The sequence below is a fragment of the Salvia splendens genome, chromosome 15 (assembly GCF_004379255.2).
Source record: "Salvia splendens isolate huo1 chromosome 15, SspV2, whole genome shotgun sequence".
In the NCBI taxonomy this organism is placed as follows: Eukaryota; Viridiplantae; Streptophyta; class Magnoliopsida; order Lamiales; family Lamiaceae; genus Salvia; species Salvia splendens.
Window position 1 is genome coordinate 27,251,382 of NC_056046.1, and position 144,179 is coordinate 27,395,560.

Consider the following 144,179-nt stretch of genomic DNA (forward strand, 5'->3'; position numbering starts at 1 on the left):
ATCGGCAACTCTCTCACACCCCTCAAGACGTTATTGTAGCACTCCGACATGTTTGTTGTGGCCACCCCCCACCTAAGTCCACCATCGTAGCACAGTGACCAACATTCTTTTGTAATCCTATTTAACATTCGAACCGCACCACTGTTGACATCATATAGTGCTCGACGTCTTCTGCCAAATTTACGTTCTTGAGAACTTACCCCCAACTTCCATATAATGGCCTTCACATTGGGACCCTTGTGCTTCTTCAACACATTTGCCCTAACATGAAGCAAACAAAATTTGTGGTGTATCTGCGGGGCCCTTGTCATGATTTCAGACTGCATTGCATTCAAGAGTCCTTTATGCCTATCTGATATAATGCACACCTCCCGCTCGTATTTCACCACATGAGTTCTGACATGATCCATAAACCACGACCAACTGTCATTGGTTTCTTCATCCACCACAGCATATGCAATAGGCAAGCATGTCTTGTTAGCATCAAAACCACAAGCAACAAGCAGCTTACCTTTAAATCTTCCTCGGAGGTGAGTCCCGTCAACTGTTAACACCGGTGCGGCCTTCTGGAACGCATGTATTGCAGGCCCAAATGCCCAAAAAACATAGTTGAACACCATTGTACGCCTCTGACTCAACAGATCGTTATGCTTCCACTCAACAATTGTGCCCATATTCTGTGACTGGAGTTCAAACATGTAGCTTGGCAACTGCCTAAACGATTCCTCCCATCCACCGTATACAAACTCTATAGCCTTTCTCTTTGCATACCACGCCTTCTTATAACTGATTAACACACCAAATCTGTCTTGAACATCAGCTATTATGGAGAAGACCTTGAAATCGGCACATTGTCGCACATGATGTCGAATCAACAGAGCTATCATTGGGGATGAAAAGTTAGCATGATCTCTATTAGCACGATGGCCTATACAAGTATGTCGATTCTTCCACTTCCTAACTTCCCACATATCGTCATGCGACCTTTGTGTAACCGAAACCTCCCACTTACATTCCCTCGCCTTTTCAGCGTCGGTGGTGCTGATGATGCCTGCCCCTGTTACTGTCGTTCCTGCTGGAAATTTGCATACAGCATGCCACCTTCTTAGTTTGCTCTCGACAACCTTAAACTGTTTTTCATTCCACAAACTCCACATAGTAATAGCAGTCTTCACGTGTAGCTTGGAATCGAATTTTGTTCCCAACACAATCCGCTGCGGCTCATTCTCATTCCAATACAAAAGGCTGTGTTCATTACCACCCACATCATCCGAATCTCCAGAAGGACGACTTGGTAATTCACGAAAGAATCTAAACCCACTAGGATTGTATTCCGGAAGTGGTTGTTCACCTTGCATAACAGGTTTACATGGTACTATCTCATCATCAGAACTAGCACCGACATCATCAGCACCATCACCATCACTGAGATCGGGGTCTGCCTCTGTCTCAGATAGTGGCCTTGGCTCAGCAAGATCATCTGCAGCATCGACCTCATCATTCAATCCAACCCCAACATCAGCAACATCTACAACATCTACAACATCTCGCTGCTCATTCATACTACGATCAAAGCTCATTTGGTCCACCCTCGCAGATGAACCAATACCACAGTCAAAACTCATTTGTTCAAACCTCGCAGATGCTCCAATACCATAATCAACAACTGGTGGGATTTCTTCACTCCTCACAGGTGAATACTCAACAAATAATTCAATACACCCACTTGAATTTTGAGCATTGTTGAACATAAACATTACACTATCATCATTGCGAATCACAGAACATGTATAACTCATACCGGAACCATAGACTATACATTGTCTCCATAATAATTCAATTGTGTGTTGGTTCATATCTATTCCCATCGCATCACAAATCATTGCTACCAACTCATAATAGGAAACACCTGAATTTAATATAATGGAGCTCCTCGCACGAGGTGGGTCATAACCAATACCCATATGTGGTAGTTGAACTACTCTACCACCCCAATACAAACTCACAAATACTTGCATGATTTCTGCATCAAAAACATATAAACCAACGACAATTAAGGACATTATTCATACAAGCCCTAATTTGTATAAATTGGGTCAAACTAACAAATGAAAGCACAATAAACATGAATAATGTCGAATGTAGCTAAATTGATTAACAAATTACCGGATCTTATGGAGAAATCGCCGGAAATCGCCTGAAAACGCCGGAAATCGCCGAGAGAGGAAATGAAAGTGTGTGAATGTTCTTCTGTGATCTGCGTCTGCCTGGAGGGGGTTAAAAGCCGACTTAACGACGCATAATGTTTGTGCGTCGTTCAATAGCGACGTATAAGGTTTGTGCGTCTTTAAGCGACGCATAAGTATTGTGCGTCGCTATTGAACGACGCACAAACATTATGCGTCACTCCCTTAATTAGAATGAATCTATTCTCCTTCATTATTTTGGAATTCCATTAACTTCTTAGCACAAAAGAAGAAAGAGCTCAGAGTTATTGTTTGTATTATTAAGAATATGTCACTTTAAATAAGATTCCAAAATTTAAAACATGTCACTTTAATTGGGACGATCAAACGATTAAAGTGACGATCAAACGATCAAAGTATAATTTTTATCTATTGTACTTTATTCATATTTTTTCTTTTTTCTCCTACTTTATCCACTGTATATACTTAACTCTCGTACTTATCAATTTCACATAAAATCCGTGTCTTATTGATGGACCAAGGGAGTACATGTTTGCATAGATTTTTCACTTATAAAACACATACTCCTTTAGTTTCCTTTTAATAAGGCGTAAGGCCTGGGCCCATATATTAAGAAATGAATAATCTATGTATATTAGAGAAATTTACAAGAATGTTATTTTGTCATTTAATGAATAATTAACTTAGAACATCTACAACAGTCGTTTATTATCCATCCCTTTCTTAACTATTCATGGACCTCAAATCACTTTTTACCCCATCTCTTATTCAAGAGATATCTGCAATCATTCATCCCTTCACCAGCCCTTTCATTCACTAGTTATAGGTCTCACTATTTCATTTCTTTTAGATTTTATTTTTTCACAACCAATTCAATGTAAAAACATTATATTAAAATTATAAAAACACATTTCATTGATAAAATTAAAATACTTGTGAGAATGCAAATGAATATTTTAGAGAGAAGAATGAGTGAGAGATTGTTCTTTTTTTTTGAAAAAATGGGTGATAAGCAATGTTTTAAAAACTGGACCGGCTAGCGAACCGGCGAAACTACTGGTTCACGGTTCAACTGGCTGGACCGTTATACTGTAGCATATAGTTTTGATCTAATTCACATATATTTTTTATAATTTAGTGAAAAATAAAATATTATTAAACTTAATTGAGGACAAGTATAATTAAATTTTGGAGAAATATAAATATAAATTATATAAATATATATCTAATATATTAAACTTATATTTAATTAAACATAAATATGACAATATCGAAATTTAGTGTAATAAATTACTATTAAAGTTTATATAACAAATTTAATTAACATGTTTTATTTACAATTAATTATAATGAATTAATCAATTTATAAAAATAATAATTAATCATAGAATGAATGAAAATTTATTCATTGATTATAAGAATAATTAAATTTATTGTTATGCCACAACAATTGAAGTGGTGGAGTGGTAATGGAGTTGGACTTGCATACATGAGGTCTATGGTTTGAATCCCATTTGACATAAATTTTTGAAAAAAGGCTAAAAATTTCAATAAACCGGTTCACGATTCCCGCTCCAACCGGCCGGTTCATCCGGTTCAAAACGGCCCAACCTCTTGGCGGTTGTAAGTGGTGAACCGGACCGGACTGAGCACCGGTTTGCGGCCGAACCGGTCCGACCGGCCGGTCCGGTCCAGTTTTCAAAACACTGGTGATAAGTAAGGTATTATTTGAACATGGATTTGGGATGAATTTGAGGAGAAAAAACAGTAATATTTTGGAAAGTGAAATTTTTTTATTCATTTAATTTAAAATGGCCAAAATAAGGCGCACTCGCGAGGGGTGAGTAGGGTTCACCGCACCACCATAGCGTGCCACGTGGGGGCGGTGTGTGGCCTGCCAAAATGGGCTCCTCCCTCATACCGGGAGGCCCTTTGCGACGGTTCACCCACATCGGCATCCCTTAACTAACTATATTCTTTTCTCTTTCATTTTTCTCTTTTCTTTTTCTTCTTCTTCTTTTCTTCCCCAATTTGCTCTCCATGTTATGTCATATACGGTAAATAGTTTCAATTACTTACCGAGGATCGGGAAAATAAACCTCTAATTGTGTGTGTTCACCTCAAAAAGGTGAATCAAATCTTCATACTTTCACATAAACTATGGGCATATTTCGTCAATAGTCCCTGAACTTTAAAAATATCTCCAGTAGTCCATGGACTAAGCATTTATTTCGTAATTGATCATTTGGCCTTTTTTTCATCCGAAAGTACCCTTTTTGGGAGTTGGGCATTTTTGTCTTTATACCATTTTAACTTTTCCGTGCTGTCATTTCTAGGGATGTCAGTCCAACCCAAAACCTGTGGGTCGGCCTAAATAGCCCGATAAAATTAGTGGGTTATGGTTGTAATTTTGTAATCCGAATACAAAACGGGCTAAACTGGTTGGCCTGAATGGGTTGGCGGGTTAAACGGGTTGGTTTGAACGGGTTGGTGGTCGGCTCGATGGGTTGCCACTTTTAATTAAAAAATATTAGGTTTTAGGGATTTTTTGCATTTTTGAGTTTCACGTGGCACATTAGTCTTCTTCAATCTTTATTTTACACTTTTTCACTCAATCTCACACTATCAACTTTCAAGTTCCACCCTAACTCATTATTCCATTGCCCCATCATCTGTCACTACTGTCTTACCTCTATCAAAGCCAATCAAGACAAAATTAAAAACTAACCTATCACAATCTCAATATATTTATCATTTTAATAATTATTCATGTAAGATACGATTTTTAATTTTCAGAGTGGAAAATGTGCAGGCTTATTCCATGGAAAACTAACCCATCACCGCTCAACCTGCACATTTTTTAAAACAAATGCAGGCCTGAGTACTTGATGCACTCAGTGGATTCATGCCGAAAATATTTTATAAAAAGTATTTATCATGCCACCATTGAGTGCCCTATGGGTTTTAACTTTGAAAATGCCCGAGACACTAAAATCATTTCCATTGTAAAATTCGACTGCAGTCATTTTCCCATAAATGTCTACCATATCTAAACCATTGATGACAAGGAATGTGGCCACATTCCAAGTCACTAGACCGGCCAACTCGAAGAGATGGCGCAAGATCTCCATTGGTGTGTACTAGCCTGAGTAGGAACTCACTCCCTAATCAGACCTGAATTCGATTATCATGGCAAGGTTCCATGGATAAAATAAAACAAGGCATGACAAATATTCACAACATTTTCCTTAAAAATATACTTAGGACACAACCCTTATTTAAAAAGAAAGCCCACCTCGTTCTCTTAAATCCTCAAGTCGTCTTTCTGTTCCGTTCTCAAATAGCTTGCAAAAATAACCCCTTCGACATTACTTAGAAAATTATGAAATCCTCATACGCTACTCTATCACAACAATTTGATTCTTTAATCCAATCCTTGAAGCTCCTAGCTACTGGCCCAAGTTCAATACACCATCTTCTTTATTTCTTTGGCCCAATTTCTAATACTTTAAAGTTGGCCCAACAAAACAAAGAAAAGAACTTCTCTTCATCTATTCCAATCGTCCCTCTCTCTGTACTTAGTTCCCAGAAATAAGAAAATCCCCTAAATTGAAATCAACACAGTCACCTTATTCCTTCTCCTTCTTCCCCAAATTCACATCCCTCATCTCTTCTCTCTCAATTCAGCAAACTCCCGAAATCAGCTCCAATTCCTCTTTTGTCTCCCGTGATTTGCACCGTCTGCAATTATTTCTCTCCATCTAATTCACTCTCACAAAATCAGTCCAACACCTTTCTCTCTCTCGATCCCTTCGTTTCACCCCACCAAAACGACCTTTCTGTCTCTCCGTCGCTGCTCCGATCTGCTCGAAACCACACCTCCGTCGCCATCCGCCGAAGTAAAAGCATCACCAAATCCATCTCACTCTGCTCTCCGTTCTCTCTCTCTCACGTTTTGTTCCATCAACGCCGACACCGGATCGCGCCATGGTCGCTGCTGCGTGAACAGAGCCGGTGCCGCACCGCCTTCTCCTTCAGCGCGTCGTTTAGTCACTGAGACTAGGGGTGGGTCGGTACGGTATACCGTACCGACCGTGCCATACCGCATACCGTACCGGAAAGTACGGTATGATAAAATTCAATACCGATACCGTACCGAATTTTCGGTATACCGGAATTCCGGTATACCGGAAATTCGGTATGATATTTTTTGATACCGTTACCATACCGTTATTACGGTGTACCGTAATAACGGTATGGTAACGGTAACGGTATACCGAATAAAAACTATTGTGTCCTAAATATTTAAAATAACAATTCAAGTGTTCAACTATTTAAAAAAGCCCAAAATAATAAAACTTCATCACAATCAAATCTTGTTCATAGCATTCAAATTAATAAAACTTCAACATTCAAATCTAAAACAATTTATCAAGTCATGATCAACAACATTATCTTCATTTCTTGCAACCACGTTGTCTTCATTTCTCAAAATTCCACAAAAAATCGTTGAAGATGACCCTGCATTTGATAACCTTTATTAATAGTCGAGCATAATCACAATACACAAACAACCAAACCAAAAGAAATGTATGGAGTGTAACATCCATATATCAAAACACCTAATTATTGCAATGTAAACTTGCTTCTGCAGTTATAACTCAACGGTTAATTCATATTTTCACAGATTTAAATTGCTTTTTAATTTTAAGTCTGATATTTAAATGTCAAGACAATTTATTAAAATGTCAACACAAATATGTGTTGAAATTTTAATGTGATCGTATTGACATTTTTAAGAAAAGGTGGCATTTAAACGCACTCTTGTGGCTATGTGGGGTTAATGTGATTGAAAAAGTATAATCCAAAGTAAGAGGAAGTCGAATATTCTTGTGTTTATCATTTCACAACTTTTATTTCACATAATGAAATAAATATGAAGAAACTAAAATGACGTGCATCAAACGGGAGTGACACTAGTTAGTAATTTAAATTGGACATTTATTTCTCTTTAAGAATTAAGAATGATTGATCAGTATCCTATTTATTCATCCTTCAATTTAAGTAGTATATAAAATAAGATAGCATACAATGAATTAAACACTAATTAAATGATTTGATTCATTTTCAGCTGCACATATTTTTAATTGACATTTTATGAAGTGGGACGAAGAATAAAACAAAAATTTTAATTACTTTGTATATTTGGAATATGACATTACACAAAGAATCATATACTAAATGGTGTGAGTTAATACAAATTCTTTCAAATGTGCTCTGTTGAAACATATTCCCGATATCGTATTTCCAATCTTCTTTCAGTGTTATGTGCTATTGTGTTTATTATATTTAATAGGATGAGTTGATAAAAAAATAATTCAGGTTAATTTTGAATTTGTTTGAATAAATTATCATTTGAATGTTTAATTTTATTGTATTAATTGATGTATTAAATTTTTTTTAATATAATATATATAAATGTAATATACAACACATTTAATATTAATATATATATAATAATCTATCGGTATACCGGTATACCACGGTATACCGAATCTTCGGTATATACCGAATATTCGGTATACCATGGTATACCGGTATACCGCGGTATAGAAAAATTGATACCGTTACCGTACCGAAACACTGCGGTACGGTATCATACCGTACCGGAAACTGCGGTATACCAAAAAATCGGTATTTTAGATATTTTTTTGGTACGGTAAGTCCAGTATTACGGTATTTCGGTATAATTTCCCACCCCTAACTGAGACACCGCCTTTAATAGATCACCGCCGTCGCGGCCAAGGATCAGTTGTTGTCGTGCCCTCTGCTTGCTGTCCGCCGTTGCTTCACGTCCAGGCCGACGACGCAGGAACCGTCGCCCTGCGCTGCTGCTGCTGGTTGCGAGGCTGCTGATCGGAGTAGGAGTCGTCGCCGTCCAGCCCCATTGTTTTGCCCATAGCCACCGCTGCCTTACTCCACTCGAAACTATGTCGCCGCCCTCGCTGCTGGAGTTTGCACAACTTTCTTCTCAACAGAGCACCACCTCCGCCCCCTTCTCGCTTTTCCAACTCTCTCGGTTTTATTTGGCAGGGTTTTTACATGAAAGATGGCATTGAAAAGATATAAGAAGTTGATAGATATGTTTGTGGGAGATATGACCGAGATTTGCTCCTTTATTTAAAATTTGATTTCTTTCTCCTTCTCAAATGTGGTAAGGCCATCCACAATAGGAATAGCCCAGCCATAGTTTAGCCACAAACTCCTCCTGCCACATCATCAAAACAAGCAAATAGCCCAGCCATAGCCTAGCCACATCACTAATAACAATTATATAAAATGAAATAATTAACAATTACACAATATACAGAATTTAATTTACAAGACATATACGGGAAACATTAATAATACTATTAAAATTTTAAAAAGTACAATAATTTAAAAAAAGTACAATAATTAAAAAAAAGTACAATAATTCATTCATCGCCTTCGCCGTCGTCTCCTTCGTCACTGTCGCCACGCTGGTCTCCGCCTCCGTCGCCACCATCGCCGCCACCTCCGTTGCCACTGTCGCCGCCGCCTCTACTCCGGCCGGTCTCCCTCCGTTCCGCCTCCAACTCGTCCTGCATGCTCATGAGAAGAGTTTGAAGCAAACTCTTCTCCATGGGGTCCACCGCCGCCCGCCATTCGGCCATCGTCTTGACCATCTGATTGCGCATTTGTTGACGCGCGAAGAATTTGAGATCCGCTGTGGATTGGCCAAGGGGGATGCCGACTGGACCTCCTGTGAACCCCCGGCTGCCCCCTCGCCTCCCGTTGTGCCCGCTTGTGCCCAACCGGGCGAGTTCGGCGAGGGAACGAACGAGGGGTCGGGACCTCCTGGGCCGTCTCGGGGAGGTCGTGGGAACCACCGCTGCTGCCGCTGTAATCACCGGTATAGTTCAGTCATTGCTTCTTCGGCCAGCCAACGTCGACACCTACTCGGAACTTCTCGGAGTCGTTCAGCACAACATAGCAGTTCCAGTAGGTGAAATCCTTATACAACCCTTTCTGGGGGAAGGCTTTCTCCGCTATCCTCCTGTAGTCTTCCTCCGTTTGGCCACTGCTCTGCATGCAGAGGGTGTTGGCGTACAACCCCGAAAAGCGGGAGACGGCAGCCCTGATTCGGTCCCACCCTTTCCGGCAATCCTCACCGGTGCGTGGCCTCCCCTCCGGGCAAAATGTCTGGTAGGCTGCTGCTATCTTGCTCCACAAGTTGACGATCCTCTTGTTATTCGAAACGAGAGGATCGTCGCAAACACTCACCCACGCCTTGGACAGCGCGACGTTCTCCGTATCCGTCCACCTCCTCTTTACCGAGCAGTCGTCCTCACCAGGCTGTGACGACTCGCCGACCTTCTTCCCCTTTCCCTTCTTCTTTGGGGCGCCACGACCCTGCACTGCTCCCCTCGTTTGAACGGGCGTATCCAGAACTCCGAGAATATCAAACCCCAACTCCTCTAAGGAAAAAGCATCAAATTGCGTGAACTGTGCATCCGTTGGGGTCGATGTGTGCGAAGAAGCAGTCAAAAAATCAAAACTGGGTCAATAGACGTCCCCCTCCCCCGGCGTCCCCTGCGTCGCCGGTACCCCCCCCTGTCGGGTGCTGCATCGCCGTCCCCCCTCCACCACCCCCCACGACATCATCTGCATCCCGGGCACCCCACCGGCATCATCTGCATCCCGGGCGCCCACCCCGGCATCATTTGCATACCGGGTTGCATCCCCGGTACCCCCTGCCACGCCGGCATACTCCCCCCAGCTGCCATCCCAGGCATATTCCCCCCGGCTGCCATCCCGGGCATCATGCCCTGCCACGGGTACATGTTGTAGTACCCTGGCATCGGACCCCATCCACCTCCCACGGGTACCGGGGGAGTTTGAGACCCGCTCGTCACTGGAATACCTTCGTTGTTGTTCTCCATTTCTCGGTGTTGATCTTGTGCAGAAAGTAAGATAGAGAAAGTACTCGTTAAAATAAGTGGTGCGAATGAAAATGACGTACAAACCGCGTATATATAGTGTTTCGAAAATTAAAAAAATCCGTTCGGCGGTGCGCTAGGCGATCCGGGCGCTACAATAGCGCCGAGCGGATCGCCCAGCGCACCGCCTAGCTCCGCGAAACCGCCGAGCGCTCGGCGGTTTTTAATTCCAAATCCGCTGGGCGGTTGCAATGGACCGCCTAGCGCCGGCGCTCGGCTAGGCGGTGTGCTAGGCGCCATTGCGAATGGCCTAACCGAAAAGGGGAGTGGGCGATGGACTCTAAATTGATAATATAAAAAACTGACTTGATCTTCTCCAAAATTTAGGCTTCAAAATGTAGTTTCAAAAAAAATAAATTGGGCTTGAAAAATTAAATAAATTGAGGGGTAGAAAAAGAATAATTGTTATCGGCCCAAAATGATTATATCCTTCTATTGACAAACAAAACAAAGGCAAAAATTTTCAGGTGCACAAACGATGTCACTACGAGAACAAATAAAAAGGGAAGAAAAAGTCGGGGTGTTATAATCTACCCATCTTACGTCCTTCGAATATAAAATTTCTCCATCATCTTGTCTTCCAATTTCCAAGCACCTTCCTCATATTGTTTAATTAACAACTATAGTTGAAAGTTGTATCTTCATAATATTCCTTGATGTCATAATGACCATCCTTGTAGAACATTGTTATCATCCCCGTGCTCCTTAGCAGAGTATGAAGATCATCTCCATCGTGTTACAACTTTCTAGGTTACGCAAGATTTGGCTATACTAATTTAAATCGCAAGTATGATCTCCCGTTGTTGCGTGGATACATCCTCTAACAAATCTTCTTGTCTTGCACCCTCTTTCGTGTTTGAAATCATTTCATCTTCGTGATCTTCCTCTTCTTGAAATTTTCCTCATATTCTTTTTATCTTATCGTTTAGGGAAAACTATAGGAAATAATAATTATCCAACTACAGATAAAATGGTTCGTACCTAGCTTGCTCCAAAGTTTCACGCAATTCCAAGAAAAAGTTTCATGGTCCACCAACCTCCATTCGCACTCTCGATCTCCTTGCCTCGTCGTGCCTTGACAAATTAGGGGTTCACCCCAAACTTTCAGATTCTCGTTCGCTTTCGTCACTCGGGAAAGTAATAGATTAGCTCAACTTAAAACTACGGTTCGCGCGTATTCAATCTAGCCTACAACATGAGCACTCTATGTTCGCAACACTCTTCATCATCTCACATCTCAACATTCATCGTATTTTATACCATTCCTACTTCAAGGTAACCAAACATATTTGCATTCCAAACAAAACACTCATAAAATACCCTTGACACTCCATAGCATAACACTATCATATCTCATAACATAAATATCATCACACTTCCATAGCTCAATTTTCTAAAAGAAAGAGTTAAAACTATTTTTCTCGAAACTCAAAAATTTTCGAACAATTCATAAACACAACATTTTCCATTAATCAAATTCTTTCATAAAAGACAAGTCCCATTGCATAGCATACATCTTTCTATCACCATAGATTTTCATCTTCTCGCAAAAAAAATAAATAAATATTTTTTTATAACCATAGCTCTTCTATCTCATTGTAAAACATACTTTGTTTTCATAACCATAGCTCATCTATCTCATTGTTAATGGAATAGGGGAGGGCTAAAGAAGCGGAGAAGAAAGGGGGAAACAACGAAACTCGACCAAAGCTCGAAATAAATGGAATAGCTTGAATAAAAACCAGAGTATCATCTCAACAATTGACAACTCAAAGGGATAATATCTCAACAATACATGAACTCAAAGAAACAACATTTAGTTGAAGCATTCGAGAGAAGAATAATATTATGTATGAAGACATAATATATTCGGAACATTTAAAAGCAAACACAAATCTTCACCAGCTCTGCTCAACATCCACCGCGCTCGTCACATCTCAACCTGCACATTTTTTAAAACACATGCAAGGCTAAGTACTTGATGTACTCAATGAACAAATGCCAAAACAATTTTATAAAACAACCCTTATGTCATGCCACCATTGAGTGACCTCGGGGTTTTTAACTTTGAAACTGCCCAAGACACTAAAAATATGTCAAACGCAAACTTTCAACTCATCCTCAAATCCTTTTCCTCATCATTTCTAAACACAACCATTTTTCCTTTAGTTATTTAAGAAACTGCCATATCTGTTCTTTAGGGTGCCGTGTAAGGGGGCCACTTTCCACGGGCATGAAAACCGGCCAACCCATTCGATGACTCACAGTCCTCATCATGTACACTAGTCCAAGTAGGGACGCACCCTTGCTAGGACCCGAATTAGATTAAACTCATAGTATGGACTCACTCCCCATTAAGCAATCATCAACATCATCATCTCAACAACCACAACATCCTGTGAAACGAGAAAGTGGCCTCAAACTCGTTCACTAGAAAGGCCGACCCAAAAGATGGCTCACGATCCCCAATGGTGTACACTAGCCTGAGTAGGGACCCACTCCCTAGTCAGACCCGAATTCGATTTCAATAGGTCTAGTAGGGACAACTCCCTTGCTAAACAAACAGATAGACATTTCTCAAAAGCATGGCATGACATACCCTTCTCAACTTTATTTTTTTCATAAAACATATTTGAAACATAAATCATTTTTCTCTGTCAAGGTCGAGCATAATCTCACCTCACATCAACAAGTCGAGCAAATCACAAATCACTCGATAAATCAACACATATATCACATAACATCACTTTCACTTTAATCATTTCACTTATGCACATAAATCACATCATCATAGAATAAAATTAATAATAATTGCAGTCTCAGTTAAAAAGAATATTTCACTTTAACCACATAAATTACATCATCATCGAATAAAATTAATAATAATTGCAGTCTCAGTTAAAAAGAATTTCGTCACATAAAATGATGTTCAAACCGATATATGAAATCAAAAGCTCTTGAAAATATTTTAGTTCGAAAGCCCACCTCAAACACTTTCTTGTTCCAACCGCAACAACGTGCACAAGTTCACCCTTTTCGAAATATCATAATATGCAAAAATTAGACTTTGCGAAATAATTTAATTTAAAAACGATGTATGCATCCTACGTGTGTGCTCAAATTATCCTTCGTTCCTTCGCAGAGAAAACATAAATCCTTAAACTGTTCAGTCCGAAAATTATTTACTGTCGCCCAAAACAATTGGTCAGCCCAACATCTAAACCCAACATAACCTTTAGTCCAATACGTAGCAATTGATTGAGGCCCAACTAAAACTAACAATGGCCCAAACTAAAACTAAGGAAAAAGAATAAGAAAATCAAAACTAAAAAAAATACTCCCTGCCTACACGTCCCATGCATCATCCAAAACCAGCAACTCTCTTCCTAAAACTCACGCATACCCAATTTCCAATTCCCTCTCTGTCTCTTCTTCATAAAAGTGATAAACAAGTTACTTTCACAAAATGCTAAGTCTAAGTTATCGACACTCATCTCCCTCCCTCAAAGCCTCTTCTCACTTCTATTCAAAATTAGCACCAGCAGCCGCCGCACAAGGCCGTTGCAATTCGTCGCCGTCACTACCAAAAAATCACGACGGCTTCAGCGCCGCTGTCTCCATCACGCTGCAATCACGTTGTCTCCGTCGCCGCCACGGTCTGCCGTCGTCGCTGTGGAAGCTCCGGCCGCCGCTGCCCTCTCTTTTCTCAAGCAGGTAAGTCCCTCCCCCCTTTTCCCATTCAAAACTAATCATTTATTTATTCCCCAGTTTTATTAAATTTCAGAGTTTAACGAATTGGCAAACGATTTGATTCAAAGGGGGCTAAAGTACTTCATCGGGAATCAAAGATTGGAGCTTGATCATAAAAAGGTCTCTCAAAAGGTTTCAAAGTGTTGTATTAATTTCATGTGGATGAACTAACATGAATATGAACAAATAATTCCATGGAGAAAAACAAACGTCGGACTTGAATATACCTCGGATCAAAAATTTGTGAAGTAAAATCTGGAAACTCACCGCTGCTCCACTCCTTTTGCTATCTCTTTTGTTTTTCCCAGAATTTGGAAGGAGGGTGAAAATCGTGGGGGATTTTTCATATATATCTATACATATAATTTGTAGATATGAAACTGATTTGGAGTGGTTGAGGTATATACGGGCTACATGGTTTGGAGATGGAGTTGAGAATTTATCCCTCTTTTTTAGGGTGGTAGAGAGATTTGAGATAACTATCGCGTATTTGAAAAGTGGGATATATATTTGGACTGAAATTGAAATAAAGAGGACTAACTTTGGGCTCAAAGTAGCTTTCAATAAAAGAATTGGGCTAGCAAAAATAATTATTTCCTAGGCCCATATGTAAATTCCTTTTCCGTCGTCGAAATCACATGTCTCGTTCTTTGATTTTCCATTCGCATCTTTCTCATTGCTCGTAAGTCGAGTCCTTCAAACGTATAAAGAACTTGGGTTTTAAAAAAATAATTTGGTTGTACAAACATCTTTGAGAACAAATAAAAAGATAGAAAAAGTAGGGGTGTTACATAAACAGACCAAAGATAACAAAATTACTTGTATGGTTTGTGTAATACTCAAATATCTTGATTTGATTAGACAAAACTATATCAGATATACCCCATCCTCCATATTTACAGCCCATTTGCATTTGTAGCACCATCATCATTTCTAGACTCTGTGTCCTTGTTTCTCATAAGAAGCGCCTCGTTTTGTAAGCTTACCTAACAAATAGGCCATGGCAACCTTTGAACCCAAGCTCGAGTGGCCTCTCGAGAGGCAGATGGCGCCACCAAGGAGAACTAAACCATTAGCAATTAATTTACTTGAAGGCATTCTTCTCAGCCTAGTCTTGTTGGACTTGCAAGTCACAACATGCTGATTGGCACCTACAGCAAGGGTTTGTTCATCTACTGTGCTGATACTGTTATCTGTGTCTTCAAATTCAGCTGGGACCTATCACGCATCTCACCCACATAAGCAATAGTAATAGTAGGCGAGTAGCACTAGCACACAACTCAAGAGGTTAAATTGCATATGTAATCAGTCAATATGGACTGGTAAATAAATTGTATGGATCATTGTTCAGCAAAGCCTACTTACAGTAAATTCAAGTCCTTACCTTCTGAATAGACAATCTGGGACCAGAAATTGGACTGAGTTTATTCTGCTTTTTAACAGTATACTTGCGAAGTGCATCATCCATCTTGCACACGTAACTCCATATCCTCTTTATAAAGGCAAGTTTTGCCATTTCCACATTCAATCCAGCATCTTCTTGGTGCACCATTCTAATCTCGCAGGCATTTCTACCTGGAACTGCAGAAACACAGAGTAAGACTGGAACTCAGAAGATGCTACATAAACAATATATGTATACGTATATGTTGTAAGGCAAACACGCATACACATATATTGATGAAGGCTTAATTAATGGCTTGCTAGAGGTATATGAAGGCGCGCACAGTCAAATTTTCATCTTTATAGTCATGGATGAGCTAATAAAATAAGATTATGTTTGTACTACTTGCCTTTCCTGATTCTCCAGCCAGATCTGTAAAGTGCAACTCTTACATATCTTTTATCCTCCGGGGCCAGTGGATGATCACATTCCTTATGGTGGTCATGAACACAAGATCAGCAACAAAATAGTTGGAAACTAACTCAAGAATATTAACAGATAACTCGGTACAATACCAAGTGCAGCAAGCTATACCATCGGTCAAGAAATCAAAGTAAAGAAAAGAATAGAGATCTGGACAAACAATTCAATATCACTCTTCTAAAAATCTATCCCTGTAGATAAATCCATGTAGTAAAATCAAGCACTCAAACAGTCAAGTCATTAGAACAGCATCTTTTACACCACGTAGATAAATCCATGTAGCTAAATCAAGCACTCAAACAGTTAAACTAACGAAGATTTCAGTATCAGTGCACAACAAACATACTACTACTACCTACGTCCACAAAAAATAGACTAATTTAACCATTTTGGACCGTCCACCAAAATTAGACCAATTCTAAATATGGAAACTTTTAAACAAATAATAACCCTACACATCATTCTAAATATGGACCCCACAATCCACTAACACTACTTCCACAACTTTTTCCCTCCCTCGCTCTCACTTTACTAATTGCGCATTAAAACCCGTGTCATTCCCAACTTTGTCTATTTTTTATGGACGGAGGTACTACTATTTATTATTTCAACAACTATACCACCACAGGTAGCATATAACAATTGCATCCAAGTCTAAACTAAACTAAATGGAACAGCTTAATAAAGTGGAAACACACACACACACACACACACCTTAGTAAAGCAGTAGAAAGAGCCATCGGTTCCCCGCCATAGTTTCCAAGCAAGAACATACTCTCTGCGAGTCAACAACGGAAATTTCTTAACAGTTCTTCCAAATTCAGTGGCAGTGGTTTGATCCAGCTGCAGTTGTTGATCCTGAACAACAGTCTTATCCCACTCCATCCTATAATCACTGTCCATGTAAAAATCAAGCACCATATCCACAGAGCAATCCTCAAATGTGGTCACACTCAGATACTTCAACGCTCCAACTCCAACCTAAAATCCCAAATCAAATCAATAAAAACAAAAAACTCAAAGAGAAAAAGGGAAAGTACAGAAAAACCTACCTTCGGTTTACAGCACTTTGCCGTGTAAGAAACAGAATTAGAACTTTTCTGGATTAGGTTTTCCCAATTGCCCTTGCTCTCATCCAGCTCTTCCATGAGATTCTTCAAATCTGAATCAAATATAACCTCCCGGGCCCTAGATGCAAACAACAACACCGAATTAAGATGTGAATTTTGCAATTCCGTATTCACAGAAGGGAAATAGCAGTTTACTGGATGGGTGCGGCGGCGGCGGCTGGGGAAGATGGAGAATTTAGCGGTGGGGAACGGCGACGGAAGGAGAGGAATCGGTAAAGGGAGATGAAGAGCAGGACGGAGAAGGTCCATGTCAAACCATATCCATCCATTTTGGGACTGAATTTGAACTCTTCTTCCCAATCCCAAACCAACTTCATGTTTATGAAATTCCGATCCCAATCAGCTCATCTCTGCAATTTGCCATTTGTAATTGAAGATGCAATAACAAACAAAAATTCAATTGTAACTGTAGATTCAAATAACAACAAAAATGTAATCACCCTTTTGTTTGTTTGCTACACGATTATATGTGGATAGCGCATGTTGATGCAGATGCGCCCATGCCTCACGCCCTCTGGTCTACTGCGGATCTCTTCCACCACCAATTTCTGCCTATTATAATTTTTAGATTACAATAATAAAATATTTTTGTGCTTCTTGATAATTACAAAGACTGGACTTTTGAATCTAGCACTTCATTTCATTTTCATTTTTATTTTTTAATCTCTTCCAAATTTTGTTTTTCATAAACTCATAGTTTTATAGTTTTTGATTTATAAATTGACTTGTTTATTGTCCAGTTTTATAGCTCGAATTATGTTTTCATGCCAATCATATACCAATTTGTTGAATGTCGAGTTTGTTGGGTATTTGAGATATTGAACATGGGATTGCAACTGACAAAGAGTTATGAGTTTGAATTTAAGAAACTAAACAAAATCAATTAAATAAATATCATGATATATAAAAATAAATAATAAAATCAGACATAGAATGAAATTCTGGATATATTGATTTCACTTAGTCTACCAATTAATAGTTTGTCATCCAATTACATGTCTACGGGTTAATAGGGCGGGTCACCTAATTACTGTCATTGACCGGACAGTGTTGATTACTAGAATTACGGTTGTTAATTTTAATTGTAGCTCCCAACTATTAATTAGACCCTTAAAGAGCTCTCACTCTTATATTTACCTTTTTTGGGACATCATCAATTCTAATCTAACATATGGAACACTCTCGATTAACCCACATGTTATCAAATTATACATAGGTTGTGTCACTCAACTAGAAGCATTATCGCATAGAATTAAACAAAATAAATGAAGTCTAGGAATAATAAAACTGAATTAAATAAAGATTAAAATATCAATATTAGTCCTAAACATATGAATAAAATACGAATTTGGTAAAAAATATTCACTTTTTGAAAAACAGGCCCTTAATAAATGAAATCCTTGTCAGAGTGGTCCTTTTTTTATGGTTCCGTCAAAAAACTAATGGTAATGTCACTATGCAATTAGCGTTGACCGTTAGTATTTTTACGGAACCGTAAAAAAGGACTACTTCGGTGACATTTTCATTTGTTATATATCCGTTTTTCAAAAATAAATGTTTTGGACGAAATTCGTATTTTAATCATATGTTTAAGACCAAAATTGACCTTTACTCTTAAATAAACATACATGCTACAGTCAAATCTCCATAATTCTTATAGTTTAGCTACTCATGGAAAATCAGTAAAGAGAATAAATTGAAGTACTAGAATTGACGATATTGCTCACATGCAATGATTTAGTTGAGATTCAATGCCTCGAGTCATGTTGGCTCAAAATATTTCACATCAATGATATTGTTGAGGTTCAATGCACGACTTACAGGTTCACGGCCAGAAAATTTTTGATGCAACGGAATATTCGGTTGACTTTGAACGACGGTGATGTGTTGCACAATCCAACCCAATACAGAAGATTGGTTGGTCCATTAATTTACTTAACGGTTACATGACCAGACATTATGAATTCAGTCTGTACCCTTAGTCGGTTCATGCACAAGCCATGAAAGCCTCATTGGGAAGTTGCGTTGCGTGTGATGCGTAATATCAAATGCACGTCTAGACAAGGTATTTAAATGGCATCCAAGAATATTTTGAAGTATAGGCCTTATGTGAATCTGATTGGGCAGGTTGTCCTGGTACCAGAAGGTCCATTTCGAGATATTGTGTATTTGTGGGATCGTCACTCATTTCTTGAAAATCAAAGAAACTGTCCAATGTTTCATGATTATCTGCAGAAGGGCCCATAGCAAACACTTGCTTAGAGTTGACTTGGGTGAGATACTTACTACAAGACTTTAAGGTTAACTTAAGAACCTTCATCTGTGTATTGTGATAACCAGTTCTTCGTTAGGGCTGGCTAAATATACCGAAATACCGCACTTATCGTACTGAAAAAATACCGAAAATACCGAATTTGCGGTATATCGCAAGTTGCGGTACGGTATGATACCTTACCGATAGATTTCGGTACGGTAAATGTATAGATTTTCCTATACCGCGGTATACCGCAATATACCGCATTTACGATATCTGCCAAAAATTCGATATATATGTTGTATTTAAAATTTATATAAAAAATAGTTAATATGTTAAAATCCCTAACCCTACTTCCATATTTTAGCTCAACCACCCCCAACCCCAAACACACTCACGCAGAGATGTAAGTCCACTGTATAGATTTGATTGTGGTGTAGTTTTAATCTTTTGGATATTATTTAAATATGTGAAATTTTATTTTAAATATTTGGCTATAATAGAATTTTTTTGGTATGAAACGTAGGTATAACGGTATGCCATACCTTATTTTGGTATACCGTACTCGGTATGCCATACCTTATTTCGGTATAACGTAAAAGTACGGTATACCGCAATACGGTATACCGAAAAATTCGGTAAGGTATAGGTATGACATTTTCTCATACCGCAATTTGAGGTACAGAATGCGGTATGGCATTCTTGGTGCGGTATACCATACCGTGCCACCCCTACTCTTCGTATTGCAGCAAATCCAGTTTTTCACGAAGGCACTAAACACATTGAGATTGATTGCCACATAGTCCATGAAAAATTACAAACATGACATGTTAAGCCAACTTATTTCTTAACAATATTACGGTTTGCAGATGTCTTTACTAAAGCATTGGGAAAGATGTTGTAATTTTTAAGCAATTTAAGTACACAACAAGTAAAATTTCCTAAAAATACTACCTCTAAAAGTATACAGACGTGCAATGCAGTATAAAAGGTGTCGATCCCACAAGGAAGAGATTAATTGCTAAAATAGTAAACCTAACTAAAAAGCAGTAAAATAGTTTAATTTTAGATTTTTGATCAAGAGGCGAGTGAAGGCCCAAACGAGAAGGAAAAATGCAAGGGAATCACGATAAAGGGGAAGACTACTCCTAGCTTGTTTTGGGTTGCTTGTTCACATGAATCCTAAAGTCTAATTACTTTCCATTATTTGTCGGGATCGTGTTGATTTTACGCTCTCACGCAGCTGATCATTGATCGTGGAATTTTACACCTAGGATAAGCTGATCACGTCTCCTAGGCTCTACTCACCAACCCCTCATTCCTATAGTCGTATAGTAAGCTCGGATTGGCTTCTACGAACGTTCAACACACAAGATCCACTCATCCACCCCCGGACTATCCCTGATCGGTTTTAGCCTAAGGTTTCTTATCTAAGCTAGCTCCCTGCCCCAAGTTAAAGAGACATTGAAGATAAGGCCATGACCAAATTAAGTTTGCTAGCAAAATCCAACACGGATTGAATTAAAGACATATTAGAACCAAAATATGAAAATCTATCAAAACACAATTATGAATTCATATTTACAAGCTTCCCTCACTAACTAGGAATAATCCCTAAAATCTGGCCACTCATAGTGGGCAACAATACAAGAGAGCAAGTAAATGCTACCATATGGGGCTTGATTTTAGGTGGATGAAGCTTGATCTTGTTCTTCTCTCCCAAAGATGACCCCTAAGCTTCAAATCCCCTTGAAATTCGTCTTCAGACGCCAAAAGTTACTTTGGAAGTCGTGCTCTAGCTATTTAAATAGTCATGGCTTAAAAAAACAGGCCCAATCACATTTTCCCAGCAGGGCCTTTTTTTGCTCAGAAATTGCCCAGTCGGGCTTTTTTTTTGTATCGCAATATGCACCCAAATCGCCCGGTCGGGCAATTTTCGTCCGGCCGCATGTTTTTCACTGCAATGCGCAATCTTCGTAAAACAACCATATCTTCTTTTACCGGACTCCGATTGAGGCGTGCATGGTATCCACGCGATGCAATTATCTTTGACAATATACTAAGGAAAAGATTCATAGTTATTGATAAGAGTAAATGTCAATTTTTATTCTAAACATATGAGCATAATACAAATTTGGCACAAAACATTCACTTTTTGAAAAACGGGTTCATAACAAGTGAAAATGTTGCCGAAGTAGTCCTTTTTTATGATAGTTCCGTCAAAAACTAACGGCTAACGCTAATTGCATATGACATGCCGGTTAGTTTTTTTACGGAACCGTTAAAAAGGACCACTCCGACAAGGATTTTCATTTGTTATGGACCTGTTTTTTAAAAAAATGAATGTTTTGGACTAAATTCGTATTTTGGTCATATATTTAAGACTAAAATTGACCTTTACTCTATTGATAATTATCTTTTGTCTTATTTAGAAGATTAAATTGGTAATTGTCTTTTGCCTTAATTAGAAGATTATATGCGTCAAATATTATAGTATAGACTTAATTAGTGGAGCAATTCTTGTTATATTATTGCATAAATACAAAACTTGAATGATGAGAATCATCATTCCATAAATATCTTTATTCCTCTTTCAATGGCTTCCTTTAATTCATAAGCATTTGATAAAACAAATTTATTATTCACCTTTTTATGAAATGTGAAGAAATGTTGGTGGTAAAGTTACTAAAAATATGAGTTTCACTTTTACATGTATTAATTAGTATAGAATAAAATATTAGTTAATTTAATAAATTGTTAGTAAACTAAATTTGTTATTCACTAAAATTAACCTTTACTCTTTTATAAATTGTTAGTAAACTATAATACCGGTATCAAATTGGCAATAAAGTTTAATTTGTTTCAAAGGTAATAAGCTTTATACTTTATATTAATTATTTTGTTTTTAATAGTAATAAAAATATCACTTAAAAAATAATTGTCAAGTACTACTCCCTCTGTTTGCGAATAAGAGTCCCGTTTTTTCCATTTTAGTCCGTCCGCGAATAAGAGTCCCGGTTCACTTTTACCATAAATGGTAATAGGGTCTCACCTTCCACTAACTCATTTCACTCACATTTTATTTAAAACTAATATATACAAGTGAGACCTCTATTCCACTAACTTTTTTTCCACCTACTTTTCTTAACATTTATTAAAACCAGTGCCGCCCATAAATGGGACTCTTATTTCACTCAAACTAATATAAAATAAAATAATTAAATAAATTGAAATAAACTATAAATATTAGAAAATGCAAAGTATAGTATTCGTTTTGAAACAAATAAAATTTCCGTAACCAATTTGATGAACATTATAGTTTGATACACGAGGTCCAGTTAGGTTAACAACTATTTTAAATTGATAACCGATAACTATGTCAGCAACCTACATTACAAATGTCAACACGAAAATGTCAACACGAAAGCATTTGTATATCAACCAAATGTAGCTGACATGCATATATATTTTGTTGACATCTATATTTACATATATATTTTGTTGACATCTATATTTACATGTCAACAGGCACACACATGTCAACTACATTTATTTGACATATAAATGCATTCGTGTTGACATCCATAACATAAGTTGTTGACATAGTTATAACTACATTTAACATACAAATGCGTTCATGTAGACATCCATAACATGAGCTTTTGACATAGTTATCAGTTATCAATTTAAGATAATTATCAACAGATCATATCCTTCTTAAAATATAAAATCCATTTACCATATATAAAAAATGAAATGACACAAGTATGAACCGATTAAAATAATACTAAGATGAAACGTGTATCCGGGGACAGAGGGAGTATTATATTTCTATAGAGCGTAACTATGTTAAACACAGAGTCTTGTGAAATGTGAAAATCACTATTATATTCTTGTAAATTCTCTCAAAATTTGAAACTGCCTGAGTAGATACATTATATGAAACATTAACTATAAGCTTACATCAAGGTGATTATGCTTGGAAGATGACACATTGTTGCTCAATTCAAGACCCTTTGTTTCAAACGGTAGAAGGTAAACGCATATACCAGATACAAACACAATGCTCTCAAATAGAAAAACTGCAGTACTCTGTTTACATCCATGAACCAGGCCAACTGCAACCAAAGGACATATCATCCCGCCGATTCTGCCCACGGAGCTTGCCACTCCGACCCCAGTAGTCCTCACGGACGTCGGATATAACTGCAGTAACGAGTGAAAATGTCAAGATGGACGAAACCAACACGCATAAAAGAGAAAAAAATGGCTATTGGCTCACCTCTGGGGCGTATATATATACAATCGTGAAGGTTCCTGTGATGCAAACTCGAGCCCCAAAGAGAAGACATGTTGTTAAGCTCTGAGGCTGTTGAACTACCAAAGGCATCAGAAAAACAAAGCAGAAGAAGAACATTGCTGCCATGGATAGCTTACGACCAATTTTGTCAACTGTTGCAGCTGATAAGAGAAGTCCCGGAAATTCTTGAAGCAAATAATACAAAATAAAGTTAGCATTCCTCCCATAAATAATACTCTCTCCGTCTCATAACAATATGTGAACTTTCCATTTCTGTTCATCCCATAAAAATATGGAAATTTCCATTTATGGAAAGTTATCCTCAACTCATTACTCATATTCATCAATTTATTTACAACTTATACCATTATGGCTCACCATTACAACTCTGATAATAATGCGGGTCCACCTATCCACTAACCCTACTTTAACTACTCTTCTCATCTCTCTTACTTTACCAATTGTGCATTAATTCCCGTGCCATTTCAAATGCTCATATTTTTATGGGACGGAGGGAGTATAATGCATGCATCATCAACCTCAGTGTGATCTAAGGAAATCAAGCACGAAACAATATTTTACCTGCAAAACTGGCAATAAAAATATCTCTGTAATTAACTTCCTGCTGATTACCAGAATGTGACCCTTTCTGTTCACATCGGTTATGGTTGTTATTCAGCTCTGTTGTCAGCAGAACGAGCCCATAATAAGCGAATGCATTCCCGAAAAAAACCATCCATAAAAGTAGAGTTGATCTAACCAGTTCAGGTGAAAGAAGCATAATCAGAACCGATATGCCACTCTTCTGAGGACCAACATCGAGGTCATTTTTCGTTGATGGTATCAATTTCGTGTCTTCTGAAGATTTATCTTGTAGCTCAACTTGGTTGTCGGTAACAAGGACGCCTGAAGGAAGTTTTCTCCCATTGACCCTCGCGATTTTTTCCAAAATAGCTAGTGCATCACTTTTTCTTCCCACCATGCACAGATATCTGGGCGACTCAGGTGTTACTCTATATAGTAAAAGCAACAGTGAGGAAGGAAGAGCAGACAATGCAAGCAGCCACCTCCAGCCCAATCTTGGCATGACAAACTACAACATATAAATAGAATAATATTATCATAAACAACCATTTCCTTTATTATTATAGGAAGGACATTAGAGTCAATGAACAATTTAGAACAGATCCACTTATATAGGTCTACAAAAAAAATAAAGATTGGCATTTTAAAGAGGCACCTAATATCACGAAACTTCCAAAATTTGTTTTTTTCTTACGAACTTTAAACCCGGCATATAATATCACGAACTTAAAATATTTGTTGAATATTTCACACAGGCGACAAAATCCAGCTACTTTTTAAATGAAATGAATAACCATATTTGTCTTCTAGGGACTTTGTAATCACATAACTATCAGTGGTAAACATATCTAATGTGATGTGATGGTAAGTAAGATGCAGCCAGATTTCGTCGTTGGTGTGAAAAAGTCAACAACTATTTAACTTCGTGATATTATATGCCAAGTTTAAAGTTCGTTAGAAAAAACAAATTTTTGGAAAGTTTCGTGATATTATGCGCCAATATCCCTTTATAGAAACACATAAAGCCTCATATTCCTAATCTATGACTAAAAATAGAATATTTAGGATATTATTGGACTGTCCCATAAAAATAGACTATTTTTGTCATTTTGAGTTGTCCCCATAAAAATAGTCATTTCTATTTTTAGTAACTTTTTTCCTCTCTAATGAGGTGGGCCCATTCTACAATAACATCAATCCTATCACTCTTCCTTTCTACTCTCTCTACATTACCAATTTTGTACAAAAACCCATGCCATTCCAAGATGCGCTACTTTTATGGGACGGAGAGAGTAGTATAACATAAGATTGTTAGCAAATTACCAGCAGATTTGAAGAATTTGAAATGAAATGTGATGATAAGTAAAGAGGTACCATGGCATACCAATGCTATAGAAGCTTCAAGAACTGTTCCAAGGGTCCAGAAGGATGAAAATACTACCATCCACGTGCCTCTCTCCGAAGCAGGAATAAACTCCAGAAACCAGGACGAAAGCACAGGACCGCCTCCCAAGCCAATACCGACTAAACCACGGAAGATGACGAGCACATAAAGATTTGGGGAAAATGCACTTAGAAAACCGGCCGTCGACGTAATAATTGCTGTGATGAGAAATCCTTTCCTACACGAACAAAAATGTTATTGATAGAAGCAAAACAAACTAAGTTGAGTCCAAGAAAGAAGAAGCACCAAACTGTATGGATGATAGGGGAACTAAGAAAGGTGGTTGTTTTTGGGCAGGAGAGAGTTTTTCCTCCTGATTTGTTCCAATCAATATACTTCCTTCGTCTCAGCCCAAGTGATTGACTGGTTTACGGCACGTGTTTTGAAAAAATGATAATAAATTAGTGGAGAGAAAATAAAGTAAGAGAGAGAATAATGTAGAGGAATTCCTCTTCTACATTATTATCTCTTTTACTTTACTTTCCCTTCCCTTTAACTATTTGTTATCATTTTTCCAAAACAACAGCCAAAAAGAAATCAATCACATGAGCTGGGACAGAGGGAGTATAGTTTCTGGGAACAAAACAAACTAACGAGAATGTGAAATACCTAATCTATATCATGAAGCAACCAACTATTGAGACCTAAAGGTTACGTCTCAAAACTCCTCTCTGAAAACCATAAGCAAAATACGACAAAAAAATTGGCAGAATAATTCCCTTCTCTATGTTTCTGATAACTTATTTCTGTTCAATTTGTGATTGTTCCAGAGCAGAATGACACTACTTCCATCCAAAAAAAATAGACTAATTTTACCATTTTGAGCCATCCACCAAAACCAGACCAATTCTAAATATGAAAAAATTTAAACAAATACTAACTCTATCATTCTAAATGTGGACCTCATAATCCATTTTCCATCCATCTCTCTTACTTCACCAATTTTGCGTCATTTACAACTTTGCCAAGTAAAAATTAGAGTTAGAGGGTATGATTAAGCAGTAGTGTTACCTCCTTCCATAGATGTCTGAAACAACACCCCAGGAATAGGCGCCGAGCATCATGCCAGCAAAGACAATGCTAGTAATGAGGCTCTCTTGTTGAGAAGAAAGATCCCAAAGGGATTGAACAGCTGGTCCAGCAAAGGAGAGCAGCATCATTTCCATGGCTTCAGAAACCCAACCCATCCCAGCATACATCAGAACCAACACTTGGAATTTTCCAAAACCCAATGCGGAAAGGGCATCGTCAACACTCTAGCTTTTCCTATCATCTTCCATCTACAATTCTATATCACATTACCAAATCAATTTCACCAAAAACAATAAAATTAACATAAAAAATTAGATACCTCATAAGCGCAACTGGTGTTGGTATTGGTATTGATATTATTCCTCCGTCAACTACGCCTCGCCGCCTGCTTTTATCCTCTTCTATTTTCTTACATCAAACTCATTGGATTCTGCTTTCTCCTAAATCTTCGCTATCGCAAATGCTGGTATCTTCTGTTTGACTTTTACTTAGAGATTTCTTTTTATTTTATTATTTTCCATTTTTGGGTTTCTTACTCCTTTTGTTTTAATTGGATATTTGCCTTTGAGCAATGTAACATCCTCAAATTGAATTAAATGAAATTTACTGTTTTTATTAAAATGTTGAGATCGATATTAATAATAATTTTGTAAAGTAAGTTAAAAAATTTATACTACTGGAATTCTATAGAACTTAAAATTTTGGATAATAGATGGATTAAATTGAGAAGAATGTGAAAAGAGACACCCTTCCATCCTCCTTCCATAATTAATTTATATCTATCCAATTTTGCTCATATACAAAATTAGCCACTCGAAGCTAATTTTTTTACTTCAGCCATATTCCCTTTTTATCTTATCAAATTTTTACTAAAACTGGTGTTATTTACTACCAAGATTATTCGTAGGGAACAAAGCTAATTTTTTACTATTAATACTTCAACCATATTCCCTTTTTTATCTTATCAAATTTTTATTAAAATTGGTGTTGTTTACTACCAAGATTATTCGTAGTGAACAAAAGTTTTAGTATTGGAAAATAAGATTAACTAGAGATGCAGTTGCTAGAATCTTGCCCAAAGATTAATTTATTGCTTGCGTATATGGATGGATGCACCATTTACAAGATTTGACTTGTAAACTTGAAGTTTTTTATTCTATGTTGTCTTATGGTCTATTTGATAGCTCAAAAATAAAGTAATCTTTCAAAAGATGGAACCGACTGAAACTGAAAAGAGACTGATTCTTTGGAGGCTAAGAGCGTGGACTAAATGATTGTTCCCGGAATTTCCTTTTTCATCAGGCCAAATATGTAAGGACTTACTTAAAGATAGAAGAAGTGCGGAGCATAGTCAAAGAAGCAATTTTGGTGAACACAAAAGTGCAATGTAGCTCGTCTTACTTACCAGTCAGTTTCTTTTATTGGTGGCTTTGGTTTATGATTGTTTTGTTTGGATGATGCACTTCTTGGTCTTTTATCGATTGCTCCTTGTTTGGCTTGTTTGTTTTTAGTTTAAGGTGTTTTGTTTTCTTGTTATTATTGGACTAGTTTTTTCTAAATTTTGGTTCCTTTGCTCATCGATCCTATAACAGTTTAAGCCTTTTCTCTTTTAGAAAAAAACTGTGATTATACGGATGTCATTAGATTATCTTATGGCATTTAAGGAAAAAGATAGGTTTAAACAAATATGGTGTATAAAGAGCTAATCAGTGGTGAGATGAGTTGCGTATGAATGAATATTTGGATAAATAAATAAAAGTTTACAGGTATGCAATTATCATACCAGAATTTGTGATATCACTTATTCAGTAAATTATTCAATGTCACAATTGCTCATATATTTTTCATGTTTGATCAATTTGATAAGGCCTACCAATTGTTTAACATCATTTTTCATTGCAACACAGGAAAGTCCTCAACAGAAATATTTTCATGAAATCTAAGGGGTGTTAAAATCTGAACAGATTTAGAACTTGCATCTTTTCAACAGTTTGACACCCAACTTCACACAAAAACATCGGTTTCAAATGCAAAAAACTCAGACCTTCCTTATTCCCGCTTTTACATTGCCTGATAATCGATCCTAAACTCAGCCTAATCCTCATCGGCTTGCCCTGGGAGATGATGCTCGTCCTCTCCGTCTCCAGTTCCATAGTTTACCCATGGTAGGATCGACTCAAATAGTACAGCAAGTGGACTTCTGTTAGCAACATCACGAAGCACATGGTTTTCAGGAATCTGTTCAGGGATCTCGATCCCACCACCCCTTTGATTGACTATAAAGTCCTGCAAGTTTTCCGGCGGCATTGTTGGCACCGAATCAGAGAATTCAGAGACCAACAAATAAGAATACCTGGCAAAGCAAAGGGGGAGAAAATATTTAATGAGTAAAATTTGCAGTAAAATCAATGAAAAAAACAAATATGGCTTTGTGCTCACTCATTCTTCTCTGATGAGAAAGCCTCTTTCCTCACACATGCCCAGTCATTGACATCACTTTCTTTCTTTTCCAGCATCTCAATCAGTGATATTGTCGAATCATATAAGAGTTTTTGCAGATCTTGGAGTCTCCATATTATGTAGCTCTTCTCAATATATATTGCAATCAAGTGATCCAGAGACGGGCTTCCTGTTTCTTCAGATCGAAAGAAACTGTGCTTCACTACACTGGTCCACTTCCTATCATTTAAAGGGACCTTCACAACCAGTTTCTTCAATACTGATGGATGGAGCATCAAAGCCTGCTTCATCAGTTCAAATGAAGTAGCTTTCCCGACTTCTGTTTCACTTTCCCCACCACCTAAAACTTCTTTGCTCTCAAGGCAAAGCCGGCAAATCGCAAGGGAATAAGAAAAATTCGGAAATAGCCACAGGGAATTGTCGGATTGATATTCTTCAGAAAACTGTTCCAACCAACCATGCTCCTCAGCTCTCAAAGCATAGTAGTCAATGCAGAACATAGCACCCATCGGATCGTTCGAATCAAGGGAAAGCAAGAGCTTACATATTTCAAGGGCAGATCTGTGGCAACCACGCCTATCCATATTTTTCATATGAGTAAAAAGTGCTGAGAAGAGTGGCTTGTTCATATCATGATCGTACTTCAATTGGCAGTTCCTTGATGGAGTGAATAGTGGATGCCATGCACATTCTAGAGCGTATAGACATTTTGCAGTAGCATCAGCTGACATTTGGTGTTCACCCGTGAATTTGAAATAGTCCGCTAATGTCGTTAGTGAGTCTATGTGATAAGGATGATTCAACAGAACATTTGCTATCCCATTAAGGTCGTGATTCTCCTTGGCAGATTCAAAAGCTCTCTGAGCTTGGGCATATGATGACGAATGTGTGTATCTGACATGCATAGAACGGTGCAAACTGAGTAACTCAAGCACAATTTATAATAACCAAAGCTCATTGAGAAATTTAATTTTCAGATTCATGTTATGCACATGACACCAGCACTCGATCACATACAATTTTTTATGCACCTCCCAATCCAAAAACACTAGTAATCTCTTAATCATCCTACATCTTCATATCCATTTACCCTTTTTTCTCTTAAGGAGTAGCAGACATAAGTAAAAGTATAGCCTCTATGGACTTCGGAATTTTGTATCAGACATTGATATTAAAAAATATGAAATGCCTCAAAATCAAAAGTCGAAACCAATTGAGGAAATTTTTACACACTATGCTAATTGCTAAAATGGGGCTAATTTATCAAATGAGAGCAATATTCTGTTTTATTTTTTTTCCCCAGGATACATCTTCTGCGAGTCATTTGAATGCATTCAAATAAGTACACAGATAGATCCACAATTTAGCGATAAAATATTGTTGAAACTAAGAGAATGGAGCATAAATTACCTGAAATAGTGGACACCCTCTAGAGTATTGAGTAGTTCCATTGTTAGAGAGCCGTCCCAGCGTGGCCAATGTTGAGATGGAGATATTATGATAGTCTTCTTGAGATTATGAGTTCCTCGGCGACCACCACGCATAAGCCTAGGATTAGCGGATGATGAATTTCTGTCATGTGACTTCACCACTCTAGAACCAAATATCCTCCGGAGCTCATTTTCTGCACTGAGAAATTTGGGATCAACTTCTAGTACGCGAGTCTTGAAAGGTTTCTTGGGCAACTTGGCATCGGCATCAGCATTTAGTAACTTGTTCTTAGCAGGAGAACAAGTCTCTTGATGACCATCTGTCAAACTTAAGCTGTCTAAGTTGAGATCAGAAGATCCAGTACGATTAACTAGAGACAAGTCAGCTTTGTTCGAGTTCTTCTTCTTCTTCTTGTTTCTCTTCTTCTTTGAATTGGCATTTCGGGCAGGAACGGCAGCCGTTTCTGATAACGGAGCACTGTCTCGATCAGATGTCTCATTAGCATCTTCAGCTTGCTCCTGAATCAAACAAGTTTCAAATGAACACACATACTTTGTCAAAAAACTGTTTTGTGAGTAGTACATGTTGGGTACAAACCCATCCAACATCGGATGAGTGAGGGAAGTTGAAGGCAGTATATGAGTGTTGTCCTACACCAATTAGTTTGAGGCCTTTTGGAGTGACCCAAAAACAAATCCATGCAGGCTTGACCCAAAGCGGAGAATATCAAACTAATGTGGAGTCGACAATCCTAGCATCACAACTATCAGCAAACATGTAGGCAGACACAAGTGAAAGTAGTGAAGGAGCTTATGCCCTACCCTGCTAATGCAAAATGTTAATGCAAAAGCTCCTAATTATAATCTGAATCACCTAAAAATATACTCCTCATACACATATACAAAACATATTCATCAAGCACATGATTGAATTGACTGCTACCAATATTATTAGAAGAAGAGGCGAAATTGATGAGTAGACCTGATCGATTGCAGTATCATCATCGTCATCTCCGAGAAGGCTAAAGAGATTCCGAGCAGGGGCGGAAGATTGAGGAGACTCAGAATCATCATCATCGCCATCGCTGCGGAGCTGCAGAGCCGCTGATTGTTCATTAAGAACCTTCTTCATCAACCTAGAAGACATTTTGCAAATCCAGCCCTAATCAATCGACGGAGTTGAGTTGAGTTGAGTTGAGGAGGTGGAATCCAGAAACCTTGTTACATCTGAAACTGTATTCCTCAAATTGGGAGAGAGAGAGGGATAGGTAAGCTAGCGGTGGGTGTGGCCGACGACGCTGACTACGGCGGTCGGAGCGATGTTTTCTTATCTGGGAAAGCGTTTAGCTTGTTAATGGGCTTGCCTTCTTCCTGGGCTGACTCATTTATGGCCTACCTCATTTTAACACCATGCCATCCAATAATAGTACTCTAACAAAAAATTATAAATCTACTAAATTATCATACTTCAGCTAAATGTTACATTTTCCTTTTTAATTTATCTCATAAATAATGTCACATTTTTATTTTTTAAAATTTTCTCTTATATTAATATAAATATACTATTTTCTCTTTCAATTTAATACACCAAAAACACTCCTAAAATCCTAAAATCATGTGTCTATCATTACTCAAATGTAACATATTATGGAGCGGAGGAAGTATATTCATAGCTCGAATAACAGATATAAGAGGCACATTTCCAACTACTCTATTAAAATAGTAAAAATCTATGATTAGTCAATAGACCATCTCTAGGATACTATAAAATCCAAAATGAATCAAGCAATTAGCTCCAATATATCTCCAAACCAATCTCATTTATAGTTTTTGAGTAAAATATACCCTATTTGTCCCACTCAAAATATTCACTTTCTATATTTTAAAATAAATCTCTCATTAAAATATTCAACCACATTTTCCACTATAGTTTATCACAAACAACTATTCCACCTAAAACTCTGTGCCACTAAAATAAACTCAAATCACTTTTTCAAAATTTTATGAATAAAAATAGGTAGTTGATAAAGATTATGCTCTCTTAAGTTTGAATTTAGTGTAAATGATGAAATAAAATTAGACAGTAAAAACACTATTTTGGTCCTAAACATATGACCAAAATACGATGTTGGTCCAGAACATTTACTTTTTAAAAATCGAGTCCTAAATAAATGAATCGTTGTCAGATTGGTCCTTTCTTTGACAGTTCCATAAAAAACTAACGGTCAACGGACGATTAGTGAAATTTTGACTAAATTAGAATTTTAATTCATGATTAATTAAAATAAAATAAAATAGAAAATTAAAAAAAATCACTTTTATCATTCTGGAGACAAGAAGAGAGACAATGGGAATTTTTTTAAAAAAATATCTATATTATTTTATTCTAATTAATCATGGATTGATATTCTAATTTAGTCAAAATTTAACTAATCATCCGTCAACCATTAGTTTTTTACGGAATCGTAACAAAAGGACTGATCTGACGACGATTTCATTTGTTTAGATCTAAAAAGTGAATGTTTGGGACCAACTTCTTATTTCGGCCATATAGTTAGGACCAAAATAGTTTTTACTCATAAAATTACTATTTGAAGTGACATTTATCCTAAAATGAGTTTGAATTTCGTGTAATTGGAGATGCTCTAAAGATTTTTTCAAATTAGTCATTTTTCATATTGTGATTTACCCTAATTTGTTAAAACAAAAAAACCTTTTCACTTTATAATTTTATTAAAATAGTCATAACGATCATTTCTAATAGAACCACCAAAACTAGTGAGACGAGTGAGATGATGAGAGTATTATATTAAAAAAAAAGAAACAGCAAAAGAATATACTGTGAAACCTACTAATGATTTGCTCACCTTTATAAACCCTCCTATTTGATTATGTTACATGTGTCAGTATTGACTAGGGGTCTAGATTCTGAATTAAATTTCAGACAAGGAGTTAGTGGTCTGAAAACCATGATTTTCTGGTAGCGGTCCATTTCCTGGTCTGATAGATATGATCACCTCCAAACCTGCATTACAACTCATGCAACTAAAAGCCTGTTTCTAGCTGCAAAAAATAAATACTCTCTATCCGTCCCATGAAAATAGAAATACTTTCCTTTTTCGTCTGTACATAAAAATAGCTCATTTCTATATATGAAAAGTTCTTCTCCACTTATGTACATCAATTTATTTACAACTTATACTACTATAGCCTATCGTTAAACACTACTCCGTGTCCTAACACCACTTTATAATTTGTGTATTAATTCTCGTGTCATTTTAAATGTCTGTATTTTTATGGGATGGGGGGAGTTATAGACTTACACTAGGTAACATCATATTATCCTTGAATTTGGAGAAAGTAAAAGAGATAGGTATACCTGCTGCTTTTGCAGCTATAGCTTCTTGATATACATCAGTGACAAATAAAATTTGTGATGGATCATCTACTCCAAGAGACTCCCAGATTTCTTGGTAGCTTTTCTTTTCTTTTTTGTTCCTGCAAGTCGATATGGTATCAGTATGATATTCACGTAGCAATTGATAGCCGAGAAGCAAATAGTATTGAAATAATTTACCCAATGGTAGTATCAAAAAAACCACATAAGTATTTTCTGAGATCACCGTAGTTTGTATTGCCAAAAATTAGCCTCTGCGCCAATCTGCTACCACTCGAATATACATATACCTGATGGCATAAACAATTTATCCCTTTAGATGAATTATCCACAAATAATTCACACCTCAACTCGTTAGATGAACATGGAAAAGCATAGCATATAACACCTTAAGTCCCATAGCATGCCACTTTTCTAGAGCTTCGGGTACATCATCGTACACAACTGCCTCGATCTCGTTACTCCAAAACCCTGTCCGCCATATATGCCCCTGTTAGATGACATGTTTTTTCAGAGTTAAACATCATACAATTGTAGCTAAAATGACATTTAGTTAGCCTTACCTGCAATTGCTTCAAGGATGTAATTTTCCTATCGGCTTTTATCATAGCCTGCACGTTCGCAACGACACTTGCAATTACCTCCTCTCTGTCTCCATGTGTGGGGATAGGAACTGCCCCAACAACATTCTTTACAACATCTTCTACCACCTGCATGAACAAAAATGGAAAAACCCCAGTTCACAAAGTAGCCTAGATAAGGCTAAGATATATGAGTTATACGGGCTTATTTGACTGTTTGGTAGATAAGATAGGCCCACGCCAGGCACTTAAACCCCATCTTTATCTTAAACACCATCATATTCCAATTATCTCGTGTTATCTTAACATGCCTACAAAACAGGCACTAGCACACAGATGACTTACTTGAGCTCGTAGTAATTCAATGTCGTCTTGAGTTTCTGCAGTATCATATGTCAGCTCCAGATGCTTCCCCACATTGTCACGAGCATATGGGAAGAGAACATCCGTAACAAACGATATGGGAGTAGTCGTTCCTTCAATGTCCAGAACAATACAACGCTGCAATTCATCGATTCGTTGACTTAGACCAACACAGTGTAGAAATAAAGATGGCAGAAAAGAGTTAGAAAATTACTCTTGCTGGTGCAATGCCATTACTTGAAGTCCCCGCCTCAGCAGTAACTGGAGCATTACGACGTCTGCCTAGAACTCTCTGTGAAATTCAAATTGAAGCATGTAAAGATGCTGTACAATCCAAGCCAATTGATGGAGTTAACGGCAGCATAGAAAAGATAGTGGTAACATTCATCAATTTTCTAATCGAAAGGAAACACGAAAAATGGTGATTTATATCTCTATCATATAAACTATGTCTATGTGGATGATATATCAGTGTATGAGTGTGTAAATAAAAGCAAACAATGCATGAATTGCTCACTAATCTGAACTGGAGAAAGAAGTATATCAATCATAAACATTGAGAAATTATCTTAGTCAAATTATCCTGTTATACTCACTCCATCCCATAAAAATATGTACATTTTTCATTTCCGTCCGTCCCATGACAATACGGCTATTTTCATTTATGGAAAGTTGTCTCAAACTCATTACTCTTAGACCATCTCCAATGGTACACTAAAACCTAAACCAGGATCGGTATTTAGCTCCAATAGTACTCCAAAACCAATCACATTTTTGGTTTTTGAGTAAAAAATACCTATATTTAGGTTTACACTAAATCAAAACCAAAAAGTTTTTCAAATTTTGTGAGTTAAAAAGGCATAATATAGAAAATATTCTTTTAAGTTTGATTTTAGTCTTTTAAGTTTGATTTTAGCGTTGGAGTAAAATCATATTTGATGTGACATTTACACTAAAATGAGTTTGAGTTTAGTGTAAATGGTTGGAGATGCTCTTATGCATCAATTTATTTACAACTTATACCACTATTACCTACCATTACAACTCACTAAACTCTTGTAGTAATAACGTGAGTCACCCCATCTACTAACACTACTTTAACTTTAAGTGTCATTCTACTCCTCTTTCTTACTTACCAATTATGCAGTAGTTCCCGTGACATTTCTAATGCACATATTTTTACAGGACGGAGAGAGTATTAGCTAAACATCATCATCAATTAGCTAAACATTAGAGCCCCAATGCTAAATGTATTATCCTAAACAATAACGAATTCACCTTGAGGAACTTGGAAGGCTTAGGCAACACAGATCCACAGGGAGGCAACACACCTACAAAAATTATAGAAAAATCAGAGAGTGATGGAAAAAAACTAACAGCAAACACAAGCCCAATTTTGTAAAATGAAGATAGATATACCTGAAACCCAGCCAAGATTCTTGAATTGGCCGCACGGCTCAGAAACAATGGCCTTAGTTTGTTTCACTCTGCTGTCCACTACGAGGAAAATGGGGGGCGATGAAGCTACAGCCGCTGCCATTCTAGTTTTTGTGAAATGCTGATTTCTCCCAACGCAACCTTATATAGTTATATTTATGTGGGTGTCAGCTCAACGCTGAGTAACCTCTATTTTTTCTTCGTTTACTTCTCATCCCAAACCGAATTGGATCGACGGTTAACCACCGGACCAGAACCGTAACAATAATTCCGCTTTATTCGGCCCCTTACGGTTCATTGGAATAAAGAACCGGAATTAATATTATAAATACATATTTTTATTCATAAAATATAATTTTTTATTTAAATGCGTAACTTAATTTTCAATAAACAATCCAAATCTAATTTTAGTAGGATTTATTCGTATTGCAACTTTCTTCGCAAAAAATAATATTTCATATTTTTTATCTATTAAATCCAAATTCTTGGTAGTATTAATAGGCAAGATAAAGTTTGAGTTTGAAATGCTTGTGTTGAGTATTTTGAATTTGTTTTTAAGTGCTTCTTTGCTTTTATAGTATAGCATGGTAATATTTTAATTTATGTATTATTATAAATTTATATACTATTGTCTATGGAGTACAAATTTTTTTTTGCATTTTTATAGTTGTGCTTGTAATTTTTTTTAATCTAAAAAATATCTACTTTTAGGGGGAAAATGCAATATTATATATTCCCCTTCGTCTCTTAATATATGTCTCATTTTGAGTTTTAAGAAAGACAAAAGAAAGTGAGATAAAAAGTTAAAGGGATGTGAATCCTATTTTTTATATTAATTTTATAATAAAACGTGAGTAAAAATGAGTTAGCGGCTACTACCAATAGTAGTAAAAATGAAATGAGATAGTGAACATAAGGCTGATCAAAATGGAAAACTAGAACATATAATGAAGGACAGTACTGAAAAGAATTTCTATTTCTGCGGCCGCCCTTGACGATACTACGGTCCAGACTTAGAGAATGAGGCGAATGGATCGATAATTTGATTAACAATGAGACAAAATTCACGAGGGGCATTTTAAGTTGACGACTTGCATCCATGTATTGAGAAAGATAGTAGATTACAATATAGACAACAAGTTATGCATTGCCGTATGAATTAAAAGCCATCATATAGATTAAATACGAATGAGAAATGGAAAAAGGAAACAACGGGTGTTGCTTTGTACGTAATACATGTCGAAAACCGATCCTTAAACGGTACTTCTAGCGCAACGAGAAGCCCGGGTGCAACCGCGGTTGTAAGGGTTGGCTTGCTCGTGGCCGCGACAATTGTAATAGGATCGGCCCCTCTTGTTGCACGGTGTTTTGTTCCGGGAGAGGGCCCCGTAGCTGACGTAGCCTGCAGGGCCAAGCTGTCTCCGCGCGCTCTCTGATTCCATCATCATCTCCTCGTCAATCTCGATGGCGTCCTCGACCAGCCCGTGGCCATCGGGCTCCGCATCTCCCAAATCGTACGTGCTCGAATGCGCCACCGCGACAACTAGAGCAAGCATTAGAACAAACAACCCCATTCGTAAAGCCATCCTTGTTAATCCAAGATGATTAAACTAAGATGGCTTGGCTTTTTCTCCTTCTCCCTTTCTTCTTCCTAATTTGTATTTGTGTTTTGGCTTCTTCGACTTTTATATTTACTAATTGGGAAGGACCATAGAATTACATCAATTAGGTACCGCTTTTTGCTCCTTGTTTTTCTAGGAATGGGGACTACAGCAAATATAGGACCATTAGTTCGTTTACCCTATCTCTTCATTTTTGCCATTTAATCAACTCTTAATACATGAAATATTAACCTCTATTTTCAGTCTAAAATTTGACGTCACAAATAAATTCAAGTGTATTAAAAAAAATATCTCAAAATCTTATTCCATCATGTGGCATTAGTAAGTAAGGTGGGAAACTTATAAAAACACATTATTTATGTAACAGTAGCTTCGAATATATGAGAAAACGGATGTATTCAAATAATATCTTAGTCCCTCCGTCCCACAATAATATACACTTTCTAATTTTGACAACTCTTTTTTCTCATTATCACATTATTCACTAATAATATTTTAATTATTTTTTCTCTTCTCTTTTACTTTAATAATTTTTATTAAAATTTGCTCCAAATTCAAACTTCATATATTTTTTGGACGGAGGAAACGACATACGTTAACAATGATTAAATCTGGGCCACAAATTGAAACTTTAGCGGATGAGTTAACACCACGTGTCATTTGTGATTCTCTCCTCAAATCTAAAATACCTTATCATTCCTTTTTTTATATAAATTAAAATAAAATAAATATTCCCTCCGTTTCTTTATAGTTAATGCAAAGAAATATTGGATGTGTTAAATAAATAGATAAAATAGTAAGAGGAGGAAAATGTAGTGAGAATAAAATATAAGGTGAATAAAGTAGAAAGAATAAAGTATGAGAGAGTAAAGTAAAAAAGAGAAAAAAGTTACCATATATGAAAATGACTCAACTATGAAGGAACTTCCCGAAATAGAAAAATGACTCTGTGAAGGTGTGTCCTTGCAGTTCACTGATTCAGTCAAGTGACAGAGCCGTTGAAGCTCGGGGCAGGGATCAAGAAGGAAGCTCGGCTTTGAGCTAGAACTAGCCGAGAAGGGAGTTCGGTTTTGAGCCGAGAAGGGAGTGCGGTCTTGAGCTCGGTTTGAGCGCCGAGAAGGGAGTGCGGTCTTGAGCTCGGTTTTGAGCTGCCGAACTGGAACTAGCAGGGAGCTCGGTTTGAGCTGCCGAGCTGAAACTAGCCGTTGGTGTTTAGCGGTTGTAACTGTTTCTAGAAACAAATTAGTTAGTTTGTTTTTCTTCTTGACTCCCATATATACTTACAGCTCGATTGTAATCAGAGAGAGAGAGACGCAGAACACAGATTACGCACACAATTGAAGAGAATTCTTGCACTAGCTAGCGTTTGCTTAGAGTGATAGATTGTGAGTGTGAAGTTCTTGTATTGAGAGTTCCATCAATAAAATTCCGGTCATCTTCTCCGTGGACGTAGGTGATTCATCACCGAACCACGTTATACCTTTGTGTGTTTTATTTTTCGATCGTGTGCGTGTGAGATCGGCGGCAACACGACCCCAACAGACTCAACTATGAAGGAACAAAGGGAGTACTAAAGTATGAGATAAGAGGATAATGATAGTTGAAACAATGTTAATTGGTTGTGAGACCCACATTATTACAAGTGTTTAATGAGTTATAATGGTGAATAATAATGTTATAGGTTGTAAATTAATGCACATGGATAATGAGTTGGAGATAATTTTTCACAAATGTAATCTGCCAGCAAGAATAAAATAGAAAAATATATTTTCAAACTTAGAAATGCATCGTGACTATTTTAAAATATATTTCGATATAATTTCTTCACCTTAAATCACAAGAAACGCCAAATAAAAAGAAAAACAGATTTGATCTCTTGTAATGCTATCTCAATAGCTTACAAAAAGATGTATAAAGAAAGTGTGGAATCATACAAAAAGTTGGCAGAGCATCCACACAGTGGTTTTCGCTCGGCTATAGCTCAGTTATAGCCCAACTACAAACTCCTCATGTCACATCATCAAGACAAGCAAATAGCCCAGCAATAGTCTAGCCACATCACTCAAAATTATATAAAACAAATAATTGACAATCACACAAAATACGGAATTAAATTTACGACACAGATACGAAAAAATCCAATAATTTTATTTAAATTAAAAAAAAGTACATTTAAAAAAAATACATAATTAAAAAAAAACTAACGCTGTGCATTCTTCCGCGCCCACAACTCTTCAATTAAATCCTTTTGGAGTCGAATATGAGCATCCGTTGGCGCATGTCGGCATGTGCTTGGAGGATGGCTTCATCGTGCGGGACCCCCCTTCATATGTTGGGGGCGGCCATGTCGTGGCTTGGACCGGCTTCATTATCGTCGTTGGCCCAACTAGTCAGTTGTACACCTTCATCTTCGACAATCATGTTGTGCATAATAATACAGACGTACATTATATCAGCAATGCAGTCGATATGCCACAAACACGTTAGACCCCTAATTGCCGCCCATCGAGACTGGAGCACACCAAATGCGCGCCGACTCCTGCCGTTCCGCAAAGTAGACCTTCCTCTCATCTGAAGCGCATCTGATCGTCTTCACAAAGACGGGCCACCTAGGGTATATCCCATCCGCCAAGTAGTAGCCCATATCATGCCGGTTGCCGTTGGCGACAAAACTAATGGCCGGACCGACGCCCTGGCACTGCTCGTTGAAAAGGGGCGACGAGTTGAGGACGTTGAGGTCGTTGTTCGACTTGACTACCCCAAAATACGCATGTCAAATCCACAACCGGTAGTCAGATACGACCTCGAGGATCATCGTGTGATTCTTTCCCTTGTAGCCGGTCGTGTAGAACCCCTTCCAGGCAGGGGGACAGTTCTTCCACTCCCAATGCATACAATCTATGCTGCCTAACATACCCGGGAACCCATGCTTCTCCCCGTGCATCTACATCAGATCCTGGCAGTCTTCGGGGGTAGGGCTTCGAAGGTACTGATCACGGAAAATTTCAATCACGCCCTGACAGAAATACTTCATACATTCAAGGGCAGTCGTCTCACCGATGTGGGGGTACTCGTTAAAAACAAGTGGTGCGAATGAAAATGACGTGCAAAACGCGTATATATAGTGTTTAAAAAAAATTCGCTTGCCGGTTCGGAGCCTGCAATGGTGGCGAGCGGACCGGTGCGCTCATCGATTTTTTCGCCGAAATGACGCTCGCCGGTTACAATGGTTCGACGAGCGAACCGGCGAGCGCCGAAGATCAGCTAGCCGGTCCGCTCGCCGCCATTGTGGATGCTCTAAAGACGCGTGACTGAAGTACTGAACAGACGGAAGGCACCCAATTCAAATAAAGTAAAATCGAGATATGATGAAACAGCCAAATCAAAGCAACACGATGAAAATGAATCTGATGCGTTTAGCAAATTTGTTGGTGTCTAATTGAGGAATGAGTATTATCTAGGGTTTTCGATAAACCTTTTTGTTGCGAAGAAGATGAAATTAGACGTGGTTCCTTCATTTGGGGATGATGATCAAAACAATCTGAATATACTGCTTGAAGCTTTCGGTTCCGCTGTTTCCTTCGAAGACATAGCTTCTTCCTACTGCGAAACCGGCCGGAATTTGAATTCCACCTCGGAAATGCTCTGCAACATTCAGTCCGAGAACGGAGGGAGCTCCTCCTCTACCGATAAAGGCCGCATTGTTAAATTGAATTCGGATAAGTGTTCGGCGTCGATCGGAACTGTTTCTGGTGTGATCGGAAAGGACTACGTCAACCCTTGGCGACGTCGTTCCGATGGACCGAAGGAGAGGTTCAAACCTATGAAAATTAATTCAATTGATTTTCCGGTCGCCGAGATCTGGGGTGAGGAAAAGGAGCCACGAGTTGCTACTCAGCCCATGGACAATGTTCTTGGAGAATTTCTTTATAGAATGCTTGGAACTGGGTTTCAGCTTGACATGGGTGTAATCCAACAAGTTATTGGTGAGTTTTGTTGTTTTCAATTTATCTGGAATGATAACAATAATTATGGAAATTTGAATACAGGATATTTAGGGTAGTCCTTGCATTACTTTGAAGAGGACTTTATGGTTCCTGATATTTTGGTTATGAATGCTGAATTGTTTTTGGCTTGCAACACCTAACATCTCTTGCTCTTCTGTTTTCTAATTTGCAGGACAATGTGGGTACAATATGCCAATGGTTAGTCAATGTTGTTAATTACCTTTGCTTCTATTGATTGTTTATTGTTCATTTGAAGTTTGGAGGATGATGCCTTTGGAAGTGTATAAACAAAGTTTCTCAAAAAAGCTCGGAAAGTAAACTGATTTCTGAGAACATGTTTGGTTAATATATTTCTGAATGTTGGAATTGATCTTCTCTGAAATCATTTAACGCCTAATACTTATAACAAGCATAATCCCTTTTCATTTTCTGAATAGACTCCCATGCTATCAGTATACAAAATAAAGCATAGTTTATCTTATGGAGTACTAGATTTGAGACATTCATTTTGGATTATGAATGTCTCTATAGCAAGATGAGTTTCTAGTTTGAGCTATTGTGAGAAAACTAATGTGGTTGTTCTAAACCCTGTGTTTCCAATATCATGTCCTAATAGTTGATCCAGTCCTAGAATGAAGTAGTTGAACATTAATTCAGCTGGAACAGTTTTTGCATACAAAAAGGGAACATTATCTTGTTGATAGTGTTGAGAATTATATTAAAGGAAGAATCTGTATAAATTTTTAAGTGTACTAAACTATTCTATCCTACGAATAACTTCTTATTTACTCCATTTGTATTCCTAACAATGTGCAGTGCATTGACAAACTCTTTGATATATCAGCTGCTACCCTAGAGAAGAGTGATGATGTTATTGGCATATCAACTACAACTGTGAGTTCTTTAAAATTATTGCTTCAATATTTTTTGCCAACAGCTTCGTCAGTTATTGTAGAATCTAATATGATATCTGTCCTTTTCAGAGTAAAATTCTTCAATGATTTTACTGTAAAAGAACTCTTGTAGTACCTACTATTGTCAATTGAAAATTGTGCCTACTCGTCAACGTATAACAATTAACAATGTGATGTGCCCACTTATATCAAATAAGTTGCTGTGAGTTATCTTATATTGGCTTCCTTTCCAATTTTGTTGCTTCTTTAAAGCAGGAGATGATGAGCAAAATCCATAATGCGGGGTCCACGTCTTGTCCAAAGCAATCACAACTTCTTTCAGGAAGGTACAATTCTTGCTATTAGAATATAGTGGATGTGAATCATGTAATATTAACTTTCTTTTGTATCTGATACAAGTATGTTGAAAATAATATCATCTTTTCAAATTAAAAAGTGATGCTAGTGGTGGAGACCTATCAGTATTACCTCAGACAGATATAGGGAAGAAAGACGTGCAAAGAGAAATTTTAGAAGCACTATTTGGTGCACCTAACAGATTTGAAGATCATCATCAATCCAACCGTCCGGTTAGAACACACAAGCAGTCGTCCTATGGTCGGATTGTGGCCAAACCAATGGAAGAAAAAATCGTCGACGATTTTACTTTTATTACCAGGCAAACTATTAACTGTAGAAGTATGTGTTTTCTTATATCTTTGTACTCTTTTGTGTTGTGTTTCTTATCGAATCAACAGTTGTTTGTCTTTGCTCATTCTATCATGTTAGTGATGCAGATAGTTGCTTGCATAAGTCCTAACTTACTCTTTCGATGTCCTTTATATCTATGTGTAAATGAACTAGCAAGCAGCCAAGCATCAAAATTATCTCTTCACTGGCTGTCGTTGACATTATCCCCACGAGACATATCATCCTTTAGTTCTAACATAGGTTTTCATCTTACAGCTGCAACAACCTTTCATTTGACTTAAGACTAGTCATTCGACCTATGTTATTTGAGAGACTTATCTATTTCTTCAATGCCATAATTGCCATTATATTTATGTTTTCTGGATGTAACTTTAGACATCACTTTACTGTCAGTTTCCTCATCACACTGATACGATTAGAGAAATGAAGCAAATGTAAGTTTGTTGAAGAACACTTTGTGCATAAAATGAAATACATAATTTTTTATAAAAAATTATAAAATATAACAACTTCAAATGTAAGGAAAGCCTTGGCAAAGCTGTCCAATACAATACTCAAAAGTAATCCTCTTCAACATCCAAGGGCATCTATTTATAATTCTAGAAAGAAGAAAGATAACATCTACTGGAAAATAATAACTAGCTACTATAACTTTATTCAAGCTTCACTATCTGTAATTAATGTTCACTACTTGTAACCAAAGCAACCAACATCAACTGCTACTCCACTTTATTCAAGCTCCACTACTGCTGCCTGCATTATTGCATATCAGATACAACATTCCTGTCTAACCTTTTCATGTTCTAAAATTTTCCTTCCAATTAAGTCAGGGTTCAAAGAAGTTCAGAGGCTTTCTGTTAACCAACTAAGCTGTCACACTTTAGATGTATAACTACCACCAAATTATTGGACAATGCTCAATGCTTTGGTTCTATGATTATTCTGTGTAATCGTAACAATTAACTGTAATGCCATATATTGATGTCTTCATCTCGTAGCTTCTGCATGCCTCAGTGTGTCAGTGACATGATTCTTTTGTAGGTTGTGCTTTTAATAAATTTTTACTAAGTCAGGTTTTGCATACTTTTATGAATGCTGTCTAATGCATGCAAATGTGATTTGTAGATTCTGAAGCAAATGATGAGAGTTATGATGAACTACGAAAAGCTGTTGCAGAGAATTGGGTTACAATGAAATTTTACTACAAAGCTGTATGTTTTTTCTTGATTGTGTCCCTTCTTGTACTAAACATCTTCCTTATCGTGTTATGAACATTATCAGTAGTATCAGTAGTATCTACAGCTACCATGTACCCTTGTTGTGCCCTCCCTACCTTACGTTTATTTTCTTTTCTTTCAGGCAAATATAAAACTGTACTTCATGATCCACGACTAACTATTTGTAAGTTCTTGCAGTCTATGGATGCATTCATGAAAAAGGAATTTGAATCTGCTCAAAACCTTCTAGAACAGGTATTTGTATTTATACTAAATTTTCACCCTCACTTTGCACAACACAGTGCAGAATTAGGTCTCATAAAGTGGTATAAAATTTTTTATGGTGAATTGTAATTAAATCCCAACCTTTCAGCATTTTTGCAAATAAACTATACATTGTTACAACAATGTCCCAGTCTTTCGATTTATAGCAAATTCAACCCTCTTAATTTTTTACATAATTTTGGAGTTGATAATAGACATCTATTTATCATTGATACTCAAAATCGATTGAAATGTTTTTGAAGCCCATTATGTGTTGTCCTCTGGAATTGTTGATTTCATCAGAATGTTTGCCAAATTCTGAAATGTTTAGAACTTAGCAAATTTAGTGCTTGAACCTTTTATACTTCAAGGAGTTAATCTTCTGTAACAATTTGTGTAATAGTACTCTGAATTTGAGAATTTTGAATGTGTGTACACTAGGATCTTAATGTCCTTTGACTGAGGCTCCATCTGTGCCACATAAAAAATGCCAAATTAGATACTTTGCTTTGATTTTTATGTGTAGCCATTGTTTATCAGATATGTTGATTGTTGTAGGGTAACTTCTATAAAACGAAGGCCCGAGAAGCAGATGAAAAATCTGCCCAAAAACTAATTGAGAACAGGTCAAGATAAATACTTCTTGTTGTTTTGTAACATTCATCGGTCTTTGATCATTGATGTCCAAAATATCTCATTGGGTTTGCAGTAACAAAGAAGAAGAATATTGCATCAATGTGCATTATCTTGAACCAAAAGATGCCTTGTACCACATGAAACTTCATCTTAGCTCTCTTTGTGGTTTGTCATGTCCGTTACCATTCTAAACATGTTTTGAATTCTCATTTCACCTGGCCACAAATCTCTGACACATGATTTCATCAGCTATTCAGTTCATGAAGGTTGTAGTTGGGACTGGCGGAGACAAGAAAGACAAGCGAAGGAAGCTTCTGGTACGATTATGTTTTGTTATATTGAATTTCTGCTTTTATTTGTTTATTTCTCTTTTTTCCGCTATATGGAGTATTTTGTTATGCACTTACATTCCAGAAAAAAACAATGAACATTTTTATGTAGTCGTACTAGAGTATGCGTTGAAGATTATTCTCCGGTAGCTCTGGTATATCGATTCTGAATCAGGATATGGATTTTATGTGTAGTTAAAAGCTCAACAGCAATAGGTTTCTTTGATTTTGATAAGAGATGATTCCTTTTCACCCAAATTTGGTCGTTTTCTATAATCTGGGTATGAGTAATTACTCAAAAAGAGGCCCCACATTCCACTCACGTATCATTTAATTTAATAGTAGTCCCGTTTTTCCATTTTGGTCCGTCCGCGAATAGAATCCCCGGTTCATAATATACTATAAATGGTAAAGAGGCTCCCTATTCCACTACCTATCTTCCATTCACTTTTCTTAACATATCTTAAAACCCGTGCCGAAAAGAAATGAGACTCCTATTCGTGGATGAAGGGAGTATAAACAAGTTGGACTCATATTCCACTAACTTTCTTCCAGAAGTGAGATTCCTATTTGTTTATGGAGTGAGTACTCGAAAATGTTGAGCTATCTCCATGAAATGTGTACTGATTCTTTTCTTGATAAATAAACAAATGACTTCTCATCCATCATTTACACTTGCTGTCCACAGATAACCAATCTTTTGGAAGAGGAGGGTATTACGTGGACTGAAGAAGGAAATGGATGGACAATATCCATCCGAGTTGACCAGATTGATCATAATAAATTGAGTTTTATAAACAAATAAGGCAGCCACTTGTTTTGATTTGTCCATCTCAACATTATTTTGTGGTGCCTTTGATGAAGCTTTATTCAAATATTGCAATTATTATTATTGGAAGGAAAACCATTTAAATTAGGTGTTACTCATTATTTTGATTATTTGTTGGGGAAATCTCCAGCAATACTATATTTTATCTTATTCTCATACTATATTTCGCCCTAGGAAAGGGGTCATCATCCTTTGGAGGAGAGGCAGGAAGTAATAAGAGGTGTGTACACCTTTTTCCCATTTCTAGCCCCTCTTTTTAATTTCCACCTCCTAATCACGGTGTTTTACTGTTCTCCGTAAAATGCGGCCGTGACCATGACCTAAACTTACTATGAAATATCATGACTTTATCAGAAAGTATGGTTTCTTTTGCTTGCTATAGAATGCAGAAAGAAGAATTGTGGCAAGAATTGGATTGATTGTTACTATCATATGTTGATATTTTTAGAAGAACCAAAGAAACTGCCATCTCAAAGATTACAAGATCGTATGATCATTCTGAAGAAGGAGCTGAAACTGAACCTATCAACATTAGGCTAGCCCTAGACAAATATCAACATGAGCTTGGGGTAGTATAACGGCTTTCAGAGATTGATCCGAGATCAGGTTACTGGCAGTAGTAAGAATGACCCCAACTGATATACACACGACAACATTTGAATCTCATGAGAGATTATGAGTTTATGGTAATGCCAAAAACTCTCTCCGCCCCACGAATGCTCTTGCAACATTCCAAAATTCAATGAATACTATCTCCGTCCTACAAATAACATCACATGTGTAGGATAACACTAAATTTAGGAGGTTTTGTTGTGTATGTTAACTGAAGAGAAAAAAAATATACTCCCTCCGTCTCAGTTTAAAAATCACATTTTGAATCTACTATATTTGGACATAAAATTTAACCTCATTATTCATCAAATTTACACTCACATGTCATTACTTTCATAAAAATAAAACAAAACAAAATCTTAAACATACAAAAAGTCAAAAGGGTCCCACTTTCCACTACCTCACTTCAATTATTACTCACTCCAACAACCACTACCTCACTTCATTTTTACTTTACCAAATGTGCATTAAAACTCGTGTCCAACCAAATGTTCATATTCTTGTAAGATGGATGGAGTATTAGCTAAGAGATATCTAAATGCGAGTATGGTAGTATCTTATATTGTGTTTGCCGCGGCAGATTTTGTAAGTTAAAGAAATTACTCACATGATCTATTTAGGTGATTATCTAGACTTGATCTATTCGTACGAATTGATATGTTCCATGCTTGAATTAAATCATGCTTTAGGCGTAATTAAAACCCTACACATAAATTATACAGAGTGAAATTGATACCTTGATGATTCTCCAAATAATAGAAGTGACTTGCTATTTCTTCACATGATGATCTTCCGAACATGACCAGAGATCTTCTTACTGTTTCTCAAACTAGTATTTTGACCTTAAAGTGAACTAAGTTTAGAATAGAGAAAAGACATAATTCATATTCAAGAGTAAAATTTCTGATTTTTTGTTTTGAGTATGCTGGTCGCACTCCATTGTGTAAGAATACTTTTTTACCTTTTTTAGAGCATCCCCATCCCTGCTCTTGCCAAAGAGTACGGATGTAGGCCCGGACCCACTTTTATTACTTTTTTACTCTCCGCTCTTAGACAAGAGCACAACACTAGGGCTGACAATTTTCGACACGACACGATAATCTGACACGAATCCGCACGAAATTATTGGGTTGGGGTCAAGTCTTATTGGATCCGTGTCCTTATCGGGTTGACCCATTAAGAACTCGATAATTTCGGGTTGGGTTCGGGTCGGATGCGGGTCGGATACGGGTAACCCATTAAGAAATAATATTATTATTTTTATTATTATTTATAAAAATATATATTACTTTAATTTTTTAATTTCTTATAAATTAGGTTTAAATAGTATAAAACGAATTTTAATTGTGTAAATTAGGTTAAAAATTAAGGTTTAATCGTGTAATATTAGGTTTTAATCGTGTAATATCAGGTTCGGGTTGTTATCGTGTCGTGTCAACCCATATTATATCGTGTCGATAACGGGTTCGTGTCGGGTGCGGGTCGTGTTCGGATTTGAAGGTAGCAGGTCGGGTTCGTGTTCGGATTTACAGTTTCCTTAACAGGTCGGGTTCAGGTTAGGCCTTATTGGGTTGGGTCATTATCAGGTTGACCCGATAACGACCCAATCCGCACGATTTGCCAGCCCTACACAACACCCACATCCATGCTCTTCCGTAAGGACATGCTCAAGGGTCCCACCATTCAATTATTCAATTTAACTAAAAACATTTCCACAATATTAAAATGCATTAAAAATACCCGGAATACTATTACAAATTACAAAAAAATTAAAAATTACATAATTAAAATCCTAAAAATTAAAAATTACATAATTAAAATCCTAAAAATTAAAAATTACATAATTAAATTCATAAAATTAAAAAAACCCACTACTCGTGGCCGAATTTCGCCCAAATGTGTTTTATTAGGTCTTCTTGTAGCTCAGTGTGGGTTCGGGTATTGCGCATTGTGTTTCTTGTTTCGATCCTCTCGCCCACTGTCGTATGCACACCTCGCGGTTGAGCTTCCGGCTTCATCCTCGTCGTAAAAGTTAGCCGCCCTCGGTCCTTCGTCAGCTATAATCATGTTGTGCAAGATAATACATGTGTACATGATGTCGGCGATATTCTTAACGTACCACAGCCGAGACGGGGCCTTCACAATGTTGAATCGGCCTTAAAGGACCGCAAAAGCTCTTTCGACGTCTTTCCGAGCAGAATCTTGATGTTGCGCAAAAAGAACCCGTCTCGGGTCTTGCGGATTGCTGAACGTCTTCACGAAAATCGACCACCTTGGGTAGATACCATCGGCGAGATAATAACCCTTGTGGTATGCATTTGCGTTGACGGTGAAGTCGATCGCCGGAGCTACACCATTCAAAACATCATTGAAGAGTGGTGAAGAATAGAGCACGTTCAAGTCGTTCTTGGATCCGGCAATACCGAAATATGCATGCCAAATCCATAGGCGGTAGTCGGCGACCGCTTCAAGGATAAGTGTTGGGCCGCCGCCTTTGTGGCCGCTTAAATGTTGCCCCCTCCAAGCAGTCGGACAATTCTTCCACTTCCAATGCATGCAGTCAACGCTGCGAAGTATACCGGGAAAACTGTGGACTGTTTCGTGAAGACGAAGCAACCGTTGACAATCATCGGTGGTGGGTGCTTGAAGGAATTCCTCACCGAAAGCAGAATGAACGCCGTCGCAAAAACTTTTAAGGCATAGGATTCTAGTTGACTCACCGACATGCAAATACTCGTCGAAGAGGTCAGCTGTTTGCCCAGTAGCAAGTTGTCGGATGGCACAAGTACACTTCTGCAACGCTGAGAAACTTTGTCGACCGGTTGCGTCTCTACTTGATTGAAAGTATTCAACACGGGCGGACAATGTGTTGACAATACGCATAAACAACAGTTTTGATATGCAAAAACGGCGCCGAAAGTAATCTTCCGGAAACCGTGGATGGTCAGAAAAATAGTCGGCAACGAGCCTTTCGTTGGCTCCCTCCCGGTCACGAGTGATGTAGCGCCGAATTGATCTAGTTGGTCGAGGAGGAGGGGCGGGGGTAGTGGCGGCGACATATGCTTCATAGGTGACACGATATTGTTCGTAGTATTCTTGTTCTTCGCACCTTGCTCCCGCCATGATATAGGTGAAATTCATTTGAGAGGGTTTGAGTGAGAAAGAAAGATGTAGATGAGTCGTATGAAAAAATATGAATGAGAGATGAATGAGAGATGATTTGATGTGAAAAATGGATGATGAATGTGTGTATTTATAGATGATTTTGGGAATAAAAAAATTATATAAAAAAAAAATTCAGAAAAACGGTAATAAAACCACCATATTTTTGGGAATCTGAAAATAATTTTGCTTTTATTTTTGGTATTATTTTCGATTTAAAAAAAAAATTCCAACGGATAATCCGTTGGCCAATACAAACGCGCCACGTAGCCTGCTCAGCGGCATGGACGTGCTCGATGCATTGAGCAGTGCCGTGCCAGCGGCACGGACGCCATCTGTCCCAGCGAGCACCGCTGCAGATGCTTTTAGTGCTCTTTATTCAATAATGCTAATCCCTCCGTCCCACAATAAGAGTAACATTTTGGCATTTTGGTCTGTCCCACAGTAAGTCACATTTCACTTGTACCATAAATGGTAAGTAGGTCTCACATTCCATTAACCCACTTCACTCACATTTTATTATAAAGTTAACATAAAAAAGTGGGTCACATATTTCACTAATTTTTTAACCCACTATTCTTTAAATTTCTTAAAACTCGTGTCCACAATAAGAGTGACTCCTATTGTGGGACAGATGGAGTGTTATTTATTTATCTTTGCTTCATTAAATTAATGAATGACGCATTTATGATTCTATCATTTAATTAATTAAGTAGCACCTAAATTATTATATGTATACATTAGTTTAATTGAGTTTTTATAAGAAAATTTGATCTAAGTTTAAACTCAATTTAAATAAGTTAAGATAAACTATTCTTATGCATCCCCAATCGCCAAGTATGCATTCTAAATAGTAATTTAAAAATTGTTCACCGATTAATTATATATAGGTAGCAAAACGAATTATATTAGCTATTTCTGTCTAAATTAACATGAGGATTTTGATATGTTATTGTCCAATTTTTTTTGGGCTTTAACATAAAAATATGAATCATATATTTTGGTTTTTAGTCTATACTCCCTGCAAAGGTTTTAATGGAATATTGATAAAGTAAAAGAGAGATTGAAAAATGTGTTAGTGGAAAATGAGTCTCACCTCATTAAAGAGAAATAAATTTTCTTAAAAAAAAAATTCCTTTTTTTAGGTACGAATAAAAAAGGAAAGAATTTTTATTTTATGGAACAGGAGTACTAAATATAAGATGAAATTACTATCAGGACTATTAATATTGATAATGGTGAAAATAATGTAAAGAAAGAAAGATTCTTGGTAATTAAAAAAGAATTTTATAAATAATTACCTATTTTAGATTTTACTTATGATATGTATTCCTATATTTTAATTTTTGTATATACTATGAATAGAGGATGATGATGATTAAATATTGACAAAATAGTTTATATTATTTCTTTTAACTTGATTAACTCGATTAGGCTAGCTTGAAACCCGAATAATTAGGATTGGAAATTAGTAACTCAATAAAATTTCAATCTGATTAGTCCGAACTCGATAAACGTGTAATATGAGTAGGGCTGGTCCGAAACCCGCTTGACTAACCCGATTGGCATCCCTAAAAATATATATATATATATATATATATAAATATAGGGGAGCGTTATTCTCCTTTTCACATCTTAGATCCTTTTTCCTTCTTAATATTACGCGTTAGATCTAAGGCATCAACGGATCAGATTGATTCTATAAAACTGGTTCCGTGTTGCATTATAGAAGGTGGTTGTATGCATTACATGGTTATTATTGACATTTGACGGAAAAGTAACTGCCACATTTTGGTATCTGCGAATAATGCACCACATGGTCACGAGTAATGCATATAATTGACTATATATTGCACAATATGTGAACTGCAATGCATACGAATAAGATGTACCATGTTATGATGTTTGGACACACGTTTCTTGTTTCCCCTAAGGGTTTAATAAGCTTAGGGGCTATGGTATAGTACGTAGACACGTATGTAATCTTCACATGGTAACGAGTAATGGATATAATTGATTATATAATGCACAATTTGTGAACTGCAATGCATACGAACAAGATGTGCTGTGTTATGATGTTTGACACACGTTTCTTGTTTCCCCTAAGGGTTTAATAAGCTTAGGGGCTAGGGTATAGTACGTACGCATTAATAACAAATTATAAAACGATACGAATAATTCACCAAATTGTCACGAGTAATGGATGTTATTAACTATATAATGCACAATATGTGAACTGCAATGCATACGAATAAGATGTACCATGTTATGATGTTTGACACACGTTTCTTGTTTCCCCTAAGGGTTTAATAAGCTTAGGGGCTAGGGTATAGTACGTAGACATTACTAACAAATTGTTGTTATTGGAATATACGTATGTGCATTATTTGGTTTAGGTAGTGCATTATGTAGCTGTTAATTGTCATTATCTCAGTATATTATGCATTATTAGAGGTATTGTGTATATGGGTTAATCAACGGATTGAAGATTACATACGTGCATTTAGTAATGTCTACGTACTATACCCTAGCCCCTAAGCTTATTAAACCTTAGGGGAAACAAGAAACGTGTGTCAAACATCATAACATGGTACATCTTATTCGTATGCATTGCAGTTCACATATTGTGCATTATATAGTTAATAACATCCATTACTCGTGACAATTTGGTGAATTATTCGTATCGTTTTATAATTTGTTATTAATGCGTACGTACTATACCCTAGCCCCTAAGCTTATTAAAGCCTTAGGGGAAACAAGAAACGTGTGTCAAACATCATAACACCGCACATCTTGTTCGTATGCATTGCAGTTCACAAATTATGCATTATATAGTCAATTATATCCATTACTCGTTACCATGTGAAGATTACATACATGTCTACGTACTATACCCTAGCCCCTAAGCTTATTAACCCCTTAGGGGAAACAAGAAACGTGTGTCAAACATCATAACACAGCACATCTTGTTCGTATGCATTGCAGTTCACATATTGTGCATTATATAGGCAATTATATGCATTACTCGTGACCATGTGGTGCATTATTCGTAGCGGTTTCCAGCCATTATTAGATTACTATTGTACCCTCATAATGCACAAAATAGGACAAATAATACAACACGAGATTAATTACCCAATGTTGATCTTGACCGTCCATTTCTCTAATCTAATGGCTGATATTAAGAAGGAAAAAGGAGGAAATATAGGAAAAGGAAATGAATACATCCATATATATATATATATATATATATAGGGTCATGATAATATACAAACTCCCTAAGATACAAACTATGCAAACTATAATCTCATCCATTAAGTATATTTAATCAACGATTGTAATTTATGGTCTCTACACATGTCAACACAGCTTATAAAATCGGTCACCAAGGGTTACTTTTGGGACAAAAATTATAAGCTGAAATCACAAAATCCGTTTAGATTAAGCAATCCCAATAATATCGGCTATTCATCGCACCTCTCATTTATCACGTCTTCCCCTCTCTCTTCCATTCCATCAATTAAGCCTGTTCAACGCCCCACCCATTAAACACGTCTCACCTCTCCAATTTCCTCCATTCCACCGTTTCGAATTTGTACTCCACGCAATCGTCGTTCTTCAAGGATCGAGTTGACATGAGTTCTGCGAGGCGAGCGAGTCAAGCGGCTGGAGCGTCAGCCGGAGGTGAGGTTTCCGTTGAAATCCCCAATTTTCAAGAGCGGTGACATTTTGTATTAATTGGGTTTTTGTAGATTTATTCAGTCAATTGCATGCGCCGTTCTTTTGTTTAGATTAAAAGTCGATACATTGAACTCTGTTGACATCCTGTAACCATGGGTTGTATGAATAGTGTGTGAATGTCACTATTAGACCTTTAAGTCTGTTTTATTTTAGTGCAATTAACCACTTTTCCCCCCTTGTAATTGACATGTAGGGTTGATTTAAGTTCGTTCTATTGAGAAACCATAAAGCCCACACGGATTTTCGCTTTATAGTTTGTTTTTTTTTGTTTGTTTTTTTGAGAATTCCGCATGAATCACCTAGCCAACCCCCGCCCTATTATTTTTTCTTGTCTTCTAGGGCTGGTTTTGAAATCACATTGTTGTGTAATTTTTTCTTCATTTTTTTGAAATAATATGGCGTTGACATTGAAATTATATGTTGTTGACATTGAAATTATATTGTGTTGACATTGAAGTAATATGTTTTTGACATTGAAATTATATGGTGTTGACCTTGAAATAATCTGTTGTTGACATTTTTATTTCAATGTTGTTGACATTGAAATAATATGCTGGTGACATGGAAATTATATGTTGTTGACATAGAAATTATATGGTGTTGACATTGAAATTATATGGCGTTGACATTGAAATCATATGTACAATATGATGTTAGATGGCGTTGACATTGAAATAATATGAAATTATATGGTGTTGACATTGAAATTATATGTAAAATATGATGTAAGATGGCATTGGCATTGAAATAATATGAATTAAATCGTCCATTTTGACCTTGAAATAATATGCTATTGACCTTGAAATAATCTGTTGTTGACATTTTTATTTCAATGTTGTTGACATTGAAATAATATGTTGTTGACATTGAAATTATATGGTGTTGACATTGAAATCATATGTACAATATGATGTTAGATGGCGTTGACATTGAAATAAGATGAAATAAATCTTCTATTTTGTGCTATAATTGACAGTACTCGTTGACATTTCTGTGGGTGCTGGCATTAATCCTTTGTGGGTGCTCTCGTAGATATTTTTTGACATTTCAAGTTGCATATTCACAATAACATTTCTAGTTTTGTTGTATGTGTTTTCATGCCGAGTGAAAGTTTACCTATGAGCGGCAGAATGTGTTATGGTCATTATTTATTTTTTTTGTTTTTTGGTCATTGACTTAACTTATTGATGGTTGCAACTTGATCAGCGAGACGTGTAGCAAAAGGAAAAGCTGTAGCCGATGGTGAGTCAAGTGGGAAGCGGAAATCTATGGGGGGCGTCCCTGCACAAACCAAGAGACCTCAGTAAAGGATCAAGAGAACTACTCGTTTTTTTTGCGCATTCTGAAGTCTCTGAACGAAAGGCAGAAAAATGCTGTAAGGCAGCTCGGCTTCGGAGGACTTCTCGATTTTGACGTTACCTCTGTTCCAGGAACCTTAGCGTATTGGCTTTTGGAGCATTTTGACCACCTACGGTGCTGTCTTATGCTGCCTAATGATGTTGAGTTAGAGGTTGACACGAAAGACGTCGAGCTTGTTTTTGGTTTCCCAAATGGGGGGATTAAAACACATTGGCAGAATATCATTGCACACTATATCAGACAAAACACATTGCTGACAGATTATGTATACACCATCAGAACAAGCATAAAAAATTAGATAATCTTACACAAAGTCTACATTTCGAAAACACATTCATCAACCATTTCGGAATATAACCTAATGCATATGCATAATATACTCTACGTACTATGTCTTCTTCAGTCAAGCACAACAACTTCTATACTATATATTCAACAATTTTTAACCAAAAAATGACAGAAAATTCAGCATAGGGACATTAACCATTTCGAAATCTAACTACAACTGTACACACGATAGAGAAGCATCATCCAAAAATGTCATCACGGAATGTCATCGGCCAAATTGGCAGAATACTGTACACACGATAGAGAATCTACCTTGAGCTTCGTAAGACATTTCCATTTCCACACAAACGAGGACGTTGACATTATGCCGGAGAAGAACACTAAAAAGCACGCCGGAGAAGATTTGGGATATGACTTTCAACAGGAGATCGAAGTTTATATTGCAATATTGAATAATTAAGATATGTTATGTTTTGTGGCTGAATGAGTAATGTAATCACTTTCCAAAAAATGATACTAATGGTAGTTTGGGAGAATGGAGATAAATTAGGGAGTCATCATGGTGTGATCACGCCTAGGAACGGTTACAAGTAATTCTAGTTATGATTATACCAGATTGGAGTGAAATGAGGATGTATGTAACTGCTGACACAAAACGATTTCCATATACACCCCCTGCTGACATAAATTGAACTACCCGGTGACATTGACTTAGTAACCCCTTACCAGCCGTAGATTAGATACAAAGATGGTGTGTGATTGTAGTTTGTAGTTTGTATGATAAATGAGAGTTTGTATTTTATCACAACTCTATATATATATATATATATATATATATATATATATATATATATATATATATATTCATAAGAGATCAAGAGGAAAATATCCAGTTTTTTAAGGTGGACCTTCAACAATCAATGGCTATATAGAATTCCCGATTGGAGACGGGTCTTACTTTTCAGTCTTTTTTTTGGAGACTGGGTCTTACTGAAATTACAAGCATTTGCGCAAGTATTTGTCGGGTAAAGTTTGAAATAATTTTTTTTGGCATAAAATAAATAAGTTAATCGTTTTCATTGGGTTGGGTATACAACAATGTTTTTAAAATCGGACCGGGCTGACCGATTGGGCTGCAAATTGGCACCTGTCCGGTCTGGTTACAGCCTTAAAACCGCTTCAACATCAGGCCAATTTGAATCATTCTAGTCGTCCGATTAGACCGGCAACCGACAACCGGTTAAACCGGTTTAAATAAACTTTTATTTTAATGAATAAACTTTTTTAATGGGTAATTGCGCATGATTTCTACTTTGACTAAGAGCCTACTTTTATAACATTCCATCCTAAAAAAATGATTACTTTTATAATTTCTGGTGTCATTCAAAATTAGACCATGTCTAAATATTAAAAGCTTTTAATAAATTACACATCACTAAGGCCATCTGCAATGCTGTCTCTAATCTGTCCCTTAACCGTCTCTTAAATTACTATTCTTGGGCCCCACTGTACTTTTTACTCCATCTCTTAACTAAGGGACAGAACCCGCAACCCTCCATCTCTTAACCATCTCATAAATTACTATTCATTCATTTTCATTTTTTATTTTTATTTCCAACAAATTCAATTAATAAAAACACATTTCATTAAATAAAATAAATTTACAACATAAAATTCTTAAAAAAAAAAAAAACATAATTAAAAATCCTAAAAAATGAAAAATACATAATTTAATTTCTTCCGCTCACTCTCACTAAATTCAAAATCTTTAAAGCTCAAAGAAGCAGAAAAACGACGATGATGTGCGTCTACTGGTTGTCAAATTTTGCCCAAATGTGCTCAATTAGATCATCTTGGAGTTGAGCGTGGGCAGTAGAGTCACATGTCCTTACTCGAATAGACAACCGTTCTTGTATAGACGGATGCACTCCACTGCGAGGCGGACTATTTGCGGTAGAGCTTCTGGGGGCTTCAGGGTCGAACCTGTTTCCCGCCTCAGGTCCTTCGTCTTGGACAATCATGTTGTGCAAGATTATGCACGTATACATGATGTCGACCATACTCTCCATAAACCACGTACGAGCCGAGGCTTTGATAATGTTGAAGCGCGCTTGGAGAACCCCGAACGCCCTCTCCACATCCTTGCGAGCAGCCTCCTGCTTCTGCGCAAAAAGAGCCTGCTTTGCATTCAAAGGCCTGCTGCACGTCTTCACGAAGGTTGGCCACTTTGGGTAGATGCCGTCGGCAAGATAGTACCCCATTTTATACCGCCGGTTGTTAGCGATGAAGTTGATGGCCGGCATTTTATACCGTCGGATTGGTCGAGCACGTTTACGTCGTTGTTCGACCCGGGGACCCCGAAGTACGAATGCCAGATCCATAGCCAGTAGTCGACAACGACCTCGAGTATAACGGTGGGGTGGGTGCCTTTGTGGCCGCTCGTGTACGACCCCCTCCACGCCATAGGTCAATTCTTCCATTGCCAGTGCATGCAATCGACGCTGCCGAGTATCCCGGGGAATCCGTGCACTTCTTCGTGAAGGTGGAGCAGAAACTGGCAATTTGTCGTGCTTGGCCTCCGGAGAAATTCGTCGGTGAAGGCTGCCCGGACGCCTTTGCAGAATTGGATCAAGCACATTCTCCCAGTGCTTTCTCCTATGTGGAAGTATTCGTCGAACACATCCGCATTTGTCCAGTCGCAAGCTGACGGATTGCTGCAGTACATTTCTGCAGCGTCGTGTGGCTGGGACGGCCGACGGCGTCGAACCTTTCTTGGAAGAACTCTTCCCGGGCTGCCAATGTATTTGCGATGTGGAGAAATAACGGTGTCCGCATGCGGAAACGGCGACGGAAGTAGGTATCTCCCCAAACCGGGTTATCGCAGAAGTAGTCGCGTACTAACCTTGCGGCAGCTTCCTCCCGGTTACGATGGATGTAAGTCCGGGAGCGTCTTTGGGGCGGCGCGACTTCCTCCGCCTCCCGACGTCGATCTTCTTCAAGTGATTCTTCCATTATTCGACGCATTTGCTCATATTAATCCATTAGATCGATTAACTTTGAGGGAAGAATAAAAGAGTTTATTTGAGATGAAAATTGGAGTGAAAAGATAGATGATTTGAGAAGAATAGATGTGTGTTTGTGTGTAAAATGAGGATGAAATAGTAGTATTTATAGAGTAAAAAAATAAAAAATAAATAAAAATTGGGAAAACGGTCGAAAAATGGTAATATTACCGTTTTTGAATTTTAATTTTAATTTTATTATTAAATAAATCATTAAAAAAAATAATTTATTGCGTCAGCGTGACGAAACCCACTCGCGGGCCGGTGAGTGGGCGTCACGCATTGCGCCGGAGGGCGCCACGTCACGCGCGCGGGTGGCGAGACAACTCGCAGGCTGTCTTAGCGGGCTGGAGACGAGACGGGACGATGCAACGCGTCCCGCGCCCATCTCGTCACAGAGGGACGGGATTCGAGCCACCCGCGTAACGCGTTGCGAGTGGCATAATAATGTACCCCACGATCTTAGACCAAGTCTAAATATTAAAAGCTTTTAATAAATTACACGTCACTAATAATGTATCCCACAATCTACTAACATTACTTTTACTATCTTTTCACCTTTCTCTTACTTATTTTTAACTTTTTCTTTCTTTACTAATTACATACTCCCTCAGTCCCTAGATAGTTGGAACATTTCTTTTAGACACGAGATTTAAGAAATTGAGTTATTAAAAATTTAAAGTGGAAAGAGAAAAATAAAAAATTAAATAAAGCTCGAGAGATGAAAGAGAGTAGAGTAAGAGAGTGAATAAAATTTTTATCAAAAAAATAACTCAATTACAACAAACAAAAAAGGAATACAACCAACTAACTGGACGAAGGAGTATTAAAATTCATTATTTACAAGTGTATTTATTTTCTTATGACAAGTACTTCCAAATCAACCTCTACGACACGCAATATTTCAATTCATTGTAAAATTTTCTCAAATTAAAATAAGCTACACCCTATTTCACATTTTGCCACCAATTCATATTTTCCTTTTACTATAAGGGCATGTTTGGTTGCCCGGATTCTGGCAGGGAAAGTAATTTAATTCCTCAATTTTTAAATTTCAATGTTTGTTTGATTTTTAAAGAAATTAGGAAAGTAATAAGAATCCTAAAAATGTGGAAAGTTGGGCAAAATATGCTGATTATGATTCCCTTGCCTAACCTACTTATTCTTTTTCCCCAATATGAGAATCCTATACACGCACAAAATATAAGTTTTTTTCCAGCAAAAGATACGCAAAAAATATATGCACAAAAATTTTCATCTTCTATTCTATTTATTCACGGTTCCTTTTTATTCTCTACACCTTCACTTTTGATTTGCAGTCAGGCCAAACTCTGTCCAAATTCTTCAATAACAAGTAAGATTTTTGCTTCTTATCAAGAAATTTATGATTTATATTCTAGGTTTCTGTTGAAATCCTTTGTCTTTTAATACGTCAATTATAAATTGCAAAAAAATATTTAGTCGGAGCATTCAGAGAGAGAGTGCGCGCGTTGATATTTAAGGGATGGAGATGTATTGCAGCGTAGATTCGTGGTGAATGGGATAACGAAGTCACAGGCTCATAGCTTTAATTATGCTTATGATGCATTGCCGCGTAGATTCTAATTATTTAGTGTTATTAGCTTTATATTAGACTTGCTTAGAAATAATTCTGTTTTAGTTTTTAAAAATTGTTATGTCTAGTTTTAATTTCTCAGGGTCTCTTGGGTCTCTTGGCAAGGATGATGAAAGTAAAATCAAATTTGGGAAAACATCTTTGCCTTCTAATTAGTATGCATATGAAGAGAATGGATACATTGAAGCTAATGATGCTTATGATTAGAGCTATTGTTGCACATCAATATCGAGTATATTATTTAAAGACCCCATATTCCGTGAGTGAGATTGACCGATCACGTTACATTCACAGACTGATCTATGAGAGTGATACCACATGTCATGAACAATTACGTATGGATAGATATACATTTAGGCGCCTAGTTCACATGCTTGGAACTATTGGACGACTAAGACCTACGAATAACCTGACAGTTGATGAGCAAGTTGCTATATTTTTGTACATCCTAGCCCATCATCAAAAGAATCGTACAATGAAAACTAATTTCATGCGGTCAGGCGAAACAATTAGTAGATATTTCAATAGGGTACTAAATGTAGTTCTTAGGCTTCAAGGTCATTTACTAAAAGCTCCCTCCTCTATATCTGAGGATTCAACTGATGCGAAATGGAAATGGTTTAAGGTATCCTAAAAACACCTTCTTTTTCATTATATACACAAATATCTTTAATATTGATTGAGTTAAAATTGTAGAATTGCATAGGAGCTCTTGATGGTACCCACATTGAAGTGAAAGTATCCGAGGTTGATTAACCTAGATATCGCAATAGAAAAGGTCATACTTCTACAAATGTTTTAGGAGTATGTTCACAAGACATGCAATTTATATATGTACTTGCGGGTTGGGAAGGTTCAGCGGCAGATGGTAGAGTGCTTCGAGATGCTTTAAGTAGAAGAAATGGGTTACCAATACAAGATGGTACGTAGCTAGACACTTTTAAAATTTTAATTCAATATATATGAATAGTCTAATTAATATATTTTTTAAAATTAGGTTACTACTATTTAGTGGATGCGGGTTACACAAATGGAAAAGGCTTTCTTGCTCCTTTTAGAGGACAAAGATATCATCTTAGTGAATGGAGGAATGGGCGTCAACCAACAACTCCAGAAGAATTTTTTAATATGAAGCACGCGTCGGCTAGAAATGTTATTGAGAGGTGCTTTGGTATGCTAAAGATGCGTTGGGGCATTATTAGGAATCCAAATTTTTATCCAATCAAGCAACAAGGAAGAATTATAATGGCATGTTGTCTTCTTCAAAATCACATTAGAGAACATATGCCAGTTGATCCTATTGAAAATGATTATGGTAACAATTTGCGAAATGAAGAAGAGGTTGTTGGACTAGATGGAGAATCAATTACTTCTGTTGAACCAACTCAAGAGTGGACAAATTGGAGATATAATTTAGCTAATGAAATGTTTAGTCAGTGGATGGAAAGTAGACATGTTGCTTGATATTACTATTTTACTTTTTCCTTTCATAATATCCGATAATTTCTTTTAGCTTTCGGTTTGAATTTTTGTATCTTTTATATCATAACATGTATGTTAATTTCTAGTATATTTATGTTCATGTTTGATATCAAGAATCTCAGTATCTTGCTTCTTTTGTGTTTTGTATTTATGTATGAAGCTCATTCATATAATAGGGGTAAATAACTTAAATTGTACTGTACTGTACTTGTTTCTTTCATTTTTTCAGATGGCTCGCCGAGGAAAGAGTAATCGTGTATGGACTATTGAAGAAGATGCAAAACTTGTAGAATCTATTGTTGAGTTGAAGAGGAGTAAGAATTGGGATGGTGAAAGTGGAAGTGGGTTGAGAAAAGGTTATCAAAAGGAGTTGGAAAAAATATTGCAAGAAAAGCTTCCAGGTAATGGTCTTAAAGAAAAGCCACACATCGAATCTCGTTGTAAGTTATTGAAAAAACAATATCATGCTATCTATGATGTACGTGCTAATGGAGAATTGAGTGGCTTTGGCTGGGATGATGAAAGAAAATGTGTTACTGCAAGTGCGGATGTTTGGGCTGATTATTTGAAGGTAACAATTTGTATATTTCGTATTCCTTTTTTATTTATTTGTTGCATGTCGAACATATTATAATGAAATTGTATTATTGTGTGTAGAGCCATCCAGATTGTACTTTCATGAAAAACAAGTCTTTCCCTTACTTTGATCAACTATCAATTGTATGGGGTAAAGATAGAGCTGCTGGATTACATGCTGAAGTTCCATTAGATGTAGTTGAGGAATTAGATAGAGAAGAAAATGTAGATCAAGTAGATGGAGAATCTGGTGAAGATGGTGTACCTTCATTAACTACACCTCGCGACGAAGGAACTTCAAAAAGACTTGATCGTAAGAGGAGAAGAAGTTCAGATGGTTTCATATCAAGTTTGGAGCGAATGACTAATGTGCTTGTTGCGTATATGGATAAGTCGAATGATCAAATGAACAAGATTTTGGAAAGTGTTACCGGAGGTGACAAAGAGAAAAAAGACAATCGTCATATGCTTTATGAGAAATTGCAAGAGATTGAAGCGTTGACTGATTCTCAGAGACAAAAAGCTGTAATGAAACTTGTTCGAGATCCTGATTTATTAGATTACTTTTTCACTCTTCATGATGAAGGGGCGAAAAAGATGTTTCTAATAGAACTATTAGGATGAAATTACTTTTTTTACGTTTTTGCTGTCAAACTAGACTTCTTCAATTTCATGTTATTGACTAGCTAAAGATTATTTGTTTTTATAATTAAATTCAATCTGTGGTTTTTTTAAAAATAATTTTTGTATTGTGTTTTTTATATTTTCAAAATTTATTAGCTGCATATAAAGGGAATTATATTTAAGTTATATATTTAATTAGCATTATTGATATTAGACGGATGATATATATATTTTGATTAATTGTTGTATTTTTTAGTTTAGCATTTAAAGTTAATATAGAATTCAAAATCTTGACATTTTCCAAACACAGGAAAGTAAAATTGTTGGGAATCATATTACTAGGAATCACTTTCCTGTGAATCATTTTCCCTGCCAACTTTCCTTTCCTTTACTTTCCTGACAACCAAACATGCCCTAAAGGTCATGTGAATCCCTCATTGCATTAACTCAATTCATTTGCATTCTATTAGACCATGCACAATAGGAATAGCCCAGCAATAGCCCAGTTATAGTCTAGCCACTGCCACATCATCAGCACTAAAAATCCTCCTGCCACATCATCAAAACAAGCAAATAGCCCAGCAATAGCCTAGCCACATAATATCCACATCACTATTAACAAATATATACAAAATGAAATAATTAACAATCACACAATATACGGAATTAAATTTACGACACAAAAACAAGAAAATTCACTAATATTAATAAAATTTAAAAAGTACATTAATTAAAAAAAATTACATAATTAAAAAAAACTAACGGCGGGCAATCCTCCGCGCCCATAACTCTTCAATTAAATCCTTTTGGAGTCAAATATGAGCCGTCGTTTGGCTCATGTCGGCATGTGCTTGTAGGAGGCCGGCTTCATCGTGAGGTACCCCACTCCGTACGTTGGGGGCGGCCACGCCGTGGCTTGGACCGGCTTCATTATCGTCGTTGACCCAATTGGTCAGTTCGCCACCTTCATCTTCGACCATCATGTTGTGCATGATAATACAGGCGTACATTATATCAGCACTGCATTGGACATTCCACAAACGCGTTGGACCCTTAATTGCCGCCCATCGAGACTGGAGCACACCAAATGCGCGCTCCACGTCCTTGCGCGCCGACTCCTGCCGTGCCGCAAAGTAGGCCTTCTTCTCATCTCCTGGGCATCGGATCGTCTTCACAAAGACGGGCCACCTAGGATATATCCCATCCGCCAAGTAGTAGCCCATATCATGTTGGTTGCCGTTGGCGACAAAACTGATGGCCGGACCGACGCCCTGGCACTGCTCGTTGAAAAGTGGCGACGAGTTGAGGACGTTGAGGTCGTTGTTCGAACCAGCTATCCCAAAATACGCGTGCCAAATCCAAAGCCAGTAATCAGCTATGGCCTCCAGGATCATCGTGAGATTCTTTTCCTTGTAGCCGGACGTGTAGAACCCCTTCCAGGCTGCGGGACAGTTCTTCCACTCCCAATGCATACAATCTATGCTACCTAACATACTCGGGAACCCATGCTGACTCCCGTGCATCCGCAACAGATCTTGGCAGTCTTCGGGGGTAGGCGTTCGGAGATACTGATCACCGAATACTTCTATCACTCCCAGACAGAAAATCTTCAGACATTGCAGGGCAGTCGTCTCAGCGATGTGGAGATACTCGTCCCACATATCTGCCGCGTCTGCCAGCCGCATCGTGCCTGAAGCGGAAATACAGATATCGAGACTCCAATGCGTTGACAATACGCATAAACACGTCCCTGCTCATCCTAAAACGACGCCTGAAAAGGTTGGCGTTGAACCGAGGCTCCTGTGCGAAGTAGTCTTCGTATAGGCACTGATGTGCAGCTACGTGATCCCGATCAATCACACTGCGGCGGTGGACCACTGGGGGAGGTCGAGTTATCGCCGGCTGCAAGGCCCTTTCCATCCGTTGGTTTATCGCGTTGGTCGTATAGGCGTCCAACGCTTCGGCCATTCGACGTTCGTAATCCTCAGCATCCCCTCCGCTACCACCACTACCACCACCATCGTTACTCATTTCGCATTGCTGCTCTTGTACAGAAATTAAGATAGAGAGAGTACTCTTTAAAATAAGTGGTGCGAATGAAAATGACGAGCAAAACGCGCGGTGCGCTGGGCGATCCGGGCGCTGCAATAGCGCCGAGCGGATCGCCCAGCGCACTGCCCAGCGCCACGCGACCGCCCAGCGCTGCGCGGTTTCTCTCTCCATTCGCCCGCTGGGCGACTGCAATAGACCGCCCAGTGAACCGCCCAGCGCCGGCGCTCGGCTGGGCGGCATTATGGATGGTCTTATAATAAAAAAGTAAATTATATATTATATTAATTTCTTCAACGCAATATTCTTGCAATATTCTTTAGAGCATTCATTCGCCACTATCTAGGCATGCACAAACCGACCCGGCCCGGCGGTTAACCGCCGGTTCGGGCCCGCCGGTTCATGAACCGGAACCGGCGGGTTGAACCGGCAGAAGGGTTGAAGGGTCGGAAGGGCCGGTTCAGGTTCGGCAATATATTGAACCTGAACCGGCGGTTCGGCGGTTCGAACCGCCGGTTCAAAGGGTTAAATAGTGTTTCGTAGGTTAGGGGTTCGTAGAGTTCGCGTAGGGGTTTAGTATAGCCGTTGGAACCGGCGGTTCGCGGGGTAAACCGCCGGTTTGAGGGGTAAACCGCCGGTTCGGGAGCCGGTTTCTGACGATTCCGGCAACTTTTCAGAGGCTAGGCCGTAGGGTCAGTGTGTAGGCCTGCAAAACCGGTCAGAAACCACCGGTTTTCGGTCAGAAACCTGCGGTTTTCTGACGGAAACCGTGGACAACCCGCCGGTTTAGGGTTGAACCGCCATATGTTTTTGTATATGCAAAAACAATTACATAATTGTATTTGTATATACTCTAGTCGATGAAGTATATTTCTCTATACGGCTAAATGAGGGAAACTTTTGACAATTATACTATATTTGTTGATTGTTAGATGAAACTCAACATTTAAAGTTGAATTGCTAAAGGTGTCCTTAATTTAGTTATGTAGAAAGATCTTCTTCGCCGGTTAAGAGTATATATATAATACACTTATACGTTTAAGAACTTCAACTTCGTTTCTTGTCATTTGTAAATAGTTATTCACTAGTAGTCTCATTTGTATTTAAATTTTGTTTAAGACTTCAAGACCGCCATATGTTTTCAATTTGTAATTGTTGTAACTTGTAACGTGTAATTTGTAAACATGCAATTTCAATAAAATTGCAACTTTATCCGTAATTTTTTCAATTTTATTTACTCACATTTCTTAAAAAAACAAACTTGAAAAGTGTAATGTAAGTTGATTAAAATTGAAAAGTTGAAAAATGCAAAAAAAAAAAAAAAATTCATTGAACCGTCGAACCGGCCCGGAACCGGCGGTTCAAGCCGAAAACCAGCTGTTTTGAACCGCCCCGTAACCCGCCGGTTTTTTGAACCGGAACCGGAACCGCCAAGAGCTAAGTGGGCCAGTTCAAGTTCATACATTCCCCGACCCTTGAACCGCCGGTTCATGACCCTGAACCGGCGGTTTTCGACCCTTGTGCATGCCCCACTATCGAATGATCGGCACCGCATAGGTCATCATCAGACCCTATCATGGTGAGGGGCCCGATCTCCAATTTATTTTTTATTTTATTATTTTTTCATTTTTTATACATTAATATATAGCTCTTTCTCCATCTATTATTAATATTTATCGCACCCTTATCTTTTATAAAACAAAACTCATGCCTTCACCTAATGTAACTCGACAAAAGCAATTACTATCAATTAGTTAAGATATTTTTAGTTTTACTGTATTCTTTATATATTAAAACTTGTACCTTAATTTTTATTTAGCAAGTTCAGGTTTTGATTATAATTTTATTTAGATAAAATTCTTTCTGTTCTCTTAGGAGAAATTTTATTTCTAAAAGAATTTGAGTAAAGTATTAACTACTTTAATTATTATTATAAACCCAATATTATTCCTGTTTTAAAATATTAGACAAAAAAAGGTTTAAGTAAACTGTAGATTATTAATAATAACTTTTTAGATTAACTGAATGTTTCAATCATAGTAAAATGAGATTAAACATTAAAAAAATAAATTTATATCTCTAATAATAGCGTGTTTTGGGACAGAAAATATAACAAAAACGAATTAGAACATTAACTGAAGACAGTTGTTCTCGTGAATCAGTATGAAAATCTGAAAAACAACAAAAACGAACTGTATTAACAAAATTTACAAAAAGAAGAAATGAAGAAATTAATGAATAGTAGAAAGAAGGTGATTCGCTCAGATTCTATGGGTGTAAAAGAGTCTTTCATTCGAATGATAGCATTCAGAACGAGGAATTGAATTCTAATCATCGCTAAAACCACCTTCCTTCCAATTCAAAATAATACTATAAAAATTAAAGAAATTGAGAAACGCAGCTCAGACACGCATAAAATTCAGCATACATATCCAAAACTCAGCATCGAGAAATGTTGTCTTCACAGCCACAAACCTTGAGCGGTAAATTATGAATGAAAGGAAGACAAATATCTGTGGCTGTGGGAGAGAGTTTACATCTTATATTTATAGGCTTCTCGGTGTTAGGTTTAGGGTTTAGCCTTATATGGGCCGAGAACCCATTTAAAATATATGGACTGGGCTCCCGACTATGGGTTACTGTTCAGTGCGTCTAATTTTGCATTTTCACTCCTTATTACTCCACATGATTCTTCTCATTTATTTTTTTTTTAAAATTACAGTAAAAAAAAAACGCAAACCTCTAAGTGAATAGTTTTTTAATATTCACTTTAAAATCTAGAGTTGACAGATTGGAAATGAAAGTCATATCAAAATTTTATGGAAAATAAAGTCATGTCAAAATTTTATGAAAAATAAAGTTAGGAGTTTATGAGTAATTAAAATAAAGCTAGAGCTTTTAAGTGTGTTTGGACATTGAATAGTTTTAAGAGGTTTCAAGTGTCTTTTCTGTGTTATCCAAGAAAGACTTAAAATAGTTTAAGAGTGGTTATAGTAAACATTGAAATCATGAATGGATATTTGAACTATTAATTAATAAACTGAATAGTGGAATCTTATCATCGAAATTCCTGTCTTTACCTGATCTATCTTATATGTTTATTGATTCTGCTTTAGTTATAAAAATCCAAACAAAACTCTCATTTGTTCAAACTCTCATTTATTGTCTGTCTTACTCTCTATAATTGTAGTCGCATTAAATAATAGCATTAGTTGTCCACTGTCCTTTCAACTCGCGATCGATTCTTCCAATTAGCGTACCTACATATTTTTTCATCTATTCAATTTTAGCAGTCATTTTTTACGAATACAGATTGATAATTTGGTTAAGCTATTACTCTCTCCGTCCCAACTTAGTTAAACCGTTTCTTTTAGGCATAAAATTTTTAAAATTATGTTATAGAATAAATGAAGATAAGATAAAATAAAATAAAAAAAAGAATAAAGTAAGAGAGTTAAGAGACATTATAGTATGATATAGAATAAAGTAAGAGTAATTAAATATTTTGGTTTTTACTAAAAAAATGACTTTATTAAGCCATGATTTTTTTTTTTTTAATGCAGGTATCGACAATGATCCTTCCGCAGGACTTTATTAAGCCATGATATCTCAACTAAGTTGAGTGGGAGGATTTTTATGGTATTATTTTACTTTTAATAGGTGATTTGATTATTTGCCATACAATTTTGTATTCCCAGAGTAAAATTTCTGTATCCGCCGCTGGATCCCTCCTATCTAGCATGATTTCAAATTATGCCAGAAATTTGAAAACGGAGGCAAAAAGGCCATACCAACACCAAGATTGCTACTTGCTTTCTTGATCTGGAGAAAGAATCAAGAATCTGTGTTTCTAAAGTTTTGTTCACCAGAATCTTGGATTAACAATTCAAATGACATATACTCCCTCCGTCCCAGCTCAAGTGATTGATTTCTTTTTGGCAGTTGTTTTGTGAAGATCATAGTACATAGTTAAAGTAAAGATATAATAAAGTAAGAGAGAGAATAATATTGAAGAGAGTCGTATTTACATTATTCTCTTACTTACTTTACTTTCTCTCTACTTTAACTATTTATTATCATTTTCCCCAAACACGCCGAAAAGCAGTCAATCACTTGAGATGAGACGGAGGGAATATTTTTTTAATAGTATTGGATGACATTATATTGAATTTTATCTTTCATATAATGTGTGCTCTTCAAAAAAATCTGAATGTATTGGAGTAAAAGAAAAGACATTAATGAAAGTTCTGCATTAAAATGCAATCAGCTGCCTTGTAACAATCAGAAATCTAATACTCCATTCAACCACAGGAATATGCAATCTTTCATTTTTAGTCCATCCCACAAGAATGTGCGCACTTTCTAATTTTGGAGAGTCTTTTATCTCTAATGAGGTGGGACTCATTCTCCACTAACAATACTTTAAATACTTTTTTCTCTCTACCCCTCTCTTACTTTAACAATTTTTACATTAAAACCCGTATCCACTCCAAAGCGCATATTATTTGAGGCCAGATGGAATATCTGATTAAATGTGAACTAATATACACACTGACATAAACCTTGATCCGAATATCCTCCAACCATTGTTTTTCAATACTACAAAATAAACACCCTACTGACATTAAAAAGAGAGAGTGAAATTAATTGGCTCTTAAAATTTTGAAAATAAAACAATAACAGAAAATAGCAAAAAATGGTAATTGGAATAATTAAATAATTTGAATTGAACTTCAAATAAAATAAAATATAAAGTTTAACAACTATTTTGATATAAGTTAAAGGTTAATAATAATTTGATACATATCATAGTTTAAAAACCATTCATAAAATTTATCCTCAGTTTTTATTTTTATAAATATTAGCCTCAACTTAGATCAAATGCTACCCTAATAGTTTGGTCATAAATTTTTAGCTACTTAGGCTTAGTTTTAAGAAATAAACAATACCAATAATATGTCTAAAAATAATTTGAAATACCAATTGAATACTAAAAATTAGCAATAACTTTAGGTTGCTCGAGAATTATAGCTCATATAAATAAATAGATAAAGATAAATATAGACAATTTTAGCAACATTTTTAAGTTTCAAAATAAAACATTGACGGTGTGCCAAAATTGAGACTAAGAATAACTTTTTTCAATAAAATATACTCCCACCCTTTCCTTGGGCGACACAATATTTTATGCAGTTATATTTTGTGTGTTAAGAGGAGAGAGTAAAGTAAGAGAAATAGAATAAAGTAGAGATAAATGTGTTTCCATTTTAAGTAATGTGTCATCTTGGTTAGGACAAATCAAAAATAAAAGTGAGTCATCTTCAATGGGACGGATGAAGTATTATTTACTTTTATGTATGCATAAGGAGTATGATTTTAATGAATGCACCATGTCATTGTTCCCATGTCATCACTTTCATCAGCTTAAACGATCAACTTTAAAATAAATTTAGATCCGTAATCAGAATCATAAAGATAAATAGAACAAAAGTAAAGTGTATTAGTTGTTCATCATCCCCTGAGAGCAATTCTGTCTAACAAGTTGAATCAAATTTTAAAAATACTGTAATACTATTAAACTATTTAATTTTAAATAATGTCTTCACAATTTTTTTAAGAGCTTAGATGATAATTGTTTTATTTCTCAAACTGTATACAATGGAATGTAAATAAATAAAGCCTAAACTATAAGCCAATTCGAAGTCAAAATAGGATTTAATTTCACTAAATAGGAACAAGATTTGATTTCTTCAGAAATCTGCTTCAGCTCTCCATTCCATTACTGTTACTATAAAGATTTTAGTCCTGCAATTAAACACAAAATTAAATCAGATTAATTCAGCATGATCTGGATTTAATTACCGCAATTCATTACTCAATCAAACTTATAAAATTCTTTTGGCAGAGACCAAAACTTACACAAGTTTGTTCACTTTTGTTCGACAAATGTATAAACTTCTGCACTCTTCAATTCATACAATAATCGAAACTCAGCAAGTATAAGAGCATCTGTAAAAATCATGGATTAAATATGCCCGGTCAATAGATTTTGACCAAATAATAAATGTGACGAGACATTTAATTTTGTGAAATTAAATGACATAGCGTCGATCTACATTTTACGTAGATAAATGTAGTATATTCACTTTCTCAAATCCGATATCCGGTGAGTGAGAAATAGTGGATTAAAGTTGGGCATAATTAGCTTTTAATTAAAACTTGGACTTGGAGCTTAGAGAATAATTAACTAGTATTAATTATCACACATTGGAGGATTAACACATCTTTTAATGTGTTTAAATTAAGTGATTTATGTTACTTAATAATTATAGTGGACCAAGATGGGTGAAAGAGCCCACACGCGCGCGCCGCCGTTGCCACCCGCCTGCCCGAGTCTGAGCCCGTGCCGGTGCCCGTGCTCGCGGCCGCGGCTGCGGGCCCGATCTGGATCTGGATCTTGGCAATTGGTCTTTGGGCTTGGTGCTTGGGCTTCTCCCTAGCCCAAACTTAATCTTTTTATACCACCGCAAAGTCAGCAATCCAAGTGGCTTGACACGTCGTCAAGCGTGGCACAGTCAGAGCTGCCACGTGAGAAAAGCACACGTTCCACACGCGAAAGGCACACTCCTGCCACACGCTCGTAACCGTCGGCGGTTACAAATCTGCCATGATGAGCCTTCATGGCTTGGTTGACCCTGCATGGTGGCTTGGCCTATAAATAGGCTAGCCATTCCACTGCATTAGACACGAATTCACAAGCATAACAGCATAAGCACTCTCCCTCTCTCTGCATTGTCTTTCTGTCGAAGCTCTGCCCTCTCCTTCATCCAGTTTGCCGGAGCTCTGCTAATTGCGGTGCTGCATCAAAAGAGACGTAGCCGTTTTACCTTTGGGGACGACACGCCAAACCGAGAGCACTACCGGGGCGTATCTCGTCTTGCGGGAAGAGGCCTCCTCGACTCGGCTAACAACTGTTTCACTGTTAATCTATTTTGAATTTCAGTTGTAATTTCATTTAGTTCAGTTTCCATTCTGTATTCCTTCTTTTGGGTTGTATTACGCCCGCTTTTTATCTCTTGTAATCCCCAGAAACTAACAATCGCAAGACGAGATAACTTGCCTTTGAAGGAATTTGGACTATTAAACTGAACTAAAACTTTCGAAACTTTAAACACCTTTGCTGGAGATGTCGACTGAATCCAACACCGCTGTTGCCACCACCACCGCCGCCATTTCCTCTACCATGGCGACCACTGGACCATTCAACACTTCATCGATCCCCTCGATGATGCAAACCCCCGGCTTCCCAGCCGCTTCTTCAACTGTCCCATGGGTTTGGGACAACCCTTTCGGGGCGTCCACTGGTTCCACCTTTGGTGGTTCGGTTGGTTCCACTTTTAGTGGTTCATTCGGATCCTTTAATGGATCGAGTGCTGGGGCCTTCGGGTCTCACACGAATGCTGGGGCCTTCGGGTCTCATGCGGGTGCTAGTCCCTTCGGGGCTGGTACGACCATGGCGGGCTCTATGCCCAACATGACCACGACGGGCTCTATGCCCAACCACGTTGTTGGCTCCTTCGGGGGCAACGGAATTGGTTCCTTCCATGGACCAAGTTCGGCACCTTTGGCACCAAGAATGATGCCACCTGCCGAGAAACCACCCAAGTTTGGAGGATCTGACTTCAAGAGGTGGTACCAAAAGATGTTGTTCTACTTGACAACATTGGGCGTCGCCAACTTCCTCACGGAGAACGAGCCGCCCGTGCCAAGCGACCAAGAGACTAGGCTCGAAGTCATGGTGGACTATGAGGCTTGGAGGAAAGGAGATAATCTTTGTAAAAATTTCATTCTAAGTGCTTTAGATGATAGTTTGTACAATGTATACTCCAATGTAACCACATCTAAACAAATGTGGGAAAGCCTAGAAAAGAAATATAGCATAGATAATGCTGCAAGGACTGAACAAGTTGTAGCATCCAAATTTATGGACTACAAGATGGTCGACTCTCGACCCATCATGGAGTAAATCCAAGAGCTCCAAATGATCATCCACGCATTAGTGGCTGAAGGGATGACCTTGCCCGACAAATTCCTAAGGTGCACGATCATTGACAAACTTCCTCCAAGTTGGAAGGACTTCAAGAGCTATCTCAAGCACAAGCGAAAGCAGATGACCCTTGAAGACTTGATCGTGAAGTTGCGCATTGAGGCTGATGTGCGCAAAAGCGACCAAAAGGCTAAGGGGTTCACCCCACTTGAAGCCAAAGCCAATCTGTTGGAACGGGCCCTCCAACAAACGCCCTCGCCCAAACCGTCCAAATGACAAAGGGAAGGGAAAGCAGCCTTCAAAGAAGTTCGAAGGCGACTGCTACAAATGTGGCAAACAAGGCCACTTTGCAAAAGACTGCCGCAGCAAGAAGAAGAAGTCGGCTGCCCACGTCGTTGAGAAGGAGTTCAGAGACTGGGACGAGAACGATCTCATTGCTGTGGTCACTGAAGAGGTTAACCTTGTTGATAACAAGGGTGGCTGATACATCGACACCGGCGCTACTGCTCATGTCTGCTCAGATAGGAGCAAGTTTGCCTCCTACACTGCTGTTGAAGGAAGGAAGATCAACATGGGGAATCAAGCATCGTCCGAAATCCTCGGCGTTGGCAACGTGATCCTCATGATGACGTCTGGCGTCACAATAACGTTGAAGGATGTGCTGCATGTCCCGGACATCCGCAAGAACCTAGTGTCAGGATCAATACTAGTTAATAAGGGGTTTAAACTTGCATTTGAGTCTGATAGGTTTGCTTTGTATAAGTTTGGAAAATCCCTCGGAAAAGGTTATGTAACCGATGGGCTCTTCAAACTTAGTGTGACGACTCGCAGTGTTGCTAAGCCTTTGGCTAATAAGAATAAAGCATCTACTTCCTCTTACTTGACTGAGTGTTCAAATTTGTGGCATTGTATATTGGGACATGTAAATTCAAAAGCCATTAAAAGATTAGTAAATTTAGATTTACTAAAGGCTAATGAATTGAATATCCAAGCTAAATGTGAAATTTGTCTTGAAGTAAAAATGACTAAGTTGCCGTTTCACTCGGTTGAACGAAGCACAAAACCCCTTGAATTAATTCACACGGACGTATGTGATTTAAAGATGGTGCAAACTAGAGGTGGTAAAAAGTACTTTATCACTTTCATAGATGATTGCACAAGGTATTGCTACATTTATCTTTTAAGAAGTAAAGATGAAGCAATAGAAGCGTTCAAAAATTATAAGAACGAAGTTGAGAATCAACTTGGTTGTAAAATCAAATCGATTCGAAGCGATAGATGAGGCGAATATGTAGCCCCGTTTGAGGAATTATGCAACGCAAGTGGTATAATCCATCAAACGACTGCACCATATTCACCACAATCTAATGGTGTTGCAGAACGCAAAAATCAAACTCTAAAAGAGATGATGAATGCACTGCTTCTGACTTTAGGATTACCACATAACATGTGGGGGGAAATTGTTTTGACAGTCAACTATATCTTGAATAAAATCCCTCTCAAAGGAAAAAATGTTACTCCTTATGAGTTGTGGAAGTGAAGGAAGCCATCCTACAAATACCTCAAAGTGCGGGGGTGTTTGGCAAAGGTGATGGTTCCTCCACCCAAAGAAGTTACAATCAGACCTAAAACGGTTGATTGCATCTTCATTGGATATGCACTTAACAGTAGTGCATATCAATTTGTTGTTCACAAGTCTAAAATATCGACTATCACAGTAGGAACAACAATTGAGTCGAGGAATGCTGTATTTCTCGAAAATACATTTCCTTGCAAAGACAAGGAAAAAGTCTCAACCAATTCTGAAACAAGAATTGAAGAAGCCACTAGTTCTAAACTAGTGGAAGAAGAAGCCACTAGTTCTAAATCAGCGGATGCGGAACCTGAATCTCGCAAGCGTGCAAGGCCCGATACAAAAGATACAATACTAAGACGCGGTAATAGAGTCAGAACACCAAAAACATTTGGTCCTGACTACATTGCTTTCATGTTGGATGAAGAACCAACATCGATAAAAGTAGCCTTTACTGGCCCAGACGGTCTGCATTGGAGAGAAGCCGTTCAAAGCGAAATTGATTCAATTTTGCTAAACCACACGTGGGTGTTGGTTGATTTGCCCGAAGGTGCTAAACCTTTAGGATGCAAATGGGTCCTTAAAAGAAAGTTTAAGGCCGATGGAACAGTAGATAAGTATAAAGCCCGATTAGTAGTAAAGGGTTTTAAACAAAAGGAAGGACATGACTTCTTCGATACATATTCACCTGCAACAAGGATTACATCTATCCGAGTGCTTCTCGTTATTGCTGCATTGCACAATATTGAGATTCATCAAATGGATGTAAAGACCGCGTTTCTAAATGGTGAATTAGAAGATGAAATATATATGGAGCAACCCGAAGGGTTTGTAGTACCTGGACAAGAGAAAAAGGTATGCAAGCTCGTAAAGTCTCTATATGGATTGAAACAAGCGCCATTGCAGTGGCACTTGAAGTTTGATAATGTGATGTTATCAAATGGGTTTAAAATCAACGAGTGTGACAAATGTGTCTACATCAAGAGCACTAATAACGGCCATGTTATAGTATGTCTATACGTTGATGATATGTTAATCTTGGGTAGTAACACTCAAGTAATTAAGGATACAAAGGCCATGTTAAGGAGAAACTTTGACATGAAAGACATGGGTCTAGCCGATGTAATTCTTGGAATGAAGATTCTAAGAACGTCTGATGGAATCATCTTAACACAATCACATTATGTTGAGAAGATATTGAATAAATTCAAATCCTATGATGGCGCGCCGGTTAAGACTCCAATTGAATTCGATGTTCACTTGAGCAAAAACAAAGGCGAGCCCGTTGCACAAGAAGAGTATGCACGGGTCATCGGGTGCATCATGTACTTGACTAATTGCACTCGACCTGACATTGCTTGTGCCGTGAACAAGTTGAGTCGTTACACGAGCAATCCAAGCAAAGAGTATTGGAGAGCTCTTGTGAGGATTTTGAGATATTTAAAACATACTCAAAATCTTGGGCTACACTTCTCGAGATACCCCCCGGTACTTGAAGGGTACTGTGATGCCAATTGGATATCCGATAATAGAGACTCACTTTCAACAAGTGGATACGTCTTTACTATTGGGGGTGGAGCTGTATCGTGGAAATCCACAAAACAGACATGTATAGCCCGATCAACAATGGAATCGGAGTTCATTGCCTTAGATAAGGCGGGTGAGGAAGCCGAGTGGCTTAAGAACTTCCTTGAAGATATTCCATGTTGGTCTAAGCCAGTGCCACCAGTGCTGATCCACTGCGATAGCCAAGCAGCTATTGGAAGGGCAAACAATGGCTTCTATAATGGTAAGTCTCGACATATACGTCGACGACATAACACCGTGAGACATTTGATCACAACAGGGGTGATTACAATTGACTATGTGAAGTCAATAGATAATCTAGCGGATCCGCTAACCAAAGGGTTAAACCGTGATCAAATGAACAAGTTGCTAGATGGAATGAGTTTGAAATCCACAAACTAAAGAATTATCATAGTGGTAACCCAACCATGATGACTGGAGATCCCAAGAACTTGGTTTAAAGGGACAACTAAGCTATGAGAGTTCATGAGAAACACTCAACTATATCTATTCCCTAGAGAGCAATAGAGTGTTAGAGAACTTGCCTAGTGGTAAAGGCTAAGTCTATGACTTTTAATGGTTCTTAAGGATCTCAAAGAGATGGAGTTCTCAAAGAGACCAAGTATGGCAAGGTACTTGACTAAGAATCACCTATGTAAGTGCGAAGTATGGTCGCTTCATAAAACACACTTATGAATCTAAAGTGGTGTCCAAGACCGCAATGGACACAAAACGTGAGAACGGATGAGGTTGAGGTGTTCAAGCGTTAACACCATTGTCTCAGTGCACGCCGTGGGGGATTAGTGCAAAGCATCGCGCTACTAAGCAGCCTGTGTATCCGATGGTGTCGACTATGGAAGGTTCAAAGCTAACAACTACCTATCCTTATGCTTATATACCTCTCGAGGGTTGAGCTTGTGTCTGCATGCATATGCATTCGGCTATTTCCACTCATGTGGGGGATTGTAAAAATCATGGATTAAATATGCCCGGTCAATGGATTTTGACCAAATAATAAATGTGACGAGACATTTAATTTTGTGATATTAAATGACATAGCGTCGATCTACATTTTACGTAGATAAATGTAGCATATTCACTTTCTCAAATCCGATATCCGGTGAGTGAGAAATAGTGGATTAAAGTTGGGCATAATTAGCTTTTAATTAAAGCTTGGAGTTGGAGCTTAGAGAATAATTAACTAGTGTTAGTTATCCCACATTGGAGGATTAACACATCTTTTAATTTGTTTAAATTAAGTGACTTTATGTTACTTAATAATTATAGTGGACCAAGATGGGTGAAAGAGCCCACACGCGCGCACACGCGCGCGCCGCCGCCGCCGCCCGCCCGCCCGAGCCTGTGCACGTGCACGTGCTTGTGCTCGTGCTCGTGGTCGCGGTCGCGGTTGCGACCGCGGGCCCGGGCCCGATCCCGATCCCGATCTGGATCTTGATCTTGGCAATTGGTTTTTGGGCTTGGTGCTTGGGCTTGTCCCTAGCCCAAACTTAATCTTTTTATACCACCGCAGAGTCAGCAATCCAAGTGGCTTGACACGTCGTCAAGCGTGGCACAGTCAGAGCTGCCACGTGAGAAAAGCACACGCTCCACACGCGAAAGGCACACTCCTGCCACACGCTCGTAACCGTCGGCGGTTACGAATCTGCCATGATGAGCCTTCATGGCTTGGTTGACCCTGCATGGTGGCTTGGCCTATAAATAGGCTAGCCATTCCACTGCATTAGACACGAATTCACAAGCATAACTGCATAAGCACTCTCCCTCTCTCTGCATTGTCTTTCTGTCGAAGCTCTGCCCTCTCCTTCATCCAGTTCGCCAGAGCTCTGCTGATTGCGGTGCTGCATCAAAAGAGACGTAGCCGTTTTACCTTTGGGGACGACACTCCAAACCGAGAGCACTACCGGGGTGTATCTCGTCTTGCGGGAAGAGGCCTCCTCGACTCGGCTAACAACTGTTTCACGGTTAATTTGTTTAGAATTTCAGTTGTAATTTCATTTAGTTTAGTTTCCATTATGTATTCCTTCATTTGGGTTGTATTACGCCCGCTTTTTATCTCTTGTAATCCCCAGAAACCAACAGCATCCGCAGCGGTACCGCTGTTGCACTCCCGCCTCTGGCACGGCGCTGCTCGATGCATCGAGCACGTCCGTGCCGCTGAGCAGGCTATATGGCGTGTTTCTATTGGCCAACGGATTATCCGTTGAAAATTTATTTTTTAAAAAAAAATCGAAAATAATACCCAAAATTAAAAAAAAATTCAGATTCCAAAAATATGGCCGTTTTATTACCGTTTTTCTGATTTTTTTTTATTTTTTAATAATTTTTTAATTTCCAAAATCATCTATAAATACACACATTCATCATCCATTTTTCACATCAAATCATCTCCCATTCATCTCTCATTCATATTTTTTCATACAACTCATCTACATCTTCCTCTCTCACTCAAACCCTCTCAAATGGATTTCACTGATATCATGGCGGAAGCGGAGCGCGAAGAACAAGAATACTATGAACAATATCGTGCGGCCTATGAAGCCTATGTCGCCGCTACTACCCCCGCCTCTCATCCTCGACCAACTAGATCAATTCGCCACTACATCCCTCGTGACCGGGAGGGAGCCAACGAAAGGCTCGTTGCCGACTATTTTTCTTACCAGTCGCGGTTTCTGGAAGATTACTTTCGGTGCCGTTTTCGCATATCAAAACGGTTGTTTATGCGTATTGTCAACACATTGTCCGCCCGTGTTGAATACTTTGAATCAAGTAGAGACGCAACCGGTCGACAAAGTCTCTCGGCGTTGCAGAAGTGTACTTGCTACTGGGCAAACAGCTGACCTCTTCGACGAGTATTTGCATGTCGGTGAGTCAACTGGAATCCTATGCCTTAAAATTTTTTGCGATGGTGTTCGTTCTGCTTTCAGTGAGGAATTCCTTCGGGCACCCACCACCGATGATTGTCAACGGTTGCTTCGTCTTCACGAAACAGTCCACGGTTTTCCCGGTATGCTTGGCAGCATTGACTGCATGCATTGGCAGTGGAAGAATTACCCGACTGCTTGGAGGGGGCAACACTTAATCGGCCACAAAGACGGCGGCCCAACAATTATCCTTGAAGCGGTCGCCGACTACCTCCTATGGATTTGGCATGCATATTTCGGTATTGCCGGATCCAACAACGACTTGAACGTGCTCTATTCTTCACCACTCTTCAATGTTGTTTTGAATGGTGTAGCACCGGAGATCGACTTCACCGTCAACGAAAATGCATACTACATGGGTTACTATCTCGCCGATGGTATCTACCCAAGGTGGTCGACTTTCGTGAAGACGTTCAGCAATCCGCAAGACCCGAGATAGGTTCTTTTTTGCGCAGCGTCAAGAGTATGCTCGGAAAGACGTCGAAAGAGCTTTTGGGGTCCTTCAAGGCCGATTCAACATTGTGAAGGCCCCGTCTCGGTTGTGGTACGTTAAGAATATCGCCGACATCATGTACACGTGTATTATCTTGCACAACATGATTATAGCTGACGAAGGACCAAGGGCGGCTAACTTTTACGACGAGAATGAAGCCGGAAGCTCAACCGCGAGGTCACCCCACGCCGAGGTGTGCATACGGCGGTGGGCGAGAGGATCGAAACAAGAAACATAATGCGCGATACCCGAACCCACACTAAGCTACAAGAAGACATAATCAAACACATTTGAGCGAAATTCGGCCACGAGTAGTTGGTTTTTTTAATTTTATGAATTTAATTATGTAATTTTTAATTTTTAGGATTTTAATTATGTAATTTTTAATTTTTAGGATTCTAATTATGTAATTTTTAATTTTTTTGTAATTTGTAATAGTATTCCAAGTATTTTTAATGCATTTTAATATTGTGCGAATGTTTTTATTTAAATTGAATAATAGAATGGTGGGACCCTTGAGCATGTCCTTGCGGAAGAGCATGAATGTGGGTGTTGTGCTCTTGCCTAAGAGCAGGGAGTAAAAAAGTAATAAAAGTGGGTCCGGGCCCTCATCCGTGCTCTTTGGCAAGCTGGGTTGATGCTGCAAGTTAAGAAGCCCAATTTGTTTTGGACTCCTTGTGCTGCACACTGCATCGATTTGATGCTTGAGGACATTGGTAAAATACCAATGGTCAAGGAAGCTATCAAAAAATCAATATCTTTGACTGGTTTTATTTATAGTAAAACCGGTGTGCTGAATATGATGAGAAAGTATACAAGCAAGAGGGAATTGCTTAGGCCGGCCATCACTAGATTTGCTACTTTCTTCTGTTGGGGATTGGAGCCCCTTGCACAGCGGAAGTCATACATTCACTAATAAATCATACATATGGATCTATTTGACAGATTATGGGATCAATTTATCACATGTTAAACATAAAATTGCATGCTAGAAAACATATAATTCATGTAAAAGGAATTAAAACCTTAAACATGAATTTCCTACGGTTTAGAATTACTGATCTGATTCTCCAAAGAATCGTCGATTGCTTGCACCTTCTCCATGTGATGTTCTTCGTACTCAACCACGAACCTTCTAATATGTATCCCGAACTCAGGTAATGACCTTTGGGTGGGCAAAGCTTGTCAGAATCAGAAAGGGCTTGATTAGAAAGAAGACATAATATCAATTCTGTCAAAAACTGATTTTTCAGTCCACTCCCAGAGGGGAGCACGAAAATTATGAGTTAATTCACTTTAAATCTTCTTTCTAATCTTCTTTTATATAGAGTTATGATGGGCCATATTAGGGATCCATGGAGGTTGGACTTTAGCCAAACCTGTTTGACTTTTACTAATTAAATTGAGCCCAATTTAATACAAGTCCAACAGAATATTATTATTATTATTATTATTATTATTATTATTATTATTATTATTATTATTATTATTATTATTATTATTATTATTATTATTATTATTATTATTATTATTATTATTATTATTATTATTATTATTATATAATAATATTGACTGCTCGTCCAATCCCAAATTATGAGTAATACGGGCTTTACCTCTTTAATTTATTATTTCACGTGTTTAAGATATAAATATCTATTAATTAATTTAAGTCTGCTATTTGACTTTAAATAATTAATATCTTTTTCCAAGAGTTTTCTAGTTCAAAATCTTTATTTATTATTCTGGATTAAATTCCAACCGGCCGGGTTTCTGAATAATAAATAACTTTTTCGAACACCTCTTGAGGATATTATCAAACTAGACTCACCCAACACATGATTCATTGCAATAACAATACTAGCACATCTAGACATTGATCACCACTACCCAAGATATCAGGATTCTTGGATTAAAATCCACACCATTTGATAAATCAAAGTAGTGCATAATCAATATCGTATGCTCAATGTTACATCAACAATGGTTAAGAAATAACAATCACCGAGATCTCGTCTTTCAGTAAATAGCAAGAAAGACTTATCTTAACTGTTAGATCCTTCAGTGATATACCACACCAGTGTCGTTTATTTCCTAAGGTAAGGAAACATGCGGACTGACACTGCAACCTTTCACGACAGGTAGCCAAAGCCTATCTAGGTTGTGAAATTATGTTTCTCTTCTACAAAAAACCGACTGCGTCACCTTCTGTGAACGTCGTTCACGACCAGTCTACTATGCAAAAGAATTATACTTGTTTACTTCTTAAATGTTTGAGAAACATCTTTTAAATGTTTGAGAAACATCTTTTAATTGCACAAGCAAACACCAATGCAATAAAATTACTTCTTCTCGCCTTGGGTTAAAAGTGGATTGTAGAATTTATTATATACAAGCAATTCTATCCGTACAACATGCTCGACATATGCTTTTCAGTATACCAATCTTAACACCTTCATCACCCTGAGGTCCATCCATAACCAGTGGCAAAACCTCAGAAAGATGTTCACTAGTGATGAATGGAGAAATAGCCAATGGTATAAAGAGATACCCATTAAAAATGCAACAACTACTGTCCTCAATGACAATTACTGGAGGCATGTTGTCTACGCTCTCAAATTGACCGGTCCTCTTGTTAAAGTGTTGAGGATGGTTGATGCTGAGCGAGCCTGCAATGGGTTACATTTACGAGGCTATGGATCAGTGCAAATAAGCTATTTCCAGTGCATTCAATGGAAGAGAAGAAAAGTTCAAGAGAGTATTTGAGATCATTGATGCTCGATGGAATGATCAATTGCACAGGCCGTTACATGCTGCGGGTCATTACTTGAACCCGGAAGTCTTTTATGCCAATGTGAAAGATATTTATGAATGTTCGAAGGTCATGGATGGAATGGTGCATGTATTGAGAAGTTGGTCCCCGACCAAAGCATTCAAGACAAGATCATGTAGGAAGAAATGCCCAAATATAAGAAGGCTGTCTCCAGTTTTTCACGTCCTTCGGCTATTCGAAACAGAAATCAAATGGCAGCAAGTAATCATTCATTATCTTTTCATCATAATATTTATTTGAATGGTAATAATCATTATTTATATTTTTAATTTACTTCAGCTGAATGGTGGAATACTTTTGGATCTGACGCACTGAAATTCGTATTCTTTTGAGTGCTCTTGTCTTATCGTTGTAGCTTGCTCAAGTTGGATTGTCAAACTGATCTGGCTGGCCAATTTGTACGCCTTCTACCTGTGAAAAACAGGTGAGTGGATCCAGTGGAGATTCAAACTTATCAACTTAACGTAAACCTACTTGAGTGAGATGAATGGAAGAGCTCAAAAGACGTGTTTTAAAAACCTTAACCCACAATACTATTAATTAGTATAGGGAAGTAAGGATCGATCCCACAGAGATGAGGCGTTTGACATTTGTTTGCGAGACATGAGATTGGGGATGACCGCTGCCACGCTTTCTAGGGGTGGGTTAAGTTAACTACTTGACTTGAGAAACTTAAACTAACTAAACTTATCAACTCATAAAGCTTAACTAATCTATTTGATCAACTCGACTGGACTTTCCATAAATGGACAAACAGAATAAATTGGGATTGTCAGTCCCCTGCAAAGTGTATGATAAAGTAAAAACCTTCTAACAACTTCATCTTCTTCACCAAATCAACATGGAAAACAGAACAAAGAACAGATCTGAAAAGTTACGCAAAATGAAACATCATAGCAACTCATAAAATTAAATCTACTCCAAAGATCTAAGCTATGACCATGTAAACGAGAAAACGACACCATAATCATGCAGACTCAAAACATAAACCACTAGATCTAAACAACCTAAGAACTATCAAATATGGACATCAGATCTAACCCAATCAAAATAAAACAAGACATTTTTTGAGCTAAGACATGCGACATAAGAAATGGAAACCGAAAACAAATCAGAAACATCTTGCATGGTGAACAGAACACATCAACTGAAAATGAAACATAACTTTAAATTTACTAAATCAAAAATATCAAAGAGTCGATAACATAAAACCTAAACTGAAAATAAACAACGAAAGCAGTAAATTGTTTCATCACCCATTCTTAGAGTGAAATACAGAACCGAAAGTTGAAAATGTAGGAAACTACCACCAAACTACCAGCTAAACTAAACTAGAGCAAAACCAAGTGTGTGTGTGGTGAAAAACAGGAAGATGAAGCGTTGAGAACTCCCGATTCCAGCTCTAGAAGAGAGCTAAAAACTAATGAGCGTCACTGTTCGGAGCTGCCTCCTTCCTCCTTCTCTAGGTTCATTTATAGGAAGGCGTGAGGTCTGGATCCCTAGGGCATTTGATCTCTGAAAAGTCTGTTCTGCCCTTTTCTCTTGGGGATTTTTCTAGTACTGCCCATTAGTCTTCGAATTGGTGTTCCCGCTGCATGTAATTTGTTCCAACTTGATCCGTTCGCGCAACAATTTGGCTCCTTCTCCTGATCCACTCATCCGCCCAGTTGATCAACTAAGTTCTCTAAAAATGGCGGATTTCAAACACACCTGACTCAAAATTGGTTGTTAGTTAACAGAATTTGATGTAGTTTTAACATAAAACACATGAATGAAACGAGCCTCATCAAAAGTAAGCTAAACACATTGACAAGTAAGAGAAAAGAAAGAAAAGAAAGAGTTGGTTTATGTAAGTAATTGGAATTTGAATAAATGACATTCTTATATATATATTAACATATTTTTTTCTTTTTATTTCCAGATCCATAGTAAAAAGATGAATCGTCTAGCACAACAACGATTGAACGATATGGTGTTTGTGAAATATAATAGAGCGCTCGAACGAAGATTCAAGATTAGTGACACCACCGATCCTATTCTATTGAGTGATATTGATGAAAGTAACGAATGGTTTCTTGGTAGGATGGAGGATGAGGATAATGATATTGGTGATTTGGTATTTGAGGATGATGATCTTCATTGGATGGACGTTGGTAGAGCTTCAGGAGCGTCGGAAGCAGTGTACCATACTAGAGGTAGCATAAGCAGAAGAAAACAAGCCTCAAGCTCTATGCGTGCTTATACTCTTTTGGATGATGAAGATGGCAGTGGAGATATTAATTTGGTTGTATCCGATGAAGGAGAAGAGGACCAACCTCTGAGTGATGATGATATTATTTAGTTATTTATTTTATGTTTTGCAACTTTTTTTGGAACTTTGATGATTTCTGACGATAAAATTCAATTATTTAGTTATGTTATGTTGTTTAAAAATTTTATATTTTTCGTCTAATCTTCTCTTTTTAATATGGAGTGATGATGTATGTAGATTTATTTGATGTGATAAACATTCAAGCAACAAACTTATAAAAGAGACACAAATATAATCATAATTCGGCTATTCTGGCGCCTCGATTCGTGGGTCTCTCGCCCCATCTCCCCGTGACCCGGGGTCCCCCCTCATCGCCCCGGGGCGCCCCGCGACCCTGGCGACACTGAGTGGCTCCACTGTAGAAGCAGGCTCTAGTATCTCAAACATTGCCTTAACAAACCCGGACTTGTCTTCATTTAGTACAACTAATGGCGCATTACACCTAAGAAACCGTTTGGTTATAGTCTCAGTCCATTCTTTCCACTTCATTTGTAGATTTTTCCGACCAGTAGTACAATGCCATAATACACTCCAACTCCAAATGGATGGGCACGGCGCCAACTATTCTAGTAGCATGCCACAAACTCAGTCAAGTCCTCCCCTGCCCTCCTTTGGCAGTCATAAAATCTATTCCAGTAGGGATGGACCGAAAAACAACAGATACGGTTTATTTAATCATCACAAGATGACTCAGAGTAAGTGAGTTCAATGTATCTCAGAGAAAGAGCAACATTATTTGAAATGACAAATAGTCTTAACAGAAGCATTCAAGAAAAAGAATGGCATCACGTGTGAAGAAACAACTCATTCGGTACAAGATAACGAGTTGACTTAAGAGGCTCTACTTAACACCCACCACGACCTGTCATAGCTCAACATAAACATTTTAAAAATACTTGATATACTCAGTGAGCACATGTCTAAATAATATTTCATAAAAATAGATTTGTCAAGCCAATTTGAGTACATCAGGGTTTTGCTTTAAAAAGGCCCGAATACACTAAAATATTTCATTTCAATAAAATCGGTTGGCCAATAGATGATGCAAACAATTTAGTTATGATGTCTAAAAAGTCTGACACTCATAAGTCAAATGTTGTATTTCTAGCTTCAGACAAGATAATGCTCGTAAATCTGATGTTTAGAAATTAAATGTAGTCTTTTATGCCCCAAATGATTTTAGGGAGTAACTAATCCGGGTGAGATGATGTTCATATGACATAAATGATCTTATATTACTCCCTTTGTCCCGTTATTAGGAGTTTCTTTTAGGCATGTGAATTAAGAAAATTATGTTCGTCCCGTTATTAGGAGTTTCTTTTAGGCATGTGAATTAAGAAAATGATACGTAGAGAGTTAAATGGATTGTAAATAAAATAGAAGAGTGAAGAGTGAATAAAGTAGTGGGGTGAACAAAATAAATTGTGTTATATTATTTTGTACAAAAGGAAATAGCCAACCTGACGTCCCACTAAAAGGTACAGTCGCTTGTTATGGGGCGGACGGTGTACTTCTTATCCATAAATTTAAGAAAATAATACAAACTAATAAATTGTTTTATTTGCATTTAACAACAAATTTGGCGCGATAATATTTGTTCAAACTTAAGGAAAACTTGTATATATTTTCTTTATTATTTTCAAAATCTTCAATCTCACGTTAATTTTTCATGAAACTTAAACAAATGAAATCATATACGTACTATAAAACGGTATTAATTTTTTCCCAACAAAATACTAAAGTTTTAAATACAAAAATGGTTATATAAATTATTTAGATTGTAACATCGCTTTAGTTTGATAAATTAAATTAATCAAAAGAAATACTCTATCCGTCCGTGATTAGGAAATACTCAAAGAAAAAATGGATGAAAAATAGTGGAATGTGAGTTTCATTTTTATATTTTATGATAAAATGTAAATGGAACGAGTTAGTAAAATATAAGGTCTATTTACAATTTATAGTAAAACTGAATCGGTAATATTTACTGCGGATGGATCAAAATGACAAATCAGGATTTCTAATCGTGGAAGGATCGAAATGGCAAATTACGACTCTAGATGGAGTAATATTATTTATCAAATTATATTAATTAAAATAAACAATATATAAATATTACTATTCATGTAATTGGTTATAAAATTATATATAGATTGATTATAAATTAAAATTTGCAGTGATTTTTTTATTGATTTTACACGGTAATACCCTGCTTCCTCAAATAATTCCACAACCAAATAAAGATTTATTTACAAGTTCTTGGCAACCCATTCACCGCTTCTCCATTTGACAAGCATCATATATGTCTACAATCGTATATAATTATGAGCTTAGCATTGCGCAATAAATTCATTAAATTATGTAAGATCAGATGGCGTGGAAGAGACCCCATCTGCCCCAACTTTGTACTACACCTACATGAAAAGTCGGCACAAACCCATAATAGTGATATTAAAAAAAACATCCTTAACCAAGTTGTCTTAAGTGGGACCTCCCAAATATGAATTACAATCTACAATACTATAATAAATGTTGATTTCTTCTCTGTTGATGATGAGAAGCATGTAAATATATCACATATTTCTTTACTTTTAAACGAAAGAATGATGTTCCCATATGAAAGTGTGTCTAGTTTTCAACAAAGTCTTGGAAAAGATATGATAACATTTTTGATGGCCTAAAAGGAGTTGCTTTAATTTGAGTCGGTGCATTGTGATAAGCCCCTTTTATCTATTGAGGGGAAAGTTGCCGAATTAAAATTTGTCATATATATTTATTAAATTATTGTCCTTATAATTCAATATGCACCATTGTGACATTGTCCATCCTATCATTATTAACCAAATTTCTCGTCTGCAATCCGTATATATCATTAACTATTATTGTTGTCTTTTTATCATTTTTGTGAAATGTTTTCCTACTTTTTCGGTAGTCTTACTCATGAATGCCACACTATTTAAAAATTGGAGAGGCCTAACTGATAGAAATCCGTGGGTTCCATCCTAAAACTAATTGGTGATAGGAGGAGGGGCCCATGAGACTTATATACTAGTTTCAGTTTTATCTTGACACCGATGTGGGACAGTTATATGTTATATTTTTAGTTTCAATTGCCAACACCCTCCCTCAAACCCTTCAAGGTGAACCTTGGAGGGGTTGGACTTTTTCTAATCGATTGGACAATCGGTCCAATTTTTTTCGATCGGTTAGGACCACTTGGCCCAAATTTTCAGCCCAGTTATACTGCTGGATCAGTCATTTTTTTCGGTTTCAGCCCAGATATACTGCTGGGTCAGTTAAATATGACCCACAGTCGGCGACCCGCTCTGATACCATGACAAACGGCAAAGGAAGAAAGAATTTAGGGTAAAGCTTGATGCATTCTCATTACCACCGTGTAGGTTAAATAGGAGTTTACAATATCTTGTATATGGTAACTAAATCATTCTACTCTATACATGATATGCTCAATCCCTTAATGTAGGTAATTGATTCATAATTTATTCTTTCCTATTTTGATCAAATCTTCTCCTTTATTCTAACACTAACAACTATGTAATTAATGGTGGAAAATACTTTTTAAGTTTTAACCAACTTAATCTCTTAGAACTATTTGATTTTGGCCAACAGAGCTAGGGTTTTCGCCGTTAGATATTTTTTTAAGTTGTTGATTAATTACTAGAGTGGAGCAGCTGCTCTCAGCAGGAACGTTGATTGTGGTGACAGGTGGCTTGGATCGGGCTAGCTGACAACGACCCGCTGAGATGAAGTCAACAGTTAGTTGAGTAAATGCGGAGATGCAACAGTCTCAGTTCAAGCAAATTCTGCTGGCGATGTGGAATTTCAATCAGTACCTAATTCATACCATTCTCTTTGTCTTTGAGAGAGCTTTGCATGGGTACCTTGAATGTCTCAATCGGAGTTCTGTGAAAAAAGTTATGACCATTCTATAAACATCACACAGTGCAGTTAAAGCTAACGAGAATTTATGCGGAAATTAAAGGAAGGAAAGAAATTGTTACCTTGACAGACCAAATCTTTTCAACTCCTTGTAGGGCACAAAAGTCAAGTCTAAATCTTTTTCAAGCCAATATGTATCCCAAAACCTAACTCATATTATTCACCATCTATACACCACTCCTGGGGAAGCCTCCAAGGTTCCTCCCTCTCTGCTCCACACACTAATTCATCCATCATTCTTGGAGATTGAAGCAAGCCAAGAGGAGATTGAAGACTTCAAAATTCAACCTTGGGCTTTGTTTTTTGTTTCATGTCTCGTACTTTAATTATTTTTTTGTTCATCTATCTATTGAATGGCTAAATAATAGAATTATGAGGGTTGATAGTAACTGACATTTATGTAGTTCTTCTTATGTTTAATGTTCATAACTGGTTACAACTTCATTTTTCCTGAGCATTTGTTTAACTAATTGGCCATTACCTTGATTTCTATTAGTCACTACTCAGTGGTAACTTTGATTTGTTTATCTTATGTATTTATACAATATTTATGACATGAGTGTTAGTACATGATAGAGAGAGATCATAGTACAACTTCAATGTGATTAACGTGGAACTAATTAGAATAACTAAAGAGTTAGTGAAATCAACAACATCCTTGAAATTCCACTATTTGCATGATTCACCTTATTTGTTTTTATGCTTTGTTTTTTTACTTATTTCTGTTTAGTTTCATATTTTCAAACCCAAAACTTTTTGTCTCTACATAGTATATGATGCTTAGTAAATGATAGCTAGTTGCAATTCTATTTCCCTAAGTTCAAGTTTCCGGTATTGCCTTTAACTTTACTAGATCTACCTTGTAAAGTTATAAGTTTTTTTAGTGTTAATAAAAAAATGCATTAGATTTGCCAAAAATTATTTGACTCGAAAGAGTTATAAGGATTTTAAAGTTTTTGAAATACTTTAAACGTGTTAGTTTTCATTAGAAATTAAAATATGTCCATTTTTATTTGCAAATTATCTGAATTTGATGCTCCTAGTTGTAACTCATTGTTGAATTAATTGACAATATTAACTAGATTGTTGAAATTAATTACATTGGTTGTCATGTAGTATCACTCTGAAACTCGCATCTTCCTAGTCTTCACTTTCATCATTTATCGTTGTGGCTTGCTCATGTTAAATCATCAAACTGATCCAGTTGGCCTATATGTCCCTGTTACCTGCAAAATGCAAGTGAGTGGATCCAGTGGAAGATCAGACTGATCAACTTGACTTAGATTCTACTTGAGTGAGATGAACCGAAGAGCTAAGAAAATGTGCTCTCAAAACCTTAACCCACAATACTATTAACTAGTATAGGGAAGTAAGGATATATCCCATGGAGATGATGTGCTTAACATTTGTTTGCTTGACACGACTTGGGGATGGCTGCTGCCACGCTTTCTAGGGGGGGTTAAGTTAAACTACTTGACTTGAGAAACTAAACTAACTAAACTGATCAACTCATGAAAGCTTAACTAATCTACTTGATCAACTTAACTAAACTTTCCATAAATGGACAAATATCATAAACGGGGGACAGTCAGTTCCCTGCAAAGTGTACGATAAAGTAAAAACTTTGTAACAACTTCATCTTCTTCACCAAATCAACATGGAAAACAGAACAAAGAACAGATCTGAAAATCTACGGAAGACGAAACAGCATAACAAAACATAAATTGAATCTACTCCTAAGATCTAAGCTACGACTACGTAAACAAGAAACTAACCCATAATCATGCAGAAATGAAACATAAACTACTAGATCTAAACATCCTAAGAACTCTCAAACATAAAATATCAGATCTGACCAAATCAAAACAAACAAGACTTTTTTTGAGCTAAGACATGCAACATAGAAAGGAAATCGAAAGCAAATCAGAAACGCCATGCATGAAACATAACACATCAGCTGGAAACGAAAACATATCTTCAAATTCACTAAATTAAAAACATCAAAGCGTCAACAACTTCCAAAGTAAATTGAAAAACAAACAAGGAAAGCAATAAATTGTTTCATCACCCCTTCTCGGAGCGGAATACAGAACCGAAAGCTAACAAAGCAGGAAACTACCACCAAACGCCAACTAAAACTAAACTAGACTAGGACCAAGTGTGTGTGTGCAACATGAATCAAGAAAATGAAGTAAAAGAGCTCCGATTTCAGCCCTAGAAGAGAGTGAATTCCTAAAGATATTCTAAGAAATCCTATGAGAACCCCCCTTTCACCACTGGCTGGGACTCCCCTTCTTCTTGTGTTAGGCTTCTTTTATATAGAGAAGCGTATGGCTCTGATCCCTATGGTACCATCCTCTCTGAAATGTCATTCTTGCCCTTCACATTTTGTGGTGGGGTCTACACTCTATCTCCTATGCGGAATTTATGGCGGCTCCATCTGATTCCTGACTTGATCAACTCAACGCTGCAGTTTTTGCCTTCTTTTCTTGATCCGTTTGTCCGCCCAACTGATTTGCGCCTTTTCTGAATATGGCGGTTTTTCACACACACTTGACTCAAAATTAGTTGTTAGTTACAGAATTTGATGTAGTATTACTACATAACACATGCATGAAACGAGCCTCATCACACTCCTAGCCGTTTGGCAATAGAACCCTAAGTTTGATATATACTACACTTACTGTACGACTACGTTACTGTTGAAACTTTGGAGTTGTTTTGTTGCTACAACTAATGAGCTACCACCAGTTCAGGGGATTGAGCATCAAATAGACTTTGAGCCAGGGTTATCTCTACCAAGCCGAACCGCATACAAAGCCAATCTGAATGAGTCCAAAGAGTTGCAAAGTCAAACCGATGAACTCCTTGCCAAAGGTTTGGTTTGTGAATTACTCCCTCCATGTGTCGTGCCAATCATACTTGTGACTTAGAAAGATGGTTCTTGGCAATGTGCATTGATTGTAGGGCCATTAATAAAATCACCATTAAGTATAAGCATCCCACACCTAAGCTTGATAACATGCTCGAGGATTTGTGAGGTGTTATTTGTTATTCTAAAATTGATCCAGCTAGTGGCTATCACTAGATTTGGATGAAGGCAGAAGATGAATGGAAAATGACTTTGAAAACAATATTTGTATTATATGAGAGGTTAGTAATGCCTTTTTGTTTAACTAATGCACCCTCCACTTTCATGACATATACCAAGACATGTAAGTGAAATCCGATATTTTCACGGCTGATAAGCTTGAATTTTGCACCAATATAGAGATAGGAATTGTGTAACTTTTATATATATTTTGACCATTTTGTATGAGATATGCAAGAAAACATGTGAAAACAAGCCAAAAACACATTTATCACTCTAAGCAAGGTGGACAAATGAAGAAAATCAGAATGTCAACAGTAATCTGACCGCCAAGACGATCCCAAATTCTCTCAAAAGACTACCATTCTCTTCTACGTTACACATGTCAATTGGAGTTTGGTAGAGAAATTTATGGTCATTTTACGAAGACAACGCAGGAGTTGCGCAATTCCGAAAAGTTCCCTTTTTTCAGAAACGAGTCAGCGACTCACCGAGTGGCAAGTCAGCAACCCGCTGGAACATACATGTATAAATTCGACTCGGTTTCGGACTTCTACCTATAAAAGGGCACCAAACACTCGAAACACATCCATTCATGCTCAAAACACCCAAAATGCGTCCTAGAGCAAAAGGCACATTCAGAAGACTTCTACTTAACGATTTGAAGATTTCCATCCATTCAGCTCATCTATGTGACATTCATTCTCCCATTGTTCATGTTTTCATTATTTTTTACCAAATATTTTGCTAGAATTGCTATAAACATGAGTAGCTAAATACATTCGTAGAGTTTTTGGTAAAAACTATGATTTTATGTATGCAATTGAACCTTTTTTACTTAGCTCTTGTGATTGTTTTGCTTGGTCCTTTTGCTTTATTTGTTCTTTTGCCTGATCAACATGAGAACTATTTCCGTTTAGCTAGATCAACAGAGAGAAGTTTTACGTGGTTAAGGGGGAACGAGTACAACATATAGGTTTATCTGCACTCGAGAGAGGGGACCCTTTGTGAGGACTTAGGTCTTAGGAACTTAAGGAGTTAGAATCTAATCTATTGGAATGAGACTTTGATAGTTAGAGTTTAATCTACTGGATAGGTGCATTCGAGAGATGGTTTAACATAGGGTCGCAACTTTCTTAGTAATCCTAGAGACACAAATATATAATATGCTTAATTAATTGACTTAAGACAAAGACTTGTACGTTGAATTCAGAAGCTCTTCTTTTCTCCATATTTCATCAACTCAAATTGTCTTTTGTTTTGTTACTTTACTCCTTTAGTTAGTTGTTTAGAATTAGAAAACAAACCCCATTACGTAGTCTAGATAGTGAATAATTATAATTCGAGGTACTCAAGTGATAATAGTTCATGTGGATATGATACTCTAGCTTGCTTAATACTACGATAGCTCCGTACACTTGCAGAATATCGCTTGCAGAAATTTAGGCGAGTTGATGCACTTTTTATTAGCACTAAAAATATTTGCAAGTATACATGGTATAAATAGTATAGCTAAAGGACAGTACCCGATATCGAACACATGGGAAAATAATCAAAGACTGTCTACCTTCTACTAAGCTTCTTCTACTATTTGAAAAACCGAATGATTTTTGGATTTTGAAAATAAAAACATTTAAAAACAGAAGTAAACAACTAATGCAGATAAAACACAGAGATAAACCAGATGAGATAATGGAATTCTAGGGATGTGCTTTCACAGTTATGGTTATACAAATTCCAAGTACAACACCCTAGCACAGTTCTTACTTCATTAGGACGTGTCTCCTAAGTTATGCTCATGTGATACAAACGTAGATTACTTCACTAGGGTTGTCAATCCTAGATTTGTAACTCCCTAAAGCTCCTAAGACCCTTGAAAAGTCATTACTCTTCGTTTTAAGGGAATCTAATTATAGTGTCAACTAAGCCGATCTAACTCGCCAACCTCCTCCCACGATTATGTAGCAAGCCAATTAAATCATCACAGAATGTGTCACTCAAACATGAAGCAATTATCTAGAACTTAGAATAGAAACGAAGTAAGAACAAAACGGATGTTAAATCGAAAGGAATTGTATAACCAAAGTCGTTACTAACACATCCCTAGAATTCTATGAATTTAGTTACACATGGTAGAATAATCTAAAAACATAGTTTTTAGGGAAATCATAAAGGAAATAAGAACTAAAGCAAATAAAACCCAAAAGTTGAATCCTTGTAGCCTTGATCTTCTCTTGAATCCTTCTTCAAAACCCTTGCACTTTGATGAACAAAGATGAACTCTCAAATATTATGCTCTGGAATTGTGTAGCAAAAAGAGGATGCTTGTTGAAGAGGTTTGAGGGGTTATATATAGCCATAAAATCGTGCCCCCTTAATTAAGGCAAAAAGTAGCCAGGTATGGTAAATCTTGGGGAGAATGTAGGTCAAATCTGTGCACCGCGTTTTCCCAGCGGGCCGCTGCACCTTGGCCAGCGGTCGCTGTGGGTTGATCCGTAGCCTCTGCCTCTTGAACAACGGCTGCTACACGTTGTTTCAGTGGTCGCTGGCAATCATCCCATATCTTTTGGATCTCTTGGAGCGGTCGCTGCGCACACCTGAACAATCGTTGGGCGTGCTCTTCTTTTCAGCACAACTTCCCCGGAGCTGACGCTACTGGCTCAGCGGTTGCTGGCTTGGTTACAGCGGATCGCTGGACGTCTCGAAAGCTCCAGAATTTCCAACTTCGACTTTTAGCTATCTTTTTAGGCTCAAATATGCACATTTCTCACGAAACACGTCAAAATACCAAAATAGATAAAATTTGCAATTAATGGACGTGTAGTGCAACTTTGACACTCAAAACGGACTAAATAAAGGCCTTAAAGCAGTGCAAAATCCAAGCATATCAACTCCCCCAAACTTACATTTTTGTTTGCCCTCAAACAAAACAATAATGAAACAAAAGTAGACATACTGAATGCATAAGGACTAGACTTCATAATTGTCTCAAAGTATGGAAAAGATAGATCAAGCATAAATTAACGCAATCAAATCAAGCAATGCTTATTAGTGCACTTTCATTACTAACTCGTGGAACACCTTGAAATTATGCACTCACATGTGGTAAACTTCCAAAGATGGGAAGATTGTTTATCTCTCACTCTCAAAGTGTATATGGTAAAGTGTATAGACTTGCTCAAAGTCTAATCTCTCCTCTACTTGATGTGATTAAGCATCAAAAGTCCGAAAGATCTTTATTTTTGGTTGTAATGTAGGTTCTTTGGTAGGTAAGAAATATTTGGCAAAAAAGTGACTCAAAAAAAAAAAAAATCCCAAGTAGAGTAAAATAGACTCCAGTTTTCTTAAAAACCCAAGACACTTTCACATTTATATTTCTAATTTCTCACATTCCCAATCCTTTGATTTTTCTTTCTTTTCTACACAACCTTTCTTTCCTTTTTTTCTTTTTCTTTCTTTTCTTTCTCTTTCCTAAGCATCCTTTCTAGATCAAGCACACTTTTGAATTTTTCTATTTCACAACTTGCACTTTTCTACATTTAAGCACACTACTTTTCTCCATAACTTTCCTCCTTTTCTCTCTAATTCCTTTACAAAGATAATAAAAATAACTATACTAACCCAATAAATTGTCCCCATTAATTTGGCTTCCAAAGAATAAGCTTAAAGGCTCAAAATTGGCTCCAAAGAGTGAAAGAGATTTTCGCAAAGGGTAAAAAATATGGGTATAAAAGTAGGTATGAAAAGATGGCCTAACATCCTCCTTCATCAACTTAAACACTATGTAAACTTAGGCAGACTAGGAGCAAGTTCTAGAAACATATACATGCATGCAGATAAATCACACAAGAAAGAATTAAGGCTCAAATCTCACAAGGTATAAGCATGATTCAAGGCGAACAAGCAATTCACTAATTATGCACCTTTTCGCCAAACCATCATATCAAAATGTCAAGCCGTACTTAATCAAAGATGAAAAGAACTTCATATTATTGGCAACTCGGTCTAATGTGTCCCTAAACATGCGTGTTTCTATGTTCTTCATGCTATGTTTATGACATGGATTCACCTTCGGGTTTTTTTAAAAACAAAAACAAAACAAAACAAAAACCTAAACTTAAAACCTAAATTTACGATCCACCACGTCATCCCTCAAACTTATTTACAACAAAGTGTGAAATAAGTTGTTGAGTCCGTCGGGACGTGAGTAAACTATGAAAACAATAAAGATACCTAGAAATTGCACTGGAAAACTGTAATCGGGCAACAGTCGCTGGGGATCCTCCAGCGGTCGCTGTGGAAGAGTCAGAACGTTCCAGTGACTCGCCAATGGGCTGCTGCGCAAGCGCCAGCGGTCGCTGTGCGTAGTCCAGAATCTACAAAAATCAACACAAAAACGAAAATTAAACACTAAAACAACTTCAAAAACATAAAGAAAAAATGTTAAAAAATAAAATTGTTTTTAACAAAGCAAAAACAAATATGATACAAATGCTTATTTAAAGTCATGAGCTTGACTTCTTCAAACTTCATTGTTGAGGAGGAGGGAAACGAGTGTTGAGGTCGTCAAAGACGCCAATGAGATAAGCAATGTCGCTACTCTCTTCCACATCGCCTTGTGGTCATCCGTGGTAAGGCTAACTTCGTAACCTTTCGCACTCTCGGGCTTTCCTCTTGTTGTCATTTTCCTAGAAAAAGAAATTCAAGCTCTTAAAAGAGCACCAAACAATAGACAAACAAGGGTTCCCCCAAACTTGCACCCAACAAAACATATATCAAGCAATAATCAACAAAGGTGTGCAAGCTTGCATCAAACAAACATTCTAAATTGTAGCTTTTGTTTTTGTAAAGCATAATTAACAATTTAGAACAACAAAAATCCATCCCCCAAACGTAAAATAATCCCCCATGCAGAGACGTATCAACATAATCAACACAAATCAACAATCTCTATAACTACTCAAGTATCACAATTCGTGAAAGTAATAATAGCCTCACAATGCTATGAACATGATTGCAATATATAAACAACAAAGAACAAGAGGGAAAATGACCAACAAAAGCACAACAATTCCCCACCCTAAGCCAGAATTTAACCATGAAAATCAAGTAAAAACTGTCAAATTACAGGAATCAAGGAGAGAAGATTAGGGGATTGATACAATACCCTAAAATAGATTGATATGCCATTAATTGTTTTTTCCTTAGTTAGGAATTATATTGTCCTATATATTGGGAGATATGTAACACATACAATTAAGCAATAAGAATTACCGATTCATTCTCTCAAATCTTTTCCTCTCTTCAATATGCATTGCCACAATATCGCCTCTCTCGATTACCATCGATAAGATGGTATCAGAGCAGGTTTTGGTTTAAGACTCAGAAAATTATCATCATAGTCTCGACCTTTCCCGACCTTTTAGATCCTGCAAAACAACAAGGAGAAGAGGATGTCAAAATCCGATTAAGAAAGCAATAGCCGTGTGAACTTCACACCCGAATTTGCGGCGCAATTCGCCGAATTCATGAGACTGAGTATGTCTCAAAAACCACCAAATCAACCACCGTCAACCCAGCCAGAATCACTGGGTGACGTTCATGTGTCAACCAAGCTCGACGGAGATAATTACTCCCTGTGGGCGAAGCTAATGACACGGGCAATCACTGGAAAGGGTCTGAAGTCTCACATTACTGGAGTTTCAAACCCTCCAGCATCCACCGATCCAAGCTACCCGAAGTGGGAGCAACGAGACAACTGCTGCTTCAACTGGATCATCAACAACATCCAGACGAGCCTTGTGAATGAGGTTTCACAGTACGAGACTGCCAGAGACCTATGGGAAGGTCTAGCAACCCCGTATGGAAGTGGAGCGGACTCATTCCAAATCTCTGATCTGCACAGACGAGCATATGGAATGAAACAAGGTAATATGACATTAGAAACTTTATGGAATAAGTTTCAAGATTTGTGGATCTCCATAGATAGCCGAGATCCAAATCCGATGGATTCACCAAGGAGCATCGAGAGATACAATCAAAATACCCAGAGGCACCGATTGTATCAATTTATATGGGCTCTCGATGATAAATACGACAAGATCAAGAGGGAAATCTTGAACATGGAGCCAATTCCAACAGCAAGAAAAGCGTACAGCCTGGTCAGACGAGAGGCTGTGAATGACAAATTGATGAATCCAGAGCCAACAGCCCTCACCGATATCGGAGTTGGATTAGGGGCTTTCGACCGAAATCGAACACATATACCTCCACCGCCACCACCACCGTCCCGGAACTCAAATTATCGAAGGGATGAAGATAAAAGCAAGCTAGTGTGTACCCATTGTGGAGGCAAAAAGCATACGAAAGATACATGCTTTCATATTCACGGATTTTCGGAGTGGTACGAGGATATGAAGAAGGCCCGACTGGCCCGGAATGCCAATCGGAACAGCAGCGGCGGTGGACGAGCAGCAGCGGCGATCACGGTCGGCAACCAAGCTACCTACACCGAAAGTCCGGCGTGCAGAAAAGGCTTATCGACCGCAAGCGGCGAGAACAGATCGGAGGAGAAGGCTATAACCTCGGTTTCGGTGGCTAGAACATGGTCTGAAGGTGAGACAACGGAATCGAACACCACCGGCGACGATTTACCGGTGGCGACGGTTCCCATGGCGGCGAGGGTTTGTGAGGGGGGAGTGGTGACGGAATCCTCAAATGAGGATTTCCAATCTATTAACACCCATACTCCCCATACTCCCTGGAAATTCCAATCTGACCCCAGAACACACCCCAAATCACCAAAAATACCCCATTCCCAAAAAGCCTTCGAAAATACACCCCCAGATTTCGACAAATTTCAAACCGACCCCTACCCTACCTACATATCCGAAATAGGGCCCAAAAATTTTAAAAATACCCAAAATAACCCCCAAGCTGCTAAGACCTTGCAAATTGCACCCCACAATCCTATATCTTTCCAGATTCAAATCCCGACTCAAAATTCATTTGACACCTTAGCCTGTTCATCCACTTCCACATCCGGTCTAAAGGATCCACATTGGATTTTTGACTGTGGGGCTACAGACACAATGTCATTCGAAGCCTCTGATTTCGTAACCATATCCAAATCAAATAAAACCTTTGTCCAAACCACCGGTGGGAACCTCGCTCCAGTTTAGGGGGCAGGCACAATCAATGTTTCGCCAACTCTGCGCCTATCTAACTATCTTTTTGTTCCTACATTATCACATAAGCTTCTATCCATTAGTCATGTGACCAAAGAGCTTAACTGTAAATTACTAATGCAACCTCATTTTTGCATGTTACAGGATATCAAGACGGGGACGATAGTTGGGCGTGGCACTGAGCGAAGCGGACTGTATTATGTGGACGAGATAACCCAACAGAGTGTTGCGATGCTTTCTCACGGACTGGCAGACAGACAGGCTTGGCTTTGGCATCGTCGGTTAGGACATCCATCCATAGGATATTTTCGCCTTCTTTATCCTAAATTAGGTATATCTATGCAATCTTTTCATTGTGAAACTTGTTTACTGGCCAAGAGCCACAGACATTCATTCAAGTTGAACAATACTCGTATGAAATCTCCTTTTGCTTTGATCCATTCTGATGTTTGGGGTCCTGCCCTGGTTACTGGGGGTCAGGGTTTTCGCTTTTTTCTCTTGTTCATTGATGATTATTCTCGTATGACTTGGGTTTATTTTTTGAAAAATAAGTCTGATGTTTTTGAAAAATTCACTGAATTTTATAGCCTAATCCAAACTCAGTATAATCACTCCATCCAAATTCTAAGGTCAGATAATGGGGGGGAATTTGTCAATACAAAAATGCGAGATTTCTTTCGGGATAAAGGCTTAGTTCACCAAACCTCTTGTGCCTATACTCCGGAGCAAAATGGGGTAGCAGAGAGAAAAAATAGATATATCCTAGAAATAACCCGAGCCCTTCTAATTGAATCCAAAATACCAAAAACTTTTTGGCCTGAGGCTATAGCTACTGCAGTGTACTTGATAAACCGTTTACCCACTGGAATTCTTGAGTTTAAAACTCCTTTTGATGTTTTCTCCAAACATTTTGAACTTCCATCATCCTTGTCTCTTGAACCTAAGGTGTTTGGCTGTTTAGTCTTTGTCCACATCCCCAAACAGGAACGTACCAAATTTTCACCCTGTGCCCTCAAATGTGTGTTTCTTGGCTATGGAAAAAACCAAAAAGGTTATAGATGTTATGACCCAGCCACTCGACGTATGCATACCACCATGAACTGCGACTTTGTTGAGGGAGAGTACTTCTATAGCCAATCTAGTGCTCAGGGGGAGAACCAACCAGACAATAGTCCCGATAGTGACCTACTAAATTGGCTACCTTTACCCACTCAAGGGAGAAACCGAATAGGAGAAGAACAGCCAGAGCCAAACCCTGTCATAGACGCCGGTCCAACAGAGGAAGTTAGCAGCACCGCCGGGCCGTCAAACCCCACTAGTCAGAACGTGGAGTTAGGTGACATCGATCAACAGTCAACCCCGTCTTCGATTCCTGAGGTAAACAGTTCTGATATGGATATTGTACTTCTTGAGAATACTAATGAAACCAGGAACAATGGAGACGCTGGTGAAACTAGCGGGAGAAATAGGGAATCATATGACTTGCCCATGCGGAGCACTAGGGGAATTCCTCCCCGAAGGTGTTCACCGGACTGGAAGGGAAGAAAGGCCAAATATGCAATAACTAATGTTGCACAGGGACAACTCTTAGAAATGGCCAGGGCATTCGAAGCAGCACTGTATGAGGAAGAAGAAATCCCACAGAAGTTCGAGGAAGTTGTAAAACATAAACATTGGAGGGAAGCCATGAAAAAGGAGATAGATGCTCTAAAAAAATGGAACATGGGAGAAGTGTACATTGCCTCAAGGAAAAAAGACAGTAGGATGTCGATGGGTATTTACAATTAAAAGAAGAGCTGATGGTTCATTGAGAGGTACAAGGCGAGACTCGTGGCCAAAGGATACTCACAAGTGTATGGGGTAGACTATGACGAAACCTTTTCCCCAGTGGCAAAATTAGATACCATTCGGACTCTACTGTCTGTAGCAGCATGCAAGGATTGGCCCCTACACCAGTTCGATGTTACAAATGCCTTCCTTCATGGAGAACTCGAGGCAGACAAAGAAGTATATATGGAAGTCCCTCCAGGATGTTCAGCTGAATTTGGAACCGGACAAGTATGCCGTTTGAGGAAAACATTGTATGGGCTAAAACAGTCCCCGAGGATTTGGTTTGGAAGATTCTGCCAAGCAATGTTCAAACTAGGATTAAAGCAAAGCCTGTCCGATCACACACTCTTCACAAAGAAGAGAGATGATAAAGTGACATGTCTGATCATCTACGTCGATGACATGATCATCACTGGAGATGATGTTGAAGAAATCTAGAGTCTAACAGAGAACTTGTTCAGAGAATTCGAGATGAAAGATCTTGGAGCACTGAAGTACTTCCTTGGAATTGAAGTGTTAAGGTCCCGATACGGGATTTTCTTGAGGCAGAAAAAATATGTCTTGGATCTGTTGGTAGAAACAGGCTTATTGGAGTGTAAGCCCGCAGAAACTCCCATGATCTCAAACCATGGATTGAAAATAGAAGAAGGAGCTGATCTAGCTGACAGAGAAAGGTATCAACGATTAGTGGGGAGGCTCATTTACCTTTCACATACCCGGCCGGACATCACATATGCAGTTGGCGTAATTAGTCAGTTCATGCACAAACCACAGGTTGATCATATGGAGGCCGCCTTAAGAATCGTTCGATATTTGAAAGGAACTGTGGGGTATAGAGTGTTCCTAGCAAAAGGAAAAGACCTGGAGGTCCATGGATACACTGACGCTGACTGGGCAAGCAATCTAATAGATAGAAGGTCGACAGGGGGATACTTCACATTTGTTGGAGGTAACCTCGTCACTTGGAGAAGCAAAAAGCAGAAGGTAGTAGTCTCGTTTGATAACGTCCTCAAGAGGAGCTCGAATCAAGGCTTTATTATTCGGAACCTAGCTAGTTGGAGTTTGATTACTCTATGAATAATAAATCAGCGTTTCTTGCTAAGTCCACTCTTGGAATTAATAAGATGTTAATTAATTAAGTCTGTAGCAGACACTAATTAATTAATGGATGTTTCTATCTTAAGCGCGGGAAATGAACGCCAAACAATGGAAACCCGAATTACTTATAATTTTGTATTTGGATGGGCAGTGCCATATTATTTATGTAGTGACTGCTAATAATATTCCAATATAAGCTTGTATTAAATTATGAGTTCAATTTAATTAGTAAAAAGTTAATTAGGGGAGGCCATATCCAAAACCTTCCATAGATCCCTGACTTAGCCCAATATTTGACATAATATAAATAGGAGAATAAAGGATACAAAAATAATAATTAATTTTTCCTCCAAATTTTCATCCCCATCCTATTTCTCATAGGGGACGATTTTTCTTTATTTAAGTTCTAGTATTATGGTGAGATCAGCCCACACTGATATCAGCATTCAGGCCGGGAACCAGTCAGAAGATCCGTGGTCTAGTACTCAAGATCTTCACGTAAAGAAGGCGCGAGCTATCTTCGATTCTTTAGAGAATCATCAAGGTAAAATGGCAAATCCGTAGAAAAGCATGTTTTATGTTTCAATTACGCTTAAAGCATGATTTGATTCAAGTTATGAGCATGATACATGTGATAATTACGCGAGTAGAATTTGTCTAAATAATCTGCTAAATAGATCAGAATTATTATGTAATTGATTTATGTGTGCGCTTCCGCTGCCATCCCCTTCAATTAGTATCAAAGCCAGTGTTTGGCTCTGATTATTTGGATTTAAATTTCGCGAAATTCATGTCTGCATGTGTTATTTGTTTTGGAAGTATGTTCTTGTTTTTAGTTGTTTTATGTATGCATGATGAACTCAAGAACTATCAAAACCACCAACTTGAATTATTCGAATATACGAGATGTGTGATCCGTCGGCACTCGCGCCGAGACGAATCGCACTGTGTATAATCGAAGTAAGGTTGTCAACGTAGTGGGAGTATGGGAGGCGATCAAGCGGCGACACGCGAAGGAGTAAGGGCTCGTGCCCGCAGCCGGCGAGACCGCCGCTCCCGGCGAACTCCGAGAACTACGTCCGCACAGTGGGATCATGAAGCAGCGATCAAGTAGTGACGTGAATACGAGCAAGGGCTCATCCAAGTAGTGGGATCATGAAGCAGCAATGCCCATGCAGCTCCAGCACCACGGCGGTCAGTGATGCCCATGCAGCTCCAGCACCGCGGCGGTCGACGGAGGGAAGACGGCGACGGAACCGCTGCTCGTCCGAGAGCAGCGGAAGTTTTTGCATCGCATAACCCTAACCCTAACCCTAACGGAACCCTAATCTTGTCAAACTCGAAGCCGTGTTAGGCGAAACCGAGAGCGGCACCTCCTTTGAGTGGTTGTTGCTTCGCGATGCAAGCTCGACGACAACGGCAGAGGAAGACGGCGACACCATGTCTGTCGTCGGGACAGGTGGCGTTTAACGCCACAGAGGGAGACAGCAGCAACAGCGTTTTTCGCTGGCTGCCGTCGGGAGCTGGACGACGTTACGCCGTTCCGGCGAACTCAATTTATTCGTGTCTATCCAATATATAAATAATTCAATTTATTTTAGATACATCTTATAGAAGACATGAATAAAGATTGAACTTTAGCAATTAATATATCTTCCTTAAATAAGATATTAAAAGATGATAAAAGCTTTAATTATCCAGTCAATTAAATACCAACAGAATTTAATTAAGCTTTTTCTGCATTAAGGAAAAGGATAATTAATGAGAACCATAACTAAAATATTTTAGCGATAATTACAAACCACGTTTTGTATATGGTCTCCATCGATTGGTCCACAAATTATGAAGCTATTTTCTAAATATTATCGCCACCCATACTGTGTGGACTTCTCAAATGTAAATAGTATGGACTAGAAAGTAGTTTCCAATATTATCGCCACTCATGCTGTGGGGACAATAATCCTAAGAAATTACAAGTTTCAGAAGTCCAAACCGAATTTATGAGATAGCTTGGTCTTGTTATTAACACATTAGCATTGTTATGGGAGTGTGTTGTAGAAACGAGATTCTGCAATGCTAAATCTGATGGTCGTGCTTAGGCAACATTTGGCGACCATACCTTACTGCGGTCTCTGGACTATTCGTCGGTGTTGTGACCAGTAAAAATGATAAAATTTTAATGCGTATAGACTTCTGCTTGAGGGTACAAAATTATAATTTTACAGTTGTAAGATTTTGAAAAGTTCTATAGTTAATCTCTTCAATTTCATTACATAATATTTTACAGTTGCGACCATGCCGTGCTGTGGTCTCTAGACTAAACCGTCACAATGTCACTCAATCCACTTTCTGCAATTCTTAAAGAAAACAAACTCGAGGGCCAAAATTACATAAAATTGAAACAAAATTTGGACATCGTTCTCACGGCTGATGAGTACAAGTTTGTGCTCACTACTCCACGGCCTCCAGTGCCAGCGGCTAATGCCGCGCAGGCAGTCCGAGATATGCATAAATGGCGGCATAAGGAAAATGAGATGGCTAAGTGTTATATGTTGGCCTCCATGTCAACAGTGTTTAGACATCAGCATGCTGCCTCACGAATCTTTTTGGTACTTAGAATCGAACGGCTAAGTCTCAAGCCTTTCGGAGTATCATGGCGAAGATTATGAAGGAAGGTTCTTCTGTGCGGGACCACATCCTTGAGATGATGAGCCACCTTAATCAAATTGAAGTTTTGGGAGGGACGATCGATCTCGAGTCCCAAGTGACTATCATCCTTCAAAGTCTACCCCCTAGCTTTTACCAGTCAAGATCAACTTTGATATGAACAAAAGGAACTATACCTTGGCTGAATTGTTGACTGAACGTCAGCCGGCGAAGGATCTTAAGATCCAAGCTAAGGCAGCGATGGTTAGTTCGACACATCATTTCTCTAGCACTAGGCCTGGCGCAGGGTAGCACCCCGAAAAATTTGCAACTTTAGTTTTTATTAATGTGGATGTTTGATGAGCTCGCAGGATTGCATGTGTCGTGTTAAGCAAGGGTGTATCCTCCTGATCATGATAGAAGTCCCAGCTTGGCTGAACCTGGTATCAAAGAAATTCCTCAACCCGCTTCTACTGGCTAGTATAGTGGAGGTAAGGGTCGAATCCCACAGAGATGGATACGCTTTGGTAATTGTGGTGATAATCTGGAGGGGTTTGGTTAGCTACCACACTTGGGTTGAGATTCTACATAGACAGGAATTAAAGGTGGTACTCTACTGACTGGGTGGTATGAAAGTGATCGACATGTGGCTGTGTACGTGAGAGTGGGAGACAAGGTGTTTCAGGGACATGTGGAAAGTAGATGGTTACTATAAAAGGCTAAACAGAATATTAGAGAATAAGAGGTAGTTAGGTACCTGCACTGTTAGATCTGTAGGGTACCAGCAGAAAAGTAAAGGACAAAAGCAAAAGTAACTAAAAAGCAAAAGTGGTCTCAAACTTGGATGTGGATGTTATCTTCTTCAACAAGAATGCAGAAAATCAAACAACCTCAGATCCATGGTTAACATTTGCAGACTAACTAATTCACAATTCAAAGCCACAGATTAACTCACTAAAATTCGAAGATTAAACTACACATACTGGACGATATGCAAGGTGGCAGAATCACGTAAACTCAGATCTCGCACTTAATCACTTCAGAAATTAAATCTAGACAGCTACATAACTAACAATCACAGATCAAGCGACTCCAAATGAAATCACGCCTTTAACACTTAGAAATTACCGCAACAACTAGATCTAAGCTACCTAGGCAGAATGAAATAGATTCAAACCGAAAGGGATGCATAAAAACAACTTCATTGCATAAAATGTTTGGATCTAAACGAAACACTTCAAAAGATCACAAGTACTGAAAATGCAACAGATCCAACGAAAAGATAACAAGTAAGATTAACTAGGAAAGCAAGTAAAGATTGTTTTGCCACTCCGGGCGATGAAACTGCTACGACTACGGAATGAACTGGCTGGAATGATGGAAGGCGATTCTTCGGTGGACTGATGGAACTTCAGGTGACCATGGCTGTGGCGAGGAATGAGAAAGTTTGGACGATGCTGAAGGAACTGATCTACCGAGAGAATACTCTAACTAATGCGAATGTAGATGATGATCCCCCCTTCTCTCTCCAAGTTGCTTCCTTTTATAGAGAGTCATGCCCTTGATTTTTAGGGTAGACTCTCTTCGTGAAATGACTCTTCTGCCCTTGGTTGATCCTTCATAGCAATCCTTCTTCTCCATCTCGAGCCTTTTTGGCATGCATCCTAGTCAGTATAGCACCCTTCTGGCGCTCTTTTTCACCTGAGTTATCCGACCCCTTTCGTACTGACTGGTACCCTTTTCCTGCACACTTTAGCAACTGTTTTGCAGATATAATCCAATTAAGCATGTTATACTGACCAGTAACCAAGTCCTAGAATGCGACTTATCAAACTGCTCACACTTACCACATGCTTGTCCTCAAGCGTGAAGAACAAACAAAAGGAAATAAGTCGAATTCTAGCCTGGTTACACCCCTGACCGACCCTATCCTAAACTAGACTCTAAACTATGACGCAAAGAACAACACATACACGACAGACAACACATATAAACAGACTCACAAGCACTTCAACACATTGAACGGGATATATTTTCAATCATCCCTCCCCTTGGGATCAGGTGCAATCTGGCCTTAGACAGCCTTGAACTTCTGCCGCCCCCTTTTTCCTTCCCAGTCAGTATATCTGCTCGTCAAGATCACCCCAACTCTCGGCCAAACACCAGATTCGCTCAGTCACTCATTCTTCACTGGGGATGTTAGGACCGTCTTCTCTCAAAATACTGAACCCCAGATGCTTCGGACTCAGATCTCACGTGCGGCTCCTGAAGGGCTTTAAGGCTTGTAATGGGGCTATTGGTTTGTAGTGTTTGGAAAGGATGTTCCTAAGGCTCTAAGGTTCAAAAACTGCTACTTTATTTCGATGTGTGGGAACTGTGTGCATTTGGGCTCTTGGCTGTTGCTTCTCTTTCGGCTGTACGTTTCCTGATATTGGACTCCAACTGGTGGGTAGCTTCTTTGTGGCTTTGACACCCTTATTCCTTCTTTCTTCTTTTTGTGGTCAAGTGTTTTCGACCATTTTCTTCAACATTTTTTTATATGGCTTCGCCACCCTTATTCCTTCTTATTTTCTTTGGACCTGGGATTTTTCCTGGTCGATTTTCTCCTTGCCCCTCGACTTCTTTCTCCAGTTGGTTTTTCCTGTATGCCCTCCTTGCCAGACGCTTTCTTGCCTTATGCCTCTCACACACACAGTCCCAGTGGCTAGTGGGTTATATCTGGGTATAGATTTGGCTAGAAAGAGGGGTTCTAAGGGATGTTTTTTTTATGGGGGTTTCCTACTGCCTTCAGGACTTGCTACACGCAGTCACCTTACCCTAGGCATCATGTGGCAGCCACTCTTTTCTTTTCTGAATTGGTGGAAAGTGGTTCCACTTAGGCTTATAACTCACCATTTAAGAGGGCTTTTGTATCTAGCTCTAAGGATGGGTTTTTCTCTCATACTTGCATCATCTATACTGACTAGGAGATACTGGGGATGTGGTTTCCATTGTCCAGCATGCCTTATCTCCCTCAATTCCCCTCACCGTCAGTTCGAGGCAGTTGAGTTTTAAGCCCAATCAACACGTATATACAAATCCTAGACCTAGACAAACATTAGCACAAACAACTAACACAGACCACACATATACACATGCCATACTGGCCATTGTCTCCCCCCTCCCACTTCACAAGTGTCTGCCCCTAAATATGGCTATGAAGTGGAAAATGGAAATGGCTAGTATGGCCGACATACAGACGCATTAACAAAACAAGAACAAAACATTCTTAGTCTAAAACTTCTCACACTTAGACTATGCAATAGGCTAAGTGGGAGAATTAAAGACTTAAACAGAACTCAACAAACACAAACATATATATACATAAACTTCTCACACTTAGACTATGCAATAGGCTAAGTGTGAGTTAACATGCATAAAAAAAAACAAACATATACTCATGCGCCAAAGTAGCAAACCCTGTACTTCTCACACTTTGACTATTGAATAGTCTAAGTGTTGTGAATGGGGTTTGCAACACACATACTACACAAAATTACTCTACCTAAAACAACAGAACAACAACAAAAAAAAAAACTAAAACTGAAAAAGAAAACTAACTGGTCAGTGGGGTGTCACATATTCCTTCTGCTCCTCCGCGGTGCAGGGCTGGGTGCAGGTGGTTCCTCGGGTTCCTCTTCCTCGGTATCGGATTGATTCTCCTCAGACTCTGCCGGTTCATCGGCACCTTCTTCCTCTGGCTCTTCTCCTTTCTTCTTGGTAACCTGTGGTTCATCAGTCTGGCCTCCATGGCCGCTTGTTCCAGCTCCCTTAACTGTCTTCCCTTTCGCTAACTCTTTCAGAATACTTTCCATCACATTCGTCAGACGGGTCAACTCCGCTCTGGCTTGCCTGTTCTCCTCTGCTAACTCTGCCACCGCCCTTTCCAGGTTCGCTTGCCTGCGAGCCTGAACCTGCGTGCCTTGGCCTGCTGCTACGCATCCAGCAGGGATAGCTTCTTCACCCATGGCGTAAAAATGCGGGGCTCCTTCTCTGATGTAGACAGTATTCTTGCGGACGAAGAAAGACGTATCAAACGGGACAGGAGGGTCCACCATATACAAGGGAGATAAACCTTCGACCTCCAAAATAGTAATGTTGTTCCTCATGAAGCCTCCCAATATGTGGCAGAGGGACAGATTTCTTGCAGGGTGTGTGGCAATGAGGCATTGATAAGCGGTCCAGAACCCCAGATGCACTCTCCTCCGCTTGGCGCACCAGAGGAGGTAGAGTTCGGTCATGGACGTCCGGACGGTCGAATTTGACTGCCCTAGCAGATTGAAATCCAGCTAGAGTTGGACCAGGCACAAGATGGGGTTGTTGAAATGAATGGAGCGTGATATGGTAGATGAAAACTTCCCAGCAGCTGGGTGAGTTAGTTCTACCCACGCTTCCGGGGGTTCAAATTCGATGTGCCTCCGAGGAATCCCCCTCTCCCTACATCTCCATTCTGGCCCTATGGCCTCTTCTAATCTACACATTCCCAATATGACCGTCCACCCGATCAAGCTCATCCTCACTTCTCTCCCGAATAGCCTAAAGGTTATGGACTCTTCATCCAGATCCGTAGTGACCCTGAATCCAAAGGTAGTGAAAAACTCCTTTGCCAACTTTATCGGTATACTCAGATCCCTATTCTCCAACAACCAGTCAAAACCCAACGCACGCAAATGCAACAAGAAAGGCTCACGGGCATTCAATTCATCAAGTGATGGGAAATAGAGTACCTTCCCGCTCTTAATCTGCTTGCTGCCATCATCTTTGTCATCAAACGCATCCTGAAGCTTTTTGGTGTTTAAATGCTTCATGTCTTCAATTAGCTCGTCAGTGAGCTCCACTTTCCAACGCCGGTACTTCAATCGTTCCACCGGAGGATGCATCAACTCACGATTGTTGTGTGGGAACTGCTTTTCACCATACTCCTCGTCCTCTAGGGAGATGTCACTTTCTGACCCCGATTCTTCACTTGCGGTGTACTCACTGTCACTCGGCTCCCTTCGGCGCGGTGGGGCTCTCTGATCTGACTCTGTGATGACGATGTCGGTGTTAACCGTGCATTGCTTCTTGCTGCTTGGCTTCTTCTTAACAGGGGCTTTCCCTTTCCTTTTCATCTCCTTGCGGTATCTGTCCTCATCTCCGTCTTCATTATCCTCCAGTCTCTCATCTGTTGGTGTCGAAGGCCCCTTCTGGGCAGTAGGCTGGGTCTCCACGCGGATATGGGTACTGCCATCTACTGGCTCTGCGTGACCTACTGACTTCGATGCGAGGTTCAGACCCTCAGCCATCTGGTCAGTTTCCTCTCTTTGGTCACTCGGCGTGGGTGAGACCACTTCCGTCGTTGTCGAAGCATCTTGCAAGTTGGTAGTCGACAAGGATTCCTCCCCAGGTTTTGTAGGAGTAGTTCTTTCTTCTTCACTAGAGATCTCCACTGCACTTGCTGCCGTGTTTGCTCCTGCCTTGCTGGATGTCCATTTCCTGAGGCATCTTTGTCATACTCTCTTTGGCTTCGGCCGTTCTGCCTTCGGATCATCCTTCAACACCAATTTTCTTTTAACTGCTTTCAGTTTCAATACTGGTGGTACCACCTGTTCTGGTTTCGTTGGTTGTACCTCGGTCTCCTTTTCCTCGATGTGTGTATCACTCTCCCCTGCTTCTGGCTGGGGAGTCACTGACTTCAGGTCTTCATCTTCGGTCTGCATCTTATCCACCTCGTCTCCTGGTTGGTGGGCTATGCCTTCTGAGTCGCTTACCGTGCTAGCTTCTTCACCTCCTCCTACTGCCTTTGATGCGAGGTCCAGACCCTCAGCTATCTCGGCAGTGCCATCTTCCATCCTGGTCACCTCATCTAAAAGCGCCTCAAACTCCTCATCAGTCACAAGGCCCTGCTTTCTAGCTGTTTCGTTCAAATCTATCTCCTCTCTTCCCATTCCTTGGGGAACGGGTTCTGCTACGGGTGTTCTCTCCGATTCATCTCATTCCTCCCGGCTCTTCTTCCCTTTGCTTTCTTTTCCTTCGGTTCCCTCTAGGTCCGAGTCATAATAGGCGGAAAGGGGGTCAACATCCATTGGTTTGATTTGTTGGTGAGTTGGGGAGGGTTTCGAGGGTTCTGATGGTGCGGTCGTCGAGGGAGATTTCTTTTCTAGTGGGGTTGAGGAAATCGGAATGGTGTTTGGTGGGTGCACCGTGGGCTGAACATTTGTTTCTGGGGTTGGTACTACCGGAGTTTCTCCGGTCTTGCTTGATCTACCTCCGATTTGGCTAAACCCCGCCAACGCAGCTGCCCAATCTTTGTTCGGGTCTTGCTGCCTGAGGAACTCAGCCAGTGCGTTCAAGGGAACCATCGCCGGAGCTTGAGGAATTGGGTCTTGTGGTTGTGGTTGTGGGTTCGGCGGCCGCTTTTCAGTCGGCGGTTGTAATTCCGGGGATTCACCTCGGAGGATTGAAGGGGGTTTCTCAGCGGTTTGTTTTCTTGCCATTTTCTTCTTCCCCATGGTCTGAATCAGTGATTTTTGGTGGTAGTGTGGGTGTTGATTTCGGGTGATAACGGTGGGAATTTTGGAAGAGAGAATGCAGATAAGAGTTTGTGAGGTGAAGGGGAATGGGCGGTTGGCCTTTTAGAGTGGAATGGAGAAGTTGAGGGTTTTAATCGGTAATAGGCGGTTTCCAGGTCGCGCCGCTTCGTGTGGGAGACAGTTGGGAGCGCTGTCTTCTGATTGGACGTCGCCTGCCCGGTCTCTGCACCACGTGCCCTCCCAGTCGTTGTCCTCTCCTGCAAAGCTGCACCAAACACTAAATTCAAATTTAACCATATCCTTTTCAAATTTCCCCCTTAACATTTCCCCCCTATATTTTCTAATTATGGAAACAAAGTAAAAAGGACACTTAAATAAAATTTGGAGTTTCACCGAATTGGCATTCTTGTGGTCAGTACGTACTCCAAATTAATATATAAGGTCCGAAAATCTTTTTGGATTTTAATTGTTTTAATTGGATGCAGAAATTAACTATTAACTTCCAAGTATTTACAGTATTTACATTTTACTCTAGGTAATTTGGAATTCTACTTGGTCAGCATATGCAAACTTTGCTAAAAGGAAACTAGCCTAGTGGAACTCCAAATTCCCATCCTACTGGTCATTACGCAACCTTAGTATATGGTTGTAGTGGAGTCTCTTCCACTACAGCCACATCACTATTATCCCTAAACATCTTCAGCCTATGTCCATTTACGATAAAGGGTTTTTAGTTAGGAGTACTCCCTGAAATCTCCACTGCTCCTTTAGAACGGAGTGCAGTTATGACATATGGTCCGGTCTACTTCGACTTGAGCTTCCCAGGCATTAGCTTCAATATGGACTGGAAGAGTAGTACTTTCTGGCCAACATGGAGGTCTTTGGTCCGTTGATTTCTGTCGTGCCACAATTTAGTTCTCTCTTTATACCACATGGAAGAATTGAACGACTCCAATCTAAGTTCCTCTAACTCCTGTAGCTGCAGCTTCCTTTCCTCCTCACAGGCCTTAGCATCCATATTAACTTGTTTACTGCCCAGTATGCTTGATGTTCGATCCCCACTGGTAAGTGGCACATCTTCCCAAAAATGATTCGGTATGGGGACATTCCTATGGGAGTTTTTTCAGCTGTCCGATACGCCCACAGAGAATCCTCTAACCTCACACTCCAGTCCTTCCTAGAAGGGTTGACAGTTTTTTCTAGAATGTTCTTTATCTCTCGGTTAGAAATCTCCGCTTGGCCATTCGCTTGTGGGTGGTATGGGCTAGATAATCTGTGGTGAACACTGTACTTCTTCATCAAGGCTTCGATAGTGCGATTACAGAAGTTGGTTCCCTGATCGGATATGATGGCCCTTGGTACTCTGAACCGACTGAAAATATTACTCTTGAGGAACTTGGCCACCTCTTTCGCCTCACACGTGCTTGTGGCCTTGGCTTCTACCCACTTAGAGACGTAGTCAACTACAACTAAAATATACACATTTCCATAAGACGAGGGAAAGGGACCCATGAAGTCCATCCCCCATATGTCGAACAACTCACAAACAATAACCGGTACTTGTGGCATTTTATCTCTTGCAGAGATCCCACCGGTTAGTTGGTAACGTTCACAGCTTCTACAGAATTCATAAGCATCTTTGTTGAGAGTTGGCCAGTAGAATCCACTGTCCAGAATCTTTCTTGCGGTTTCTTGGGACCGAAGTGTCCTCCACCAGGGAGTGGCAATGGGTCAGTACGTCCCTCTGCTCCCAGTCAGGAACGCATCTTCTTATCACTTGATCTGCTCATACTTTCCACAGGTATGGGTCGTCCCAAAAGTAGTATTTCAACTCACTTCTGATCTTCATTCTTTTGGCCTTGGTGACGTTTGACACTTCTGGAAGTTCTCCTGTCACTAGGTAGTTGGCTAGGTCCGCAAACCATGGCTCCTGCCCTAATTTTTCTTTCTCTTTTGCTGTTGTATCCTGGCCAGTGAGCTTCATTACCTCTTCCCAATCAATTTTTCTGACGACAAAAATCACTTCACATAAGTGTTCCTCAGGGAACCGGTCGTGCACCTCCTCGCTGCTCCCATCTTGCACTATTTTGCTCAAATGATCTGCTACTTTATTCTCAACTCCTTTTTTGTCTTCCACCTCCTAAACGAATTCTTGTAGCAGAAGTACGCATCGGATCAAGCGTCGCTTTGATTCTTTTTGGCAATCAGGTACTTAATGGCTGCATGGTCAGTATAGACGATGACCTTGGATCCTAACAAGTACTACCGGAACTTCTTGAATGAATACACCACGGCCAGCATCTCCTCCTCAGTGGTGTCATAATTCATTTGAGCCTTATTCAATGTTTTAGATGCATAGAAGATCACATACCTTTTTCCTTCGAATTTCTGACCCAGAACAACTCCCACTGCATAATCGCTGGCATCACACATCACTTCGAAAGGATGATCCCAGTCAAGAGCCCGGATGATTGGCGCGAATATCAGCTTTTCTTTGAGAAGGTTGAAAGCGGCCTTGCACTGTTCATCAAAGATGAACTCCACCTCGTTTTGAAGGAGTCTGGTAAGAGGTTGGGCGATTCTGGCGAAGTCCTTATTAAATCGTCGATAAAACCCTGCATGCCCTAGAAAACCCCTTATTTCCTTCTGGTCAGTAGGGAATGGCAGCTTGGATATAACGTCCACTTTGGCTTGATCCACTTGGATACCTCTCTCCGACACCACGTGTCCTAGGACGATCCCTTCTGTGACCATGAAATGGCATTTCTCGAAATTCAAGACTAGGCTCTTGGCTTGACATCTCTCTAGGACTACGTCCAAGTGATGAAGGCATGAGTCGAAAGAGTCTCCGTAGACCGTAAAGTCATCCATGAATATTTCTATACAATCCTCGATTAGATTGGAAAATATTCTCATTATGCATCGTTGAAATGTACCCGGGGCGTTGCACAGACCGAATGGCATGCGTCTATACGCGTAGGTTCCGAATGGGCAGGTGAAGGTGGTTTTGTCCTGGTCTTCAGGGTCCACGTAGATTTGGAAATACCCACTGTATCCATCTAAAAAACAGAAGTACTTCTTCCCAGCCAGTCGCTCTAAAATCTTATCAATGAAAGGCAGGGGAAAGTGATCCTTCCTGGTTGCAGTTTGCGGTAGTCTATGCACATCCGCCAACCAGTGACTAGCCTTGTTGGTATCAGCTCATTTATCTCATTTTGAACCACTTGGATCCCTGACATCTTGGGGACCATGTGAATGGGGCTGACCCACTCGCTGTCGAGCACCGAATAGATAATTCCCAATGAAAGCAATTTCAAAATTTCATTCAATATCTCCTCCCGCATGTTAGGGTTCACCTTCCTTTGCGAGTCTCGATGTGCTTTTGCTCCTTCCTCCAGCCTGATGTGGTGCATACAGACATCGAGGCTTATTCCCACCAAATCTGTAAGGCTCAATCCAATCGCTCTTTTGTTCTTGCTCAGCACAGTCAGTAGCCTTGCCTCTTGCTCTTCCGTGAGGCTGCTGCTGATAATCACAGGGTATGAGTCTTTTTCCCCGAGGAAGGCATACTTCAGGTTTGCTTGAAGTTTCTTCAATTTGACTTGTGGGGGAAGTGTGTTTCCGGGTAGAAGGCTTTTTGCAGCATCCCCATCCTTTTCTAACTCATCATCTGAGAGTCCCTCTGTACTGGCTGGTAGCTGATCCCCTGTGGCTCCAATAAATTCTGATTTCTGACAAAAGTCCTTAATTGCTCCTTCTATCTCTTCATCGGTCAACCCTTGGCTACTGATCAGATCGTACCATGCAGCTGCTTCTACATCAGCCTGTCCATATGCATCCAATGCTTGGAGTTTTTCCTGTAATAATTCGGTATCAAGAAAATCTTGGACTAGGGGGTCAATTACATCAACATAGCATAGATTTTCAGAATCGATAGGCTTCTTAATGGCCTCATTGATGTCAAAAGTGAATTTCTCTCCATGAAAATTAATGCAAATTGTCCCCTCAGCCATGTCCACGATTGTCTTAGCTGTTCTAAAAAACGGTCTCCCTAACAATATACCGCTAGACTCCCTAGCTTCAGACTCAATCATCTTGATCACATAAAAGTCAGCAGGGTAAGTAAAATCATGCACTCTCACCAATACATTTTCCAACACACCCTCAGGATTTATTGTCACGACCGCCCATACTAGGGGTACTACAAACGCGGCGATCGTGATACAACATGCAAGGGTAGCCTTTTTATGAAAACGTAATTAACTTAAAAGAATGAAAACACTTTAATTTAAAGGAGTTTAAAAATATAACCTTCCTATTCGATGAAAACGACTCACAATAAATACCTTTAAAAGATAGCAGCGGAAAAAAAGAGAATTAAGTATCAAAAACCACATTAACTTCTAAGAAAAACATTTAGTTTACTTCACGGGAAAGAACACCATTTTCAGACATTAATGTAAATAAACGTTTAAAAACCTAACACGACTACACATGCTCAAACACAGTACGGAAAAAAAGAATTAAAGTAGTGAAACATAGTTCAAAAACATAGCAGCGGAAATAAGGTTTAAAGAGAGAGTTAAGGATCACGCCTATGTATGAAGACACAACGCATCCTAAGGCAAGCTCAACATCCTCCGCAACATCTTGCTCAACCTGCACATAAGAAAAATAATATGCAGGGCTGAGTACTTGTTGTACTCAATGGGCTCATGCCGAAAACATTTTTAATATAATTATGTCATCCATATCAGTGATCTCGAGTTTTAGATATCAAGAAAATATCACGAGAACACAAAACATTTCAAGTCTGGCCAGACAATTTATCTCCACACTTTTCACATCAATCCATCAATCACAATCATCATATCGCAGTGCGACGAAAGTGTGGCCACACTATTCGCCCACGAGACCGGCCGACTAGCAAGGACGGCTCACGATCCCACCAGTGTACACAGCCTGATAGAGTTTACGGCCCTACTCAGACCCGAATTCGTTTCAGAACACAGCCCTATAGCGGAGCAAGCTCAGACGAACTAGGCATCAGGCAACAATCTCACAAACAAAAACATGGCATGATATAATAGTTAAACCACCCTTATAACGCCACATAATATTTTCGGAAAATAAAGAGGTTTGAAATGAAAGCCCACCTCGTTCGCTTAACGAATCACAATCCAACTTATGGCAACTCTCGTTCCTCGAGTTCACGAAAACACAATCACCCTTGTCAACGACAACACAAGTTAGCCTTCCACAAAATCATATTACTATGCATGTCCTATCGTTTCTCTCTCATCGTTATTCTCAATTTACCCAGCCCAAAATTCGTCCAAAGGTAGAAAAATACACCATAATATATTTCAACGTATCACACGTGATCACATCGTTACACACGTTCCTTGGACTTACATGCATCATATAATACTCTTAAACTTGGAAATAAGTGTCATTTTATCAAGGCAGAAAACTGGCAGAACTGAGCGACAGTGTTGTAAAAATCACTAAAAATTCAACCGACCTCATATCAAGCTAAATTTTGGTCATAACACGGAAGACACATTCAAGTTCATTCAGACAAATTATCACACTGAATTCACGTCGTTTAGTCAGTCAAATCAATAATTAAACTCTCTGGTCGGAGCATAAAATTTCTGGCAGTATTGCGCAGTTCATTTGAAAAATTCACCATAAATTCATCTGATGTCCAAAGAGGCTGAAATTTTTACACGACTCAGAAGACACTAATGTTCATGTAGTTTAAGAAGCACATTAAACGGAGGTCATTTGGTCGGTCAAACAGAATACGAAACTTTCTGGGCGAGAACACAAGTTTCTGGCAGAATTGCGCAGTCAAATTCAAACATTTATTAAAAATCCATTTTTCGACAAAAATGGCTGAAATTCATACGAGACACAGAAAACACCCTGAAATATACTCAGTAAAACTTCCACATCAAAATTCGATCGTTTGATAGGTCAATTACACATCAGAAACTGCTGTTCGAACGTCACAGATTTCAGACTCACAAATTCAAATTTAGGGTTTCTTCCTCAATCATCCAAATACAATTTTTCATGCTTATAACACAAAATCATGCTAAAAAAGGTTCTCATAATCATGCTTGCACATAAACTCACATCATTCACCGAAGATTCAAATCAAACTTCACACAAACTCAATCAAAAACACATATTTATCAAAGTTCTCATGCAAACACACATTCCCACCGATTAATTTGCGATCTATGATTCCTACACCCTCTATATGCATGTAGGATTCAAGAACATGGTTCAAACGAAAAAGAATGAGGGAAAGTGAAGCAAATATACCTTCTTTGACAAAACTGAATCGGTAGAAACAAGAAACGGTGCGATTCGTCAGAGACTCTTGAAAATAAACTTCAACGGATGTAAGAACAAGAATTGAATGGAGGATTTTTGGAGAGATTGTAGAGAGGGAGGGGAAAAACGTGTGGGGTGAGGGAGAGAGGGAGGTGGACGATTTTTTTGTGAGGGAGAATGGGGGCTAGGGTTTGTTTAGGTGGTATTTATAGTCTAGGGTTAAGTCCATAGGTGAAATAATTAAATAATTGTGGAGGAATAAAATATAGGCTAATAAATCAATATCCCACAATTAAAAGAAGCCAAATTTTCAAAAATTATGGCTGTAAATTCAACAAGGAATTATTTGATATTTACTTGGAGAGAAATAAATCCAAAATTTAGGAAATAAAACAATGGATATTCCATAAACAAGAGAACAAAATAAATTAAATCTCCAAATAGGAAAATAAGAGAGAGGGCCAAAAATTTCCATAGGAAATGCACAAAGAAATTATTTAAATCCTCAATTAAGTAGAATAGGATTTAAGTTTGGTAATTTCTTTATAGGAAAAGACTCCCATAAAATAGGCAACAATTAAATAAATTTCCACAAGGAAATTAACCAAAAAGGGGCGTGCAACACAAGGAAATATTCACATCCCAGTTAATTTAACTTAGGTATTAATTTGGTATTGAACAAAAGGAATTCCACAAAATAAGAAACAATATATTCTCCTCTACAATTAGGGAGGGGCCGAAAATTGGCTTAATTAGCCACAAGGAAAATAATTCAACTCTCCATTTATTTAGGATGAGAAATAAAAAGTGGCAAGATTTAATTGGACTTAAAATAGTTCAAGGGAACCAACAAGGTGCCAATTAAATCAAAGAACTAATTCATCCTCTAATTAAAATAGGAGATATCCGAAACTCATAAAAAATTTATAGGCAAGAGTTCGAATTTTCATGAAGCACAATTTTGGAATAGTTCGTTTTGGACTTAATTTGGATAAATATCCCAAAATAATTTATCAAATCCAAGAAAAGAATATAATTTCCAATAATTGGAGGGGCCGACAATAGCCATTTTATTTGGCTAGAACAAGATGCATGATTTTATTTAAATTGATTCCCCACATTAAAAAATAATTAGCACTTCATTCCAATTCATCCATGACAATTTATTCTATATAATCAAACTCAAACCCGTAGCAACAATTTAATTCCATAAATGAAATTTTCAATCGACATATTAAAATAAAAGTCGCAAAAATTGGGATGTTACATTTATGCATTACCTATCAGCCAGTTGGATTAACACTCTAGTGTTTGACAACCTTACTCCCTTCAGCCGATTATAGACTGATAATGGCATAACATTTATAGATGCTCCCAGATCACACATTGCATGCTCGACTTTTACATCTCCTGTAGTTATAGGTAAAGTGAACATACCTGGGTCGGCTCTCTTAGGCGGTAGTTTCTCCTGCACAATAACTGACGCTATCCCTTCCACCATGATCTTTCCATCCTCCTGGGCTTTCCCGGCTATGAACTCCTTGATAAATTTTTCAAACGGGGGTAACTTCACGGCTTAGAGGTATGGTATGGTGACATCCAGCTTTCCAAAAATTGACATGTAATCCACCGGGTTCTCCTTCTTCCTCCTAGTCACGAAACGGTAAGGGAATAGTTTTTTTCTTGTCGCGTCGTCTACTGGTTCTTCAACAGCCTTTCCTGAGTCACCCTTGGGCACATCCTAGGTTGAAGTCTCTGTCGTGGGTTCCGTTTCTTTAGGAGGGTCTCCCCTGGGTCGTACGCCCTTGGGTTCATCTTTTTCCAATGGTGCTTCGTCCAAGAAAAACGGATCCTGCATATGAGGCAAAGGTCTGTTGAGCTCTCCACTGGGTTTCTTCGTATCTTCGTTTCACTGGGCTCTCCACTGGGTTTCTTCGGTTGGGGTCCCTCATAGGCAGTACCGGACCGCAATGTGACCTTGGTCACGTTTGCTTTTTCAGGTACATGGACTGTAGACGGGAGTTTCCCTGAATTCCCTTTCAATTCACCCCTTGAATTCGCCAGGTGGGCTAATTGCCTATTCATCATATCTATGTTCGCCTTATGCTCCTTCTGGGCATTCTGCATCCCCTGCACTACTTCATTATTGGACTGCAATTCACCCTTGATACTCTGCTGTGAAGCGAGCAGTTCTCCTATCATGTCTTCCATATATCTTCTTGACCTGTTAGGATATTGGGACTGATTCGGAGCTTGGTGCTGGCTATACTGGGGGTTTTGGTTGAAGGGATCTAGGATTGCCTCGGACCTTTCCTCGTAGCTCTTGTCGGGGGTTAGGATCACTTCCTCTTGATGAATCACATGCTTGTGGTCGAACACGTACTTGTGCAACTGCGACACATGGAACACGTTGTGCACGTTCCCAAAACTGGGAGGTAACGCGAAACGATACGCTACAGGACCTACTTCATCGATGATCTCGTACGGTCCTACAAAATGCGGTTTCAGCTTACCTTTCACTCCAAACCTCACAACTCTTCTCGTCGGGGATACCTTTAAGAACACTTTGTCACCAACGTCGAATTTGATTTCCGTTCGACGCACGTCAGCATACGACTTCTGCCTATCTTGAGCTTCCTTGATCCTTGCGCGGATTTGATGCACAATTTCGGTCATCTCCTTTATAGCGTCGGGTCCTAACATCTTCCTCTCACCAACTTCATCCCAATAAAATGGGGATTGACCCTTCCTGCCATTCAAGGCTTCATACGGAGCCATATCGATCGTCGCTTGGTAGCTATTGTTGTAGGTGAACTCCACCAATGGTAGAACAATTTACCAACTTTCCCTTCGATCTAAGACAACGGCTCGTAGCATATCCTCAAGCGTTTGAATTGTCCTCCCTGACTGCCCATCCGATTGCGGGAGTTAAGCAGTGCTGAAGCTCAATTGCGTGCCCAATTCTCGTTGCAGACTCATCCAAAACTTTGATGTGAACTTTGTATCGCGGTCGGACACAATGGTCTTTGGCACCCCATGCAAACGTACAATCTCATTCACGTAGAGTTTTGCTAACTTGTCTGCGCCATAGGTAATTTGAATTGGTAAAAAGTGCGCGCTTTTCGTTAGTCGATCGATGATCACCCAAATCGCAGTGTTGCCCTTCTGTGACATCGGCAAACCCGTCACGAAATCCAAAGCTAGGTGCTCTCACTTCCATTCGGGAATTTCAAGTGGTTGCAATTTCCCATATGGCCATTGGTGTAAGGCCTTCACCTGTTGGCATGCTAGACATCGTTCAACATATGACGCACGTCTCCTTTCATTCCACTCCACAAAAAAAACGTTGCTTCAAATCTCGATACATCTTCGTGCTTCCGGGGTGAGCAGTGTAAGGTGTATCGTGCGTTTCACTCAAAATCTCATCCTTTAGCGTCTCATCGCTCGGCACACACAATCGTCCATCGTACGTCAAGGCATTATCCATCTCCTCACGGTAATGATCAAGCTTCTCGGCTCTCACCTTCGCACGTAACTCTTTCAACTTCTCATCACGTCATTGGGCTTCTATGAGCTTGGTCATCAAATCTGGTTCCATCACTAGCATCGCCAATCTTGCTTCTACTGTCTTGGGCGCTTTCACTATCTCCAATTTCATCTTGTCGAACTCGTGAATCAACGTTTCTTCTTGCATTAGGAAGTAAGCCAATTGCAGTTGGTTCTTCCTACTCAACGCATCGGCTACTACGTTCGCCTTGCCCGTGTGATAGTGAATACCACAGTCATAGTCTTTCACAATCTCTAACCAACGTCGTTGTCGCATGTTTAGCTCATTCTGTTCGAAGAAATACTTGAGACTCTTGTGATCCGTATAGATTTCTCATCTCACTCCATAGAGATGGTGTCTCCAAATTTTCAGTGCATGCACCACTGCTGCTAACTCTAAATCATGAGTCGGAAAGTTCAACTCATTCGGTCTCAACTGTCGGGAAGCATATGCTATTACTTTCCCATCTTGCATTAACACGCATCCTAGTCCCACTTTCGACGCATCTGTATAGACGGCGAAGTCCTTGTCGGGTTCTGGTACCGCTAGGACTGGTGCTGTAGTCAACTTCTCTTTCAACAATTGGAAACTCGCCTCGCACTCTGGCGTCCTGACCACCTTGATTCCTTTCTTTAACAGTTGCGTCATTGGTCTCTCAATCTTAGAGAATCCTTCAATGAAACGTCGATAGTATCCCGCCAATCCCAAGAAACTGCGGATTTCACTCAGCGTTTTGGGCGATTTCCAATTCGGCACGACCTCAACCTCTGCTGGGTCTACTTGAATCCCATTTGCCGTCACAATATGACCAAGAAAGTTCACTCGAGTCAACCAAAACTCGAACTTACTAAACTTGGCATAAAATTTCTCCTTTCGCAACGTTTCCAACACTATTTGTAGATGCCCTTCATGTTCCTCCTCATTCTTAGAGTACACTAACACATCGTAGATGAAGACTAACACGAACTTCTCGAGATACTCATGAAAAACTCGGTTCATCAAATCCATGAAGACAGCCGGGGCGTTCGTCAGCCCAAATGGCATCACGACGAATTCATAATGGCCATATCGAGAGCGAAAAGCAGTCTTAGGCATATCCTCTCGTCGGACCTTTAGTTGATAATACCCTGATCTCAAATCCATTTTCGAGAATACGCCTGTTCCTCGAAGTTGATCAAACAAATCATCAATCCTCGGCAGTGGGTACTTGTTCTTCAAGGTCATCTTGTTGAGCTCCCGATAGTCGATGCACATCCTCATCGTGCCATCCTTTTTCTTAACGAACAACACTGGCGCTCCCCATGGTGACACACTGGGTCGAATAAAACCCAAGTGTAACAGTTCTTGCAACTATATCTTCAACTCGGCCAACTCCTTAGGGGCCATTCGGTATGGCGCCTTCGACACTGGCGCAGACCCTGGTTCTAAGTCGATAGTGAACTCTAACTGTCTGTCGGGTGGCGGTCCTGGCAAAGCTTCGGGAAACACATCAGGAAAATCTTGCACTACTGCCACGTCTTCCACTCTCAAATCCTTCTTTTCCTCTCCATTCAAGTATACGAAATATGCCGGACGTCCTTTCCTTATCATTGTAGTTCCTTGCAATGCGGAGATTATGGAGGTTCGTCGGTTCATGGAGATCTCATACAAGATAGTCGGCTCTTTGCCCGGGCTTGAAAAGAAATCTGTCTTTCCTTGCAGTAAATCGTCGCATGGTTCTCAGTAAGCCAATCCATTCCCAAGATTATGTCTACGTTCTCCAGAGGTATAACGTGCAAAAGTTGGGCCACTACTCCTAATTCTCCTAACACAAATTCTATGATCGAGCAGGTTCTCACGATATCAACCAATCCTCCAACCGGTGAAGTCACATTCAAATTCGGTTCAAGCTTAGCAGTAGGGAGTTCTAAGGCATTCACACATGACATCGAAATAAAAGAATGCGAAGCACCCGTATCAAAAAGCACGATAATAGGTAGTTGTTGGAGCTTTCCCATACCTGCCAAATTCTCCTTGCCCTTGTTAGCTTGTGGCTCCTGCACTTGATTCCCTTTCAGTGCATACGCCCTTGCTTGTTGTGGGGCCACTTGTCGGATCGGTTGGGGTTGCTGTGGCGGCCTCTGTCCTTGCCCATTCTTTGCTCTATCTTTGTTGTTATTTGGGCACTCTCGAGACATGTGCCCATTTCCACCGCATGCGTAGCACCAATTGCCTCCAACTCTGCATTCCCCAACATGATGCTTGGAACACCAATTACAGTAGGGTGTTCTCTGTGGGTTTCCCCTCTGATGTTGCACAACTTGGCGGCCATGGTTCTGTGGATGCCGAAAAGTGGAAAAACGCCGCTTGTTGTCAAAAGGAGCTCGGTTTCCTTCCCACTTCCTCTTGTCTCTATAGTTCGATGGGAGTGCGGGTGGTGTAGGATTTATTGCCCTCTCATTCTTGGGCAGTGCTTCCTCCACATCTAAGGCGCAGCCCAACACCTCGGAATAAGGGATTCCCCTGCGACTGGCCACAGCTGCCCTTATCTCGGGCCTAAGGCCGGAACGAAACTTTGCAGCCATCTTCTCGTCTGTGTCCACCAATTCTGACGCATAACGAGTCATCTCACATAGGGCGCGGTCGTACTCTGTGACCGTCATGTTTCCTTGCTTTAGGGTGTGAAACTCCACTACTTTCGATCGCCGATAACTTATGGGAACATATTTGTTGTAAACCTCTTCCTTAAACTCTTCCCAATTAACTGCCTCACGGCGAGCGGGGTCCATGGTTCTCCTCTTAGGTTCCCACCAAAAGTCAGCGGGCCCTGTCAGTTGGTAAGCCACGCAGGCCAGGCGTTCCTTATCATTGCATCCCATGAAGTCAAAGATACGCTCAAGGTCGCGTACCCATGCTTCCGCCTTCGGGAGCTCTCCTAACCCATCAAACTTGGGTGGGTTCTCTTTTCGAAAGGCCTTGATGTACTCCCTTTCGTTTGGTTGGGGTAGAGGTGGTGGTGGAGGTGGGGGTGGATTCCCAACACTTCCCTCTGTCTGTTCCTCCACTCGGGGACCACGTCTACGTCTTGGGGGCATATTGATCTAAATCACTAGTACCGTTGTGAGTAAATATTGTTATTAAAAACACCACTGCTTTCATGCACGCATACGATACGATAAACACAAGCACGTAAAGTTATGCGAAAAGTGGAACTTCAATAAACAACGTGGAAAAGAGAAACAAAGTATTCGTTCGGAAACAAAAGGTACTACTGCCATCGTCATAACAACTTAAGAAAAATAAAACGACATCTATCTATCCATCGTTATACTCTTCCTCTTCCGGTTCCTCTTCTTCCTCGGGGTCCTCTTCTTCGACGACCATCCTATCGTCCACATAATCATCCTCAAAACCCGAGACCATTCCTTCTTGTGGTACGGCTTCTCTTACTACCATAGGTTTAACCTCGATCACGTCTTTGTCTTCCCATACTGTCTCATCTTTATCCTCTTCTGTTGACGGTGGTCGTTCGGAACGGGAGTCAATCAAAGCACACGTTAAGGCCTTTAGAAAACCTTTCATGTCGCCAGCCATCCCCTGGTTTCTCGGTTCGTACCACGTGAATCGACTGGCTGTTGCTTCCATCCAAGACTCCCAATCTTCGGGCATTAACTCGACTAGTCTTTTTATGCCACCATAGACTGATACATGGTACCCGCAGACATCTCGCCATAGGGTCTCGAAATGAGTGACAACCTCTCTCAAGGCTTTGCCTTCTTCTCTCTCATAATGGTCGTAATCGTATATTGCTTGTCGCATCCTGGTACTATATTGACTGTTCTTAAGCGCGGTTTGTTTCGTTCGTACCATCTACGCCAAGACGAAAGTTTCTTTTTCAAAACACAATTTGTATTATTGTTAGTTTGAAATGAATCTTAAGTTTGTCGCGTTGTTTGAAAGTTTGTTGTTGTCTTATCGTTTCATATCTTTACATGCTATCATTGTAGTATTTTCGCATATGATACACATTCAAAACATCACAAAGTTCATGCTCACACGTAATCATACAATATCAATATCACTTTCGTATATACAACACATGTCTTTAATTATCATGCCAGTCATACTTGTATTCCACGAAATCATGCTATTACAACATCATATTTACGAACTTAATATATGCTTAAGCTATCATAGCAAACATGCCCACATAGTCATCCCATTAAAACTCATCCTCATGCATATCGTTCATTCACATGTATAAACTTGTCAATCGTCATATCATATCATCATCCATTTCATGCATCTATCTCACATGCCTTCAACAAATAAAACATACCTCTCTTTCATTGGTTGAGCGTGATGTTGTGGATGTTGAGCCTTCATGATACTTCTAGTCAATAAGGATTAACTAATCAACACTTAAAACAAAAGAAGACTCTCGAACCAGAGTGAAACACTAAGCTCTGATACCACTCTGTCACGACCGCCCATACTAGGGGTACTACAAACACGGCGATCGTGATACAACATGCAAGGGTAGCCTTTTTATGAAAACATAATTAACTTAAAAGAATGAAAACACTTTAATTTAAAGGAGTTTAAAAATATAACCTTTCTATTCGATGAAAACGACTCACAATAAATACCTTTAAAAGATAGCAGCGGAAAAAAAAAGATAATTAAGTATCAAAAACCACATTAACTTCTTAGAAAAATATTTAGTTTACTTCACGGGAAAGAACACCATTTTCAGACATTAATGTAAATAAACGTTTAAAAACCTAACACGACTACACATGCTCAAACATAGTACGGAAAAAAAAGAATTAAAGTAGTGAAACATAGTTCAAAAACATAGCAGCGGAAATAAGGTTTAAAGAGAGAGTTAAGGATCACGCCTATGTATGAAGACACAACGCATCCTAAGGCTAGCTTAACATCCTCCGCAACATCTTGCTCAACCTGCACATAAGAAAAATAATATGCAGGGCTGAGTACTTGTTGTACTCAATGGGCTCATGCCGAAAACATTTTTAATATAATTATGTCATCCATACCAGTGATCTCGAGTTTTAGATAGCAAGAAAATATCACGAGAACACAAAACATTTCAAGTCTGGCCAAACAATTTATCTCGCCACTTTTCACATCAATCCATCAATCACAATCATCATATCGCAGTGCGACGAAAGTGTGGCCACACTATTCACCCACGAGACCGGCCGAATAGCAAGGACGACTCACGATCCCACCAGTGTACACAGCCTGATAGGGTTTACGGCCCTACACAGACCCGAATTTGTTTCACAACACAGCCCTATAGCGGAGCAAGCTCAGACGAACTAGGCATCAGGCAACAATCTCACAAACAAAAACATGGCATGACATAATAGTTAAACCACCCTTATAACGCTACATAATATTTTCGGAAAATAAAGAGGTTTGAAAAGAAAGCCCACCTCGTTCGCTTAACGAATCAGAATCCAACTTATGGCAACTCTCGTTCCTTGAGTTCACGAAAACACAATCACCCTTGTCAACGACAACACAAGTTAGCCTTCCACAAAATCATATTACTATGCATGTCCTATCGTTTCTCTCTCATCGTTATTCTCAATTTACCCAACCCAAAATTTGTCCAAAGGTGGAAAAATACAACATAATATATTTCAACGTATCACACGTGATCACATCGTTACACACGTTCCTTGGACTTATATGCATCATATAATACTCTTAAACTTGGAAATAAGTGTCATTTTATCAAGGCAGAAAACTGGCAGAACTGCGCGACAGTGTTGTAAAAATCACTAAAACTTCACCCGACCTCATATGAAGCTAAATTTTGGTCACAACACGGAAGACACATTCAAGTTCATCCAGACAAATTTTCAAACTGAAATCACGTCGTTTAGTCAGTCAAATCAATAATTAAACTCTCTGGTCGGAGCATAAAATTTCTGGCAGTATTGCGCAGTTCATTTGAAAAATTCACCATATATTCATCCGATGTCCAAAGAGGCTGACATTTTTACAGGACTCAGAAGACACTTCACATGTTCATGTAGTTCAAGAAGCACATTAAACGGAGGTCATTTGGTCGGTCAAAGAGAATATGAAACTTTCTGGGCGAGAACACAAGTTTCTGGCAGAGTTGCGCAGTCAACTTCAAACATTTATTAAAAATCCATTTTTAGACAAAAAGGGCTGAAATTCATACGAGACACAGAAAACACCCTGAAATATACTCAGTAAAACTTCCACATCAAAATTCGATCGTTTGTTAGGTCAATTACACATCAGAAACTGCTGTTCGAACGTCACAGATTTCAGGCTCACAAATTCAAATTTAGGGTTTCTTCCTCAATCATCCAAATACAATTTTTCATGCTTATAACACAAAATCATGCTAAAAAAGGTTCTCATAATCATGCTTGCACATGAACTCACATCATTCACCGAAGATTCTGTTGAAAGGCTCAATTTTATTCATCTTTGTTGATTGATTTACAGTGAGGAATACGCAGCCTCAAATACACACCAAGATCCCTCTATACATGGTAAGATTTACCCTAGTATCAATTGCAATTAATGTGTGCAAATCAATCTAAGGGATGAATCAATTTCTGAGTTCACCAATTAGGATCGAAAAAGCATGCTCTGATGCCATGTTGAAAGGCTCAATTTTATTCATCTTTCTTGATTGATTTACAGTGAGGAATACGCAGCCTCAAATACACACCAAGATCCCTCTATACATGGTAAGATTTACCCTAGTATCAATTACAATTAATGTGTGCAAATCAATCTAATTCCCTAATTGATTCTTAATTGATCTCTTTCCAACAGATTCAAATCAAACTTCACACAAACTTAATCAACAACGCATATTCATCAAAGTTCTCATGCAAACACACATTCCTACCGATTAATTTGCGATCTATGATTCCTACACCCTCTATATGCTTGTAGGATTCAAGAACAAGGTTCAAACGAAAAAGAATGAGGGAAAGTGAAGCAAATATACCTTCTTTGACAAAAATGAATCGGTAGAAACAAGAAACGGTGCGATTCGTCGGAGACTCTTGAAAATAAACTTCAACGGATGCAAGAACAAGAATTGAATGGAGGATTTTTGGAGAGATTGTAGAGAGGGAGGGGGAAAAACGTGTGGGGTGAGGGAGAGAGGGAGGTGGACGATTTTTTTGTGAGGGAGAATGGGGGCTAGGGTTTGTTTAGGTGGTATTTATAGTCTAGGGTTAAGTCCATAGGTGAAATAATTAATTAATTGTGGAGGAATAAAATATAGGTTAATAAATCAATATCCCACAATTAAAAGAAGCCAAATTTTCGAAAATTATGGTTGTAAATTCAACAAGGAATTATTTGATATTTACTTGGAGAGAAATAAATCCACAATTTAGGAAATAAAACAATGGATATTCCATAAACAAGGGAACAAAATAAATTAAATCTCCAAGTAGGAAAATAAGAGAGAGGGCCGAAAATTTCCATAGGAAATGCACAAGGAAATTATTTAAATCCTCAATTAAGTAGAATAGGATTTAAGTTTGGTAATTTCTTTATAGGAAAAGACTCCCATAAAATAGACAACAATTAAATAAATTTCCACAAGGAAATTAACCAAAAAGGGGCGTGCAACACAAGGAAATATTCACTTCCCCAATTAATTTAACTTAGGTATTAATTTGGTATTGAACAAAAGGAATTCCACAAAATAAGAAACAATATATTCTCCTCTACAATTAGAGAGGGGGCCGAAAATTGGCTTAATTAGCCACATGGAAAATTATTCAACTCTCCATTTATTTAGGATGAGAAATAAAAAGTGGCAAGATTTAATTGGACTTAAAATAGTTCAAGGGAACCAACAAGGTGCCAATTAAATCAAAGAACTAATTCATCCTCCTAATTAAAATAGGAGATATCCGAAACTCATAAAAAAATTTATAGGCAAGAGTTCGAATTTTCATGAAGCACAATTTTGGAATAGTTCGTTTTGGACTTAATTTGGATAAATATCCCAATAAAATTTATCAAATCCAAGAAAAGAATATAATTTCCAATAATTGGAGGGGCCGACAGTAGCCACTTTATTTGGCTAGAACAAGATGCATGATTTTATTTAAATTGATTCCCCACATTAACAAATAATTAGCACTTCATTCCAATTCATCTATGACAATTTATTCCACATAATCAAACTCAAACCCGTAGCAACAATTTAATTCAATAAATGAAATTTCCAATCGACATATTAAAATAAAAGTCGCAAAAATTGGGATGTTACATTTATGCATTACCTATCAGCCAGTTGGATTAACACTCTAGTGTTTGACAACCTTACTCCCTTCAGCCGATTATAGACTGATAATGGCATAACATTTATAGATGCTCCCAGATCACACATCGCATGCTCGACTCTTACATCTCTTATAGTTATATGTAAAGTGAACATACCTGGGTCGGCTCTCTTGGGCGGTAGTTTCTCCTGCACAATAACTGACACTATCCCTTCCACCATGATCTTTCCATCCTCCTGGGCTTTCCCGGCTATGAACTACTTTATAAATTTTTCAAGCGGGGGTAACTTCACGGCTTGGAGGTATGGTATGGTGACATCCAGCTTTCCAAAAATTGACATGTAATCCATTGGGTTCTCCTTCTTCCTCCTAGTCACGAAACGGTAAGGGAATAGTTTTTTTCTTTTCGCGTCGTCTAATGGTTCTTCAACAGCCTTTCCTGAGTCTCCCTTGGGCACATCCTGGGTTGAAGTCTCTGTCGTGGGTTCCGTTTCTTTAGGAGGGTCTCCCCTGGGTCGTACGCCCTTCGCTTCATCTTTTTCCAATGGTGCTTCGTCCAAGAAAAACAGATCCTGCATATGAGGCAAAGGTCTGTTGAGCTCTCCACTGGGTTTCTTCGTATCTTCGTTTTACTGGGCTCTCCACTGGGTTTCTTCAGTTGGGGTCCCTCATAGGCAGTACCGGACCGCAATGTGACCTTGCTCACGTTTGCTTTTTCAGGTACATGGACTGTAGACGGGAGTTTCCCTGAATTCCCTTTCAATTCACCCATTGAATTCGCCAGGTGGGCTAATTGCCTATGCATCATATCTATGTTCGCCTTATGCTCCTTCTGGGCATTCTGCATCACCTGCACTACTTCATTATTGGACTGCAATTCACCCTTGATGTCCTCCATATATCTTCTTGACTTGTTAGGATATTGGGACTGATTCGGAGCTTGGTGCTGGCTATACTGGGGGTTTTGGTTGGGCTGGTAATTCTGGAAGTTTTGCTGGTTCTGGTTAGGTGGGTATTGGTTATACTGGGCAGGAGGGTTGTACTAGTCTTGGTGATATTGATTCTGGTTCTGCTGGTGTTGGGGAGCTTGATTATACTGATTCTGGTAATTTTAGAAGTTTCTTTGGTGTGGTGGTACATAGACAAGATTTGAGTTTTGGTTCTGTAGGTTTTGGTTATGGGGTTGTTGGTTCCTTCCTGACCAGTTAGATTGGTGGTCGGGATTTGCTGGGCCACGGTTGGGATTTTGGTTCAGGTGGGGGTTGTATTGGTTCTGACCTTGACCTTGGTTCTGATTTTGGTTTCCATCTCCCCATCGAAAATTTGGATGGTCCCTCCATGATGCGTCTCGCTGTTTCCCCGGAATCCAATTCCCACTAGAGTTATAATACCCTGCAGCATTAACTTGCTCTATATTGATGAAGTCATTCGGTTGATCGTAGGTTGGTCCTGGATTTCCCTGCTCTGCACCCTTGTAGCTCCCAGTTGGGGAAGGCGGTGGCGTGTTCTTCTCGATCGCGCTTAGGAGCATCTTTTTCAGCTCTTCCATCTTCAAGTCCATCTTTTGCTCTATCTTGTTGCCTCGAATTGTTGTACTCCTTCTTCGCGCTCAGAAGCTTCCCTAGGACCTTTTTCGCTTTGCTGACCCTTAATTGCGTGAAGCTTGCTCCTAACGACGAGTTTGCCAGATCCTTTATTGCCTTATTCATCCCCTCATAAAAGGTGTGATGTATCTCTATATCTGCCATACGATGGTTTGGACATGCATCCAAAAGGCTCATATACTTCGCCCAATAATCACTCAAGGTTCGTCGTACCCTTGCTTCACCTTGGTTATCTCTCTCTTCAGCGCACTCGTCTTTGATGACGGGAAAAATTCGCCTAAGAAGGCTGACTTGAAATCGGCCCAACTCTCAATGGAGTTGGGTGGCAGGCGCATGAACCATGTGTTAGCCTCCCCTTTTAGGACGAACGACAAAACCTTCAATCGGTAGTTATCCTCGGTTGCCCCCGTCGGCCTTCTCTGTGCCTTACAAATCTTACAGAATTCATGAAGGAATTCGTAGGGCCTTCATAGCTCTTCCCACAGTATGTGGGTAGAATTGCGATAACATGGGGCTTCACATCACAGGCTGTCTGTCCTGGAGTGACAACTATGACTTGCTGCGGTTCTCCGTCGGCATGCGCGTTCAGCGATCCGATCTCTAGGTCATCGTCTACGTGGGCAGCCATCCTCCTTGAGTTACCTTCCAATTGTAGCACCAGTTCTTGTATTCATCCTTCTATGGTGTCTTGCTCTTCGTCATTACTCGTGCCTAGGTCAGACAGGGCTGTCGACAGGCCAGAACGAGTATAGTTCCTCGTTGGAGTATCTTCGACTTCCAATGGTCAGGAGCCGAACTGCTTCTCATAAACTGAAATAAAAAGAAAAGAGAAAAACTATGCACAATATATACGCTAAAATATCACGCACAATAACAATTAATAACGCCATCCATCCCGGGGATTTCTTTGTTGAATGGGGATTTCTTTTATGGAAATTGATTTTCTATGTGATTGAGTTAATTATGTGGAATTAGTTGTTGTGAGTTATGTGGAATAATACGAATTATGTTCCAATGTGTGAATTAAATTAAATGAGATGATGCATATTTTTCTAGCCATTTTATTTGATATTTTTCGGCTCTCCTAATTATTTGAAATAGTATTTTCTTTCTTGGATTTAATTAATTATTTTGGGATAATTATCCAAATTAAATCCAAACCAAATTATTCCTATGTTATTCTGCATAATTTCCGACCCCTTGCCTATTAATTAGGAGGATAAATTATTTTGTAGATTTAATTGGTACCTTACTTATTTCCTTCCTTGAATTAAAAATCCAATTAAATCTCTCCATATCCTATTTTAATTAGGATTTAACTCTTTCCTTCTTTAAGACCTCATAAATTTTTGCCCCTTATGTCTTTCAATTACCTTGTGGGATTAATTTAATTGTTACCTATTTTATGGGAGCCTTTTCCATAAGAAATTACCAAATTTAAATCATATTCCTATTTAATTTGGGGATTTAAATATTTCCTTTGACTACTCCCTATTTTACACGCCCCCCTCCTACTTGGAGAATTCTTGAATTATTTTGTTACCTTATTTATGGGATGCTCAATATCTTTTTACCCATTTTTGTGAGTATATTTCTCTCCAAGTAATACCATAATTTTCGAAAAATTTTCCCCACACTACACGCCAATTTCTTTTAATTGTGGAGCTTATTCATTGACCTCTATTTTATTCTTCCACAATTTTAATTGTTTAATTAAGTGTCGGAATAATTATTGAATATAAATTAAGAATACCCCCCTAATCTTCACTCCACACGCCTCCCTCTCTTCCTCTCTTCTCCAACACGTTTTTCTACTCCCCTCCTCTCTCTCAAGTGCTCCAAAACAATCCTTCATTGTTGCTTCGATTTGGTGTTGGAAACTCAAGATCCATCGAGGAATCGCACCAATTGTCTTTTCTACCGATTGTTTTCGAGAGAAAGGTATAATTTTTGATCCACCTTTCCCCTTCTTATCATTGAATCATGATTTTTGAACCCCTCATGCATATAGTGAGTGGAGAATCGTAAATCTAAGAATTTATTGGTTGGGAAGGATGGTTGCACATGAATGGTTGTGTGTGTGCGTGTATGTACGTGTGTGAGTGTGTGGATGAATCGTTTGTGAATATTATGTGAGAAAAGGAAAGCATGGTTGTAATCTCATTTTTGAAGCATGAATATGTGTTGGAAGCATGAATATGTATGTGTGAATGTATGATAGACAAACTAGGGTTTGTGAATGTTGAGCATGAAAGCTGTTGTGTTCGGACAGTAGGTTCCGATGAGTTTTTGACTAATCAAACGATCTTATTTTAACGTGAATTTTTAACTGGATGAAGTTTTAGATGTCTTCTGTGTTGTGTCAAAATTTCAGCTTCAATTGATGACGGACGAATTTATAACGAAATTTTCAATTTAACTGCGCAGTCCTGCCAGAAATTGTGTTTCGTCCAGTGAGTTTCATTTTTGTTTTGACCGATCAAAAGATATGATTTTGGTGTGAAATTTTAACTGGACAAACCTTTATGTGTCTACTGTGTGGTGACAAAAGTTTAGCTTCATATGAGATCGTATGGAAATTTAATGATTTTTATAAAAATACTGCGCTGTTCTGCCAGATTCTGGTTTTGTTGAAATAAGCTTTGTTGACAAGCTTTGAATGCATTACATGATACATGTGTGAATAAGGAACGCATCCTATGATGTGGTTATGTGTTGCACGTTGATATATGCTAGAGTGTTCGTTTCGTTTATGTTGGTGAACATTTGGGATGGGCAATATAAGAAAACGATGAAAGGAATGATAAGGCATGCATGATAAATGTGTTGATGGAAAAACTGATTGTGTTATGGTGTTGACAAGGGTTGTTATGCGTATGTGGGTACAAAGAGCAAGGGTTGCATTAAAGTTGTGAATTGTGTTGTATAAGCAAGTGAGGTGGGCTTTCTTTTACTAAACTCTTTTACGCTTTCAAAAGTATGATACGGTGTTATAAGGGTGGCTTAAAGTGTTATGTCATGTCATGATTGTTTTGATGCTGAGATTGTTTCATGATGCCTAGTTCGTTTGAGCTTGCTCCGTTAGGCTATAGGGTTGTGTTAAACTAATTCGGGTCTGAGTAGGGCCGCAAACCCTATCAGGCTGTATACACTGGTGGGATCGTGAGCCGTCCTTACTGGTCAGCCGGTCTCGTGGGCGAATAGTGTGGCCACACTTTCGTCGCACTATGGTATGAGGATGTGAATGATTGATTGTTGAGAAAGTGGGGAGATTGTTTTGTCTGGCCAGACTATGAAACTGTTTTTGTGATACTCGATGATATTTCTCTTCTAAATGTAAAACTCGAGTTCACTATGGTATGTATGACATAACTTTTATCAAATGTTTTCGGCATGAGCCCATTGAGTATATTAAGTACTCAGCCCTGCATATGTTTTCCCTATGTGCAGGTTGAGCGATGATGTTGCGGCGGATGTTGAGTCGAGCCTTAAGATTTCCCGGATGCGTCGTGTCTTCATATATGGGCGTCATCCTATTACTCTCCCGAGACACTTGACTTCCGATGCCTTGTTTGAAATTGCTTTCTTTCTAAAATTCTTCCGTTTTTTTTCCATTCTAGGTTATGACATTAATTACCTTTAGACATTAATCCGCTGCTTAACTATTCGATAGACTATTCGATAGAATAGTTAAATATTTTTTTGGAAGTTAATTGAGTTTTCATATTAAATGTTGTCCTTTATTGCTTCCCCCATTGCAAAAGAAAAAGAAGAATTTCACAACCTAGATAGGCTTTGGCAACCTATCACGAAAGGTTGCAATGTCAGTCCGATTATTTCTAAGTCTTATTGAAATAAGATGACGTTGGTGTGGTATAGCACTGAATGGATCTAACAGCAAGACATGTCTTTATGCTATCTACTGAAAGGCTAGGTCTTGATAAAATACTATTTCTTAATCTACATACGCTAGCATTGAGCATACGGTATTGATTATGCACTACTTTGACTTATCAAAAGGTGCAGGTTTTTCGCAACCCAATAATCCTGATATATTGGGTAGTAGTGATTAATATCTAGCGGTGCTAGGATTGCTATTATGTTGAATCGTGCGCGAGGTGAGTCTCGTTTGATAATGTCTTCAAGAGGAGCTTGAACAAGGTTTTATTATTTGAAAACTGGCCAGTTGGAATTTAATAATTCCATAAATAATAAATAAGTGTTTCTTGTTAAGTCCACTCTTGGAATTGATAAAGTGTTAATTAATTAAGTCCATAGCAGACTTTAATTAATTAATGAACATTTATATCTTAAGCGCGGGAAATAAATAATAAACAAAATGGAAACCCGGATTACTTGTAATTTCGGATTTGGATGGGGAGGTCAATATTACTTCTGTAGTGACTGCTCGTAATATTCCAATATAAGTTTGTATTAAATTATGGGTTCAATTTAATTAGTAAAAAGCTAATTGTGGGAGCCCATATCCAAAACCTTCCATAGATCTCTGACTGGGCCCAATATGAACTTAATATAAATAGGAGAATAAATGAGACAGAAAACACAATTTTTAAAAATAAAATTTTCGTCCCTTCTCTTTTTGAAGGAGGATGAAATTTTCTAATTTTCTCCTCCGTGAGAAAGTTCTGTCTCTTTATTCGAGTCCTAGTATTTTGATAAGATCAGCCCACCCTGATATCGAGATATAGTTCAAGAACCAGTCAGAAGATCTGTGGTCTAGTATTGAAGATCATCGTGGAGAAGGCGAGAGCAATCGACGAATATTTGGAGAATCAAATTGGTAACTCTAAACCGTAGAATTCATGTTTTAGGATTTATATTCTTTAAGCATGAATTATTTGCGTTCTAGCATGCAATTCTGTGTCAACATGTGAATAGATTAATCCCATAATCTGTCAAATAGATCCTACGTCTGATTTATTTGTTTTGTACATGTCTTCCGCTGTGCAAGGGGCTCCAAACCCCAACAATTGATATCAGAGCCAATTTTTTGCTCTGATTATGTATATTAATTTCATGTTATGTGAATTGCTTGAATGCATGTTGTTCTTCGTTACTTGTTTTATTTACATAATTATACGAATGAACAAATCCTCGACGCCGAGGGAAAGGGTTGCGCGGAGTATTAATTCTCACCTCGTATGTAATCAATTCCTACGTGAATGTTGAGATACTTGTTATATTTGCTTTCATGATGTTGGTGAAGAATTGGGTACAATCGTTCATTCATATTCATTCTTCAATGTACAAGGTTATATACCTTTATATAGGCTACAATATCACAAATTAAGGTAACCCTAAATTACATTCATTGCATATCAATCGATCTATGGTAAGCTAGGATTGCATATCAATTATGTATCAATCTACTGATTATGTGCCAATCTACTGATTTCTTTCCTACACTCCCCCTCAAGTTAAGTGACGGGATTCCCGATACTCAACTTGCCTAGTACTTCTCGGAATGACTGTGAGTTTACCGCCCTTGTCAGAATGTCAGCCAGTTGATCTTCGGATTTGACATATGGCATCTCCACCACCTTAGCTTCAATGTTCTCCTTGATGAAGTGCCTATATACCTCCACATGTTTGGTTCGATCATGTTGAACTAGATTTTTGGATATACTGATCGCAGCTTTGTTATCGCAGAACAACCTACATGGTTGAGTGGGACGAAGGTCCAACTCTGTCATAAGTCTTCTTAGCCATAATATCTCTGTCAGCACACTTTTGATTCCTCGGAATTCTGCCTCTGCACTAGATAGTGCGACCACCTTCTGTTTTTACTTCTCCATGTTACAAAATTACCTCCTATGAAGGTAAAATAGCCGGCGGTTGATTTTCTGTCAGTCGGGTTGCCGGCCCAATCAGCATCAGTGAAGCCATGAATCTCCATATGCCCATGCTTCTCAAACATAAGTCCATGTTCAGTTGTCCCCTTCAAGTAGCGTACTATCCGCAAAACTGCCTCCCAATGGTCTTCTTGAGGTGCATGCATGAACTGACTTACTATTCCCACGGCATAGGCAATATCCGATCTTGTGTGAGATAAGTAGATCAGTTTTCCTACTAATCTCTGATATCTCCCCCTATCAGTCAACTTTCCTCCTTCCTTCAATTGTAATCCATGATTCCAAATTATCAGGGTATCTGCTGGCTTGCAGTCTATCATTCCAATTTTGGCCAATAGGTCTAGTATGTACTTCCACTGATTTATGAAGATTCCCTTTTTTGATCGGAGTACCTATATTCCCAAAAAGTACTTAAGTAGCCCCAAATCTTTCATCTCAAATTCTCTGAACAGGTTCTTCCTCAACTCGCTAATTTCCTCTTCGTCATCTCCTGTAATGATCATGTCGTCTACATATATGATAAGACACGTGATCTTGCCATCCTTTTTCTTGAGAAACAAAGTGTGGTCTGAATTCCTTTGGATGTACCCATACTTTTTCATTACTTTTGTGAACCTTCCAAACCATGCTCGTGGGGATTGTTTCAATCCGTAGAGAGTCTTCTTCAATTGACAGACTTCACCATCTTGAAATTCTTCTGTGAACCCAGGCGGAGGTTCCATAAAGACAGGTTTTGATAATTCTCCATGAAGAAAGACATTGGTCACATCAAACTGATGCAGTGACCAATCCTTGTTGGCTGCAATAGAAAATAGTACCCTTACAGTGTTGATCTTGGCCACGAGAGAGAATGTTTCAACGTAATCCACGCCATATGTCTGAGTGTACCCTTTCACCATGAGTCGAGCCTTGTATCTTTCTATCGTACCGTCTGGCCTTCTTTTGATCGTGAATACCCATCTGCACCCAACAGTCCTTACTCCTTCAGGCAACTTGCCCTTCACCCACGTGTTGTTCTTCATTAAAGCCTTCATTTCAGTAATCATGGCCTCTTTCCAGTGTTTATGTCTCATTGCTTCTTCGGCTGACTGTGGAATTTCTTCCTCCTCATATAAAGCGGCTGCAAAAGCTCTAGCCATTTTTGTCAGGTTTCCTTGCACGAAGTTTGCCACCCCATACCGGCTCTTCTTTCCTATCTTCTCTGGGGAATATCTCTTTGGCGGTATCCCCCTTTTACTCCGAGGTGGAAGTACATATCGTCCAGTGTCTCCATCGATGCCATTTTCCTCCTCTAGGGATCCTGTTTCAGTACTGTCACTGGAAATAGGTATAGACGAGGGTTCTGAGCCGTGAAATACTTCGGATATCGTCGGAGGGGAGACAAGGGTTGGTGGTTGAGATGACTGTAACGGTGAGACCTGCTCGGCGGTAGTGACAACTGGTTCTGTTAGATCCTCAATCGAAGAGCTTGACGATGGCACAACCCAAGTTAGGTAGTCGATGGTACTACCTGGATCACTCTCCCCCCGACTACTAAGGTGGGTTTGGTAAAAGAACTCAGTTTTCAGAAAGTTACAGTTCATAGTGGTAACGATCTTTTTGGTGTGAGGATCGAAGCATCGATAACCCTTTTGGTTTTGCCCATACCCTACAAAGAAACATTTAGTAGCACATGGGGAAAATTTGGTTCTTTCATGTTTTGGGATATGGACATAAACGGTGCAGCAGAAGACTTTTGGTGGGAGGTTTAGGTACTCGGGAATTTTGGCTATCTTGGATAAGGTGTCAAGAGGAGTTTTCATGCAAAGGATTTTTGTAGGGAGTCAGTTCATGAGGAAGATAGAAGTGGCAACGGCCTCAGGCCAGATGAACTTTGGGACTTTGGATTCAATCATTAAGGCTCGGGTCATTTCTAGGATCGTTCTTTTATTTCTTTCTGCTACCCCATTTTGCTCGGGTGTATAAGGGCAAGAAGTCTGGTGGATGATATCCTTTTCCTTACAGAATTGGGTCATGGCAGTATTCACAAATTCGCTCCCATTATCAGATCTGATGGTTTTACAGTGGTGTGGTATTGTGTTTGGATAAGTTTCACAAATGAGAAACTTCATATTTATGTTTCAAGAAATAAACCCATGTCATCCTAGTACAATCATCGACAAATATAAAAAAATATCTAAAACCATTTCCACCCAAAAAAGGAGCAGGACCCATACATCAGAGTGTACTAAAGAAAATATGAAATTCATTCGAGTATTTGTAGGTTTAAAAGACTGTCTATGGCTTTTGGCCAAAACACAAGTTGCACAAGAAAAATCAGCAGGAATAAAAAGGTTCGGATAAAGAAGTTTAAAATAACCTGGGGAAGGGTGCCCTAGTCTTCGGTGCCAAAGACAAGTTTCTTGTTTCGTGGACCCGTGAGCCAGCATCGCACTACCATGTGGAGCTATCTCATCCACGTAATAGAGCCCTTGCTTCTCAGTGCCACGTCCAAGAATCCTCCTCGTCTGAATATCCTACAAGATGCAAAAATCAGGATGCATTAGGAGTGTGCAGTTTAATTCCTTGGTGACATGACTAGTAGACATTAGCCTTTGAGACAATGTGGGGACATATAGGCAGTTTGTGAGACGAAGAGTAGGAGATATCTCAATAGTTCCAGATCCTACAACTGTAATTAATTCCCCATTGGCAGTTCTAATATAGGACTTATCAACTTCCCGACTGAGATTAATAAAGTCATCTTTTTTCTGGAGTCATTGTGTCGGTTGCCCCACAATAAAAAATCCATCCCTTAGTATGTGTATCATCCCTAATATTTACATGAAATGCAGCGAAAATGTCTCGTAAGGGTGCAAAGGGGTTTTTTGACACAAAATCGCATGTATTGGGGTTTATTTGTATTTTCTGGGAGTATTTGGGGTCAATTTTGTATTTTAACAAGTCTGGGGGCCAGTTTTTAATATGATGGGGCTCTATTTCTAATTTTGCAATCTTTTGGGGATTAAAAAGAGATATGTGGGATTTATTAGGGTTTGTTTAAAACCAAACCCTTTACCTCCTTTAGACGACGCTGCGCCGCTCCTGGTTCTTTTAGTGAGGTTTCCGGCGCCTCGTACGCCGCCGCCACCGTTCTGACCCTCTTGGTAGTTTCCCGATCCTCCACTCGTTGTTTCCCTCTGATTTCTGACCTCCATCTGTCGGTGCTGTCCCTCACCACTGATGGGTATGGCTCTTCCTTTAGTATCTCTCGCCTTATTGGGTTGTATTCTTGATTCAATCCTTTCAAGAACTTGATCAAACGTTTCTCATTTGAGTGCACTCTGTACTGACCAATCCCCTTGTCGCAGCATGTTACGGACTGTTTCTGGCAGCGGTCGATGTTGATCCATAATCCGTGGATCCTTCGGTAATACGTTTCTAAATCCATGTCTCCCTGTCTGATTGAAATAACTTTCTCCTCCAAATCATAAATCAGATACTTATCTGCCTTGTTTTCGTATGTCACGGCGAGGCTCTCCCACAACGCCTTTGAAGTTTGGTGATGCGCAAAATCGGAGATGATGCCGTTTTCGATGTTATCTTCGATCCACGAGAATACGATGAGATCGTTTTCTTCCCACTCCTCGAACCCCGTACTCCCGGGGTTTGGAGGTTCGTTCCGGATGTAAGTATAGGCTCCCCTGCCGCCTATCTTCACTTTCATCAGCTGTGACCACAACGGGTGGTTCCTCCTGTTCAATTTGAACGCCACCGTGATACTCTTACTGTTCCTCAAGCTTTTGGTTTCGTCTGGGGTGATTTTCTTTGCATCCTCTGTATATGTGTCTGACATTGTTTTGGTTGTAGGATTTGATTTCTGGATTTGATCTTGGCTAAAAAAGGGTCGAGAATGGGTATTTGGCCGTGATGAAAAGTTTCTGAGCCTAGGATCGGTTTTGCTGCTGTGGTACCATGAAGAATTGGGTACAATCGTTCATTCTTATTCATTCTTCAATGTACAAGGTTATATACCTTTATATAGGCTACAATATCACAAATTAAGGTAACCCTAAATTACATTCATTGCATATCAATCTATCTATGGTAAGCTAGGATTGCATATCAATTATGTATTAATCTACTGATTATGTGCCAATCTACTGATTTATTTCCTACAGTTGGTAGTGATTATATACATGAAATCTCATTGAGTAATGATTACATTCCTTGGTGATATTTTCAATTCGTACCTTGTACGTGAATTTGAATTAAACATCACCGCTCAGTTCGTCGCTTCGAGTGGGAGCCCTACGTGGGTAGTTTCCCTGACTCGAGATGGACAACGTTGGGGAAACAACGGCGCAGCAGCCGCTGCGAAGCCGCCGTCGCAGCAGCGACCGAGGCGAGATCTAGGTTGTTCCGTACAGCAGCGCCGGTGGCTGCAGAGACAACGACGTCGCAGTAGCGGTAATCAGGCAGCAACTGCAGTGACAACTCAGCAGCGGCAGTCTAAACTCTGGGGACGCGAGCGCTGTCCAAGATGCATTTTCGGTGGAGTTTCAGGCAGCAAGAGGTGCGGATTTCAGTGGGAGTACGACTACGCAAGATTAGGGTTTCCCTATGCGTAACGTCACGATGCTCGTCCTGTGACTTCGCTTTCCAAATTTAAATTAGGGTTTCCTAACTCTTGGAATTAATTTTGGAAATTATTCCAGATTTATTTGGAAATAATAATTGAATATATCTCGTGTGGATTTTATATATTATATGAGATTTAATTTTGAATTAAATCATGGATTAATTAGATTTTATCCTTATGGATTTAAATAGATTTAATTCCTATATGAATCCTAGTTGTATTTGGATAAAAATAATCTAATTTTTATCTCTATCCTATGGATTTATATGAATTCATTCCTAGACAAATCCTAGTTGGATTTAGATAATGATAATATTATTTTATTCTTATCCTATGAATTTATATGGATTTATTCATATATGAGTTCTAGATGGATTTGGATAGTGATAATATAACATTTTATTCTTATCCTATGAATTTATATGAATTCTAGATGGATTTGAAGAATGACAATATATTATTATCTAATTCTTTGGATTTATATCGATTTACTCCAAGAATAAATCCTTGATGAATTAGGATAAACATTTATATTAATATATTTCATCTTATGGATTTCAATAGATTTAATTCTATTAAGACAAATCCTAGATGGATTAGAATAAACATTAATCCAAGTTATCGTTATCTTTTTTATTTATATCCTAGATAGATTAGGATAAAGATAATATATAACAAAATCTTTGTTTAATTGGATTTAGACAAATTAATTTATCGAAGAAATCCTAAGTAATGTTTGATATATTCTGGATGTCTATTCTAAATAGAATTAAGATTTGTATAAATCTTGGTTGATAGGATTTTTTTTTATCTTATGGATTGTGATGGAATTGTTTCTATCTAGTAATATCATAGTACGATTTAAATAATGATAATCCTAGAGCAATGTTATCTTGAATCGAAGGATTTGATTTTATCGAAATAAAATTTAGAATAATCCTAAATGGATTTAGATAGTTAACACTACCTTGATAAATCCTAAATGAATTTGGATTATCATCATCCATGATAAAACTAATTATTTAATTGATTCTCCCTTGACTAGATGAAATAATTATCGTTAATTATCCAGTGTGTTTAAATGCCATGCATTAAATGGATTTATCTATTAGTTTGGTGTTTATCTTTTTAAGTGGATTATATGCCTTATCTGCTTATGTGATAATTATTCAAAAACCATATAAAATATCTAAGCGATAATTACAACAAGTGCGTTGTATATAGTCTCCATCGATTATGAAGCCAATTACTAAGATTATCGCCACCCATTATGTGGGGACAATAATCCTAAGAAATTACAAGTTTCAGAAATTCATACAGAATTTATGAGATAGTTTGATTTTGTTATCAGCACATGAGCATTGTTATGAGAATGTGTTGTAGAATCAAAATTCTGTAATGCTAAATTTGATGGTCGTGCTTAGGCAACATTAGGCGGTCATGCCATTATGTGGTCTCTGGACTATTCGTCTGTGTTGTGACCAGGAAAAATGTTAAAGTTGTGAATGAGTATTGACCTCTTATGGAGGGTACCTGTTTTCGATTTTACAGTTGCAAGATATATAATTGTTTTGTGGTTATTTGCTATTATGTATTGAGCATAAGTATGTGATAATAAGTTAATTTTCCAAATCTTCATAATGTCATTCAATATTTTGTCTGCGATCCTTAAAGAAAAACTCGAATGCCAAAATTATGTAGACTGGAAACGTGAATAGATAAGATTCTCATCGCTAAAACTTGGAGTGTATATTCAATGATTCATGTCCTCCATATCCTCGACATAATTCCATGAAGAATGTTCGAGAATGCTTTTTGTATGTACTTGACAAGTTCTTTGAGGAATAAGGTCAAGCTATTTTCTTTTAAGTAGCATGACAAGTGATGATGAAAGATGGATATCAATAGAATCTGTCAACATGATTTGATTGGAATATCCTAGAGGGACAAAATGTTTTGAGGAATCTTTTTATCATTCAAATAGTTTCTGACTCAAGTCATCGCCTGAAGTAATAAGAAATGACTAAAAGAAGGTTTAACCGAAAAGTAGATAACCTTCAGAATATTAGTCGTAATATTACTGTTAGAGGAAAGTAACATGATAAATGACGAATTCATCAAGGCTGCAGTTTTCCTAAGTCCTAGTTCATTGAAGAGATGCTTTGAGAGTTGGATTGACCTTTTAAAGAAGGACAATGACTTACATGGAAATGCAACTTCTAAGTAAGAGATCTTGGTCCAGTTAGGCATTTGTTGCAGTGTGAGCTATTTAGGCTCAATTATTGTTTCATGATTGATGTTTATGACATCATAGTATTGAAACAATATAAATTCAACAAGATTGAGTATGAAACAACACATCAACTTCTTAAGCAATGAATGATAAAGTATTTATAACTCTTAGTCTTAAGGCCAAGAA

General features: G+C 38.7%; 8 protein-coding genes and 2 non-coding genes across 13 annotated transcripts in view; 2 read left to right on the plus strand and 8 right to left on the minus strand.

The window, feature by feature from the left end:
* LOC121766944 overlaps positions 1-50 on the minus strand; it is a 681-nt gene extending 631 nt beyond the window's left edge. Inside the window, exon 1 of the mRNA XM_042163171.1 lies at positions 1-50. This exon is cut by the window's left edge and continues 631 nt beyond it. Coding sequence (XP_042019105.1) covers positions 1-50 — 50 coding nt within the window.
* Positions 51-14,746: 14,696 nt separating this feature from the next.
* LOC121769346 lies at positions 14,747-17,576 on the minus strand. Its single transcript, XM_042166121.1, has 7 exons — positions 17,416-17,576; positions 17,111-17,325; positions 16,898-17,033; positions 16,560-16,826; positions 15,772-15,853; positions 15,363-15,559; positions 14,747-15,196 (listed from the first exon to the last, which is right to left on the minus strand). The coding sequence occupies exons 2-7, from the start codon at positions 17,290-17,292 to the stop codon at positions 14,912-14,914; spliced, it is 1,149 nt and encodes a 382-aa protein (XP_042022055.1). The 5' UTR covers positions 17,293-17,325; positions 17,416-17,576; the 3' UTR covers positions 14,747-14,911.
* A 5,516-nt stretch (positions 17,577-23,092) lies between these two features.
* LOC121768482 (organic cation/carnitine transporter 7-like) lies at positions 23,093-27,072 on the minus strand. 2 transcript variants are annotated; one of them, XM_042165025.1, is made up of 6 exons: positions 26,910-27,072; positions 26,570-26,838; positions 25,499-25,736; positions 24,112-24,622; positions 23,512-23,714; positions 23,093-23,435 (listed from the first exon to the last, which is right to left on the minus strand). In XM_042165025.1, exons 2-6 carry the CDS (start codon positions 26,755-26,757, stop codon positions 23,181-23,183), a joined length of 1,395 nt encoding a protein of 464 aa, XP_042020959.1. In that variant the 5' UTR covers positions 26,758-26,838; positions 26,910-27,072; the 3' UTR covers positions 23,093-23,180. The 2 variants fall into 2 exon arrangements, with proteins under 2 accessions (XP_042020959.1, XP_042020960.1); XM_042165026.1 differs by having other exon boundaries at positions 26,570-26,846.
* A 1,430-nt stretch (positions 27,073-28,502) lies between these two features.
* On the minus strand, positions 28,503-31,858 carry LOC121768481 (transcription factor 25-like). The gene is made up of 4 exons (XM_042165023.1): positions 31,463-31,858; positions 30,461-30,999; positions 29,030-29,944; positions 28,503-28,943 (listed from the first exon to the last, which is right to left on the minus strand). Exons 1-4 carry the CDS (start codon positions 31,625-31,627, stop codon positions 28,685-28,687), a joined length of 1,878 nt encoding a protein of 625 aa, XP_042020957.1. The 5' UTR covers positions 31,628-31,858; the 3' UTR covers positions 28,503-28,684.
* Positions 31,859-33,259: 1,401 nt separating this feature from the next.
* On the minus strand, positions 33,260-36,433 carry LOC121767549 (probable bifunctional methylthioribulose-1-phosphate dehydratase/enolase-phosphatase E1). The gene is made up of 9 exons (XM_042163838.1): positions 36,241-36,433; positions 36,100-36,152; positions 35,036-35,113; positions 34,804-34,959; positions 34,441-34,587; positions 34,266-34,367; positions 34,058-34,167; positions 33,860-33,978; positions 33,260-33,505 (listed from the first exon to the last, which is right to left on the minus strand). Exons 1-9 carry the CDS (start codon positions 36,359-36,361, stop codon positions 33,414-33,416), a joined length of 978 nt encoding a protein of 325 aa, XP_042019772.1. The 5' UTR covers positions 36,362-36,433; the 3' UTR covers positions 33,260-33,413.
* A 901-nt stretch (positions 36,434-37,334) lies between these two features.
* On the minus strand, positions 37,335-37,897 carry LOC121768062 (rapid alkalinization factor 23-like). The gene has a single exon (XM_042164404.1). The coding sequence runs from the start codon at positions 37,842-37,844 to the stop codon at positions 37,512-37,514; it is 333 nt and encodes a 110-aa protein (XP_042020338.1). The 5' UTR covers positions 37,845-37,897; the 3' UTR covers positions 37,335-37,511.
* Positions 37,898-41,215: 3,318 nt separating this feature from the next.
* LOC121769094 (putative nuclear RNA export factor SDE5) lies at positions 41,216-46,860 on the plus strand. 3 transcript variants are annotated; one of them, XM_042165781.1, is made up of 11 exons: positions 41,216-41,866; positions 42,060-42,085; positions 42,704-42,781; positions 43,054-43,127; positions 43,238-43,479; positions 44,617-44,702; positions 44,907-44,963; positions 45,531-45,598; positions 45,682-45,782; positions 45,858-45,925; positions 46,626-46,860. In XM_042165781.1, exons 1-11 carry the CDS (start codon positions 41,374-41,376, stop codon positions 46,740-46,742), a joined length of 1,410 nt encoding a protein of 469 aa, XP_042021715.1. In that variant the 5' UTR covers positions 41,216-41,373; the 3' UTR covers positions 46,743-46,860. The 3 variants fall into 3 exon arrangements, with proteins under 3 accessions (XP_042021715.1, XP_042021717.1, XP_042021716.1); XM_042165783.1 differs by having other exon boundaries at positions 45,682-45,773; XM_042165782.1 differs by having other exon boundaries at positions 43,057-43,127.
* A 14,990-nt stretch (positions 46,861-61,850) lies between these two features.
* On the plus strand, positions 61,851-63,287 carry LOC121766946 (uncharacterized protein At2g29880-like). Its single transcript, XM_042163172.1, has 3 exons — positions 61,851-61,946; positions 62,317-62,658; positions 62,745-63,287. Exons 1-3 carry the CDS (start codon positions 61,851-61,853, stop codon positions 63,285-63,287), a joined length of 981 nt encoding a protein of 326 aa, XP_042019106.1.
* A 4,305-nt stretch (positions 63,288-67,592) lies between these two features.
* On the minus strand, positions 67,593-67,680 carry LOC121769592. Its single transcript, XR_006043621.1, has one exon. It is a non-coding gene; the product is annotated as a small nucleolar RNA snoR8a (small nucleolar RNA).
* Positions 67,681-67,733: 53 nt separating this feature from the next.
* Positions 67,734-67,806, minus strand: LOC121769593. Its single transcript, XR_006043622.1, has one exon. It is a non-coding gene; the product is annotated as a small nucleolar RNA snoR126 (small nucleolar RNA).
* Between the last annotated feature and the right edge of the window lie 76,373 nt (positions 67,807-144,179).

Coding starts and splice junctions, on each gene's coding strand:
- LOC121769346 (XM_042166121.1), bottom strand. CDS start 17,292: ATGAAGTTGGTTTGGGATTGGGAAGAAGAGTTCAAATTCAGTCCCAAA. Junction 17,034..17,110: donor GCCGCCGCCGCACCCATCCA/GTAAACTGCTAT, acceptor GTTTGCATCTAG/GGCCCGGGAGGTTATATTTG. Junction 15,560..15,771: donor TGGCTGGAGAATCAGGAAAG/GCAAGTAGTACA, acceptor GTGTTTCTGCAG/TTCCAGGTAGAAATGCCTGC.
- LOC121768482 (XM_042165025.1), bottom strand. CDS start 26,757: ATGTATGCTGGGATGGGTTGGGTTTCTGAAGCCATGGAAATGATGCTG. Junction 25,737..26,569: donor TCAGACATCTATGGAAGGAG/GTAACACTACTG, acceptor TTGTTCGTGTAG/GAAAGGATTTCTCATCACAG. Junction 23,436..23,511: donor TATATATATACGCCCCAGAG/GTGAGCCAATAG, acceptor TCGTTACTGCAG/TTATATCCGACGTCCGTGAG.
- LOC121768481 (XM_042165023.1), bottom strand. CDS start 31,627: ATGTCTTCTAGGTTGATGAAGAAGGTTCTTAATGAACAATCAGCGGCT. Junction 31,000..31,462: donor ATGATACTGCAATCGATCAG/GTCTACTCATCA, acceptor TGTTTGATTCAG/GAGCAAGCTGAAGATGCTAA. Junction 29,945..30,460: donor GAGGGTGTCCACTATTTCAG/GTAATTTATGCT, acceptor TATGCATGTCAG/ATACACACATTCGTCATCAT.
- LOC121767549 (XM_042163838.1), bottom strand. CDS start 36,361: ATGGCAGCGGCTGTAGCTTCATCGCCCCCCATTTTCCTCGTAGTGGAC. Junction 34,368..34,440: donor CATCCTTGAAGCAATTGCAG/GTAAGGCTAACT, acceptor GTCATCTAACAG/GGGCATATATGGCGGACAGG. Junction 33,506..33,859: donor TATAGCTGCAAAAGCAGCAG/GTATACCTATCT, acceptor GTTGTAATGCAG/GTTTGGAGGTGATCATATCT.
- LOC121768062 (XM_042164404.1), bottom strand. CDS start 37,844: ATGGCTTTACGAATGGGGTTGTTTGTTCTAATGCTTGCTCTAGTTGTC.
- LOC121769094 (XM_042165781.1), top strand. CDS start 41,374: ATGAAATTAGACGTGGTTCCTTCATTTGGGGATGATGATCAAAACAAT. Junction 42,782..43,053: donor TTGGCATATCAACTACAACT/GTGAGTTCTTTA, acceptor GCTTCTTTAAAG/CAGGAGATGATGAGCAAAAT. Junction 43,128..43,237: donor TCACAACTTCTTTCAGGAAG/GTACAATTCTTG, acceptor CAAATTAAAAAG/TGATGCTAGTGGTGGAGACC.
- LOC121766946 (XM_042163172.1), top strand. CDS start 61,851: ATGGCATGTTGTCTTCTTCAAAATCACATTAGAGAACATATGCCAGTT. Junction 61,947..62,316: donor ATTTGCGAAATGAAGAAGAG/GTTGTTGGACTA, acceptor TCATTTTTTCAG/ATGGCTCGCCGAGGAAAGAG. Junction 62,659..62,744: donor TTTGGGCTGATTATTTGAAG/GTAACAATTTGT, acceptor TATTGTGTGTAG/AGCCATCCAGATTGTACTTT.